Raw genomic sequence first — 137,157 nt, 5'->3', positions numbered from 1 at the left:
GGAAGGCCCAATCCTCTGCCAGCTAGGGAAGCCAAGGCCCCAGAGGTCATGGGGCCCAGGACACAGGGGCAGCCTCCAGGCTCTTGAAGTGACAGAAAGCCCTCCCCCGCCCCCCCCCCCAGCAAACTCAGCCTCCTGTCCATCTACCCCTCCTTCCGGACAGTCCGCTTTCCTGCAGTAAGAGGGATCACAGCATCACAGTCTAGGCTGACTGGTGCAGATCTGTGACCCTGGACTCTTTCTGATCGCTGGTTCGGGCTCCCTGTCTCCGCTCCCTCCTGTGCCCCTGGGGCCCTGGATGGCTCTGTCCTCTGTGAGGATAAGGCCCTTGCTCCCTTCCCTTCCAGAGAAACTGCCTCGCTACTGAGCTGACCTACTTTGGAAGACTGGATTTTCTGATTCCAAGAATTTGGGGGTGGGCGGGGCAGTGAAACTTTGGGTTGCCAATCCTCGCATCTTTCTCTCCTCGGGTCCTCTGAGATGTCTCACAGCCCCAAGACACTCAGCAAGAGTATTGCTCGTCAGCTACTTGCCTGGTTTGAGCAACTCAGTTTCTGTTTTTGGCGTGTGTGGGGGTTAGGGTGGGAATCTGTGCCGTAAATCTTGCTTCCTTCCCCTTCACTCCATGGGAATTATCTATACCTTTAGGGAGGAAGAGGAGGATTTTCAGCAGGTCCTGTGAAGTGGTAAAATCCCTTCCAAGAACAGGAGATGGCCTGCCTTTATCAGGGTGGACAGTGAGGAAGGTCATCTACCTACAGACCAGGGAGCTACGATGAACCAAGAACCGGCCTGTAAAAGGCTAGACACAGCGGGGATTTGGTGGCCCAGGCCTTTGATCCCAGCACTTGGGAGGTAGAGGCAGGCTCTGTGACTTCTAGGCCAGCCTGGTCTACTGATCGAGCTCCAGGGCAGCCAGAGCTACACAGAGAACCCTGTTTCTGAGTCAGCCCAGGAGGATGGGGGTCAGCAACAGGTTCTTAGATGCCTCAGTTGGACCATCTTTAGCCCTGAAGGGGTTGCTCTTTACACCTAAAGTCAGCCCTGCCTTGACTTTGTCTTTTGAAAGGTGGCTGTCAACATGTAGAGTTCTCAGAATATACAGACATGGTTTGGGCTTTTCATCTTACTCAGAAACCCTCTGAGCAGAGGCCACCTGAAGCCAGTACTACTTGGTCTCAAGGCACAGTGGCAGACGGGCTCAGAAATTTTCCACTAGTGCCCAGCATTCTCCACACTCCTGGAAAGACCCCCATGGGACATGTCCCAGCCTCCTTCACAGCTTCTCATATGCCTACCACACAGCAGGAGTTGGATTTTAGCTGTCTGACAGTAACCATCATCACTACCTGGGTCTTCTGTGTTCTTGTTCAGTGGTGAACAGCCTTGACTGAACCGGAGGTGGGAGAATTGGCTGGCTTCTCTCTCGAAAGGGAAAGGGCCTCTTTCAATGGAATCAGCCCACCTGAACTGGGTTATTCTGTCCAGCACGTGACTAGCATTGCATGCCTGTACCTAACCCAGCCGCTCCAGAGTCAGGATCTACTGTGTATTACCCAGATGAAGCCCATGATTCTCAGGAGATTTTGCTATCTCCACCAGTGTTTGTTAATAACCCCTTCAAAGTTCCGCTTCACAGTACACAAGATTAATAAAACACCTTATAGCTAGTTTCCACCATGACATTTGGACTTGTTTTCTCTGGTTGTCCTGGAACCCACTCTGTAGACCAGGCTGGCCTCGAACTCAGAGATCCACTTGTCTCTACCTCCTGAGTGCTGGGATTAAAGGTGTGTGCTACCACTGCCAAGCAGCAATTTTATTTTTAACTTGAGTTAGGATCTTGCTATATAATTCAGGATGAGGTTAGAACTCATGATCTTACTTTAGCCTCACAAGTACTAGAATTACAGCTATGTGATACCATACCTGTCTCTTTGACCTTGATTTTAATAGTTTAATATATATATATATATTCTTAAAGACTAACTTTTGAGGGGACTGGAGAGATGGCTCATCAGTTAACTGCATTTAGTAATCTTTCAGAAGACCCAGGTTCAGTTCCCAGCACGCACAGGGTGGCTCAGAACCTTCTGTAATTCCAGTTTCAGGGGATCAGATGCCTTCTTCTGTCCTCCTGGGGTACCCACATATATGGCAGACAGACATGCACACACATAAATTTAAAAAAACAAAAAACAAAAAAAAAACCAACAACAATTTAAAAAGACTAACTTTTGAGCCAAACCGGATGGACACGTTTACAGTCTCAGCACTTGAGAAGTGGAGGTTTGAGTCCAGCCTTGGCTACACGGCAAGCACAAGGCCTGCCCAGGCTACCCCTATCTCTAATTTTCTCTACTCAGAAAGTTAGCTGGATGAAGCTCCTTATTTCACATGCTGGGATTACGGGGATGTGTCAAGGTGTTTGGTTTATGCAGTGCTGAGGTCAAACCTGGGCCTGGTGCATGTTAGGCAAAGCAACCTGCCAAGTGAGCTGCAGCCCAGTCCCCTTCCCTTCTTGCTCTTTAACGTCTTAACCCTGATGCTTCTGACAGCCGTGAAATCCACTCCTGCAATAGGTAGTGACTTCTTCTCCCTCTGTGAGACTACGTGGCAGGTATTTGCAGCCTGTAACATGCCATGTTTGTAGAAAGGGACTGGGGAGTTGGTGTCTCTGTCCCTGTCTTCAAAGGATGTAAACCATTGGCCTTAATTCAGACCTTTTTGTTGTTGTTGTTCATTTTTGAAATTAAGTTTTTACATTCCAATCCCAGTTCCCCCTCCCCTCCTCCTCCCATCTGCTCCACAGAGAGGGTGAGGCCTCCCCTAGGAAGTTAACTAAGTCTGTCCCATCATTTAGTTGTGGCAGGACCAAGGTTCCCCTCCACCCCCACACCCTGTGTCTAGGCTGAGCAAAGTATCTCTCCATACAGAATGGGCTCCACTGAGTCAGTTTGTGTGTTCATGTTAGATCTTGGACCCACTGCCAGTGGGCTCATATATTGTCCCAGCTGCACCATGGTCACCTATATTAAGGGAGTCTAGTTTGGTCTTATGCAGGATCCCCATTTGTCAGACCTGAGTCAGTGATTTCTCACTAGTTTGGGCTGGCTGATTTTGTGTCATAGTCTTGACACCTTTGTTTTTTGTTTTGTTTTTTGAGACATAGCCTGTCTATTTAGCCTGGGATATCTTGGAATTTGCTATGTAGAACAGGCTGGCTTCAAACCACATGTCTCAGCCGCCCAAGCGCTGATCATACACACACTTGACTTGCCTCATGGAGCACTTTAAAAAATATTGAGTCGATCCTTTACTCATTGAAACATTTTTTGATTTCTTTTTAAATTTAATTATTTTATTTATTACATTACTTTTTGCAGTGGTAGGGGTTGAGATGGGATATTACTACGTAGCTGGCCTGGAACTCACTGTACAGGTCAAGCTGGCTTCAAACTCACAGAGATCTTATCTGTCTGCCTCTGCCTTCTAAATGTTGGTATTAAAAAAATGTGAGTTATCTACCTGGCAGTGGTGGTGCATACCTTTGATCCCAGCGCTCAGGAATCAGAGACAAGAAGATCTCTGTGAGTTTGAGGCCAGCCTGGTCTACAGAGCAAGTTCCAGGACAGTCAGGGCTATACAGGGAAACCCTGTCTCAAAAAGAAGTGAGCTATCTAACCAAGATTGGTTTTATTCCTTTGACTCGAGGTCTGGTTCTGTAGCCTAGTCTGGCTTCAAATTCATGGTCATTCCTTTGCCTCAGCTTCTCAAGTGATGGGACTACAGGCATTCTTCCCCACACCTGGCTTGAGTCATTATTTCTAATAAACACTCAGGATTCTGGGCATGGTGGTACACATCTTTAGCTTAAGCACTTTGGGAGGCAGATGGATCTCCATGAGTTCAAGGCCAACCTGGTCTATAACAGAGAGTTCCAGGCCACCCAGGGCTACACAATGAAACCCCATCTCTAAGTAAATAAAATAAATTTCAACTTCTGGTGGACACGGTAGGGGTGGACACATGGCAGCTCCTAACTGTCACTTAGCACTTAGGAGGATGAGGAGGCAGGAAGAATTTCCACAAGTTTGAGGACAGCCTAGCGTGGTGAGTTCCAGATCAGCTACATGCACTGGTAAATAAATAAGCAGGTAGTAAATAAATAAATAAATAAAAGTCAGACTTCTGTTTTTTTTCTTAAGCAGTTGGAGGCTACTGATTCTCACATGGTGGGCGCTGAATAGCAGTGGTAGGAAGCGTTCTGCAGTTCGCCACAATCCCCGCTATTCTAGCCTGCTCTAATGTTTTTGAAGACGGTCCTCTCTACTTGGATGGGACAGAGTTCTGCTCTGGTGACCTCACAACACATGACAGACAGCCACATTTTCCTCCCATCAGCTTGCTTCCGGTGATCTGTTTCCTAGTACCCACTTTCAATCCCTTCCCTCTCCACGGGGGGGGGGGGGGGTAAGAACCACCATTAGGGACGGAAAACCACAGGGGCTCGCACACTACCTCCAATCACTACCGCACTGAGTGGCAGCTGCTGCGACTGACATTTAGCCAAGTAGAAGTCGTGTGCCAGGGCTGAAGGCTCTCTGCCTTCACCCACTGGGCAGTGTCTGGTCCCACGCCCATCTGAATGGAACACACAGAAGGCATACCAGACATATAGGAGCGGCCATTGCAGACGTCCATGTCCATCTTAAAGAGATCCTGTCGAAAGAGAAAAGACTGTCAGGAGCCACAGCTGGGGAGGGATGAGGTGGGTTTTTTTGTTTGTTTCTGGAGTAAACAAGAAATGGAAAGGATCAGAACAAAAGCTTTTTTTTTTTTTTTTTTTTTGTCTTGGGAAATAGAATGTATCCTGACTTGGAGATTTACTCCAACCCACCTTCTATTTATTTATTTACTGAGACACCCAGCGCTGGCTGGCCTGGAACTCACTGTATGGATGCCTGTCTCTGCCTCCTAAGTTCTTTAGGACTTTTGAGCTTCTGAGATAGACACACCCACACTATGTTAGCCAAGTGGTTCTGGGTTTTGAGGGTGTGGTTTCATGGCTGCCTGAGGTGCCAGGCTTCAGTTAAAGGATAGGAGAGGCTGAACCCAACCAAGGGTGCTGCAGTACACCAGTCATCCCAGCACTGGGAGACAAAGGCTAGAGGATCTTCCATTCCAAGTTAGCCCGGACTATGAAGTGATATTTTTTTTTTGTGGGGGGAGCCATACTCAGTTATTTATAGGTATATTTTTCTTATGGGGTGTGTGTAGCAGAAGGTGGGGTGTCAGGAGAATGGAATGTGGAATACAAGAGAAGCCCCTGCAAGGTTCAGTGACAACTCAGATGAAGGTATAATAAACAATAAACTTTTTATGTGCTCGTGCTGAGGATCAAATCCTCACACATACTAGGCAAATACTGTACCACCTCTACACCTCACGCCTAAACTTTCCTTTCTTTGTTTTGAGACAGACTTTCTATGTGGCTCTGGCTGCCCTGGAAGTTTCTGTGTAGACTAGGCTTCAGGCTGGCCTCATCCTCATAGAGATCTGCCTGCCTCTGCCTCCCAAGTGCTGAGATGAAAGTTCTCACCCACCTGACTTTCACATGGCTTTCCCCTGCTCAATGTTTATTTTATTGTTTAAAACTTTTTTTAATTTAAATTATTTGTTTTTACCTTATTGCCTGCATTATATCTGTGTGAGGGTGTCAGATCTTGGAGTTACAGACAGTTGTGAGCTACCATATGGGTGTTAGGATTGAACCCAGGTCCTTTGGAAGAGCAATTGGTGCTCTTAACCACTGAGCCATGTCTCCAGCCCTGTTTTCCCAAGGCAAGGTTTCTCTGTGTAGCCTTGGCTGTCCTGGAACTCAAGCTGTAGACCAGGCTGACCTCAAACTCAAAGAGATCCTCCTGTCTGAGTGCTTGAATTAAAGGTGTTTAAAACTATGCTTAAACATTTGTACCACATGAGTGCAGTGTCTGAGAAGGCCAGAAGGGGGTGCTGGATCACCTGAAACGGGAGTTTGAGAGCTAAGCTGTGGGTTTTGGGAACTGACACCAGGTCCTTTACAACACAGTGATTGCTCTTAACAGCTGAACCATCTCTCCAGCCCTACTATGCTTACATTAAAGAAAAAAAAACAAATGCATACACCTGTCAACCCGTAGGACGTGGAAGCAAGAAGACCAGGGGTTCAAGACTAGCCTCAGCTATATAGTGCCTGGTCTACAGAGAGTTCCGGGACAGGCTCCAAAGCTTCAGAGAAACCCTGTCCAGAAAAAGATAAAAACAAAAAAGCATGTTTATGGGAAATCAAAGAGTAGAGCATTAAACAATTAAAGTGATAACTATTGCAATAGAACCCTTGGGAGAGGAACAAGAAAAGCGTTCTCTTTAGAGCTAGGAATGGTGGTTTATGTCTGGGATCCCAGCATTTGGGAGGCTGAGGGAAATGGATCTCTTATGAGTTCAAGGCCAGCTTAGCCTATATAGTAAAACTCTGTGCCCTGTGTTGAGAGAGAGAGAGAGAGAGAGAGAGAGAGAACCTGGAGGTGGTGGCTCATGTCTTTAGTCCCAGCACTCAGGAGACAGAGACAGGTGGATCTCTGTGAGTTCCAGACCTGGTCTACAGATGGAACTTCAGGACAGCTAGGGCTACACAGAGAAACTCTTGGGGCTGGAGAGATGGCACGGTGGTTAAGAACACTAGTTGCTCTTCCAGAGGATCTGGGTTTAATTCCCAGTGCCTGTATAGCTGCTCAAAATTGTCTATAAATCTAGTCCCACAGATCCAGGACTGTCTTATAGCCCCTATGGGAGCTGCACACACAATAACCAGACATTCACCCAGGCAAACACTCTTACACAAAAAATAAAAATAAAATCGAGAGGAAAACCAGGTGTCCTCCTTGGGACTCCAGGGGCAGCGCACACACGTGGGCACTCTATACGCAGGTGAGCAGGCACACACATAAATGAAATAAATACATCTTTTTTAAAAATCTGTGTGCTTCTGCCTCTCCTGATAGAAATAAATGTCCCAGGGGCAGATCTATAGGAACAAGAGTGAACCTAGAAAACAACTTCCAGGAGTCCTGAACCCTTTGAAGGCAGACAGATGAAAGTGTGGCTCATTTGCAAAGCTCTCTTAAGGGACCATGGATGGGCTCATGGGGTGGGGGGATGTCTGTTTGGCTGCCCAGATCTTATGTGGAGCGATGCTCACTCACGAGAAAGCCTGAAATGCAGGCTTGTGTTCACTTTTGCAAAGCGATTCCTCCTTTGATCTCATCAGAGATTCTTAGCATTAACCTTAGGAAGCCTGGGTGTGTGGGAACCATCCTAAGATTACTTTCAACTCCTCTTGTCTTGACCTCCTGGGATGGACTGAGCTTTGGAAACAGACTTTTGGAAAAAGCCACAGCTCTGAACTGCATTTCCAGTTCCAACCAGCCGAGATTGTAAGTGGTTGCTTAAAGTTTCCCTTGGGGCCCATGATTAGATGAAGCCAAATGTGCATAGTCAGATAACTCATATCATTTGGAATTAGCCACAAATCTCGAGGTGGTCAGAGACCCCAAGACAAAGAGGCCAGGTGGTACTCCGCAATCATCAGATCTACAAGTGGCCTTTGGGACTTTTTTCCAAAACAACTACAAAGCTCAGAGTGTTGTGCTTGAATTCCTTCAAATGTCCCCCTTCCCCATACATAAGGGAAAGGATTTCCCCATTTTATTTATTTATTTGGTTTTTCAAGACAAGGTTTCTCTGTATTGTTTTGGAGCCTGTCCTGGAACTCGATCTGTAAACCAGGCTGGTCTCAAACTCACAGAGATCCGCCTGCCTCGGCCTCTCCAGTGCAGGGATTAAAGGCATGAGCCACCCAATGCCTGGTTCGGATTTTCCCATTTTCTGTTTGGAAAAACTGAGGCTTAAAGCAGTTAAGTTGATGCCCCAAGGCTTGTCACCACTAAAACCAGAATCAGAACACAGTTCTCCTGCTTATCTGAGGAATTTTATTCCTTCATAGATTTATTTTTTATCATTTTTAAAGTGTGCATGTGGGTGCTTATGAGTGCAGGTGCCCTTAGAGGCTAGAAGTGTTGGATTCTCCTGGAGCTGGGTTACAAACAATTCTGTGCCAGGTGGTGGTATCTGTTATTGAACGCCTTTAGTCCCAGCACTTGGGAGGCAGAGGTAGGTGGACCTCTGAGTTTGAGGCCAGCCTGGTCTACAGAGTGAGTTCCAGGACAGTGAGTTCCAGAACTGTTACACAGAAAAACCCAAACAAACAAAAGAGAAAACACTTATGGGCCACCCAGGGCAGATGCTGGGTCCTCTGCAGGAGCACTGCCTGCTCCTAACCCTGAGGCATCTCCCCTGTCCTGCAGTGTCCTCTTCCTTTCAAGTGCTGGGCTAGGGCTGGGGCCGTAGTGCAGCTGATGGAGTGCTTACCTCCTATCATGCACAAAGCCTTGAGTTGCATTCCTGGCATAGTGGCTCACCTGTCATTCTAGCATTCAGGATGGTGGCAGGAAGAGCAGAAGGTGAAGGTCATTCTCAGAACAAAGTTGAGTTTAAGGCTCCAGGAGAGCTTGTTTCAAACAATATAAAACAAAAAGCAAGCAAAATAAATAAGAAAATGAAGAAGGAGCCTTGTAGGAGAGGGTTCCTTTTTAAGAGGCAGAACAAGCTCAGCCAGTTCTCCAGTTGAAGGGCTGTCCTGGGGATGGAGATGGAGGCTTATTCTCGGATGCTTTTGAAATGGCCCAGTTTCCAGAAAGATCTGAGGAGTGTTTCCTTTTGGGAGTGTGCGTGCATGTGTGTGTGTGTGCATGCGTGTGTATACATGTGTGATCATGTATGTGTGTGCTGGTGCATTTAGAGGCCAGAGGACAATCTCAGGTGTCATTCCTCGGGTACCATCCGCCTGTGGTCTCCCCGGCCTGGAACTTGCCAAGTATACTAGGTCAGCAAGCCTGAGGGCTCCACCTGTTTCTACCTTCCCAGTGGGTATATTACAGAAGGGCAAGTACAGCCATCACAGCTGGTCCCTTCCTTCCCTTTTTCTCTTCAGGCTGTCCTCAAACTTGCTACGCAGTTGAGAATGAATCTTGAGCTTCTGGTCCTCCTGCACCTGGCTCCCAAATGCTGGGGTGGAAGGTGGGTGCCACCCCCACCCCAGTTTTGTGCAGCACTGAGACCTGAACACAGGGCTCCCTACTTACTAAATAAGCACCCTTTGACCAAGTCGTGTCCTAGTGGTAAACTGAGTCTCCTCTTTCTTTCTTTCCTTCTTTCTTTCTTTTTCGAGACAGGGGTTCTCTGTGGCTTTGGAGGCTGTCCTGGAACTAGCTCTTGTAGACCAGGCTGGCCTCGAACTCACAGAGATCCACCCGAGTGCTGGGATTAAAGATGTGCACCACCACCGCCCAGTGGTTCTCCTCATTCTTAATGGCTCTAAGCTTGTGCTGTGAGACACATTTTTGGCAAAACCGGAACTCATCTGCCTCCAACTGATCCAAATGCCAAGAATGGAATCGGAAGTGAGAGTAGTTCACAGAGGCTGTGCTCTGCATTAGTCTTTTTCTTTTCTGTCTTCCTTTTCTTTTTGTTTGTGTTTTGTTTTGTTTTCCAGACAGGGTTTCTCTGTGTAGTCCTGGCTGTTCTTCCAGGGTGGCCTCGAACTCACAGAGATCCGCCTGCCTCTGCCTCCCGAGTGCTGGGATTGAAGGCATGCACCACCGCTGCCCGGCACTCAGTATTTTTTTTTTTTTTTCTGAAAGCTACAAGCAAATCAGCAGATGGACTTTACTCTGCCCAAATCTTCCCATAGCACATGACTCTCAACTTTCCTCCTCTCCACCCCCCCCCTAAACACCTCCTCCCCTACCTGAGCAGGCAAGCAGCTCCGTCTCCTCAGAGAAAGTGGGTCAAGTTAGGCAGCGCCTGCTAGAGACACCTGCTGGGGAGGGCATGGAGCAAGAAGCCAGCAGCCCAGCATGAACTTGGCTCAAAGACCTCAGCTGGGAAGGAGAGCACGAATACACTGGGCCTGGAGGTGTACATCTGTAATCCCATCACTTGGGAGGGACGGAGGCAAGAGTCTAGGTCAGCCTGAGCTATATAGTGACTACTACGACTACAAAGCAAACTCTAGTCTACACACACACACACACCAAACACACACACACACACACACACACACGGTGGCACACTCCTGAGTCCCAGCTTTTGAAAGGTTGAGAAAAACTGCCATGAGTCTGGGGACAAGCCTGAGCTACACAGCAGGACCCTGATTCAAAAGCAAAATCATAACGCCATACAGGGATAGAGAGGCTCACATAGTATATTGTAAATCCAGCTCAGTGAAACTATGAAGAGCCAGTCTCTCCTCCTCCTCCCCACTAGGAAGGAAGCACCTCCCAGATCGAATATCAGCCATGGTGATCTCTGGGGTGAAAGCGAGGACACTCCATGGCCCACCACGCTGGAAATTAAAGCCAGATCATCACACATGTCTGCCCAGCCCTCCCCATGTTTATCATTTATTTACAATTATTATATGTGCATTTGTGTGTGTGTGTGTGTGTGTGTGTGTGAGAGAGAGAGAGAGATGCCAAAGCTGGCCTGTGTGGGTCACAGGATAACTTGTAGGACCTGGCTCTCTTTTCAACATGTGGGTCTCAGGATCAAAGCTTTGGCTGTAAGCATCCTTACCCACTGAGGCACCCACCAGCCCACTCCCTGTGGTGTTTTGGGTTACTCGCAGCATAACCAGAGTCTTCCACAGCACTGGCTTTCTCCCACAGGCTATTGCCTTTGCGAGGAATGGTTGAAGATGTGTCCTTTCCAAAGAGAACCCCCTAGCAACTCCTTAACAAGGAGCATCAAGGACAAGCCCATTCTACCACCCCTACGTCACTCCAAACACTCCATGGCCCTAACTATTTAGGAAAAACATAATTTTCTTCATGCAACACATAAAAACTGACATTTTTGTTGTTTGTTTTTCAAGACAGGGTTTTTGTGTAGCCCTTGCTGTCCTGGAACTCAGGGATCCTCCTGCCTCCGGGAGTGCTGGGACTAAAGGCATGCACCATGATCACCTGGCTATTCTTTAGTGTTTTTGTTACTTTTTTTAAAGATTTATTTATTATGTATACAGTGTTCTGTCTGCACGTATCCCTGCAGGCCAGAAGAGGGCACCAGATCTCATTACAGATGGTTGTGAGCCACCATGTGGCTGCTGGGAATTGAACTCAGGACCTCTGGAAGAGCAGCCAGTGCTCTTAACCTCTGCGCCATCTCTCCAGCACCTTTTTAGTGTTCTTATGTTAAATTTTTGAGACCAGGTTTCGTATTCCCCAGGATTGGCCTCTGGCTTGCCATGTGACTGAAGATGACCTTGAGTTCCTGATCCTCCTTACCTCCCAAATGCTGACATCACAGGCCATGTGTTACCATGCTCTATCTTATTTACTTATTTATAGAGGTCTCACTCTATAGACAAGGCTATCCCAGAACTAGCTATGCAGTCTAGACTGGCCTCAAACTTATTTTCAAATGCCGGGATTTTACAGGTGTGAGCCACCATGCCCTGCTATGTACTAGTTTTACCAGGCTGAAATAATATGGTTATCTTCAGTGAGCAAAAACATTCAAACTTGCCAGAGAAGCCAGTTTAAAAGAATGACACGCCACACTTTGGGGATAAAAAGCACACTCCTTGTGGTCTAATGGGTTAGAAGTGGCAGGGAGGATGGTGCTGGGGGACAGTGAAGGCAGCAGACAAGCAACACGGCTCCACGACATATGGTTCCAAATGGCAGTGGAGAGAAGTGGGAACGTTTCTCTGGCTCCCCTTAGGACCCCAGTTTGAGGTGCAGTCCAGTAGTTCTCAACAAGTTCAAGCAGTTTCCAAAGTCTTGGTGAGAGCAATTGAGGAACCATGAGTAGACCAGACCGGCCCACAGTATTATCCTCTCCTGTGCCTGCCTCCCCAAACAGCATGAAATGGAGTAAAGACATGCTGGAAGCTGGATTTGCTTCTTTGGAGGAGTTCACAGAACCCAGCTGCAGAGCGAACAGGATGAGAGATGAATGTAGACAAATGTATCATCTGTCTCTGGCTGCATACCCCTTTCCAGAGAACAGACCCAGGCTGAGCAAAGGCAGCTCCAGCAGGCTGTTACTGTATGTTTATGTATAAAGCAGATAAAAAAAAGTTCAGAATCGGGATCCAAGTGCTTTAAGAGCAGCACAGAGGGGCAGATTTCTAGGTGATGCCAGTAACAGCCAGTCTTTAAAACAAGAAGCAAAGCGTGGAAACACCACACCAGGGCAGGGGACCTCATTGTCTCCTTTTAGAGCTCAGATGGCCGCATCTTTTCTCATAGTCTTTCTGCTCCTGTCCTCCCCATGAAGACCGAAGGAGAGAGAGAGAGAGAGCTCAGGTTTATCAGAAGGACCAGATTCTTTCCAATGTAACCCCCCTCATATCTCATTTTGGGATTTAAATCACAGAACACAGGGCACAAGAGATGGTACTTTCCGGGTCTTGTGGATAAGTGCCTGAGTGTCCAAGCTCTGTGTTTATGGAACAACTGTTTAAGGTCACTGCATGCTTGGAGGTGTAAAGTAGAGTAGGAGAGCTCATTTTGAGATTTGTTAATTTTTACTTTTTGTTTTCAAGACAGAGTCTTTAAATTTTTATGTAAGTGTGCTGAGTGTGCGTGTGTGTACGTTTGGGCAGGCGCACATGCATGGATGAATATAGAGGCCAGAGGACAACTTTGGCTGTCATTCCTGTGTGTGTGTGTGTGTGTGTGTGTCACATGTACAGGTTAGAGGACAACTTGAGGGGAGGGAGTGGCCCCTTTCCCTCTGCTACCTGGGGCCCTTGGAATCGAACTGAGGTTGGCTGGACAGCTAGCACCTTCACCCATGGAGCTACTCCACCAGCTGCACCTGGCCTTTTGAGACAAGGCCTGGAACTAGGCAAGTATTTAGGGTAGCTGGCCAATGAGCTTGGGGACCCTCTTGTCCCTATCTTCCCAGTGCTGGGATTAACACTGAGGCTTCACACCTGGTGATTTGTTTGTTTGTTTATTCTAATTTTTTATTTATTAATATAATAATAAAAAAAAACACATGGATTCTAGGGGTTTGAGCTCAGGCCCCCATACTTGCAAGGTAAGCACTTTACCAACTGAAGTCTCACTCCAACCCCAAATAAGTCTCTTGAGGATATGTTATTATTATAGGGGCTGGGGAGACGGCTCTGCGGTTAAGAGCACTGATAGCTCTTTCACAGGACCCCGGTTTGATTCCCAGCATCCACATGGCAGCTCACAACCTTCTGTGACTCTCATTCCAGGGGATCCGCTGCCCTCTCTTTTGGATTCTTCAGGCACGCACATACTACACAGACACACGTGCAGGTCAAAACACCCATACACATAAAATAACATGAGTTAATTTTAAAAACAATACTTTATTATTATTTTAAATTATATGTATGAGGGGCTGGAGAGACAGCTAAGCAGAAACCTGAGTTCCTAGCACTAGGATCAGACCACAGCCACCTATAAATCCAGCTTCTGGCTTCCACAGATACCACTCAGGAGCACACACTGCCCTCCCCATACATATAATTCAGGAAAAAAAACAATAGGAGTATGTGAGTGTCAGTGTCTAAGACCAGAGGTATTATATCCCCTGCAACTGGAGGGACAGGTGGCTGTTAGCTCTCCTCCCGGGTGCTGGGACCTGGACCTCGGTCCTCTGGAAGACCTCTGAACAGCTTCAAATTTCTTCATCTTTGTTTTATTTAAAACTTGTTTTGGTTTGTGTATATCGCGCAGGCATTCATGCTGCAGTGTAAGTGGGGATGTTGTAAGACCACTCGTAGTCATCACGTTTACCCTTCTCCCGCACAGACTCCAGGGTCGAACTCAGGACATCAGACTTAGTGGCAAACACTTCTTCTACCTGCTGAGACATCTTGCAGGCCCCCCTGACATTGGAGGTGCAGCCTGTGCTATTAACCACAGAGCCATCTCTCGAGCCCCTGAATTAACTTTTATTTTTGTGGGTGTGGAAGAGCATGGGGGGGGGCAGCTGGCTCTCTCCTTTCACCATATGGGTTCCGGGATAGAACTCAGGTCATCATCCAGGTTTGCAACAAGCGCCTCTACCTGCTGAGCCATCTCATCTACCCCACAGAATCTTAATATGGAGTCCAACCTCGTCTGGACTGTACAGTCCACATTGGCTTGAAAATCACAGCAATTCTCCTGCCTCAGCCTCCTGAGTATTTGGGTGGATTATAGTTGTATGCTACCATGCTGGCATTAATTTGAGCTTCAATTTTTTTTTTTTCCTTTTTCTTTTCAAGACAGGATTTCTCTGTATTGTTTTGGAACCTGCCCTGGAACTAGCTCTGTAGACCAGGCTGGCCTCGAACTCACAGAGATCTGCCTGTCTCTGCCTCCCGACTGCTGACATTAAAGGCATGTGCCACCCATGCCCGGCTCAAAATAGTCCGTTTTGAAGTCAAAGGTTCTCCAAACAGATGCTTGGAATTACAGAGAAGTCTTGATTGGAGCAGGGTGGTAAAGCTCTGAAAAATGTGGAAAACATTGTCTTTGGTGGCGATTCTGGCCAGGAGTCCTCGATACATGTTGGTCCAAAGAGCTCACTGTTGCCTGGGCCAGAAAGATATTTCCAGGTTCCATGGGTAACAAGGATTCTTGCTTATTAGGTAAGCCACTTTGGTAAGCCTCTTTATTTCCTGAACCAGGCCTAGGACAGAGGCTCTCAGAGCTTAGAGACAGAATGGACTTGAAAGTTGATCTTTAATCTTTTGGAGCCTGAACCAAGCCAAAAGCCACTTACCTGGTTAACAAGTAGCAGAAATAGAACTGGGCATATGAGCAGAAGCTTCTGCCATGTGGTTTAATCTTGCCCAGGCTGGAAAGCTTGGGGAACCCAGTATGAGTGGACATATGCGTGCTCATATTCTTGTGGTGCACGTGTGCATGTGGAGCCCAGAGATTGATGCTGGGTGTCTTTCTCTCTTCACTGAGCCAGAGTCTCTCAGTCAAACCCAGAACTCTCTAATTTAGCTAATGCAGCCAGCCAGCTAGTCCAGGAGCTCCCTCGTCTCTGTCATGTGCTGGGGTTACAAGTGAGTCACTACTCCTGGAACTTAAGTGGGTGCTAGAGATAGGAACTCCAGTCTCATACTTAGCGCATGAGCGCTTTTTGGGTCTGTGAACAGGGACTTAAATCCTTGAACTGGAAACCCAAGATTTATAAAGGATAATCCTCTTAGTCTTGTGTCTTTTCAGAAACCGTGGGCTCAAGAACAATACCAAACAGGTGTTCACTGGATCTTTTTATGGTTAAAAGCAGCCCTAGTCCCGTACAAGGCTGACTAGTGCCTACCCGGCTAGTCTCACCTAGGGACCAACTTCGTGTCAACTATGCAAGTTCTTAGATGTTTTTGTCTGGCAAACTTTGACCCTGTCTCTCTGTTTCCAGAACAAAGTCAATGATGATTCGGAGTAGAGGGGGCAAATCAATAGCCTGGAACTCAAAGCCTTCTCCAGCCAGCAGAATTACAAGACCAACAAAGAAAGGCAGTATCGGTCCCAGCCGCCCACCTCTGCCACAGCGCTGTCTGTATCCACAGGGCCCCCCAATCCTTGTTACTCCTACAAGTAAAACGAGGCTAGATGTTCCTGACCAACTTACCCTTCTTTAACATCCTTTGCTAGCATGTGTGCACCCACACACTATGTAAAGAGTGAGGGAAACTAGGGGGAAATAAAGTGTATGTCAATTTAAGAGAAAAGAATTCTTTTGAGGGTCATGGATGGGGGATGGGAGGGGCAGTAAAACATGGAATAAGTTTCTCCCATGGCGAATAGAAAGCATAAGCTGCAGATTTCAAACTAAGAGGAACTGAAAAGAAAAACTCAGATGCAAAAACAGACAACAGTGAGCCAGGTGTAGGTGGCGCATGCCTTTAATTCCAGCACTCGGGAGGCAGAGGCAGGCAAATCTCTGTGAGTTCGAGGCCAGCCTGGTCTACAGAGCAAGTTCCAGGACAGGCTCCAAAGCCACAGAGAAACCCTGTCTCAAAAAGCCAAAAAACAAAACAAAACAAAACAAAACAACCCCCCCCACACACAACAACAGTGAACTCTTTGGACCAGCATGTATAAGGGACTTCTGCCCAGCATTATCACCAAAGACAGTATTTTCTGTATCCCTCAATTTTTCGCAACCCTACCCTAGTCAAAACTTCTGCATAATTTCAAATAGCTGAAAGAGATAATCTTCTTGGCTTCAAAAGTGACTAGTTTGGGGGGGGGGGTCATGTCTTGGAATATGCATGACTCTTACCCTCCTGAGGTGAAGGGGCTTGCTTAGAAGCTGCCCTTGAACTCACTGTACTGGGGCGTCCGTGTGTTGGTGGCACCAATGTCTGTTGACTAGGGCAAGATAAAATTCTGAAGCTGCTCCCACAAAGGCAGCTCAGATCACCCTGAAGAAGCTTCCACGGCAGAAGTTCCAGAGATGCCCCCTTTTTAGTCTGAGGGGCCCATCCCTCTTACTAGTCTTACGAACTAGGGGGCTGCCTGTATTCTCTGGCTTTGGGCTGTTGGGAGGCTAAAGTGTCCTGTAGACCACCAGGGAAGAGGAGAGGGATCACTAGCGGGGTGTTTTATATACGCACCTACCACACAAGACTTTTTTTTAAATTTATTTATTCATTTTATGTGCATTAGTGTCTTGCCTTCGTGCATGTCTGTGTGAAGGTCTCTGATCCCTTGTCACTATAGTTACAGACGGTTGTGAGCTGCCATGTGGGTGCTGAGCATTGAACCTGGGTCCTCTGCAAGTGCTCTTACTGAGTCATCTCTCTAGCCCCCAAGACATTATTTTTAAACTTTGTCTCATATGTCCTTTTTGGGTGGTGTGGGGGTTAAAACAGGGGTTTTCTGTGTAACAGCCCTGGCTGTTCTGGAACTCACTCTGGACACCAGGCTGACCCTAAACTTGGAGATCCATCTGCCAAATGTGTGGACCACCACTGCCCAGCTCATTTGTCCCCAGAGTTAACTTCTTAAATGGAAATATTTGAAGTAGTTTTTCAACTGGGCAGTTAACCCCAGAACTGGGAGGCAGAGGCAGGCGGATCTGTGAGTTAGAGACCAGCCTGGTCTACAAGGGCTAGTTTCAGGATAGGCTCCAAAGCTACACAGAGAAACTCTGTCTTGAAAAAAAGAAAACAAAACCAAAAAAGGAAACCTGTTTTCCATGCTTCCTTAGGAAATAAACATGTCTCAGGCAAAATGAGTAATATTAGTAAAGGGAGAAAAACTGGCCTCAGCCCCAGAGCTGACAGGGAGCAGATCGGAAACATACCAAGCCTACCACAGATGCTTTGAGGGATGAGGGAAGACAGACAGCAAGATTTATTAGATACAGGAGGGCTGGCAAAGAGTCGGGATAGAAAGACAAGGAAGATTACTGAGACATGAGGGAGAGAAGGAAACTCTCACCCCAGAGTCTGGTTGAAGACTCTGGCCAGCTAAGTATCACAAATTTCAGCACAATTAACACTTTCTTGAGGTGTTTTTCTCCTTTTCCAGTTAAAAAATTAGTTTTCTATGACTCTCATCAGAAACTGCCTTGACAGACATGTCCTAAACTCCGTAGGGGACCCTAGTGGTTCCTGTTTTAATTTATCAGATTAGGACCCCATCCAAAATACCCTATTGTCCGGTTCGCTTATGGGGGGTGGCAAGGGAGAGCACACCTGGTGGAGAGGTGGCTCAGGGATTAAATGCACTTGTTAATGTCACAGAGGACCAGGGTTCTATTCCTAGCACTTACATGGTGGCTCACAACCATTCATAACCCTAGTTCCAGGGGATCTGATGCCCTTTTTTGGTCCTCACAGGTGCCAGGCACACACGTGGTGCACATACATATACGCAGACAAACATACTAACACACATGAAATAAAACAGAAAGTCTAAATAAAAACTTAAAATAATTAACTCTTCTTTCTGTGGGTATATTGCACGGGTGCAGGCACACACACAGAAGCCTGTGTTCATGTAGGGCCAAAGAGTTGACCTTCGCTGTCTCCTTTGAGCGCTCTCTATTTTATTTATTTTGGTTTTTCCAGACAGGGTTTCTCTGTGTAGCTCTGGCTGCCCTGGCACTCACTCTGTAGGTCAGGCTGGTCTCAAATTTGGAGATCCACCTGCCTCTGCCTCCCAGGTGCTGGGATCAGAGGTGTGCACCACCACATCCATATATATATTAAGATGTATTTATTTTATGAATATGAAGTTTTACCTGCATGCATGTGTGTGAGTCATGTGTATGCCTGTTGGATTCCCCCCGAACTTGAATCACAGACCCTTGTGAACCACCATGTGGGTTCAGGGCATTAAGCCTAGGTCCTCTGTAACTAACCATTAAGCAAACACTCCTGTCCTTTTTTTTTTTTTTTTTTTTGAGAAAATATTATCTGGCTTCTCACTTATCAAAAGTATGGGTAGGGGGGACAATGACTAGAGATGGCTTAGCAAGATATTGTTCTTGAAGAGGATCCAGGTTCAATTCCTAGCACCTACACAATAGTTCATAATATCTATAACTTCAGTTCAAGGGAATGTTATGCCCTGTTCTAACCCTGAGGGTACTTGGCATGAACATAGTTAACATACATGCTGGTAAAAATCTCTTCAGTTATTTTATTTTTGAAAAAGAGTCTCATTATATAGCCCTGGCTAGCTTGGTACTCACTATGTAGGACAGGCTGGCTTTGATCTCACAGAGTCTGCCTGCCTGCCTCTGTCGCCCAGAGTGCTAGGAATTAAAGATGTGTACCACAATGCTGGACTTCATTCTTTTTGTTTTTCAATTTTTTAAATATTATTTTTTATGTGTATGGGTGTGTTCTTGTTTGAATAAGAATGGCCCCCATAGGTTCATATATTAGAATGCTTAGTCAGTAGGGAATAGGACTATTTGAAACGATTAGAAGGATTAGGAGGTGTGGCCTTGTTGGAGGAAATACCAAACTCTCTCTTTCTGCCTGTAGATCTGGATGTAGTTTTCAGCCACTACTCCAGTGTCTGTCTGCATGCTACCAACTTCCCCACCATGATGATAGGCTAAGCCTCTGAAACTCTAATCAAGGCCCCTATTAAATGCTTTGCTCTTATAGCAGCTGCCTTGGTCCCGGTGTCTCCTCACAGCAAATGGAACAGTGACTAAGACAGGGTGTTTTGCCTGCATGAATGTCTGTATACCAAGTGCATGCCTACTGGCCTCAAGGACCTGAAGAGTGTCAGATCCCCCGGAACTGGAGTAACAGCTTGTTACAAGCCACCATGCAGGCGCTAAGAACTGAACTCATGTGTCTAGAGGAGCAGCATGAGCTCTTAGCCAGCTCTCCAGTTTCCCTTATTTTTTTTTGAGACAGGGTCTCTTACTGAACCTGGAGGATATTAACAGGTTGGCTGGCTAATTAATCCACGAATCCATCTGTCTCTGGATTGTGCCCCCCCCACTCCAGTGAGATTACAGGTGTGTGTTGTAGCTTTTACATGGACGCTGGAGATTTAACAGCGCTGGGGACTGAACTCAAGCTAGGTCATTAAAGCTTGGTGATAGACTGCGTGGTGGTGGCACACGTCTTTAGTCCCAGCACTTGGGAGGCAGACACAGGTGGATCTCTGTGAGTTCGAGGACAGCTTGGTCTACAGAGCACATTTCAGTGCAGCCAGGGCTACACAGAGAAATCCTGTCTTCAAAAAAAGCAAAGAACAAACAAACTTAAAAAAAAAAAAGCTGTCGCCTACCAAGCCATCTTGCCAGCCACCAATTCTCTTCCTACTGGCTCACTAGATATTCTGTCTTGAAACAAAAAAAAAAAAAAAAAAAAAAAAAAAAAAAAAAAAAGGGTTTTACCGAGTTCAGATTGCTGTGGGCAATAGTGCAGAGCAGTGAGTGTCTCCATCCTTACCACCACCAAGAGTCACAACAGCTGATAGTTTCATTCATGAGAAAGACGGGTGTGGTGAAAAGGTGGGCAAAGCTTTTACACATATTAGCTAGTGACACACCAAACCTTCCTGGTAGCAGCTGGCAAATGGGGTACCTTGCTTGTGAAATAGCTCATATAAAAAAGTCCACATTCCATCGAACATTCCACTTATCCCAAGAAAGGGCTGGTCATGGTTTAAATAAGACACATAGCAAGACTTACATAGTCCCAACACTTGGGAGATTGGAGGCATAGGGCTCAAAAGTTCAGTCATCCTTAGCTATGGCAAATTTGAAGCCAGCCTAGAAAGCATGAGGTCCTGGTCTAAAAACAGTCAAGCATAGAGGCGTTCTCAAGCCTTTAATGTCAGCACTCGGGAGGCAGAGGCAGGTGAATGGATCTCTTGAGTTTGAGACCTCTCTGGTCTATCTACAGAGTACGTTTCAGGCCAATGAGGGCTACACAGTAAGACCCTGTCTCATATAAACCAACCAATCAAAAGAACGAAGACCCACAGAGAAACTGAAGAAAAGCTCAGGGAGGCACAGCTCTGTAGTTCCAGCAGTCAGAGAGCCAAGGCAGGAGAATCACCACAAGTTCAGGGGGTAGAGGTCATCACCACGAGCTTCATGTTTCAGCCCCAGCCTGGGTTACACCAGACCCTGTCTCAACCACGGTTCACTTGCCTTGAAATCCCAGAAACCACGTAAAGATGGAGAGGGGCTGGAGAGATGGCTCAGTGGTTAAGAGCACTGGCTGCTCTCTTCCAGAGGACCCAGGTTCAATTCCCAGCACCCACATGGCAGCTCACAACTGTCTGTAACTCCAATTCCAGGGGATCCCACACCTCACACAGATATATATGTAGGCAGAACAACAATGTACATAAAATTAAAAAAAAAAAAGATGGAGAGAATTAACTCAAAGATTGTCCTGCCATGCAGCTGTGCCATGAACACACGTGTACGTGCACACACACACACACTCACCAACCAACACACTAAACCAAACAATACAACTCTAGCAGATAAAGGGTAAAGACAGCCGAGGTGGGTCTGTATGAGGCACCCCGATGGCTTTAATACTTAGGAAGAGGCATTTTGCTACCCAAGTTTATGTGGCTCCCACCCGGAGGTTTACCATAGGGCTTCTCTCGTGAGTAGTGCGTTTTTCCTTTTACTTCCCAGCCTCGCTCCTGGGCTTCCCTATGCTCCTCCTCGCTCCCCCCGCCCCTTCCCCCCGAGGCAGTCACAGGTGGGCCTGGGTCGTCCCCCCAGCATTCTCCATGCAGGCCCCGAGCACCTTGCTTTTTTCCTGGTCCTCAGGGGTCGCTTTGTTCTGCCCTTCTGTCCTAGCCAGTCCCCGCCCTCCCTCGCCACGGCATCCTCCCACAGGTCAGTTCCTGTCTCCTCCAGCCCTCCCTTGACCTCGCTTCCTACCATTCCCCAGTTCCCGAGGCGTCCGGCGGGCCGAGGTGCGGCGGACCCAGCCCGCCCCGCCCCGCCCCCCCCCCAGGCTGCGGCTCCCCACTTTTCCGTCCACGCCAAAGCCCCGCCCCGCAGGCCAAGCCCCGCCCCCGCCCGCGCGGGCCCCGCCCCTCGCTCACCTGAGGCGTCTCCGCGCGCGCGCGGGCTGTGGGGGGGGAGGAGGAGGGCCGAGTCGGGCGGGTGGGGAGACGGCCGGGGGGGACCCCCACTGCCCCAGGCGGCCCAGCGCGGGCGGGACGGGGTCACTGGGGCGGCGGCAGCCAGGCCGAAGCCGGGATCCGGGCGCCCAGCGGTGGCGGCTCCATCTCCATCAGGGGCTGCACCTGAGGAGGGACCGGCCCCCCCCGCGGAGCCCCCCCACGGCGGCCACCCCCCCCCCGGAATAACTTCCGGTCCCACTGCCAGGCGACAGGCGACTGGGCCAAACACCGAGCGCCCCCAAGCCGGGGAGACTGCTGAGGGAAAAAAAAAAAAAAAGACAGGGAGAGGAGCTAGGGGAGAATAGCCGAGCGCCGAAAGATTTAAGTCCAAAAGGGCCCGTGGTGCAGAGGTTAAGCCGGCTCTTATCTCTTCATCTGCATCTCATTTGCAAACTCGGTGCCCACGGGAGCCCCGTGCCAAGGTTTGCTCCTGCCCTCCCCAAGGTAATATTGATTTTTCAACCTCGTTTGCATTATTTGTTAATCCTACCGAGGAAGCAGCAATTGGGGAAACGGTTTGAGGGTAGCAAACATTTAAAGACGATCACTTCTCTCTTCGTAGGTGTCTCCGGGGCAGTCATTCAGTTAGGTGGGAGAAGGAAGCCCCTTCATTTTTTCCCCAGCGACAGCTCATGCCGGTCTTGCAACATGCTCACTATTCAGTCATCATCTTAAACGGACACTTTATTGGTAAATACATACACATATATTTTTAAGGCATAGCTCCAAGAGGGAAACCCCTTGCATCACATAGGGCAGGAGAAAATAGTAATGTACGGTTCTTAATTCTACACTCACTTGGCTGGACTTTCTGAGCAATGTAAAATAAGGCCTGGGTGGGAAGGCATTAGAAATGGAGGTGTGATAGGAAAAGAGTCCCTTCAGAACTGCTTTCTCATCTCCAGACTCTCCCACAGCTCTCTTCTGGCAGTGTGTGTCAGGAGGGGGGGGTTCCTGGGTAGAAATGTGCTGTGTGTGTGTGTGTGTGTGTGTGTGTGTGTGTGTGTGTGCGCGCGCGCGCGCGTGCTCGCTCAGCACATCTTAAGACACAGTAAAGAGAGGGGTATGACCCAAGAAGAGGAAGGAAATGCTTTTCTACGGCAATGAGGACTAAGGGCGGGATGGAGAGGAACTTAGGTGGTCCTTGGGGACGCACGGCTTGGCTCAGTTCCATGTTTTCATGGCACTACTTGAACATGGACACGGTGCCAGGCGTTGCTGAGAACGCCGCGCAGGTTCCAGATGGGGGCTACGGTGTCTGGCTGCACGTTGTAACTGTTGTCCACGGCTTTACAGACGATGTTCAATTCCTTTAGCTTATCGGGCACCTGAGCTTTCAACTGCCATAGTCGCCAAGCCCAGGCCTTCCTGGGACATTGTTCCTCTCCCTGTAGCTCAGCTTCCTGCCAGGTTAGTCCACCATCTATAGATACATCCACTCGAATCACAGCCCTGCCACCTCCGCTCCATGCGTAGCCCTTGATGGTCACCTCTCCTGACTCTACGGTTGCCCCATCGTGAGGTGCTGTGATAGCTGACTGGACAGGCAGTTCCTGAATTGATGGAGCTAGATCGAAGTCTACCGTGTCCCAGTCCACAGACGGGGAGAAGCCTTTGTAGTCCCGTCTCTGCCAGTGACTGGGGCTCTCCTCTGACTCCACACTCACTCTGCCCAGCCATTTGACATGGCGGGCACCTACCACACCGGGGACCACCACCCGCACTGGGAAACCGTGGTCCCGAGGCAGAGGCTGACCATTCATTTCATACGCCAGGAGGACCTCGGCTTCAGGATCCATGGCCCGAGCCAGAGGGATCGATGCCCCATAGGCAGCCCCAGTGGGGTCTGAGTCCAGCCCCTCGAAACAGACATGAGCCTCAGTTTTACCCAGCTGGTGTCCAGCCTCGGCTAACACATCACAGAGTCGTGCCCCAGCCCAGCGGGCCGTGCTGATGGCTCCTGTCCGCCACTCCAGACCTTTCACTTCCTTGACCTTACTCATCTCAGAGCGACGGTTGCCAGCACACTGTAGAGTGACAGTGACCTCATGTTTGGGAAACTTACACAAATCATCCAAGGACAGGGACAGCGACTGACCTCCAGGTGCCCCTACTATATGCAAGCGATAGGTTTCTGGGTCAAGGTTAGGTACAGGCAGATGGTTCCGGGTGAAGAAAATAGGGTTTGGTGTGATGTAGTTTTCTGTTAGCAGTTCAGGGGGAGGTTCCGCATTAAAGGGACGCTGGCTATTAATCCTCAGAGCTGGATGACGGATAGGATCATCAGCATAAGGGTCAGAGGCCTCCAAAGTGGGAGACACATTATCTTCAGGGTTCAGTTCCCCGATCTTATACTCAGCCAGTAACTCACGTACATGAGGCTGGTTGTGAACAGCATAGAGGGCCCAGAAGGGTTCTAGGGGGCCTCCAGCTGCTAGAATCAGTTTTGATGGTCCTCCTGGATGCAGTTCCACAAATTTTGTGACATCAAAGACCTCAGAGCCTAGAGTTACCCAGACTCCAGTTTCAGGGCTGTTGTGGGCCCTCACATCCTCTTTGCTGTATATCCTTGGCGACTCCTGAGCAGCCTACAGGTAGGGGAGGGAGAAAACAAAAGGAACAAACAGAATATTAAATCATTCTGACCCCATCCACAGTCTTAGACTGGGAAGTTAAAGGAGCAGATAGCATCTCTGCAGTGCACGAAGACAGAGCCATCATAGGTGAAGAGTGTATAAAAGACCCCTCTGTTCTGACAAGGAAGCTCTTTTCCACTTACCCTGCAACGATGGTCATGATAGGCTAGCACTGCACCAAGGCCCAGCAGGGTCCCCATGACCTTCCATCCCTGAGTCCTTGAGTTGTCATCAGCAAAGGTGAGGCTGGGGTACTGCGGTTTAAATGAATCATTTGTGGAGTATGCCGGGATGCAGAGCCTCGAGGGGGTTGACTTGACTCTGGAAGAAAGAGATCTTCTTTTTTAGTACAAAATGTCCAGTGAAAGCGCCAACCAGCAAAGGTCTGTGGCCTCTCCCTCATTAGTCACTGCTTTCAGTTGGAACCAAGTTTCTTCCGGATGGGTAGGACCAGTGAAATATGGCCCTCTCTTTCCTCCAGGGTTATCTCTGCACTGCCTTATCTTCCAGATAAGATAAACATCAGCCAGATAAGACAATTATGAGATGGGCTAGGAGGTAAGTGCATCAGGATAACCCACCTGATGACCCGTGGGAGTCCGGCGGCCACAGGTCTATACAGTCGAAACAGCATTGTGGCAGACCTGCAGGAAGAAGAGTCACAGGTTTCAAAACAAGAAAAGCCCTTGGAGGGGACATTTGGGAGACCGGAGAATGCAGGTTCCAAATGGGTTCTTGGAGTAAACCTGGAGCACTTTAGTGCTAGACTGTGCTGAAGAGGCAGGAGGGGATGGGGGTGAAGAGGGGATGGAAAGGTACATAGACTTCTAGAGAGAACAATGCCCCGGGCCAAGGAACCTAGGCACAGAAGCAGGTTTGCCAACAATTAAAAAAAAAAAAAAAAGACACTAGGTATCAAACCCAAGGCCTTGAGAATGTTAGATAAGTGCTCTACCGCTGAGCTTATACACCCCCAGCCCTCACAACTATTTCTAAAGTGAGACTGAGGAAAAGAGAGACAGGAAGAGGTACCAACAACCTAATGGGCTGAAGGAACCCAAACCCTAGAAGCAAACTGCCTTGGAGTTATACAACCAGGCCTTGTCATTAACTGGCTCCCTGGGCAACGCAGCAGGCCGTTTTGAACTCAGGATCCTCATCTCTTACCCAGAGCAGCTGATACAAAGAGTAAACAAGTAATAATATCCATCCAGGCCTTTCCAGTTCTGTCTGTCCCTCCACCCCTCTAAAGCAAATACCCCATCTGGGAACTGAACCCCAATTCAGTATCTCCACCCTAACCTGGAAGTCCACGCCACTCTATGCCACTCTAGTGATCTCAGCAAACTGGGAGAAGTCAATGGCCAGGGTGTCAGGGGATGGGCTAGAGGAGGAAGATAATTTTTCTGCTCTCCGTCCTGTAATGCCTTTCTCAGGAGGGTCAAAGTGGAGAGGAGGAAGAAGTTGCTGGTTGCTAGGGATGCTAGGGGTGGGATTGTTACGGATAGGGACGACAGGCAGAGGGAAATAGTTGGAATTATACTACTCTACGTCTGGGCCGCAGGCATCTGTACTCTTCCTGCCATCTACCCTTAGTTTCAGCAATTATCAGCTCGGTCCCAGGCTTGGGAGGGGTGACCTCCTAAACACTGAAAAGCCACTCCATGGTGGTGCGAGTTCCTTACTCCCCGGAACACTTTAGGTAGGAGGCTATGTCTGTCCAGAATTCGGACAGAAACGTAGCCTGCGACCCCAGGAGCACTCAGACATCGTAAACGGAGGTACTAGTCCGTTTGCTACTCCTAAGATTGGGAGTGTCACTGACCGCCTGGGTCCCACCGTTGCTCTCCCTCTCGCCCCTCCCGGTCGCAGCCCCCTTACCCTGCTCGTCGTTCGCAGCGAAACAATTTCACCCTCCCGGTGCGGGACAAGGGCTCCCCGCGCGGCGGGGCGGGGCGGGGCGGAGCCTGGCCATGACGTGCACGGTCTCTGCAGGCGTCCTCACGCCCCTCGCCCGCGCCGCAGCCATTGGCCCCTTAGCTTCGCCGCTGCTCCTGACTGGCAGCTGTCACGGGGTCTGCGGATCCGAAGCGGGAGGCGGGGAGTCGGCGGCTCCAGGCTGGTGCAGGCCTCTCCCTCGCAGGCACAGTAGACACGAGCGGCCTCACTGATGCAGTGCGCCCGCCCAGGCAGCGGAATGTGATGAGGGCTCCGGAGGTGCTCGCGAGGATGAGGCGCAAAGCTAGTTTCCCCGGGAAGCCTCCCGGTTCTGCGAGTATGCCCCGCGACTCAGGCGTTGTTTAGTGTTTCAACTGTTAAGCTTGTGTCACAAGGCCAAGAATAACAGAAGAAATAAATGACTCCTTAAAATAGTGGCTCAAAAACGCCCAGAGTGAATTTCTCAACACTGAAAAACCGTCTTTTATGTATTTTCAGACAAGGTCTCACTACGTAGTTCTGGCTGGCATGGAACTGGTTTTGTAGACCAGGCTGGCCCAGAATTCATAGCTCTGCCTCTTGAGTGCCAGCCTTAAAGGCGTGCGCCACCACGCCCAGTCCTTAAACCCATCTTTTTGAATTTTGCATAGTGTGGTGGTGGTGGGTGGGGCTGGGCGTGGTGGCAGTCGCCTTTAATCCCGGCATTGGATCTCTGAGTTGGAGGCCAGCCTGGTCTACAGAGCGAGTTCTACAACAGCTAGGGCTGTTATATAGGGAAACCCTGTCTTGAAAAAACAAACAGAAAACGAACATCCACTTTAATAAAGAAAAATGGCAGTTTAACAAAAGTACGAACATTATAGTCATGTGAGTCAAAGTAAGGACACCAATCGAATACATTCATTACTACTCTTAACAGCTAATTTGACACTTAGCCCGCACGCCCCAGGAACAAACATTCTTAGACTGCCCCCTAGAGGTCAGAGAGTTGAGCTACAGTCGTTATCAATTTTGTTTTTTGAGAGAGGGTTTTTCTGTGCCTTTGGCCGCTGGCTGTCCTCACTCTTGTAGCACAGGCTGGCCTTGAACTCTCAGAGATCCGGCTGCCTCTGCCTCCTGAGCGCTGGGATTAACGGCGTGCGTCACCAATGTCCGACCAGTCGTTATCAATTTAAAGCAAAACATTTCGAAGATCGTTTTTTCCCCCTTTTAGTCCAACCAGAGTCTTTGCGAGGAAAATCAAGGACCCGGAGACGGGGAGTGAGAGTGAAAAGGTGATATTGTTAGTTCTGGGCAAGGAAAGGATCCCAGCCTTTGTGTAGATCGTCCTAACAGTTGGTGAAGTTTCAGCTGGTGTTGTTCCCAGCACTAGGAAAGCTGAGGGAGGCCTAACATATTCAAAGACCCTGTCAAGCAGGCAAATTACTCCTTGGTATGCTTCCCCCCCCCCCATGCCACCCAGTTTTATTTATGGAGCTCAGACGGACCTCAGATTCGGTATGTGCTTCAGGGCCCTCTAGTCTGGGATGACAGGTGTGTACCACACAGCTGCTCAGACTTCACGTTCTCTTCATTTCACAGGTAGAGGGAAAGAAGCAAGAGGGATAACTTGACCCATAGCTAGTGAAGTAGGAAAAATGGCCTGGAAAGTAAGGGCTACCTGACCCTTGTCCCCCTGAACATATCTACTTAAAAGTCTTGTAACTTGTTTTGAGTTTCAGTTCCAACTATACTATGACAAACGGAAGGACTTTAAGAAGAGATAAGAAAAAAAAAAACTGTGTGGAGGTTGGGGTAGAAGTTAATTCAGTTTTTTTTTTTTTTCTTCCTTTTTGGAGATAATGGTCTTGTTAAACTGGTATTTAGGATCCCTTCAAACTCACTCTAACAACAGGCACTTGTCACCATATCTAGCTTTTTTTTTCTTAAGGTTTTGTATGTATGTTTCTCCTGCAATATGTATGTGCACCATGTGTGTACCTGGTGCCTGTGGAGGCCAGGAGGCATCAGATCCCCTGGAACAGGAGTTATGGATGACCCAGGTTCTGTACAAGAGCAACAAGTGCTTTAAACTGCTGAGCCTTCTCCCCAGCATATTTTTTCTTTAAAAAAAAATTATTTCATGAACATTGTGTTTTGCATGGATGTATATATGAGAGGTTGTCAGATCCCCTGGAACTGGAGCTACAGGCAGTTATGAGCTGCCATGTGGGTGCTGGGAATTGAACTTAGGTCCTCTGAAAGAGGACCCAGTACTCTTAACCACCGAGCACTGAGCCATCCTGTCTCCAGCCCTCTTTTTAATTTTTAGGTTATGGGTCCAATTCAGAAACTAAAATAGAAATGAGTCTTAGGAAAATGCATATAGTATTGTGTAGTGTTTCCAATACTTTAGATATGCCATTCCTCTTTCAAGCCTCAAGAAATCCCAGGAGATCCATGACCACACTACTGCATACAAAAAGATAAAAGTCGCATGTTTTTTATGTTATCTATGCCTTTGAGCAGGAACAGGTCACAACACAAAACAAGGTTATTTTCCAGACTGGTTCTTCCAAGCGTCCAACAAAAGTTTAAGAAAGTGATAGAGCGCCAAGACAGCAAGGGCAGTGCGTCAGAGGTTCTGTAAGACTTCACGGGCCCTTTCTTCCAGCGTCAGAGGTTCTGTAAGACTTCACCGGCCCTTTCTTCCAGCGTCAGAGGTTCTGTAAGACTTCAACGGGCCCTTTCTTCCAACTTTTTGTCGGTTTGTTTTTGAGAGTGTCACTGCATAGCCCTGGCTGTCCTGGAACTCACTCTGTAGACCAGGCTGACCTCAGACTCACAGAGATCCCCTGCCTCTGTCTCCAGAGTGCTGGGATTAAAGAGATGTGCCACCACCACCACCTGATTTCCTTTCCCACTTTTAGCTTCAGGCAGAAAAAATGGTAAAAACAAAGCAACAGTCCAGTGCACTTTCTTTTTTTTTTCTTTTCCTTTTTTACTTACATTAAATACATCGATAAATCAGCAGTTGCATTCTGTTACCACGATTGTTATGTTAGAAGGAGAGGGAAAGAAAGGCAGACACTTTCTTAGGAAAAAAAAAAATAAAAACAAAAACAAAAAACAATAAAAAACCCAAAAAGGATGAGCCCTCGCCCTAAAATTTGATTAAAAGAAAAAAGATAATGGGAGGGCGGGGAGACAAGAACCCTCAAGCCCAACAGAGCTCAGGTGAAGGCAGAAGAGCTGGTAGGAGAAGGTCGGCAGCAGCTGGGCCCAGGAGCTAAGGCCAATACTGTTCCTAAGAGAGGGAAAGAGGGGTATAGGGGGGAGGGGAGAGGGGGAGAGGGGGAGGGGGAGGGGGGAGGGAAAAACCCTAGGGAAATGGTTTCCCAGCCCCTAGGCAATAAAACATCTTCATTTTTGTCCCTTGGAAACTGCAGAGAAGGAATTAAGTCTCCCTAGGTTTTCAACTTATAAAAAGGATGCACCTGGATGCTTTGGAGGACTAACGGGTTCTAGGGAAGCATAGTTGGAAACAAATGTGTGTTTCAGGGCCATGAGAGCTAAGGCTGCCCCTGGAAAAGGACGAGAATTGAGGCCTAAGTGGAAGAACCTAAGCTAGGGCCTTGAGAGTCTTGGCGGCATGGATTCCTCAGCTGCTCTGGAACAAAAGGCGGCCTGTAAGCCAAAGGGACAGAAAGGTTCTAACTCTAGGTTACTGTGGGCTTTCCTTTCTTCTGCAAATTTCCCCAAAATTCTGGCTAACACCCAAAAGAACTGAGTTCCCTCTTGCATCAATGGCTTCCCACAGTCACCCTAAAATACCTACTGAGGGGTGTAGGCTCGGGAAGGACCAAAGCCCTCTGATGACACAAGGCAGCTGTTGTGAGACACCTTCAGTTCTAGCTGTGCCCGCCTGTCCTAGGACAAGCGGCCTCTGTGGCAGGAGCCCCTAGTGGTACATGGATTAAGAAAGAGTAAAGGGGAGGGGAGGGAGGGAGGAACTAAACTCAAAGTAGCAACAAAAGAGGAAAGAAAGGGGCGACAGGAGACAGAAGAGACTGTACAGTGAGAATAAAGACTAAGTATTTACAGGGAAGTAGAAAAGACATGGTAAAATACAGCAAGCTGAACGTGAGCCCTGGGAAGACGGAACACTCCCTTGGCCTGATCCCTCTTCACTCTACTGCCATGGCCCATGCTATTCCAGGCCACTCCCCAGCTGCTCAGACAAACCTATACCCAGGAATAGAGGCACGAATCAGTCAGGAGGCTAGCAGTGGACACTGGGCTGGAGTAGCTGCTACTCTTACTGTTTTCTATAGTGCCTCCCAAACCTCACATATTGTAAATTCCATTTAACTAAGAAGGTTGAAGGGTAGGTAAATCAATCAAAACCCTAATAAACATGTATCCTGACTGAACTACCATCAATTAAAGTGCAAACGGCAGGGGCATGGCGTCCGGGGCTAAGGCCATCTCAAGGCCAGGGTACAGGAAATGCCTATGTATAAACAAGAGGATGGGTATCAGAAACTGGTACCTCCTCCAATTAGATAACAGCAGAGCTAAAGGTGCAGGCAACCAGTGAAGATTCTTTGGAGCACTCTGAGGTCCAATCCCCACACTGGAGTGGGGGTGGGTGGGTGGGGAGAACTACCTAAGAGGCCGGTGAGGGAAAAAGCCTTGGGATGAGTTCCAGAGCCACAGATGACACTGCACCTCAACCTTTATCCAGTTAGCTAACACAACTCCCTCCCATATACGGTGCCTTTGAGCTTGCCTCCCTATTCTCACTCCTACCTAGGAACACCCTCCACAAGTCCAACTCATGGGTGCTGCAGTGTTTCATAGACAAGAAACTCCTACCAGATAAATAAAACAAAAAGAAATGTTTCCTTACTCCCTCCTGCTCTGAGCCTTACTGCCCCTGCAGGGTCCTCAATGTAACTAAAATTACATTGTCTCCTTTTTCCGTCCCTGGATATACCTTTCATCATCTTGGGAAGAGGAGGAAGCAGGATCAAGAACAGGGAGTGATGAGAGGTGGAAGAGGGAAGAGGCAGGAGACAAGTCTTCCCTTAAACCCTGGGAAGGGATACGGTGGGGGTAACAATGAGGAGGTCACTGTCTTGCACCTAGAATACGAAGTGAAGAAAGTTTGTTTTGGAAGGAAGGTCCTGGGAGATTTGACCCCAAACCCCAGAGTAGGGTGTAGTAGTGGCAACAGCTGCCTGGTGTTGGTTGCTGAAGCGTTAAAAAGTGCCATGACGGAGCTGTCAGGAGGCAGCCCTTGGGAGCCAGGGCTCAGTGTGCTGTTACCGTAGGGGCTGTGTGCTGAGGGTGGGGATGGAGGTTATGTCTTAGCTCTCGTGCTAACTCCACATGTTTGCTGCCAGCCACCCTCAGTTGCTACAGCACTGGCTCTTGTTCTGCTGAGACTGCTCATGGAGATCCACACCCCGACTCCGGCCGGCTGCACCCCCCAGATTCTGGGGTTCACTCTTTGGCAACTTCTTTGCTAAAAAATAAGAGAACAGAACAAAGCATGGTAGATTTTACATAATATGTGTGTGTGTGTGTGTGTATACATACATATACATACACACACACACACACACACACACACACACACACACACACACACACACTTACTTTCCACCCCAAACAAAAAGGCTACTGAGTGGGGGGTAAAGTAAGATTAACATTATGATCTGAAGAGGGCAGGGTGTAAGGGCATACCTCACAAACACAGGGAGCTAAAGCTGCCACCAAAGGGTGGACGTTACAAAAGGAAGGGAAGTTGTTTCTATAACTGGAGATTTTCTCCTTTGATAGTGCTGAGGATTGAACCCACCCACTGCTATGGCTCTGACCTTGATTTCTCTTACTCTGGAGTCAAACTCCAGAGCTTCAAACTCTTGATTCTCTGGTCTCAGCCTCCCATATGGTAGGATTACAGGTGTACAGCACCACACTTTTATTTCTTGGTTCCTTTTAAAATCTGTTTTAAAGGGTGTGTGTGCGTGCGCGTGCATGAGTGGGTATGTGCACATCAGTGCAGGTGCGCTCAGAGCTCAGAGCACCGCACCTCCTGGAACTGGAGTTACAGGTGGTTTTGAGCCATCTGATGTGGGTGCTTGGGAACAACTGTGGGTCCTCTGCAAGAGCACCGTGTAGTCTTAATCATGGAACCACTCTAGCCTACTGTCTTTGTTTTAAGTAAGGTCTCATGTAGCCTAGGTTGTCCTCAAACTTGCTAACATCCAAGGATGGCCTCGGCCCTCTGCGATTACAGATGTGCTTTGCCCACTTAGACTGCAATCTCTTTGCTTCAGCTTACTGCCCCAAATGGGATTTTATGCACGATCACCATGCCAGGTTGAAGGGTTTGCTTTGATTTGCCACCCCCCTTTCCTCCTTTCCTTTGGTATTTTCAAGACACTGTGTAGTTCTGGCTGTCCTGGAACTTGCTCTGTAGACCAGGCTGGCTTTGAACTCAGAGAGATCCACCTGCCTCTGCCTCCTAAGTGCTGGGATGAAACATGTGCGCCACCACTGCAGGCTTTTATATTTTCTTTTGAGACAAGTCTCTACCATAGCTAGCCCTGGCTTGCTTAGTATTCCTTCCTCTCCCACCCCTCCCTTCCTCCCTCCCTCCCTTCCTTCCTGAGATAGGGTCCTCTCTCTCTGGCTGTCCTGGAATTAGTTACATAGACAAGGCTGGCCTGGAATTTATAGAGATTAGCCTCTGCCTCCTGAATGCAGGGATTAAAGGTATGCACCACACTCAGCTATGGCCTAGTACAGTGGTTCTCAATCTGTAGGTAGAATAGCAGATATTTACATCACCATGCACAACACTAGCAAAATTACAGAACAAAGTAATTTTGTGGTCGGGAGTCGCCATACCATGGGGATCTGTGTTAAAGGGTCATGGCAGTAGCATTAGGAAGGTTGGGAGCCACCAGCCGGCCTAGTACTTACTATGTAGCCCAGTTGCTTTCATACTTTGTGGTAACCCTCCTGTTTTGGTCCCCCAGTGCTGGGCTACAACCATGTACTGCCATGCTCAACCTCAGGTCTAAGCCTTTCTTGTTTGGCTTCTTTGCAGAGCTGGTTATCACACCTTGGGCCTCACCTCCAGCTGCATAGCTGCAGTAATTTCTACGACCATCTGTCCTTGCTTTGGGTTAATGACAGCTTTACATACGGACAAGAAGACAGGTAGAGCTCACCACTCGTCCTGCCCTTACCTATTGCCAGGAAGAGGTCATTCACGTTCATAGCAGTCTTGGCTGAAGTCTCCATAAATAGCAAGCTGTTGTCGTCTGCGTATGCCTGCGCTTCCTAAAAGGGAAGAAAGTAGTATTGCTTTTCAATGGCAATCAGCACTCTAGAGAGAGGGAATATTTATGATCTCCTCAATGTCCTTTGTACCAGTTGGTCCCAGACCCATAATATGGTAATGATTTCCCTCAAGAGAAACCCATGTCTACTAAGTTCAACAAAGAGGTATCGGGAATCTATGCGTGCATGTATGTTCAGATGTGCACACATGTATGCTTTGGATATCTTCCTCAATTTCTTTTCATCTTGTTTTTTTTGGTTTTCAATGTTTGTATGTATGAACACGTGCGGGTGGAAGTCAGAGTCAATGATGGAGTAGGTTTTCTCCTTCCACCTTTCTGTGGATTCCAGGGACTGAATTCAGGTCTCCAGGCTTGCCACTTTACCTGCTAGACCTCTTACTAGTCCCCAAGCCAACACATTTTTTTGTTTTGTTTTTGATACAGGGTTTTTTGTGTAACAGCCCTGGCTGGCCTCAGACTCAGAGAACCTCCTGCCTCTGCCTCCCGTGGGCTGGGAAGAAAGGTGTAACGCCGCCGCCACCACCACCTGGCATCTCATTACTTTTTAAACTTACTGTTTAACTGCAGCAGCTGGCCAGCAAGCTCCTGGGTGCTCTGCTCTACCTTCCCGTGCCCTTTTCATGTGGGTCCTAGGCATTCCAAGTCCTCCCTCGGCCTGGCCATACAAGTAGTGTACAACTGGAAATGCCTCCCCAGTGTAAGCAATCTTAATTATGGAGAAGGGTGAACTGATAGGAATCTTTGGGTTTTGGCATATCAATAGCTCCTTACCTCAAATTTAACTACTCCCTCCTTCCTGTTTTTACCCTGGTACCCTACAAGCACTATTTCCTCACACCTCTGATCTGCAATTTTCATCTAATTCCTTTAAAATTTCCTGGCTGCCATTATGTTCAGAGTGTTGCTGTATTTAGTTTCGTGTACAAATAGGAAGTGAGTTAGTAAATGCCTCACATGAGGTTTTCAAGAGACTGGTTTGGAAAAGAGAGGTCCCACATACAGAGTGAGTGTTAGGGAGGGACTCTGGGACCATCTTACTTCATACTCCACCATCCGCTTGTTGGCAAGGTCAGCTTTGTTCCCTGCCAGAGCGATGACAATGCTGGGGCTGGCTTGCCGCTGTAGTTCCTTTACCCATGTCTTTGCCCGGGCAAATGTCTCCTAGCAAAACATGAAAGAGAATGGGCTGCAGTGAGCGTTAATCCACGGTCATTGCCTTCAAAACCCAGTCTCACGGTCTCCGCCCCAGGGGTCCCCCCCCCCCACAGTCCACTTAGCCTGGCTTACTGCTTACAAGCACTCTTGGCACTTTTATTTGGTTACTTCGAGAACCTGCTTCCTCACCCGCACCTAATTTCTATAAGTAAATCTTCTCAACAGACAATCTTCTCAGCCCACTTACCTGATTAGTAATATCATAAACCACAATTGCAGCCTGGGCACCCCTGTAGTACATGGGGGCTAGGCTGTGGTATCGCTCCTGCCCAGCGGTGTCCCAGATTTCAAACTTGACTGTTGTGTCATCTAGACACACAGATTGGGTCAGGAAGGCCGCTATGAAGAAGAGAATGAAGAGCTGTAAGTGGAGGATGGATGGGAAGATCGTACTCCCCTTCAAATGATCTCTTCTCATTTTAAGACTACTTGCCACCCAGGCCTGTCAATTACAGGCTTAGTGTTCTCGTGTGTAACTACTGGGACAGGATTAAGATGGCCTCTGATCATTTGTGGGCGAAGGCAGGAAGGTCAGGAGTTCAAGATCATATGTGGCTATTTAGCAAGTTCGAGGCCAGTCTGGGCCAAGTGAGACCTTGCATTAGTTTATTCATTTATGAAAAGGTCTCACTATGTAGTGCTGTTCTTGGAACTCATTAAGGCTGGCCTCAAAGTCAAGAGATCTGCCTGCCCCTGCCTTCTGAGTGCTGGGATTAAATACAAAACAAAACAGGCTCAGCAGTTAAGAATACTGTTGCTTTTCTAGAGGACCTGAGATTCAATCCCAGCAACCCCAGGGCTCACAGCTGTCTGACTGGTTCTCTCTTCTGTCCTCAACAGGCACTGCATGCATGCACACACATGAATACACATGTGCATGTATGCATGCGCTCGCATACACACGGGTGAAACACTCATATACTACTAAAAACAAATCTTTCTAGCTACGGTATGGAGAGCATTATAGGCTGTGAGGGAAAGAGTACACCAGGCACTTACAATACTCATCCATGCTCTAACCTCGCTTCTTTTTAAGACAGGGTTTTTCTATAGCTCTGGCTGTCCTAGAACTCACTTTGTAGACCACCCAGGTCTCAAGCTCAGAGATCTGCCTGCCTCTGTCTCCCTAGTGCTGGGATTAAAGGTGTGTATCACCACCACCTGTCCAGTTCTAACCTTCTTAAGTGGGTAAGAAATAATAAAGTGCTAGGTGGTGGGTCAGCACTTGGGGAGGCAGAGGCAGAGACAGTCTCTGAGTTCAAGGACAGCCTGGTTTACAGAGCAAATTCCAGGATAGCCAGGCTACATAAAGAAATCCTGTAAATAAAAAAGAATGAGAATATTTTCAGGGCGGGACACATCTGTTATTCTAGCACTTGGGAGGTAGAGGGAGGAAAATCAGGAAAGCAAGGTCATTCCTGCTACACCGTCTGGACTACATGAGTCCCTGTCTCAAACAAACAAACAAACCTACAAGACTTTAAAGTTTGATGGCAGGTGCTAGGACAGTCCTGCTAAGGTGCACATGGTGGTCAAAGAGCAGCCCCGTGGAGTCAATTTTTTCCTCCACCTGAGTTCTAGGGACTCAACTGTGTCCCCAGGTTAGCACAGCAGGTACCTCTACAGCCTAAGTCACCTTGCTGCAATCTTCCCTCCCTCCTTCTTCCCTTCCTTGCTTCCCTCCTTTCCTCCCCCTCCCTTCCTTCCCTCCTTTCTTCCTTTCTTTTTTTAAATCTGCCACTTTTGTGTGTCTATGATGGGTACAGAAGAGGCGTGGGATGCCCTGGAGCTGAGATTACAGGTGATTGTGAGCTGCCCACCTGGTGTGGACACTGGAAATTCAGGTCCTCTGAAAGAACAGCAAGCTCACCTACCCACGGAGCCATCTCTCTAGCATTCCCAGGGCTATTTTTTTTTTTTTTAAGGAAGACTTAGCAAGACTAAGAAGAGCGGTACTTAAGTGCAATTGCACACTACAGATGGGTGTGGGCTTATCAAGAGACTCATCCCATCACATATTTGATTATGAATTACTGTTCCAAAACAAAACAAACAAACAAAACACCAATTTTGGTGTGATGGTACTGGGAACTGAATATGGATGGAACTGTGCACGCTATATTCCTAGTCCTTTTTCTTTTCAGTCAGGGTCTTGTTTGTAATGACTGGAGCTCACTCTGTAGCAGATTCAAGCTTTGAACTTGGATCCCCCTGCCTTAGCCTACCAAGGAGCTAACATTATAGGCCTGTGTCAATAGGCCTACGAGTCTTGTTTTTAAAGGGTTTATTCCAAATTATACATAAGTATTTCTAGAACCTATTTTTATAAATTACACGTACTGCACGGGTAGTACTAGTGCCTGATGGGGCTAGAGATGTGAGACCCTTGGGAGCTGGAGTTGCCTGAGGAGGCTTGCTCAGAACCTAATCTGACCCCCACTGTATGTGTCATCTCAAGTCCCCGAGTGTTGTGGGTTTTTTTTTTTTTTTTTTTTTTTTTTTTTTTTTTTTTTTTGTTTGTTTTTTTTTTTTTTTGAGACAGAGTTTCTCTGTGTAACTCTGTAGACCAGGTTGGCCTTGAACTCACAGAGATCCACCTGCCTCTGCCTCCCCAGCTCTGGTATAAGAGCATAAGAGCATCCATTTGCTACCATGCTCACCTGATTTTCCTTTTCCTTTTTTTTTTTTTTAAAATTGTAACAGGGCCTCATGAAAGCCAGGGCTGGCCTCAAACTCTGTATCATTAAGGACTGTCTTGATCTTCCTGCATGTTTCCCATTCCTGGGGTAACACTCACCTCCAATGGTGCTCTCCTGGTACTCATGGAACTGCCCTTTGACGAAACGCAGCACCAGGCTGGATTTCCCCACTGCAGATTCTCCCAGCAGGACCAGTTTGAACTGGCATATTTTGCTGGCCTGGGGCTGCCCATTGGGCCTGGCTGTACTTCTGCTAGTCATAGCCAGGTTATCAAAGTAGGAAAGGGTAGAGGGAGGGGGGATGCCACAGAGCGGCAAAGGGGGGAGGGGAAGGGGAGGGACTTCCAGGCTTCAACAGTCCTGTAGGGAAAAAGGTTAAAGTTAGACCCAGGACCACTGAAATGGCAGCCACTTTTCCCCCCTTTAGCTAATTTTGTTTGTTTGTTTTTGTTTCTTTTCAATTCAAGGTTTCTCTGTGTAATCCTGGCTGTCCTGGAATTCACTCTGTGAACCAGGCTGGCCTTGAACTCAGAGCTCCACCTGCCTCTGCCTCCCAAGTGTTGGGATTAAAGGTGTGCACTACCTCAGCCTAGCTTTTTTGTTTTGTTTTATGAAATGGTTTAAAAACTTTGGTCTATAGCCTAGGTTGGCTTTGAACTCATGACAATTTTCCAGCTTTAGCCTCCCAAGTGCTGGGAATAGAGAGGCAGGAACTCCATACTCAACAGTGTTTCTTGGACAGCATCTAAGCTCAGGTGACATGCACTTCTGACTCTTCTGCCTTCTTCTCTGCTAGAATTGCAGGCCACGTGCACCCTATGCCCAGCTGGTTTTGATTTTCTGATACAGGCTGGCCTTGAACTCACTATGTAGACCAGTCTGGCCTTGACATGATTGTGAGCTCCCTGCCTCTGCCTCACAGGTTTCTCCTGAAGCTTAGCTGTGGTAGCCATCCAATACTGAAAGGCCATTCCCTCGTCTGATAAGGTCCTCTGCAGCTGACATCCAGGGGTGAGGGTGGCAGACAGGAAACTCACAACTGCTTCTGGGCAAGTGTGGTGATGCCTATCTGTGACCCATTCAGGGCGCTGAGGCAGGAGACCATGCTTTACTTGAGGCCAGCCCAGCCCCAACCCACATCGAGAGCTACATCTGGAACAGACTGCTCTACCAGAGTGTGGCTGGCCAGGGAGTTGAAATGGTAACTGAAAAAGAGTTTCGAATTCCCCACCATGTTTCCAGATTTTTTTCTGAGCCACAACAAATTCATCAAACTGTAGTTGGCCCATCCAACCACAGGTACACTAGACATCCAGCATGCCATGGGTGTCTTTCTTTTCCTCTTTTTTTTTGTTGGTTCTGGGAATTTTCACAAGCTACACAAGTATTTTACTACTGAGCCATTCCCCACTTTAGTTATCTTAGATAGGGTCTCACTATATAGTCAGTGTGGTGCTTATCGTGTAGCCTGGGCTGGTCTCCATCGATGGGATGTCAGGTGTGGACAACCATAACTTTGATATTTACACATGTACTAATTACGAATATATTCCTGCAAAGTACTCTAGAAATGAAACAGATACATAGAAATAAAGGGGAGAGGGTAAAAAGGAAGTTAACAGAGGACTGAGAGAGTAATCTACAAGAATGACAAATTACTGTGACCCTGTATCGACTACTCTACACCAGCAATCCTAATAACCCTGACACACACTATCATTAAAAAAATTTTTAATTGACAGGTGTGGTGGCACACACCTTTAGTCCCAGCACCTGAGAGGGGAAGGCAGGAGGTTCTCTATGCGTTCGAGGCCAGCCTAGTCTACAGAGTCCCAGGGCAGGCTCCAAAGCTACAAAGAAACCCTGTCTCAAAAAAACAAACAAAAAACTATTACTGCAAATCAGAATTAATTTGCTTCTCAACCAGCTGTGCAGCCTTTCTCAAACTGTGGGCTGTACACCAACAGTGATCTTGAAATCTGAGGGATGGAATGAAGTTGTCTCTGGCCAGTGTATAGCTATCATTTTTAGATGCCATTTGGATGAAAACTGAATATAGAACTTCCCTAGGGTCAGAAGATCCCTCAACTTTGCTGCTATAATAGAGTAATTATTAAGGTGGAAAAAATCCAACCCAGCACAGTGTGGTAGAATATTATTTTAAGGTGTGTGACTTTTGTTTACGCTGCATTTGTTTAACTTGGTGAAGCTGTGATTCTTTGCCTGTTTGAAACACCTGATGGTCTAATAAAGAGCTGAGCGGCCAATAGAGGTGTTGGAGCAAGGATAGACAGGGCGGGCAGGCAGAATATAAATAGGCCACCCGGCCACCCATGGAGTAAAAGCAAGGTTTACAGAAGAAGCCCAGGGGCAAAGGGTAGATGAAACAATTTAAGATAAGGAAAACTGGCAAGAAACAAGCCAAGCTAAGATGACATTCATAAGTAAGAGTAAGACTCTGTCAGTGTGATTTACGTGGGAGCTGGGTGGCGGGCCCCTCAAAAAGGTCTAAAGAAAAAAAAAAAAAATTAAAGTAAAACACCAATAGCACAACACACCATGTAATGGCCAGGCCTCTGTAATCAGGTGAGCCTGCGCTATTCCTTAAGCCACTGTGACTTTAGGTTCGGCTCTCAGTAAGCCTTCTGAACCTCAGTTTACCTAATAAGCGTGCTTGGGGGAGGTGAAGATTAGTCAAGGTAACAAAGAATGAAATATGTATTAACTCTGGGAGTTCTATATGCATTTAAGAAACTTGTCTTTAGCACATGGCTGTAATCCCACAACTTGGGAGGCAAAGGTCATCAAGATCATTGTCACATAAGGGATGTGAGTTTGAGGCCAGCTTTGGCAACAAGTGACCCTGCCTCAAAAAAGATAAAATTAAAATATTTCTTAAAAAAGGTATCTGAGAATGAAGTATTTTTAAAAACATGTTTCTGTGGGACATACACTGCCTTACAGGAAAAGAGAAGGAACCGCAAGTCTAAATTTCAAAACAGATGGCAAGAGCCAGACATGGCGCAGTGGTAAAAGTGTTTGCCATACAAGCCTTGGTGTACGTACAGTTCTTGGAACCCATGATGGAAGGAGAGAATGGACTCTTAAAAGTTGTGTCTGATCCCTATTTAGGGCCATGGCATTCTCTCATAACACACCATACATATGCACACCCCCACAGAGCAATAAATAAAATAAAAACTAAATTGCCCATGTGATCCATGTGGTAGCAGAGAACTAACTTCCACAAGTTGCCCTCTGACCTACATGCACCTGTACACACACACATACCATCTATTAAAAAGACATAAAACAATGACACATATTCCAAGAGCAATATGGGCAGGTGATATATATCCCCCCGCATACACACACATACACACCAGGAAAAGTTCCCAGTCATTCATTCTCCTAGACTTTATTTCCAAGTATATGATCCAAGGGGAAAAAGCATTAAGCCTCAATGTTACTTTTGTAAAATATGAAAACACGGGCACTAAGATAAAGTGAATCTCATAGCCACAGACAGATCCATTACCCTAGCCTGGGGAATGGCAGGGGCACAGCGTAGAGTGAGGAGAAGAGTTGTAACAACACTTGGGTTGCAGAGTCCTTGTTATCCCAGGGACTGGAGTCTAGCAATAGCTCACAGGCCAGCAAGCTCTCTTGCTTCTAAGCAGGCTTGCGCTGTTGGAGATTAGGAACTACTGGGTTAGAAAGGACTACCTCTCGTTTCAATATGTGACCTTCACAATCTATTCTGCTTTGCTGTTCACTGTAACTGATGGGCAACCCAATCTATAAACATCTTTTTTCCCTCCTCAATACAGTGCATTCGAAGTTGTGCTGGATCTCACTCTGTAGACCAGGCTGGCGTCAAACTCACAGAGATCCTCCTGCCTCTGCCTCCCAAATGATGGGATTAAAGGTGTGCCCCACCAAGGTCCAGCCTTCTAAACATCATTTTTAAATGCAACAACTAGACTCAAAGATCAGAGGTGTAGAACTGAAATAAGTCATGTAAGATTCAAGGTCAGCATGGTCACACATGCCTGTAACCCTAGGATATGGGAGTCTGAGGCAAGAGGATGAAACTGAACCACATAGTGAGACCCTGTGTGATGGAGAGACGGCTTAGAAGTAAAACTGGTTCTCTTCTAGAGGACCCAGGTTCGATTCCCAGCACCTATACTGGCCCTGTAACTCCAGTCTTAGGGATCCAACACCCTCCTCTGGCCTCTGAGGGAACTGTACACATGGGGTACAAAGACACAATGCAAAAAGAATACCCATGCACACAAAATAAAAATAAAGGTTAAGACTTTTTTTGTTTTTCCAGACAGGGTTTCTCTGTGGCTTTGGAGCCTGTCTTGGAACTAGCTCTTGTAGACCAGGCTTGCCTCTAACTCACAGAGATCTGCCTGCCTCTGCTTCCCAAAGGGCTGGGTGGGACTAAAGGCATTCACAACCAATACCCAGCTAGGTTAAGATTTTTTAAATTCAAAAACAAAAACAACATTTGGGGCTGTGGTAATGGCTCAACAGTTAAGAGCATTTACTGATATCCAATCAGATCCAAGTTCAGTTCTTAGCATCCATACTGGGTGCCACACAACTACCTGTAACTCTAATGCCACAGCCTCCACTGGCATCTGTATTCAACTGCATGCTCATAACACACATACAAAATGTAAGAAACAATAAAAAATACTTTTTAAAAATTCAATTGGTTTCCTTTTTTCTTTAGTTTGTTTGTTTCTTGTTTTTTTAAAGTAAGGCCCTGAAACAGCCCAGGATGGATTTGAACTCATAATCCTGTCTTCTTTTCCAAGTGAAAGGTGTGTACCATCAGGCCCCGCCATTAATTCAATCGATTCCTTATTGGGGAATTTTTTGTTTTTGTTTTAACAAGGTCTCATTATGTAGCCTCAGATGGCCTGAAACTTACTTTGTAGACCAGGCTAGCCTCAAACTCAGAGATCCCAGTATCTTTGTGTGTGCCTGTGTCCCAAAGTCCAGTCCAGTGCAGGAATTAAAGGTGTGTACCAGCACACCCGGCCTTTTAAGATTTTATTTCGTGTCTTAGTGTTTTGCCTTTATGGATGTATACCATATGTATTCCTAGTGCCTTTGGAAGCTAGAAAAAGGCATCAGATCCTCCAGAACAGGAGTGAGCTTGGAACTGAACCGGGGTCCTCTGCTCACAACTGCTGAGCCCCTCCCCTCCTATTCATTTTGAGTGGGACCCTGAGTGCTAAGGTCGTAGGCTCGCACCACCGTTCCCAGGTGACTTTTTTTTTGGGAGGGGGCTAAGAGTTGACAATGGGCAAATGATCCACTTAAAGGCAAAGAAAAAGAAAAGTAACAGTAATCTGGCTGTAACTAACTGGTCATCCATCAACCTTCAGGGTTGACTTGGCTGTGGCTGGTTAGGTGAGTGTCACCTTTGAAGTTAAAAGGTGAGTCCCTCCTAAAGAACAAGTGTCCTGGAGAGAGGGCTGTTCTTTGGTCAAGGACATTATATTATATTGTATTATATACTGCCTGCTCGGACCTCCAAACAAGCTTTCAAGGTCTCACAGGCAAAGAGTAAACCAAAGCACAGCAGCAGGTGTTATTATCACCTTCAAAACGGGGCCAGAAGAAGGGAGGGGACAGACGTTCCTCCCTTTCACTCTCCGCGCAGAAGAGAAGTGTAGCTGAGCAAGTAGGTCCTACTGGCACCCTGACGAGAGAGTGTTGGGAGTTCAAGGCCAACTTGGGCTACATAATAATGAGTAAAGTCTAAAACAAAACAGAGGAGGAGGAGAAGAAGAAGAAGGGAAGAAGAAGAAAAAAAAAAAAAAAAAAAAAGCTGAGTATAGGGTGCCTATCTGTAATTCCACACTCAGGAGGCAGAGGCAAGAGAGTCATCATAAAGTCAGGCAGGGTGTGGTGGCATCCACCTTTAATTCTCCCGGAGACTCAGAGACAGGTGGATCTCTGTGAGTTCCAGGCCAGCCTGCTCTATAGGGCGAGACCTTGTCTGAAAAACTAAAAACTGACAGCCAACCTGGCCTACTGAGTTCTAGCCCAGCCAGGCTTACACTGAAAGACCAAAGAGAAAGGGCAGCTGCACAGACAGGAGCATCCCTTAATGTGGAAGGACTGAGGCCTGTCCACAGGTCAATGTTATCCAGCACCACTGCAAATTCCCAACTAGAGCAAGACTGCATTCCTCAGGCCAGGCCCCTCAGACTTGCTTTACTCAGTGTAACTACACCAAGTCTGTAAAACTTGTGGAGGTCTATCATCTATCAGTAAACGGAGGTCCCAGTACATGGCCACCAAACTCTACTCAGCACAAAGTGTCAGTCCTGTGAGGCCAGTCACCCAGACAAGAGTCAATCCATATGGCATGTCAGACAGCCCACCTCTACAAGTAAGGAAACTGAGGCTCATAAAATTCGACAATCTGTTAGGCATTAAGTATAGTCAGATAAGCTAGGGAGTGGTGGCTCCCTTCTTTAATCCTAGCACTCAGGAGGCAGAAGTGGGCAGATCTCTGTGGGTTTGAGGGCCAGCCTGATCTACAGAGTGAGTCCCAGGACAGCCAAAGCTGTCACAAAGAGAAACTGGGTCTACATAACTAACTATAGCCAGCTAGACAGCATTTCTATTCCTGTCCCCTTTATACTACTCTACTTTTTCCTTCCTTTGGTGTTTTGTTTTGTTTTTTGAGACAATGGGCTGTGTATCCTCGTCTGGCTGGTCTTCAACTCGAAATCCACCTGTTAGGTGGGCAGTGGTGGTATACACCTTTAATCCCGATACTCAGGAGAAAGAACTGAGTTCAAAGGCAGCCCAAGTCTACAGAGTGAGTTCCAGAACAGCCAGGGCTACACAGAGAGACCCTGTCTCAAAGAACAAAACCACAGCGAAAAAAGAAAGCCCACCTGCTTTTGCCTTCTGTGTGCGGGGACTGCAGACATGCACCACGCCACTCCGCCTCCCACCACTGCATTTTGTCTTAAACAGTTTTGGAGACAAGATAGTCTTACACTTGTGGTGATACTCCAGTTTCAGCTGCCCAGACGCTGCGATAATAGATGTAAACCACTACACCCAGCGCTACTAAACTTTCTGTTGTTGAAGACACCGTCTCTCTACAAAGCTTTGGTTGGCATGGAAATCACTTTGTAGACCAGGTTGGCTTCACACTCAGATCTGCCTGACTCTGCCTCCCAAGCGCTGGAATTAAAGTCACCCCCAGCCTCTACTGTGCCTGCAGGCAAGCATGCACATGTTGACCAGAGGATAAATGGAGATGTTTCTCCAGCACTATCCATCTGGCTTTTTGAAACAGGGTTTCTCACTGGCTTACCAATTAGGCTAGGTTGGATGGATGGCCACTGAGCCTCAAGAATCTGCCTATCTCTATACCTCTCCAGTACTGGGGTTACAAGTGTGTGCCAGGTTTTTGTGTTTTGTTTTGAAACATAGGTTTTAGGGCTCTAAATCAAGTCTTCAAAAGTATGCTTCCCACTGAGCTATCTATCTCCCCAACCCTCCACTGTACTTCTGAAGGAATCAGGAAATGCTTAACTTTAGGGAGGGTACCAAAACAAACGAGTGCCTTGGTTCAGTTTCAGGAATACTGGCTCTGGAAGAGAAAACAAGTTAGGAAAGCAGGTTTCCCCTTAGACTGTTCCCACAGGAAGACCACTGCTCCTCTCTATCAGACCTTGACCAAGCCCTACCTGCCTGGATAGTTGGCAGAGGGGAAAATGGCAATCTGTAGGACCTGGTAAGCTTTGAGGTCAGTGTGAGCTATCCTAAAGAAAGATGGGTTCTTTTCCAACTTGGTTTAGACCCAAATCACCAAAATCTTGAATTGAGATTTGCACTACTTAGCAGCGCTTTAATTGTGTTGGTTCAATGTTATCCAGTGAGTCACTGACTTAAGAGTTCTACCTCCTCTATCTTCCCCTTTGTAGGCAGAAAGCATGCTTATCAATTATCAGCATGGTAGTACTAACTCCCTATTATTGACCTGAGAAAGATTAGAATGGCATTCCTTAATCTGTCTGCCTAGCAAAACCCAAACTTATAGGGCTGAGTATGAATGTCACCTGTGAAACTGCATAATTATGTCACTACAGCAAAACTCATCATTATTGCTCTTGAGTCCCAGAGAAAAGACCAAGGCTGAGGGGCCAGAGAGATGGCTGAGCAATTAAGAGCAACAGCACCTCTTGCAAAAGGACCTGGGTTCTTACAACTGTAAGTCCACTTATAAGGGTCTGACACCCTATTTTGACCTCCAGAGGTGCCAGGTAGGCTTGTAGTACACATATACAATATACATGTAGGTAAAACACCCATACACATAAATTAAAAATAAATGAATTTCTAAAAAAAGTTAGGCCTGCCTAGGCAGTGAATTCAAAACCAATGTGGACAACTTAATTAAAAAGTTAAAAAAAAAAGTTTTTAAATAAAAAGTAAAACAAGAGCTGGAAATAAAGCTCAGAGGTAGAGAGTTTGACTAGCATGTCGTATTTTACTATACTAATTCTTTACCATGTGCATACATTATTCTTATAAATGTATATGGTAATACATAATATATACACATTATAAATATGTATATAACATATTTACACATATTTTAAAAAGAGATCAAATTGTATTTTTTTCTTTCATTTTTTGATTTTTCAAGACAGGGTTTCTCTGCATAGCTCTGGCTATCCTGGAACTAGCTCTGTAGACCAGCCTGGCCTGAGATCCAACTGGCTCGGCTTCCCTGGACCTGGGAATAAAGGTGAGTACCACCACCGCTTGGCCAAAATTATATTTCTTTAAAAATCTTTTACACATTTGTTGTGTATGTGTGCACACACGTGCTTGGATGCCAGAACACATTTGCGGAGGTCAGAAGACAACTGGGAGTTGACTTTTCTCCTTCCACAATGTGGATTCTGGGACTCCAACACTCCTCAGTAAGCTTAGTGGCAAAGTACCTTTACCCGCTGAGCTATCTCCCTAGCCCAAGATATTGTGTTTCTGCCACATGTGCTACATCCACTTGCTCTGCTAAGCCATTAACTTCTCAAAAAGTGGGATTTAAAAATTTTTATGTAATCATAAATCTTCAGAGCAGTAGTAGTTGTTTATTAAGTGCTCTTGAAATAGAGGCCAAAGTAATCCTTCCCAACCAACTCCTCCCGTTTCATCATCTGGAGAGGTCTTAGTTCAGTTCAGGGAGTTTTTGACAGGCCTCTTCCTAGCTTTGTGATCACCCACAAGGGACTGCTGTCATTCTCCTGGGCTAACTGTTTTTCCTGTCACTTGTTACTATGTCCCACACTGCCCCCAATGTCTCTATAACACGGATGCAAAGCCTAGTGCCCCAAAACAAAGCTCTCTGAGGTTTTTTTTTAAAAAAGCTTTGGTTCATCATACCTGTGTTTATCCCTGGCCCTGAGAAACAAGCTTAGAAATGAAAGTCATACCACCATACAGCCAGATACCCACAACCCCTACACCAAAGCTACAATCCTTTTTCAATTCAGCTACTGTTCGATGAATGACCAAATCTTTCCTGAAATACTCTTGGGAAGTCGGAGTAGGTGATGTGTGGCTTCAGGGTGCCCTTCCTCCCAGACCCACGGCACTTCCTTACTTTAAGCTGTACCACTGACCTCCTTGCCACCAGAAGTGCTTTAGGATTAGGAAGCTGGTGTCTGCTTGTTCTCCTACCCCATCTGTGCCTCCTGCTCACAAGGCAAATTTATTAACACACATACACAAGCAAACCACAAAGGAGTAATTCCTGTGCTAAAGCAAGGTAAGAGAAGAGATAGGGCATGAACGCTCTTCTCCAAACATACTGCTCTAATTCGAGGTCTATGTTTGGGATTTTATATTGCTCAGTCCACTCTTTAGCTCCCTACATATGCAGAAACCTCTGGAAAATAATTACTTTAAGCCACTGTGAATTATTTACATCTTAAATTTGGGTGACTCCTGATACCACCTTTATTCTCATTCTCTCTGTACCTGTGATCTGGTAAATGCTAATCATATAATCTACCACTAGGCTATAATCCTAGAACCCAGATTTTAAAAAAAAAATCTTTTCCACAGTAGTGACAGTGCTTGGGACAGTGCCTACTATGTAGCTTGGCCTGACCTTGAACTCAGGACCCTGGAATCAAAGGCAAATACCATACCCAGCTTCCAAATCCTTTCCTGAAAGAAGTTTTTAAGGGAAGGTAGGAAGGTACAAACAAACCCATAAAGGGACACACATAATTGGACAGGAGGTGATCAGGGTTTAAAGACAGCAAAGACTAGAGAGGATGAACCCACGTACATACAACCCAATAGTTTTCTCCAGGATTGGCTGTGTAGGTGAGGAAAGTTGCCAGGAGGTGTTGAGCTGAAGCTTTTGCTGGACACTGTACAATTAGCATATTAGAGGGCTTCAAAAAGTCAACTTGAATTAATAAGTTGGTAGCATGAAAAGTCTCTGATACTTCTAAATTTGGAGGAAATCCAATTTAAAATTCACTAGGTACCAAGCCAGGTACAAGACCCTCTTCCAAAACCATCACTATCTCTCTTGAGATAAGGAAGGAACAGTCAAATACTGGGAAAACTTGAGGGTTTCAGATTCTTCACTCTAGTAGAAATGCCAATAACTGTCCCAAATAAGATGATTTCACTTAATGTTTCTTTCCTGTACAGAAAAAGTTTTGTTCGTGTATTTGGGAAGTTTTTAGGCTACCCAGTACACAATTGTGTGTGTACTGAAGAAGGCAAATGATAACTTGGGAGAACAACTCTATGCTTGTTCTGATAGAAGACAAGATGAACTCCAAAAGAAACACAATAAATAACAGAGTATCATCCAAGAGGAGAATACTGCGCAAAGAATGAGAAAACAGAATTCAATTAGAACATGAAAAACAACTCAGAAAAACTGTCTTTGGTGGCACATTCCTCAAAAGAAAGGTTAGTCTTATTTAATATCTCTGTCCTAAATGAAATAGTTATATGTGGAAAGACTCAGATTGTATGTATCTATGTATAGCTTAAACATTTTTTGTTTTGTTTTGTTTTTTCGAGACAGGGTTTATCTATGTAGCTTTGTAGACCAGGCTGGCCTTAAACTCACAGAGTTCTACCTGCCTCTGCCTCGTGAGTGCTAGAATCAAAGGCGTGCGCCACCACTGCCCAGCTTGGCTATTCGTTTTAAAATGTTTATATTTTACATATATATATATATACACACATACACACACACATTTTTAAATGTATGCATTACTTTGGTAATTAAGGTAAAAGCTAGAGAGATAGCTCAGGCGTTAAGTGCATTTGCAGAAGACCTGTGTTCTCGGTTACCAGCACTCCTATGGCAGTAACTCCAGTTAAAGGGGATCCGATACCTTTTCTGAATTCTGAGGGCTCCTGCACAAATATGGTGCACATACATACACTCAGGCACACACACATAAAATTAAATGTATTATATGTATGTATATATGTATATACACATACATACATATGTATGAAATGCAGCGATAAGTAGCATTACTATAGAAAGAAAAGAGGAGGTAGGAGCCTAACAGAGAAACCAATAGGGTCTGATGATATATAGAAAAATTACAGGGTAGTAACATCCCCTATATGCACATGGGAGGAGGGGACTCCCATTTGTCTGCCATTTGTCTGAGAACTGAACACCCACAAGTTGTCCTCTGACCTCCACACATGCACTGTGGCTCACATAGGTGTACAGGTGCACAGGCACATATACATACACACACACATAAATGTAATAAGTTTTAAAGGTGTCTTCATTTTCTATAATAATCCTTCTTTCCTAAATTTCTCGGGGTTTGACCTAACTAGCTAATCACACAAAAGTGCCTCCTGAAAAAGTGGACAAAAGGGACTGTGCCAACTTTCTGGGAGGGGACTTCTCAACTCTTCCCCAGATCCCCTTAGGAATATCACCTCACAGTTCCAGACCTGAGACCTCCATTATTAACTGTCTAGGAAATGCCCAAGCATTTCACAGAAACTTCAAAGAAGTTTCAACAGACATGGTCCATTTTTTTTTTTTTTTAGTGGCTGGGGATCCTAAAGCCCTTTCCTTACAGATGACAGAGTGTGCAATTCTAGGTAAAGGTTAAGAGTAGTCACCACAGACTGACCACATTATTAAAGTGGGAAAGACTGGCAAGGCAACCCCCAAATCCTTAGTTCTTTCACAGTTCAGACAACAGGAGGAAAACCCCCACAAAAAACAACCTAACAAACAAACAAGAAAGAAAGCAGACTGGAGTCAAGAACAGCTTTGAGGCCAGGGCAAATGGAAGTTGGGGGGGGGGGAAGGGGGGCGAATCTGGAAGCTACCAGGAGCCTCGGAAAACATGATTTTACCTTTGTCTTCATTCCTACTCCAGAAGCGCCCCCCAAGACTTCATCAAACCACCACATCTAAACGCTAATGGAACAAAAGCGTAAGGAGCTGCAAGGTACAGAGCCTCTCTTGTCACCATCATTCCAGAAGTTCCCATAACTGATACCAGGCAGGCCCTGCTTCTATTCTACTTCCGTCTACTTTGATGTTCTGGCTCAGCAATGCATTTCGTCGTCTACTGAGACCAAATCCCTCTCAGTCCCTTTCCCAACAGCCACTTTCGCTGAACAGAATGCCTGACGGCCCGGCGGCTCAGCACCCCCGACACTGGACGTCTCTAGAGACCCAGCCTCGGCTACCACCCTCGGGGCTGGGCGTAGCGCTGACCCCTTCCACGCCTCCTGCCGAACGGGCTTGCCCTCCCTGGCTGCCTGGTCCCCAGCCCCAGCTCCTCCCTCCTCCTCCCCGCGGTGATCGGAGGACCAAGGCCGGCCCTGGTCCTCACCGGCTCCGGGTGCCCGCGCCCGGCCCCTGAGCGGTCGCAGCCGGAACCCGGCCGCCTCCCCGACTGGAGGCTCGGCTCCCAGCCCTGCCGATCACCTCCTCAGCGCCCCCACTAGGCCTGCCGGGGCGGCCCCTTCTGCCCTCTCCGGGGGGGGGGGGGCTGCCTAGCCCTGGCTTAGGCCGGAGCCGCCTCGGCCGCAGGCCAGGCTGCGCTCCTCTGTGGACCTCCGCCTCTGCCCTTGCGGGCTCCATCAGCTCGGTACCTGGGGCTCCGTCTCCCCCGTCGGGCCCAAGCCTGTGTGGAACAGACAAACAGCTGCGGCTCAACCAAACCTCCTGCCCCCTTCTCCTCCTCCTCCTCGCCGGGGCGCGGGCTCCAGCCAATCGCAAGATCACCCGCCTACTGGGGAAGGTGGGCGATATGTGCGCCCACCCGCCAATCTTCGGGAGGAAGGCGGGCTTTCTGGGGGTCGCCACCAATCAGTACAGGCAGAGACTCGACTGGCGAGGCCGCGAGCCAATACCGAAACGAGAAGCCTTGCCGATGGACGGAGTGGACAACCATTAAAGGGAGAGATCCTGACAGGGGGTGGGGCAGCACTGACAGGCATCTGCACCAGCCAATAAAACCCCGACACCCGTGACACCCCTCCCCCGCCTTTTGACTCGTAAACATCTAATCAGGTGAGTGAAGGAGGCGGGACAAAGGGAAATCTTAACCAGTGCTAGGACACTTCCGAACTTGAGTGGCAGGCAAGGCGAGCGCGAAAGCGGCCCTAGAAAGGCTTTCGGCCGGGGGCCGGGCGTGGTGTCGCATCCCACCCTAATCCAGCACCGCGCTTGTGAGTTTAAGGCTAGCCTGGGCTGCTCGAGGCAAGGTCTCAGTTTAAGAGGCGGGTGAAAAAAAGCCAACAACCACCCTGCGCTTGGTGGCCCACGCCTTTAATCCTAGCAGTCTGCGGGAGTTCCGGACCAGCCTGGCCTTCAGAGCGACATCGTGAGACACAGTGTAAAAAACAAAAAACACGCAAACAAAAACAAGAAAGAGACCGGTGTTAACTTTGTCTTCTACCCTGGGCCGGATTTGGGCGGGGCTTACCCTAGTGCCCCGCCTTCCATGTCAAATTAAAGACATCTACCTGGGAACTTAAATTCTTTTTAGTGGAACATAACTGAACAGGGGTTTGGGGATGGGCTGCCTATTTTTTGATGGTGTAAAACCATGAAAACAACAAAAAGTGGTAGTCTGAAGACACTTTAGACCTCCTACATTCTCATGTAATTGGTATTTTCTGAATTGTGTGTAAATGTGAATGAAATCTTTATACAACTTTACTGAGGATTTTTTTTGGGGGGAGGGGTACTGAGGATTGAAACGAGGGCCTCAGGCAGGCTAGGCTAGAGAGATGGCTTAGCGGCTCAGAAAACCCAAGGTGTGTTCCCAGTACCCCACACCACAGGGCTCACAACTGCCTGCAACTAGCTGTAGGAGATCCAGTGCCCTCTCCTGGCCTCTGCGGACACTAGACAAATTCAGAGACCCACGCTTATGTACGTAATTTAAGACCCAAACAAACCAACAACCCTACACACATGGTAAAAGCTAACTGGGAAATGGGGTGTTGAGGTGACTCCTGAAACCCACTCAGTCAAGCCTCTGGTAACAGAAAACCTGAGACAGCACTCTATTTGTGCGCACATGTGAGCAGGAAAAGGAGAGGTTAGCTGGTCGGTAGGGAAAAGTAGAAAAGCTTCAGTTTCCCTACCAAAGTGAGACGATAGCCAATTTGCTCACGCTCACAACCATCCCACTGCAAAGGCGCGGGAGGGTGTCTTGCACATACAGGACTCTGAAATCACTTACCCCTTATCACATTCAGGTTGTCACCCACACTGTTATTGCGGTAAATAAATAAATGACAAAATATAAGAGATTCACTATACAACTGAGAATATTTTCTTTTAATGAATTACAAACTAAATTACAAATAATATTAGCAGAACACTGGAGGACAAGGGGTAGAGGGAGAAGATCATAAAAGAAACATTTTCTTTCAACAATTGCATTACAAAATTCCAAAGTGCACATGGTAACAAATCCACCCACACTGCCCTGCCCCCCCAAAAAAGAAAAATCAAAACACTAAAATATCCAAACTACTGTAACTTGAAATATAAATATAATTGTTAACTCTTTTATAGAAAATGTCCCCTGATGACCTGACTAGGTCCAAGCCTTTCAAAGTGACATCTGAAGCCTCACTTCCACTATGGAGTAAGGGGTGACTAACTCTCAGAAGAAGATGGCAACAGGGACCTCTGACAAACTGAAGAGCTGAAACTCCAAAAGAAGGCTAGAAAATCTGGCTCGAGGGTGGTGCACTTGCTTAGTGAGGGCAAGGTCCTGGGTTCAGTCGCTAGCACCAGAAAACAATAAAATTTCTAAAAGAAAGATTCCAGTGTCTCACACCTTGCCTTGTGAACCATGGCGAACAGACCAATTCCCACCCCCTCCTGATTCTTCTTGCCCTGCAGAAGGTAGACAGAGCACCGAAGGGAAAACATTTCTTCTGCTTCTCCAGCTGGGCCTCCTTGATTGCCAGGTGAGGCCACGCGCTACAACTAAGGTATAAACTGTTTTTTAATCTAATTCATTAAAACAGACCTCTCTTGCTTGGTTCCAAAATGTCCCAATTTATCAGTTAGCCTTTACAAAACAGTGGCACCAGGAGGTCTGGGGTGTGTCTTCCTAAACATGGGACATAATAATTATGAGACAGTCTAAGCCTGGGAAAGCAAAACTTGGCATGGGGGTGGGTGGGGAATGGTCAGTTTTGTTTTGTTTTGTTTTGAATACCAATCCTCAGTAATGACTAAGAGGAGAGAAGGTAGTGGGCGCTGGGTTAAGTGCATCTGATACCAAAACTTTTTTCCTGTCGCCTCATCTTTCCCTGTACCTCTGAATCCCAGGGACCGGCTGGCCAAGAGAAAAAGTGAGTGCTAAGACAGCCAGAAAGGAGCAGGAGGCTGACCTGTGTCCAAAAGGCCCAGAGTCCAGCCAGACCAAGGGTGAAGAGGGCTTTGGGAAGGGTATCACAACCGCAGGTGGGGTACTGGCTTAGTCACATCCTGGAAGAAAGGGTGGGCCAGGGCCGCTTTGGCTGAAATCCGCTTGTTGGGGTCATAGTGCAGCATTTGCTGGAGGGAGAAATATTTTCTGACCTCAGTGATCCAACAGTGTACCCAAGGGAGAGCAGGTGTACTCAGGACTCAGTACCCAGTTCTCACTTCCCTCCTCCCACACCTGAACCAGCCTCCTGATGAGGAGAGGAACGGAGGGAGGACTCAGGTAATCCTAACGGAGTTCCGGGGCTCGGCTTCTCTTCTCTGAGGAATGGCACCCACTCCCGGCTCTTACCGATAACAGGCTCCGTCCATCTTCATCCAGCGGAGGCACAACTTTGCTAAAATCTTGCCGAGCCCACTTGGGGAAACTCGGTTTATAATCAGGCATAGAAGTAACTCCTGGCCAAACCACCTCATCTGGAGTCCCCAGAGTCCGAAAGATCCGGAAGAGTTGATCAATTTCAGAATCTCCGGGAAACAGGGCCCGCCGGGTCACCTGAAAATGGGGAGAGAGGAAAGGCCAAGACCCACATTGACGTCAGTCAACACTGCCCCTTGTACGGAGGAGGTTCCCATAGGCAGTGGAAGGTTAGCAGGGCCCCATGACTCCCCTCCCCGGGGCTTCTCATGGGGTCGGTCATACAGAACTTGAGACAATGAAGTCCCTTCATCTGTGTCCTCGCCCCCTCCTTCCTTCCCCCAACCATGGCTTTGTCGATCCCCAAGGCTGGGTGGGGCTGGGAGGGGGTGAATGTCTGGGGTGCCACTGACACGTAGCAAAGGGATCCCAAGCCACTCACGGGGTATGGGGTAGACACTGCGGTCATCCCCCCTCCTTGTGACGCAGCCACTTCTAGATAGGAGCACAGCGGGCAGAGACTGTGTCTTCCATTTCTTCTGTGTCCCTCACAGCACTTAGCATGGTGCTGGGTACACACTAGGTGCTTAACAAATATTTGGTGATGAATTGAGAGAGGAATATGGGCAATTGTAAGGTACTGGTGGACAAATTAACATTCTATATGTATATCTATATATAGGATAATGGTCTCCAAGCCCAGTTTCAACCCAGATAAAAGACAAAAAACAAAAACAATAAGAAACAACAACAACAAAAAAATTACTGATCTGTCATCCACACTGTTGCATTAAATGGGATGGGAGCTCCCATACTGAAGCTAGGCTTCAAGGATCCTTCAATCTGAAAAGCCAGAGGTTGAGGGGGCAGGGCATGACCAAGTCTACAAAAATGATAGATGTGGACCAGTTGAATACATTTAGTTTTACTAAAGTCCTTGTTTCCAAGAACAAGGTCTATAGGTTAAATGAAGGAGACAAAAATCAGACCTGTCCAAACTTTCGACACTTTGAGATAATGTTGTCATCCACAAAGTTCAAGCTTAAATACCAAGAAACCAAATTTTGAAAAAAATAAACGGGGGGGGGGGGGGGGGGCTCTGAAGAGATGGCTCAGTGGTTAAGAGCACCGACTACTCTTCCAAAGGACCCAGGTTCAATTCCCAGCACCCATAATGGCAGATCACAACTGTCTGTAACTCTAGTTCCAGGGGGCCTGACACCCACCGCAAAACACCAATTTTAAAAAAAAGTTAAAAAAAAAAAAAAGAAAGAAAAAGCAAATGGCTTTTAAAAATACACAAGGAAGAAGTGGGAGGAGGGGGGAGGGGAAATTTCGCTCGGGATGTAAAAACAAACGAACAAAAAAATGAAAAAAAAAAGGAAAAAGAAAAAGCAACAAAACAAAACCAGAAAAGCAAAACAAAAATACCCCACCACCAACAAAACAAAACCCACTGTTTTAAGTAAGTTTCTGATTGTGTGTTGAGGCCACGTTTGTAGCTATCCTTGGAAGCGCGTGGCCTGTGGGCCACCTGTTGTACTGAATGGGATTCCTTCTTCCAAATATCTGAGGGTTAAAGCTGAAACAGCTGAAAGAGCGGAGCCAGTATGGCGCCTCACGCCTGTCAACCCAGTCCCATGGGGCTGGATGCTAACGGCGGGAGCTGGAGCAGAAGATAAAGCCAGCATGGGCTACACAGTGAGACTACCCCAAAACAAAACAACAAAAGCAGAAAAAGTGGATTCAGCTCGTTTTGGGGGATGAGAGATAATACACCAGCAGGTAGCTACATCCATTTAGGGTGTATTCTAAAACTGTAGTAGTTGGTATCAGGGCAGCTTCCTCTACAGTGGTGATATCTGAGAGAACTCTGTGATAAAGGACCACGGTTGCAGGCCAAGAAATGCGTTTTGCTCTTGGATGTGGGCAAGAGTGGGCTGGATAGAACCTGGCAAGACTCCATACCATTTCAGCAAAGATGCAGCCCAGGCTCCAGATATCCACAGCTGTAGAGTAGTACTTGCAGCCTAGAAGGATTTCAGGTGCTCGGTACCACAGGGTCACTACCTGGGAAGCAAGAGGACAACGTCACATACCTTAGTTCAACAAAACCCTGCTACCTTCCAGCCTCTCTTTTTAAAAGGGACTTTACTGTTATTATTATTATTTTTTTTTACTTTAATAATGTGCAAACAGGCATTGCCTGTGTAGGCTCCCACAACTGTGCCGTGCCCTCAGAGGCCAGGAGAAAGTGTTTGATCCCTTGGAGCTGGAGTTAAGGGTGACGGTGAATTGCCTAACACGGGCTCTGGGAACTGAACACAGTTCACCTGCAGGAGAATCATATGCTCTTCACTGCTGAGTCATCTCTCCCCAGTCATGTACTCCAAAACCCCTACACTTAAATGCTGTGCCAACCAACCTTCCTGGCTTGGTATCTAAGTCCAGGCAGCTTCATAGAATGAATTCGGTACATGTCCTAAGACCCTTTGGTTAAGGGCTAGAGAGAGGGTCAGAAGTTAGGAGTGCATGCTTGTTGCTTTTGCAGAGGACCCAAGTTCAATTCCCAGCACCCACATGGCAGCTCACAACTGTCTGTAAGTACATTTCCAGGGGATCAGACACCTTCTTCTGACCTCCGTGAGCACCAGGAAGGCATGCAGTACAGACATACGTGCAAGAAAAACACTCATACACTTTAAATAAATAGGTAAAAGACCCTTGGGTTGTCAGAGACTCCATTTTACCAAGGACCTCCTGCCCTGGTATTTTGGTCATTTGCGAGTGCTGTTATGAACATCTCCCTAAGATTCTTAAAGTTTCGGTTGTGAGCCTAGCCTTTAATGGCTGAGCCATCTCTCCAACCCTCTCCCTAAGATTCTCAGAGAAGAAAATCATAGGGGGACTCACCTCGTGAGTATACGTACGAACAGGGACTCCAAAGGCTCTTGCTAGTCCAAAGTCTGCCAACTTGATGGAGCCCTCTGCATTGATAAGGAGATTCTGTGGCTTAAGGTCTCGGTGCAGGACCCGGTGCGAATGGCAGAATGCTAGGCCCTGGAGTAGCTGGAACAGATAGCTCTGACGAAGGAGAGAGGGAGCCTTTGTTCAGTCACCACAATGAACAGATACAACTTGCTCTTTGCCCTCAAAATGCACTGAAGCCTTAATGATGTGAGATGATAACTCCATTACATATTTGGGGGGGGGCTTTGTTTAGTTCTTTAGATTGCATGTTTATTTATTATTTATTTGGGGAGGCATGGCACTGTGCAAACGAGGAAATCAGGACAACTTGCAGGAGTTGGTTTTCTTGTACTACGTGGGACCTGGGGATGGAGTTAGGGTCATCAGGTCATCAGATTGGAGGCAGGCGCCTTTACCTGCTGAGTCTTCTTGTCAGCCCTGTTTGTTTTGTATGATAGTGTCTTCCTGGCCTGGAACTGTGTAGGCTAGGCTACATAGTGCATCCTAGGCTGTCCTTGTACTTACAGACATCCTCCTGCCTCAGCCTCCCGAGTATTAGGATTACAAGCATGAGCCAACACACATAACTACAACACAACCACACAATTAATAGCTACTTCTGTCATTGGATTTTTTCAGCCTGTCAAGGATAAAGACCAGATATTACTCTATTTTTTGCATACCTTTCAGTACCCCGTGCCTAGCACATTGAAGGTGTTAAATAACTGTGTCGAATATGTACCTGCTAATATTCATTAACTGCAGGAGTGAATACAGCGCTGGTTATTTCTCCCACATCACAGGTGGAACTTTTTTATTTTTTTGAGGAACCTACCAACTGCCCTCAATCCCATTATCTGAGTGGTATCTGAGCTGCCTAGGTTGGCTCCCAGGAGCTCAGTTATGATTCTTCGGTCCATCCTATGGTTAACGACTATAATGAACAAGAAAAGCGACATAAGTAATCAGGAGTGCAGGGAGTGTTGAGGTCTGAAAAACAAGCCAAAATACTACCAATCTGAATTACCTGCCTCTATTTCCCCGAGATTTGTGGGCTGGGACTGGGGAGGGTTACCTTGATGAGGGGAAGGGGGATACCAGTGACAGCAGAGGCGTCCATAAATTTCTTGAGGTCCTGGTGCAGAAATTCGAAAACCAGGTAAAGCTTATTTTCCGTGTGGATGACATCCAGCAGCCTGCAAGAGAAGGTTCAGGAAATGGAGTTGAGGGAGAGAACTATTCTGAGGCTAAACAAACGAAATTCACCTCGGTGGTCATCTCTCAGGCTACACTTACTTGACAATATTAGGGTGGTTAAGTTCCTTAAGCAGAGAGATCTCTCGGATGGCAGTACTGGGCACACCTTCAGTCTCACTTGGAGAGGTTGAGAAAACACAGATGAGGATATGGTTACAAACGTAATCTCTCGGGGAGATGCCACCCCCCCCCCCAAAAAAAAAAAAAAAAGCCCTGAAGAAGTCAGAAAGGAAAGGTACTGTCAGGAGTTAATTCCTGGGTAATCGGGGTGTGGCTTTTATACATATTTAAGGTCATTATTTCCTCTTTTCCCAGTGGAAGGTAAGTAGAGCCTCCAGGTGAATGTGAAGCAGAGGAAAGGTAATAGGGGACGGGGGTTAGAGTAGCTCCCAGCCTCCCCAGAGGGCCAGTGAGTCTCAACTGCCATTCTTTTGAAAGAGAGTGAGGGTTCTAAGTATGGGGCTGGAGCAGCGGGGAGAGCTCTCCATTCAGAAAGAACTATTCTCCTGGTTCCCACATAACCCAACTCTATGAACACTCCTGGCTGGGCCCTACCTCGGCCCCCACCCCACCCACCCCCACTTTCTCTTCCCAAGTCTCCTGGCTTGCACATTTGGGAGCTCACCGGGTGGAGCACCAGAACAAAGTTTTCTCTGAACTCCAGCCCTCGACAGTCTCCTCCTCCGAGGGAGTCCACCGTCCGCCAACCCACCCCTGATTTCAGGAGTCCCCTCCTCGCTACCTTCCGGTCCGGGTCGGCTACCCGCCTGTTGGGGTAGGGGGTTGGGGGCGGGGGACAGTCGGGAGGACCCGGGGAAGGAGTTCCGGCTCCAGAGGCCACTCACGTGTCGAGCCGGATTTTCTTAAGCGCCACCACTTCTCCCGTCAACTTGTTTTTGGCTTTGTACACCACTCCGTACGTGCCCTCTCCGATCTTCTCCACCTTTTGGAAGTTCTCCATGGAGCGCTAGTGCGGCGGCTCAGGCCCCCCGGGAGCGGGGCCCGGGAACCCTGAAGAAAACCGGCCCGACACTCGGGGGCGCAGGACCTGGGGGCCAAGGTGAGCACGGCAGCCCCAGCTCGGGATGGAACGCAAGCAAAGCTCAGACCTTGACAATTTGTCCAACTTGAAACAATGTTGCCGCCTCCCCCACCGCTCCAGACGGCCAGCCGAGGCCCCGCCCCTCCTTCCCGCGTTTCCCTGGCTCCGCCTTGCAGCCTTCGGATTGGTCGACGTCACGAGGGCGGGCCGGACCCCCGCGCTCCCGCCGCCGAGTCCCCGCCCCGGGCGGGCGAGCAAGCGGAGGGGCCGCAGCGCAACTTTCCTCCAGTTCCTGGTTTGGACTCCGCCGGCCGGAACTCGTGTTGTCTGTGGTCTAAGGGTTTCCTCACCTTTTCGCTCACGGTTTTCACCACCCCTTAAGTGAGATTAAATTCCACCTGGCCAAGAGAGCCTCCTTTGGAAAGCAGAAACCTGGGAATCTTTAATATATATACAAATATATAATTTTTAATTATGTGTATGAGTAGGTTTTCACAGAAGCAGCAGATCGTCTGGAGCTGAAGTTATAGGCGGTTGCGAGCTGTCAGACTTGGGCGCTGGAGCCCCGACTTTGATCTTCTGCAAGAGCAGCATAGGCTCTTAACTCATGAGCGGTCTCTCCAGCACTCCCACACCCCTTTTTTTTTGAGACAGTATCTCGTTGCAGTGTGGCCGGCTGGAAAGCATTAAAAAAAAAAAAAAAAGAAAGAAAGAAAGAAAGAAAGAAATAAAGAAAGAAAATTCAGGTTGGCTTCGAACTCGCAGAGGTCGTCTGGCATTGCCTCTGTGTGGAGTAGTAAGGGGAACAAGATCAGGGCTCTTATTGTAAAGGATTCTTAGGCCAGATAACAAAGTCCTTTCTCAGCCCAGCTTAATCCTGTCTCACTGTTTTAGTGGTTCATTGGTTGGTTTTCTTGCTTCTTTGCTGGCAATCTATACTCTGCCCCTTTGGACTGCTTTTAGGTGAAGGTGCTTTTGTCTGTCTTGAGGATGTTCGGTTTGACTTAATTCATGGCTTCATTGTCGCTGAAGCGATTGTCAAGTACGTGAGTTGTGACTGCCCATCACTCAACTCTTTCCAGAACGATAGTGTGTGTCAGGATGAATGTGACCCCAGCGAAACTGGAAGCTGTCATTGAGCAGTGAGCTAAGAAAAAGAACGTCCAAGGGCTGAAATCAGTTGTGACCCTCTCCTTCCCAGGTTTCCCCACCTCTAGAGCGGCAGGAGGAAGGGCTATGCAAATGAGCACCCCTTCCTATTTAGGGGCTCATTCCCACCCCCCTGGCACCTTTGGCTGCCTAAAGGAAGAGCAGAATGGATGTGCGGACCAAGTGGCCTCTCCCTCTGTTTGTGCTGAGTGCTTTGCTGGCTGTGGGGGCCGTAGAAGGTGAGTGTGCCTGTGCTGTCAGGAGCAAGGGCCACCTGCTCTGGGTTTCCCCCTTCTAACCAGACATGTAGAAATATCTCAGGCTTGTCCTATTTGATTTAGTGAGGACTAAGTTTTATTTGCCTTCATTTGTTCAAGACAAGGATGGCCTTGAACCCCTGATCCTCGTGCTTCTACCTCCTAAGTACTGGGATTCCTGTCATAAACCGTTGTGCCCAGGTTTACATGTGAAATTTTGGATGAGAAGTATTCCTAGCTGACTCAAGGGTCAGAAGGCACAGCAGTAACTCTGAGGCCTCCTCAGGCAGATGCTGAAAGGGCTTCCAAGGAGGTAAAATGAAGTAGGTGGTATCTGAAACGCTTGTGATAGGAGATTTAAAGTGGAAAGAAAGAGAATATGCTATTCAGTAAGACCAAGCTGATGCCACCAGAATTCTGCACTTGGGGTGGGTATGGATGACTATAGCCCAGGCCTTACATCCCAGGGGTGGCAGAGACAAGCAGAAGGGTCTCAGCTGAGCATCACATGAAAGGACTCTGGGGGATTGAGGCCTCGTGACAGGAGCAAGGGGAGGGAGTGAAGGGTGGCAAGAGGGTCTGGAATGTCCCGTGCTGCAGGGGAGGGAGTGTGGCCGTTAGAAAAGAATGATGCATCTCATGACTGCTCTTGCTTCAGTGGTTGAAGCTCTCTGAGATGACTACAGACTAACCCCTACCCAAATCTGGCCTCCCCGTGGATGTTAGAATCGGGATAAGGACCTTTTCTGCTGTCCTACAGTACATACCTCATATCACAGCCTCCTTTTCTCTCTCTGAATCCCTGGCCTCACAAACTTCTAGAAAGTTCCTTACTCTGGCTTCTTCATTTACAACTGCAGTTTGCAGGGGTTTTGTTTTGCTTTTTTGTTTCTTCATTCCTTTCCTGAGATGGGGTCTCTTGTATCTTGGACTGGCCTCGAACTCACTATGTAGTAGATCCTTTGCTTCTACTTCCTAGGTGCTGGGATCACAGACAGGTGTGTGTTATGTGCTACCAGTTTTTTTTTTTTTTTTTTTTTTTTTTTTTCTTTTGCTAAGTTCCTTAATGTATTTTGGAAATGTTCGTTCGGTTCATGCCCACACATCGGAGGCTCTTAAGATACTGTGCTTACATTATGAACACTGACTTCATCATTGTTTTCCACCGTGTGAGTCCGGGGGCTAAACTCAGGTTGTCAGGCTAGGCAGAAAACATCTTTACCCATCTCGCTTGCCTGAGATTTTCTTCTGAATACATATTTTAGACAAAACAGCAAATGTGTCAGACTGTAACATTGCTATTGGATTTGAGTGAAGGGATATGGAAGCCCATTATAGTCCTTTCTTCTCTTGTCAGATAAATGTTTTAGTGTAACCCTAGTTTGCCTGGTACTTGCTATGTAGACCAGGCTGACCACCAACTTTGCAGTGATCTTCCTGCTTCTGTCTTCTGAGTGTTGAGGTTACAGACATGAGACACTACACCCAGTTCAATTATAATAATTATGTCTGCTTTGTTCACACCTCCAACCTGTCTACTCATTCCTCCTTCTTGCCATAGTGGTCTTCTGTTTCCTCTTCTTCCTTCTTTTTCCTCTTCCTCCTTTTTTTCTTTTGAGACAATGTTGTGTAGACCGGGCTAGTCTGGTGGGGAACTCATTATGTAGTTCATACTGGCCTCAACCTCATGTTGAGTCTTTGGCCAAAAAGATTCCTGAGTACTGATTGAGATTACATTTGTGAGCCACCTTGTTCTGATGCCACAGTGGCCTTTCTAAATTAATTTCTGGGCTTGGCATAGTAGCAGGCCTTTAATCCCAGCACTCAAAAGGCAGAGGCAGGTGAATCACTGTGAGTTCAAGGACAGCCTGGTCTACAAAGAGTTCCAGGGCAGCCAGGAAGAGAAGCCTCTTCTCAAAAACCAAACACAATTTTTTGTTTGTTTGTTTCTTGCCTGGTACAGTGGTGCATGCCTTTGATCCCAGCCCTGTTTCAAAAAAACAAAAACAAAATTGTTTCTGTGGTTTTTTGAGACAGAGTCTCTCTGTGTATCCCTGGTTGTCCTGGAACTCATTCTGTAGGCCAGGTTAACCTCAAACTTACAGAAATCCACCTGCCTCTGCCTCCCGAATGCTGGGATTAAGTGTATGCATCACTACACCCAGCTAAAATGTTTAATAAAAGCATTTAAGGAAAAGTAAGAAGAGGGTTGAGACTACGGATCAGTGGTAGAAAGCTTACAGGGTTAGGACCTATGCTCAGTTTTACCGATCAGTGGTAGAATGCTTACAGGGTTAGGACCTATGCTCAGTTTCAGTTGCCCTCCATACCACCAAAATAAATACATTGCACTTTGAATGTAACAATGAGGTGACATGGGACATAGCACTGTCCTCTGAGAAGGGACTAAGGCTCTTAGCATCTTATGGCACGTTCCTTTTAGGATCCAGGAACCAGGACTGGCTTGGTGTCCCACAGCAACTTGAAACTAAGGCCTGGGACAGGCAGCTATATCCTGAGTGGACAGAGGTGCAGAGGCCTGACTGCTGGAGAGGTAGGATTTGGATATTCTGGGGAAAGGCATTGTGGGAATGAGATAGGAGGAGAGTAAGAATTAGGTTACATTGAAGCAGGTTGGCAGACAGATTTGGAGAGGAGAAGCCAGAGTCCTAGCTAATGCAGCTTTCCTTCCCAGGAGGCCAGGTGTCTCTGAAGGTCAGAAATGATGGACCTACACTAGTTGGTGCAAATGCTTCCTTTTCCATTTCCCTGCACTTCCCTGAAAGCCAAAAGGTACTGCCAGATGGGCAGGTTATCTGGACCAACAACACCATTGTCAATGGTAAGTACCTCTCCCTCGGTACCTCCTGTACCTTTTTCCTTGGGCTCTGGTTCCCAATTGCCAGGTATCTCCATTAAACCCAGGGAAAACCCGCTACTTCCTTCTCTTCCATTTATTTATTTGAGACAGGGTTTCTCTGTGTAGCCCTGGCTGCCCTGGCACTCGCTTTGTATACCAGAGTAGCCTCTCACTAACAGAGATCAGCTTGTCTTTGCCTCCTGAGTGCTGGGATTAAAGGCGTATGCCACCACCACCTGGCTCCTCCTTTACTTTTTTAACAGTGCTGCATTCAAACCTAGGGCCTCACGCATGTTTGTCCTTTTATTCCCTCGAGACGCTTTAAAAGATTATGTTCATACTCATCACAGTCAGTATATATGGTTAAATATATAAAATGTAATAGATACTTATTGCACTAAAATTAGAAAATGCAGACAAAATTATAGTTTCCAAATTGGAGAATAGCAGATTCCTGAAGTTGCACCGGCTTAGATGTAAATCCACTGCTAGATGTGACCCTGGACAGGTAAGTTGCTGCGTGCTTGTATTCCTGCCTATGAAGTGAGTACCTTGACAGAGTATTACAAAGAAGAAGGCTCATCTATATAAAGTACTCAGCAGAGTTGCCTGGGCCTACAGTAAATATTTAACGTTTGCGGCTGCTACTGCTCTTAATCTCACGAGTCATTGTAAACATTTTATTCTGTGGAAAGCCAGTCTTTTCATTTATGTTCTATACCCATATGAATCTCAAGCTGTGGCTCCCATACATCCCCCTCTCTCCAATTACCATCCCATCTGTGCTATAGGAAGAAGACTGTAGCTCCAGCTAAGGAGTACTCTTTTATAGTCCCACCTACTAGGAACAAAAGAATGTTGGGCTTGAGGTTGACTCTTACCTACCTTCCAGGGAGCCAGGTGTGGGGAGGACAGTCAGTGTATCCACAGGAACCTGATGATGCCTGCATCTTCCCTGACGGTGGACCCTGCCCGTCTGGTCCTCAGCCTCCCAGAAGAAGCTTTGTCTATGTTTGGAAGACCTGGGGTGAGGTCTCCCAGCAGCCCCTCCCCAATGTAGTCCCTACCAAGGAACCCACCATCCCAAACACCTGGAGGAAATCCTCAGCCTCCCTTTTCAAACTCTACCTCTCAGTTCTCTTTAGCCAGTTGTCTCTCCTCTCAGGACAATACTGGCAGGTTCTGGGGGGCCCGGTGTCCAGGCTGAGCATTGCAACAGGCCACCAGAGGCTGGGCACACACACCATGGAAGTGACTGTCTACCACAGACGGGGTGCCCAGAGCTACGTGCCCCTTGCCCATTCCAGTTCAGCCTTCACCATCACCGGTAAGAGGAACAAGACCAGGAAGGCAGAGGGCGTGAGGTGGGGAGGCTGGCTTGGCCGAGAAAGAGGAAGTCACCTCCAACCTTCAAAGGGGAGGGCCAGAAAGACCTGGGCAGAGGAACAGGAGAGGAATAACGAACGACCTGGCTGGTCAGCTTGTGTGTGAAGAAGAGATGTGACTCCGCCTGTTTCTTGTTTTTTCTGGTTCCAACCCCAGACCAGGTCCCCTTCTCAGTGAGTGTGTCCCAGCTGCAGGCCTTGGATGGAGGAAACAAGCGCTTCCTGAGAAATCAGCCTCTCATCTTTGCCCTCCATCTCCACGATCCCAGCGGCTATTTGGTTGAGGCTGACCTCTCCTACACATGGGACTTCGGAGACAACACTGGGACCCTGATCTCTCGGGCAGTCGAGGTCACTCACACGTATCTGGAGTCCAGCTCAGTCACTGCCCAGGTGGTACTGCAGGCTGCCATTCCCCTTGGTCCCTGTGGTTCCTCCCCAGTCCCTGGTACCACAGATGGCTACATGCCAACTGCAGACGCACCTGGAACCACATCTAGACAAAGGACCACTACAGAAGTTGTGGGTACTACAGCTGGCCAGATGCCAACTGCAGAGCCCTCTGGAACCACAGCTATACAAATGCCAACCACAGAAGGCATAACTACTACTACTACCTCCGAGCAGCTGCTGACCTCAGCGGTCCTAGATACCACACTGGCAGAGATGTCAACTGTAGAGGGTGGAGGTACCACACCCACAAGGCCCACCGGAACCACAGAGTTGGTAGAAAATACCACTGGAGAGTTACCAACTCCTGAACCCAAGGGTCCAAATGCCAGCACATCTCAGCCTACACAAAGTTCTACAGGTAAGAACATATGAATGAGGTTCTTGGAGATGGGTTATTCATCACTTCTCTACTTTGAAGTCTTAACCCAGGATTCGGACACTAATGAGTCCTTTCTGTAGCGTTGTGAGCCGCCTTGGAATTCTCACTAGCTTTTAAGTCTCCAGAGTGTCTCAACCATATGGAAGAGATGTAAAGTTCAGGAAATGAGTTTTCCCCCAGCCACAAGGATGAACTGTTTTTTGTTTTGTTTTTTCCCTCCAAGGATAACAGCTAGGAAGCCAAGAAAACAGCCTATGGGCACTTAGAAAGCTTGATCACATGTTCTGTTCAAGCATAAATGCAGATATTGCTTCAGGTTCTGATATCCACAATTAGTAGCTGGGTGTTGGTGGAGCATGCCTTTAATCCCAGCACTTGGGAGACAGAGGCAGGCGGGTCTCTGTGAGTTCGAGGCCAGCCTGGTCTACAGAGCTAGTTCCAGGACAGGCTGCAAAGCAATACAGAGAAACTGTCTTGAAGCACCTGGGAAAAAAATGTATGGTGTTTTGCCTGCTTTTACATGTATCATTTGTGTATCTGGTGCAGGTATTGGATCCCTTTTCCTGGATGAGGAGTTACAGATGGTTGTAAGCCATTATATATGTGCTGACAATCAAACCGGTTTCTCTACAAGAGTAACCAGTACTTTAAACTACTGAGGTCAGGTGATGGTGGCACACACCTTTAATTCCAGCGCTTAGAGGCAGGTAGATCTCTGTGAGTTCAAGACCAGCCTGGTCTACAGAGTTCCAGGCTCCCAAACTACAGAGAAACCCTGTCTCAAAAAAAAAAAAAAAAAAAAAAAGACCAAAACAAAAAACAAACAAAAAAGTAAGCTATAAGCCAGGTGTTGGTGGTGCACGCCTTTAGTGTCCCAGCATTCGGGAGGTAGAGGCAGGAGGATCTATCTCTGTGAGTTTGAGGCCAGCCTGGTCTACAAGAGCTAGTTCCAGGACAGCTTTTAAAGCCACAGAGAAACCCTGTCTCAAAAAACAAAACAGAAAAAAATAAAACAGAAACAAATAAAACCACTAAGGCATTTCTCTGACCCTGGATTGTGTGTTCTCTTTCCTTGACTATGTGGGAAAAACAAAACAAAACAAAACAAAACAGCATTCATAGCTTCCTTATATATAAAACGAGGCCTGCCAGATCTTGGCTGATTGGAAGCCAGTCATTCTAGGAGACTGTAGCCTTGGCTGTACTTGGGGCAGTGCCTGCTTGGTCTCTGTCTCTAAAAGAGTTAGTTATGTCTCTTGACTTTGCCCCCTCACATCTTCTCCTGCCAGGATCCATCACCCCTCTCCTGGATAGTACAGACACCTTAATGCTTGTGAAGAGACAAGTCCCTTTGGATTGTGTTGTGTATCGCTATGGCTCTTTTTCCCTCACCCTGGACATTGTCCGTGAGTCTTGCCTCTGATGGGAACCGAGGAAGGGAGGTATAAGCTGCCAGGGCTGACCAGTAGTAGCCTAACTTGGGAGAAATTACTTGAGAATACCCTAATGGCAGAGATAGTATTGGGAGAGCATCCTTTGGGCTTTCTTGTGTGTCCTCTTGGTAGAGGAACGCTAACTTACGCAGTTGCAACCTCACAGAGGGTATTGAAAATGCTGAGATCCTGCAGGCTGTGACATCCAGTAAGGGTGATGCGCTTGAGCTGACCGTGTCCTGCCAAGGCGGGTGAGTGTCCTGCTGGTCGCCCTGTTCACTCTTTTGAGTGACTCTCATTCCTTCTGTTGTTCTGCCCTTTCCCCGATCTCTTGATGCAAACTAATACTCTTTCAGGCTACCCAAGGAAGCCTGTATGGACATTTCATCACCAGGGTGCCAGCCCCCTGCGCAGAGGCTGTGCCAGCCTGTGCCACCAAGCCCAGACTGCCAGCTGGTCCTACACCAAGCCCTGAAAGGTGGCTCGGGGATCTATTGCCTCAATGTGTCTTTGACTGATGCCAACAGCCTGGCAGTGGCCAGCACCCAAATTGTTGTTCCTGGTAGGTACTTAAGAACTAGGAGAAAGGGAGTGGCCAAGCCGACAGCTGGGAGGGAGTGGACACTGAAGCAGTTTCTGGGATTCTGCTTACAGGCCAAGAAGGCGGCCTTGGGCAGGCTCCCTTGCTTGCAGCAGGTGTGTTACTGGTGTTGCTGGCTGTGGTCCTTGCATCTCTGACATACAGGTAAGAACCTCGCCAACCTGATCCTCATCCATTGTTACCGCCCACCATTCTCCCTTCAGGGTGCCAGAAGAACCGCCACCCCTTCCGTGTCCAGGAGAGCCCAGGTGGGGTTATCAGATAGGCCTTGGCTACAGTCTTCTTGTGGTACCTTTGGGAAGAAGCTTTACATTTCTGAGAGTTACTAGTATTAGAAGCTATGTGGGCAAGCCTCCTGGGGTGGAGTGTGAAAGTAATTGATGCTGTAAAGTTTTGGGTTTTTTGTTTGTTTGTTTGTTTTGTTTTGTTTTGTTTTTTTGGTTTTTCCAGATAGTTTCTCTGTATTGTTTTGGAGCCTGTCCTGGAACCTGCTCTGTAGACCAGGCTGGCCTCGAACTCAGAGATCCACCTGCCTCTGCCTCCCAAGTACTAGGATTAAAGGCATGGGTCACCAACGCCCAGCAGACGATGCTATAAATATTAAGAGTGGTTTAGAGGTCAGCGATTTGGCTCAGAGGGAAGCACTTGCCCACAAGGCTGATGCCCACAGGACAGGAGAGAACAAATTCCCCCAAACTTCCCTCTGGCACACACCACATCCCCCCATAAGTAAATAAAAGCGAGCAATTAGAGAGAGAATAGGAAAGTTGGGTGAAGCAAGCTATTCACCTATGAGAAAGGTAGACTCAGCAGGGTGTGGTGGCGCAGCCTTTAGTTTTAGCATGGGAGGCAGAAGCAGGCAGATCTCTGTGAATTTGATGCTAGCCTGGTCTACAGAGCGAGTTCCAGGACAGCCAGGGCTACATAAGTAAGATGCTGTCTCAAAAAAGGGGAAGGGTCAGATACCCCCAGTGGCTAGAGGTGCTGAGGACTTCAAGGTGGAGAACACTAGGTAGGGGGAGGAAGCATGGAGAGAAAGTGAGCTACGGTCCTGGCCAAGTCAACATGGGATGTAGGATTTGCAGGCTGCCATTGCTGACCACTTTCCCTTCTCTCCATACCAGGCGCAGGCTTAGGAAGCAGGGCTCAGTTCATCCTGTTTCCCAAATGGCACACGGTAGCACCCACTGGCTGCGCCTGCCCCCAGTCTTCCGCACTTGCCACACTGGCGAAAACAGCCCGCTCCTAAGTGGACAGCAGGTCTGAGTAACCTCACGACACTGTGCGTTTCCTGGGGTTAACAGCAATGCCTGCATCCCTGCAACCTTCCCTTCAAGGCTACCAGTACTGGAAATAAATTCTCAGAACCTTGCTCTAGGGTTTTTCGCTGTTTTGTTTGCTCTTGAATCTGTCTCTAGAGGGGTGAAGGTATAAAAAAGAGTGTTATTCATTTATCAGACATCCCAATAATGGAAAAGGGTACTTTATCATGTGGAGGCACTATCAATGTTGTGTGTTTTTGGTTGTGTGTGTGTGCGTGTGAAAAGTGAGGAGGCACAGGGTAATAAATACTGTGAAGATGATGAAACATCCTTCTGGGCTGACAGGAAGGTGGGGCAGCAATATACAGAGCACCGAGGGACATCTCCAGGGACAGGGATGTGGGCTCAGGGCATTGGGTACCCTCAGCTCCAAAATCCGAAGAAATTGTAGGTGTTGGGGGCTGGGCCCATAAGCATAGGCATCTGGTTCTTATGGGTGATCTTGATCTGAAAGGGAAGGAAATATACTTGGAAGCCTGTCCTGGCGCCTTAGGGCTGGGACATTAGAGTTCTGGGGTGAGTTGTCGGGGTACTGAGAAACCAGAGCTTGGGAAGAGCTGTGCACAGAGGAACCTAGGGCACCAGGAGGAAGAGAAGATGCTGTAGAATGGAGGCTTAGGTTCCACAGAGTCAAAGGGTCCAGCTTCTGCAGGGCTAGGTGATACTCACGGTACAGGGCGCCTGCATCCAGGGCTCTCCATCAATCTGCATGGGAAGGGTTTTTGTGGTCCTGTGGGAGGTCAAGAAAGATTGGTTGACATTTTCTTACCAACCAAAACATTAAAAGTCTGGCTTCCTCAGGTTGGCTTTGAGACCGTCTTCTGTCGTGGTGAAAGACCTAAGGTGGTTCCCCCCATTCCCGTGCACCACCCACCACCTTCCTCTCCTCAGGAGCCCTGGCCCGGGTCCTCCTCACCGGAATGTAATCTCAGAGCACTTGGCCAGCCGGTGTCCAGCATTCTTGAGCCGGGTGTAGATCTGGCCCATCTCAATCACACCCTCTATTCCCACCACTTCCAGCCGCTTGTCACTCACGTCTGGGGGTTAAAAGCAGACAGAAGCAGGTTCTCCTATAGGAAGTCGCGCCATGCCCTCGGGTCTGACAACTTTACCTCTGAGGGGTGTTGGTCTCACCTGGCACACAGGTTTTCAGGATATCGGGGTCTGTGATTATTTTGGCCATACTGCCTAATGCCTGGTTGATAGAACAGGTATCTCCATGAAGTCTCCTGGTGTCACCCCAGAGGTTGGAACCACCGTGCGTACTCGGGATATTCATTACTGCAATGCCTTCAAGGGACAGGTCACTGAGGTCCAGCGGCTTCCCACAGATCTGAGGGGAGAGGGACAGAACTACAACTAGAGAGGATGGAGATTCTCACCCTTATAGCATTGGTGTGAAATGTGGCTGCTCTTGCTGGGATTAATAAGTATGCAAGAGAGAGAGAAAAAAAAGATGTGGGTTCAATTGGTATTACCATACACACCTCAACTGTCAAAGACTCTTCCAGCTTTTTACATGTTGAGAAGATGGATTCAGATGTGGCAAATTCCAAGTACCATAGCTTGTTTTTCATTCTGCATCAACCCCAACAAAAGGCCAGAAGGGAAGAGACAAGTTACACAGTGCTGACACCAACAAGAAAAGGCGCCAACTTCCCAACTCCAAGGGGACAGTAGTAGCTTTGGTTAGGGGTTTCCTAGCCGGGGTTTCCGCCAATATCTAACCATTTGGTGATAAATTTGGTCACAAATCAAGTCCTTAGAGACAGGATTTTTCTGTTTAGTCCTGGCTGGCCAGGAAGTCATTTTGTAGACCAGGCTGGCCTTGAAAACTCAGAGATCCGCCTGCCTCTGCCTCCTGAGTGCTGGGGCTGGGGTTAAAGGTGTGCACCACTACACCTGACATAAATCCAGTCTTGACACTGAGTGTCCATTCCACCCCCTCCCCAAAATATCTTATTCATTTTGTGTGTGCGCTCATTCAAGCACAGGGAGGCCAGATGGTAACCCTGAGGGGGTTAGGTCCTCTTTCCACCACGAGGGTTCCAAGAACCAAACTCCGGTCATGGCGCTTAGGTGGAGATACCCACTGAGCCGCCCTTCTCCCTCTTGTCTTCCTCACCGGCTGTTGAACTTCTCAGGGTACTTCTCTCGCATAACATGGAACTGGTGAGCAATGGACGCATCCTGGGGAGTGACGAGCATATCTTAGAGACCGGACTCTTCCCTCTCCAGAGCTCTTTCTCTACTCAGTTCTCTTTCCCTTTGCTCTCCCTTTCTTTGCCCATCATCCCCTCCTCTTCTGCTTCCCTCCCCCTTACGGAGTACAGCATGCCCCGAGATCTCTTTGCAGCCCGTATCACTACGCGCCCAGCTCCCCGTTCCCCTGTGTCTCCTCCTTTCTCATCTCCAGCTGCTTTGCCCACGCTTCTCCCTTATCCCCCACCCTACTCCACTGACCACGCCGATGGAGAAGTAGTTATTGATGATTTGAGAGGGGACCGGATCACTCTTCTCTTTATTTTCTTGGGGGATCACTTCCAGGGACCATCGATCGAGATACACCACCTTACTTATCTCTATGTCCTTGAGAATCTTTCCCAAATTCTCACCTTGATAACCTAGGGATGGGAAAGACAAGCTTGCCCCGATCCCCGCCTGTGCCTCGGAGAGCCCACTCTGAGCCCGTCTGCACAGGTCCCCAAGGACCCTTTGCCTCTGCTCTGTACGAGCCCCCACCCCAGCCTTTTGCCAGTGAAAGAGCAAGGTGCCCACGCTCCGTGAACCAACATCAGCCTCTTGCTGCCTCTACCACCCTGTTATGGAAAATAAACATTCCCAAATGTGTGGCCATATATAGACATTATTCCAAATACGTCTTTAATAGTGAGAGGCAAACCAGGAAAATGCTGGCAAAGATGAGTGACAGCAAGTTGTGGTGGCTCATGTCTACAATCCTAGCACGTGGGAGGCTGAAGGAGAATTACTGAACATTTAACACCACCCTATGCTACATAGGAGTTCAAAGCCAGCCTGTGCTGCACAATGACATGTTTCCTCAAAACACAAAAAAGCACAGTCAGGCAGTGGTGGCCCACACCTTTAATTCCAGTACTTGGGAGGCAGAAATAGGTGGATCTCTGAGCTTGAGGCCAGCCTGGTCTGTCTATAGAGTGAGTTTCATGACAGCCAGGGCTATATAGAAGACCCTGTCTGGGACAAACAATAACAAAAACAACAACGAAAATAAGTTTGCTATTTTTGCTTTTTTGGGGGGTGGGGGCAGGGTTTCTCTGTGTAGCCTTGGCTCTCCTGGAACTCACTCTGGACCAGGCTGGCCTTGAACTCAGAGATCTCACTGTCTCAGCCTCCTGAGTGCTGGGATTAAAGGTGTGTGCCACCACCTCCTGGCAATAACTTTAAATTTTCTATTTGGTTAAATAAACACAAGAACAGCAAGGGACAAGGGACAGAAGGTATACTTCCATAGCAGAGCATGTGTCTGCCGTGTGCAAGAACCTGTGTTCCATCCCCAGCATTGTAAAATAGAGAACTAAAAAAATTAATTAATTAATTAATTAATTAATTAAAAAAAATTAACAAACTGGGGGAAAAAAATCACCTGCAACAGATTACATTTTCCAGCATTAAAGAAAAAAAATGCTTTAAAATCTTGGGGCAGGGCTGGAGAGATAATGGCTCAGCTGTTAATAGCACTGGCAGCTCTTCAAGAGGACCCAAATTCAATTCCCAGCACCCATATGGCAGCTCACAACTGTCTGTGACCCGAACTTCAGAGGATTCGATACCCTCACACAGACACTCACAGGCAAAACACCAATGCACATAAAATAAACATTTAAAGAACAGGGAAAAAAAAAAAAAAAAAAAAAAAGCTCGGGGCACAGCCCAGTGTTTGCCTAGCGTTGTGTGGGGTCCGAAGTTTAATCCAAAAACAAAATCAAAGACCACACAAATTTATGGATCAGTGCACTGAAGCCCTTAACACAAAAGTAACACAGAAGAAGAGATATCAATACTAAAGAACCTTCCTTTCATGGTAAGAGATTTTGCAGATGTGATTACTACAATAGGGATCTTGAATGGGCGATTATCCTGGGTTATCTGGATGGTCCTAAAACAATAACAATCCTGATTATCTGTGCATGGAGGCAAGGGCCAAGTTTGGTAGGACAAGCCTATGATCCTATAGGCTGACACAGGAAAACGAACTGCCTCAGGTTTAAGGCCTGTCTGTGCTACACAGTGAGCCACACAGCCTGGGCTACATAGTGAGGGTAGTGAGATCCTGTCTCAAAAACCCAAACAATGGGCCAGTGAGCTGGTTTAGCAGATAAAGGGGCTTGCTGTCAAGCCTGATGACCTGAATTTAATCCTTAGGATTAAATTCACTCACTTAGTGTAGTGAACAGACTCCTGCAAGTTTTCCTCTGACTTCCATATGACCTTTGTGGCACAGTCATGCCCACATACATGCATACACACACCCAGCAATGTTGTTACAGGATCTCACTCTAGCCCAGGCCAACCTGGAACTCTCTATGTAGCCCAGGTTGGCCTGGAACTCAGGGCAATCCTTTTGCTTCAGCCTCCCAGATTATTAGTGTGAGCCACCCTTCTTCATTTGGGTGACTCACTGATACCTTAGCAAATGCACCAAACTGGACCTTTATTTCTGGAAATAGTCTTCCTTCTACATTTCCATTGTAACAACAGGCACATCCCAGCACTCGGGAGGCAGAGGTAGGCGGACCTCAATGAATTCAAGGCCAGCCTGGTCTACAGAGCGAGTTCCAGGAAAGGCAGGGCTACACAGAGAAACCCTGTCTGGAAAACCAAACCAAACAAACAAACAAAACAAAACAAAGAAATGTAATGTATTAGGAGGAAAGTTCCCTCGGCGGTGAAGGTGCTTGTGGCCAAGCCTGACATCAATCCAAGGGACCCATGCGGTACAAGAGAACTGACTCCCAAAACTTGAAAACTGCCCTCTGGTGAGTTCAAGGCCGAGGCCAGCCTGACCCACAGAGAGAGTTTCAGGGCAGCCAGGGCTACATAGAGAGACCTTGGGGTGGGGGGGGGAGAGAGAGAAGGGGGTGGGAAGTTGTCCTCTGACATCCACACTCACACCCTGGCACAAGCACATACGCATCATGTGACAGTTTTGACAATTAGAAAAAGAAACAAGTGAATAAATGGACACTGGATGAATGAATGGATGGACCTTGCTAGCTCGCTCATTCGGCTATTTTACACAACTTTCCTCATCCCTACATTGTTCCTCATTACCCTACCATGTTCCATTATCCTCCAAGCCCTAGAGTTGTTTGTAAGAGAGTGATGTAGATCTTGGGGTTATCAGGGAAGGGGACTGTCACCCTCAACTCTCCTTGGTTCACAATGTCATCCTTCTCAGTGGCCACTCTGGTTCCCATCTATGCGTGCCTCTCTTCTTCCCCAACCTCCTCTTTACAGCAGATTTTTGCCTGCCTGGAAGACTGTGCACCGTGTACACGCAGTACCCCAGGGGACGGTGTCAGATTGTCTAGGACTGGGGTTACAGAAGCTTGTGAGATGCCATGTGGGTGCTGGGAAGGGTGCCCAGGTCCTCTGGAAGAGCAGTCAGTGCTCTTTACCGCTGAGCCGTCTCTCCAGCCCTGTTGTCTTTCTCTTAAAGCTCCCCCGTGCTCCAGCAAAAGTTCTCTTCACCACTTACCTCTCCCCCATCTTAGGCAACGAGCCAGATCATTTCCAGTGCCCAGGGGCAACACAGCAACAGGAGGCACAACAGGCAAGTTGGCTTTGTCTGAGGAGGCAGGTGAAGAGAAGGATGGAGAGCTTGTGCTGGAACACTACTCCCTCCATCCCTTGCCCGGAGGGACCCTCTTCCTGCACTGACCAATGCTTTCTAGAATCCAGCCTACTGTGCCGTCTCCACCACACACCAATACCCGGAATTGAGGAACGTCTTTGAAAAACTTGAGCCTGAGATAAAAGGGAAGAGAAAAAGGGTAACTGGAATCTGCCCAGGTCCTGGGCAGGGCACGCCACTTCTTAACTCTCATTCCCATGAGCCTGTCTCCTGTTGTGGAAATATCACTTTAAGTATGTAAAGGTGTGTTACATTGGTTTGTGCTGCATTTGTTCAACTATGTAAAGGTGCGTTGCTTTTGTTTGTGCTGCGTTTGATTATGTGAAGGTGTGTTGCTGCTTTACCTTGCCTGCCTAAGGCACCTGACTGGTCAAATAAAAAGCTGAACAGCCAAAAGCTAGGCAGCAGGGAGATGGGTGGGGCTGGCAGGCAGGAGGAAGAAGGTAGAAGGAAGAGGGAGATCTGGAGGGAGATGCTTGGGGCCAGCCAGCCAGCCTCACAGCAAGTAGTGAAAGTAGGACATACAGAATGAAAGGAAAGTAAAAAGCCCCAAGGGAAATGTAGATGAAGGGAAACAGATTGAACTGAGTTATACAAGCTAAGGTCAGGCATTCATAATTCATAACAAGTCTCCACATTATGATTTGGGAGCTGGTTGGTAGTCCAAGAGAAAGCCTGGTATAGTGCTTGTCAGTTTAGCGCTGAGAGGATGGCTTTGCGAGCTCCAGGACCTGAATTTGATCACAGGAACCAACATAAAAATGTCATGCGTTACAGTGCTCCCGTCGGGGAAGTGAGCTGGAGGATCTCTGAGCTTACTGGTCAACCCGTCCAGACTAATTAGTGAGCTCAGAGCCACCGACAGACCTTGTCTCAAAAGGAGGACAGCATTTCTAAAGGTGGCACCTGAAGCTGTTCCTTGGCCTTGATTCACCCAAACATGCCCTCTCCCCCATGCATGCACATGAGGGCACTGGTAAGTACGTACACACACACACACACACACACACACACACACACACACCACCCCTCCCCATCCTTCCCACATACACTACTTTTTAAAGTACCATAAAAGGGCTTGCCAAGCTGGGCATGGGTGGCGCATGCCTTTGATCCCAGCACTTGAGAGGAAGAGCCAGGCAGAACTCTGTAAGTTTGAGGCCAGCCTGGTCTACAGAGTGAGTTCCAGAACAGCCAGGGCTACACAGAGAAACCCACCCAGAATTGAAAAACCAAAAAAAAAAAAAAAAAAGGGGGGGGGGCTTGCCAAGCAAGCTCAACAACCTGGTGTCAATCTTCACAACTTGATTCTTCTTTTTTGTTTGTTGGAGACAGGGGTTCTCTATGGCTTTGGAGACTGTCGTGGAACTCGCTCTGTAGACGGACCAGGCTGGCCTCAAACTCACAGAGATCCGCCTGCCTCTGCCTCCTGAGTGCTGGGATTAAAGACCTTCGCCACCAAAGGCTGGCTAACACAACTTGATTATTAAAAGTTGTCCTGTGACCTCTATACATGCACTGTGGCATGGACATACACACACTGATAATAATTAATAATAATTATTATAATAAATTAAATAAAACTAAAGAGCTTGGCAGATTGTTCAGTTGGTAAAATGCCTTCTCAGCAGGCACAAAGACCTGAGTTCCATCCCTAGAATACAAGTTAAAAAAAAAAAAAGGCAAGGGAAACAGTAGCCTGGAAATCTACCACGGGGGAAAAATTAAGATTAAAAAACTGTTATTTTAGTGAGGGTGGAGAAAGGACAATGGAGAAAGTGCTAGCCATCCCTCAGTGGTAAATTACCCTGTCTGCATCCTTTCAGAGCAGAGCCAAGAGAGTCAGAAAGTCCAAAGTAATGAGATACATAGGGACGTAAGTGTCTGCTAACAGATACACATCCCCCACACACACACCCTGCACACACCCAAACCCACATACACACCCAAACCCACACACACAAACCCACACACACCCCACACACACCCAAACCCACACACCACATATACACTCACACGCCTACACCCATGCCCCCCACACACACACCACACACACACACACCACACTTACACCCCCACACACCTGAATGCACACTCACACACCTACACCCGCACTCACACCCCCCCCACACACACCTCAAACCCTGTGACGTAGCCCGTCACGAATACCCACCCTGGCTCCGGACCATCCTTCAGGTTAAACACCTGTCGAGGGTTTAGCATATACTGGAACTTCCAAAGCACCCTGTGTGAAAGGAAAGGAAAAGCAGCTTGGCATGAAGGACAGGACTGATACTCTGTACCCATTCTCCACCTTGCTGTCCGCCCCTCCCAAAGGAGGCCCCCATGCACGCCCTCCCTTCCCCACTCCTTTTAGGAAGAACCAGTGTGAGTCTGCTCACCTCTGCCCCTGCTTCCCTCCGCTCTTAGGGTTGACAAAGACTAGGAGTGGGTGGGTGTTAGGCGCAGGGCTGACCTGAGAAAATAAGGGTAAAGAAAGCAGGGATTTGTCAAAGATAGAGGTGCGCCCTTCAGAGGCATGGGACTGTCATCTCCCGAGATGCCTCCTCTACCGTGGGGAACTTTTCAGAGAGCAGGTATCCCCTACTTTCTACTTCAATCCCTCCCAAGAAGGTTCTAATCAAAAGCTGGCTGGCATGCATGACCTTTAGGCCCAAGTCCCTCAGCCCTGTACCCGAAGAGCCTCAGTGGTGCTCTGGTTTATATAAACTGTGGTCTTCAGTTTGCGATCTTGTCCGGACACCTGGAAAGAAAAGGTGGGGTTATCCAGGAGTTAAATGAGTGGGTCTCATTTGAACACTAGAGGTCCTGCTGGACCTGTCATTCTGGCTGGGTATGGTGGCTCACACCTACCCTTGGGAGGCAGAGGTAGGCTAGCTTGGTCTATACAGCAAGTTCCAGGCTAGCCAGGATTACATAGTGCAAAGCAATAACAAAACCGCACATCAAACCAGAGGCACTCTCTATGTAGAGGCGTGTTCATGGGAAAGCAGGGATATACTCCTGTCCCTTCCCAGCTGCCTTTGACGGTCTTACCAGGACCGTGGGGTAGATGGAAGACGGAGGCAGGATATGATCCCGGAGCGGCCCACAGTCACACTCAGGACCCACAGCCTGCAGACAGTCATCATGGATCTAGGAGCACAAAAGGAGAACAAATCAGGGGATGTTATCAGTTCTCTCCAGTCTAGATAGGAAAGAGAGCCTTTGGGGGGTAAGTATGGGTGCTCTGGGTCTCAGGCTGGAGGGGGCAGTTCCTGAACTGACCTCCAGGTGGCACCATACACAATGCAGTCCTGCTAGGCTGTGGTAGATTCGGATCTTCTTCTGGCAGCGGTCACAACGCCCTGAATCACACCCTCCTCGAACCCACACATGTGACTGGACCTTGGGGGAGAAAGGCAGGCAGGCCCTTGTCTGGGAGGGAATGAGCACAGCAAAAGGCTAGGGGCCGGGCCGGGCCGGGGTTGGCAGTGTGGGAATGAATCAGGCACGGGGTCACTCACACCAATGTCCTTCCGAGACTTGGCGTAGGTGCTGACTTCGCAAGGCTGGGCCTTCATGGCACAGTGGTCATGAACAGTGTACTTACAGACTGAGGAGAGGGGAGAAGGTCAGAGCGCAACCGTGGCCTTTCCCCCTGCTCTCCTTTCTTGGGAGTGAGGACCACCCACTGGAATAAAGCATCCAACCCTCGCTGCCAGGTTGTGGATGAGGATTAAAGTTGGCAAGAACAGACCTCGTCTGTCTATCGTCCGTACTAAAAATGCAAATGCTACTTCCTATCTGTCACTACACTGTCCCCATGTTATGTTAGGCTGGAACCGACATCTCAGAGAGTCCCAGCCACCCAAAGCTACATAGTGAAACCTTGTCTCAATAAAATAATCGAATCTTTGATATACTGCAAAACAATAAAGTCTCCTCCCTTTAATTACTTAATTAATTGCATTTATTTATGTGTCCAGGTACGCAAGTGTCACAATGTACAGCGTACTCGTAGAGATCAGAGGACAACTTTCTAGTCAGTTCTTGTCTCTCCATGTAGGTTCCAGGGACTGAACCGAGTTCATCCGTTTTGGCAACAAGGGTCTTTATTCACTGAATTGTCTCTCCAGCCCCTATTTGTTTGTTTTGAGACAGGGTCTTTTGTAGTCCAGGCTGACCTTCAGCTTCCTCTGTAACAGAAGCTGGCCCTGGACTCCTGACCCGCCTCCCTCCAGCTGAGGGATGCTGTTGCTGCCCGCACATGTTTACCACGGCTAGCTGTACCAGTGTATTTACTGTTTACAGTTACCACCTTTTTCAGTCAAAGGAACTAAAGCTTAAAGAAAATGCATGAAACTGGGCAGGACAACTAAGCCCTTTAATGCCAACATTCAAGAAGCTGAGGCAAGTTGGATATGGTGGTGCACACATTTAGTCCCAGCACTGGGGGTGGGGATGGGGGGAGCAGAGGCAGGAGGATCTCTGTGAGTTTGAGGCCAGCCTGGTCAACATGGCAGTGCCAGGACTTCATTGAGAGACACTGTCTTAGAAGAAGGAGAAGAGGAGGAAGAGGAAGAGGAGAAAGCAGCAGCTAAGGCTAAAAGACTGTTGGGAGGTTTTGTTGTTTTGGTTTGGTTTTTAGTTTTTCCAGGCAGGGTTTCTCTGTGTAGCCCTGGCTGTCCTGGAACTCACTCTATAGGCCAGGCTGGCCTTGAACTCATAGAGATCCACTTGTCTCTGGCTTCCTAATGCTGGATTTAAAGGCGTGCACCACTACTGCCATCAATTGTTGGGAGTTTTGAGGTTAGTTTGGTCCATATTGTAGCCTGAGCTACAATATGAGATCCTGTCCATACACACACACACACACATACACACACACACATACACACACACACATTTAAATATTAAAGGCTATCTAAAAAAAGAAAAAGATACACAGACTTGGGTTTGAATCAGAGCACAGCACACAAATAATAAAAGTTGCATTGCTTTTGCAGGATCAAGGAGAGTGAATCTCAGAGCCTAAAATCCGAATCCTCTTCCTCTCTGAGTTCATACCATCACATCCCCCCACTCCCGATTCTCATCACTCACTGTTACAGCTCAGGCCCTGTTTTCCAAGGCCAATGCTCAACTCGCATAGGTTGCAGTAGACTGGCCAGGTGAACCTCTTCAATCTCCACATATGTGCTCCGTCATCCTTCAGAGTCATATCCATCCCCAGAAGCACAAGCAACGGCACAGTGGTTGCCCCAGCCCGGACCCACTCTGACAGAGAGACAGAGCCACTGCCATCGTAGTCGATCTCTCTCATCATCTCCTGAAGAATCTGAGCAGAGGCAGAGAAGCCTTTGCTGAGAGTGGTCCTCAGGCACCCCTCCACCATCTCTTAGGACACCCAGCACAGTCATCCATCCCAGCAGAGGGAACCGGGAGCCCATCAGAGATGGGGCAAGGCGGAGCGGAGCGAGGCAGGACCGCGGGGAAGAGGGTGCAATTAGGAAAGGAACAAAAGGAACAAACTGCCTTACCGGTCTTAGCTCAGACACATCCCAGTCTAGATATTCAGCCACTCGGATCATCTGAAGGATGATTTTCTCTACTTCCTGGGGCAAAGAGGGTGAAAGCCAGAGCTAGTCACTTCCTATCTTCTCCCCACTACTCAAACCTCTAGAAATCAGAGCTCCTGGATGCCACTTCCAAACTCACCTCTTGTTCTTAAGAATCTCTGACAAGTAAACATTTGAATGCTTCGCATCTCCAGCCTTCTCTTTTAGAGTTGAAACTCTTGGGAACTAGTTTCATATTTAGGCCTAGCAGACTAAGTATCTCCTAGACACCACTTCCCCCCTCCCCCCACCAGTTGGGGGGGATAGTGTTGGAGATGAATCTAAGGTCATGTGTAGGGTTTGGCAAGCACTGTGCCACTGAGCTACACTCTCAACCTTTTCTCTGCTTCTGAAGACCCTGGGGAAGTCCAGGTGTAAGAGCCAGCACATAAGGTCCCACAACTCACCGAGCTGTCCAGGATCCCATTTTTGTCTCTGTCGTACAGCTTGAAGGTGACTGCAAAGTGTTGGAGGAACTCAGTCAGTTTATGAGAGAGATCTAGAGAGTTCATCCCAAAGCCAGGCATGGAATGGCCTATATATAATCCCAGCGCTTGAAAGGTAGAGGCAGGCAGATCTCTATGAGTTCAAAGCCACTCTGGTCTGTACAGTGAGTTCCAGGAAAGCCTGGGACAAACAGTGAGTTCTTATCTCAAAACAAAACAAACAAACAAACAAACAAAACACCACACAACTCAAAACAAAACAAAACAAAACAGCCCAAGCATTCAGAAACAAGAAGAAATAAAGAAATATGGAAGGAGCTTGAAATTAAGAGCAGAACTGACAGGGCAGATGAACAAGAAGGGCAGCGGGAGGCGCAGGGTGTGCACCTGTCCTTCCAGGACTCAGGGAGCTGAGACAACAGGATAGAGAGTTAGAGACCAGGATGGCTTATCCACCATTGTGAGAACCTCTCACACACAGATAAAACAAAAGGGGGGGGGGGACGCAATGCATGCCAGCCTTAGCAAATACAATAGAGACAGCACACACTTCTATGCATCATGAACATCCAAGACCACCTACATAGGGATGTATAACACATAGGAACTGGGGTGGCTCCCTCTTCACCTGTCCGCCAACCCCACCCCACCCCCCACCCCCGCTCAGAATGGCAAACTCACACTCTAGCTTGTCTTCTGGCTGGCCACCCTCCAGGAGGGAAAAGTAGCAGGAGACATCACTGAGACAGATCACATTGGCTATAAAACACAGATCCGAGGTCAGGGCCCCCTCTACTCTGGTCTTCTTTTCCCCACAAACCTCTAGCTCTTTCTCTCTTGACCTCCCCACAGTAAATGACTGCTTCAAGTCTCATGCCCAAATCCAAACTAGTTTCATCTTTTCCCCCATAGGCCCAGCCCTACACGATGGATCATACCTCGTTCTGTCTTCTCTGCCCATTGAGCATCGTGAAAGGACCAAAACAGAGACCAGCAGAGGTGATGGGGGACTTCGTCCACTTCCAGATAGAGCTTCAGGAATTGCTTAAATCCCATGTACCCAATGGCCTGTGATAGGATTGAGTGTGTTACCCTGGGGAGTCTGGGGCCTGTGATAGCAGTGTTACTCTGGGAAGTCCGCAGGGTAGGGAAGTATGGTTTTTTGGGCCACCTCCTGAGATACTAGGACCTCTAGTCTTGTTCTAAAGCAATGGCCGCAGTAACAATCAACAGTGGGTTACTTGGGGGGGGGGCAAGAAGTGGGCTGGGAAAAATCTCCCAAAGTTGGGGACCCCAGTGGAGAAGCAGAGGAGAGGAGAGGGTGCCCCAGGTTACTCACATCTCCGTGGCAGTATTTGCTCATATCACCATCCCCAAAGACCTTCAGGACATCACTGACCTTTTTGGTGGAGTCTGGGGGAGGAAGAGATTAAGACATGAGTAAGAGAAGTCCCTTCTGCCAGAGCTGCACAGGGGGAAAGGTCCCACTGGACTGAGAAAAGGGACTGCAGGAAGGGAGGGCCATTTCAGCATCTCCACAGCTCAAGCCTAGGCACAGGCCTAGCCATCTGAGGAGCAGATGGGCTCCAGGTGGCTGGGACACTGGGGTGGAGTGTGAGGAAAAGGAGCCTCCAGAACGGAAGGGCCCGGGGCAAGACTCACATTCTATGTATTTTTGCAGCTGAGCAAAGTCTCCTGGGCTGATCAGGCCCTTCTCTTTGGCCATCCTTCTTTTCTTAAGGAATATCACAAAGAGAGCCTGGTAGTACAGCTTCTTGGGTCTCTTTTTCAGAGGGTAAGCCTGGGGGAAGAACAGAGCTCTCAGGAGAACTGATTGCCATGTGTGAGCTTCCTTCCTTTCCCTGGGCATCTCTAACCCTCCCCGACAAGGCCTACTCTCTACCTCCCTTTCTCTGACTCTGACTCATCTCTGACATTTTCTTTCACATCTGGGTCCTTCTTACACTCCGACATCTTCTATCCGTCCTGATTCGTCTGGCCACTATCAACACACACACACACACACACACACACACACACACACACACACACTCTTTCACAGTCACACACACTCACACACTCTCACATTCACACACACACACACTCTGACACACACTCTTTGACACACACACACACTCAGTCACACATACACACACTCTCTCTCACACACACACTGACACACAATCACATACACTCAGTCACACACACTCTCACACACACTCACACTGAATGCGCGTGGCTTTTTTCAGTTCCTGCCCCCACTTCAGGCTCTGTGGCCTCTGCCCATCTCCTCCCACTCTCCCAAGGTTCTCACCTCCCCTCGCCTCACATGGCAAGACCCCATCTTGCTCCGCCTCCAGTCACCACTCCCTCGAGCCACACCCCTCTAGCAACGACCTCCAGCGCTTGTGACACGAGACTCAGAACTGGCAGAGGCTGGGACCCTGCCTAACCCCTGTTCATATCCCACGGGGCTCCAGCAGGGACGGCCGGCAGGGAACTTGGCTCGTGGGGGACCGGAGGAGGTTGAAGAGGAAGACTCCAGTTTCCTGGGTGCGGGACTGTGGAGCTGCAGGCTCAGCTAGGATACCAGATCTAACACCCTGCTGGGGTACCAACGTGTGTTGAGCTCCACCTTTTGGTGCGGGACCCAGGATACAAGCAGGAATGATCACGTGGTCCCAACTAATACCTGCTTAAGGACTGAGGAGTAGAGGGTGTCATTTCTTGATGATTTTATTTTTGTTTGTTTGCCAAGGTCTCGCTACCGTGTGGCCCCTGCTGTGTAGCCTAGGCTGCATCTAACTGGTTTGGCAATAGGCCTGCCTGAGCCACAGGCCCTGATGAGACCTTGTTTCCAGGGCCCTCCCTGGGTGTCCGAGGCAAATGGTCTACAATTGAGCTACACTCACGTTAATTATTTTATAACAGCAACAACAGTAATTACATAGTTTACAGAAGTAAATAGTACAAGGCTGTTGAGATTTAACTGGGTTCCACTCTTGCCTGTGACAGGCCTGTGGCTTGGGATAATTACACCTGCAAAACGGAGAATGGTATTCGTGGCTCACAGTTGAGAAGTTAAAATGACTGGCAGAAAGGAAGCCTACAAGAAATGGCAACAATTACTGTACTAACACAGCTAAAATTTTAAATGGAAAAAAAAAAAAAGAAAAAAAACACAGGGCTGGAAAGATGGCCCAGTGATTAAGAGCACTGACTGCTCTTCCAGAAGACCTGAGTTCAATTCACAACTCTCTGTAACTCCAGGAACCAACAGCCTCACACAGAAATATGCAGGCAAAACACCAATGTGCAGAAGAAAAAAATAAATTAAAAAAAAAAAAAGAAAGAAGATCACAAAAAGAATTAAAAGTCAAAACAAACAAATGAATTATAAAACAGTGTATAATCCAAGAACCCAGGAAGATGAAGCAGGATCGTCGTGAGTTCAAGGCCAGGCTGGACTATATGGTGAGAAACCTCTCACTGTTTCTTCTCCTTGGGGTTAAAAACAACTGCAGTCCCAGCATTGAGAGGTGCATCATGCAGAAGGATAAGGACTGTAAGGCCACACATGAACTTTACAAGTTCAAGATCAATGTAGGGTACATCAAGGTCCTGTTTCCAAAAACAAAAAAACAAACAAACAAAAAAAAACCTATAAAGGACAAACAACAAAAAATATTTTAAAACCCCAGGGGGCTGGAGAGATGGTTCAGGGGTTCCAGAGGACCTGAGTTCAATTCCCAGCAACCTCATGGTGGTGCTGTAATGAGATCTGGTGCCCTCTTCTGGCGTGCAGGGATATATGCAGGCAGAACACTGTATACATGTAAATAAATAAACCTTAAAAGAAAACCCAGTGTCTGATAAACACAAGTGCATGCATGTCACCCCCAAAGCCCTGGGAGCCTGAGGCAGGAGGACGGTGAGTTTGAAGACAGTCTGGGATATGGAGTGAGACCTTGTGTCAAAAATTACAACTAAGCTTCAAAATGGTGGCGCACGCCTTTGATTGAAGCACCCTTGAAGCAGAGGCAGGAGGAACTCTCTGAGTTCAAGGACAGCCCAGTCTGTAGTGAATTCCTGGACAGCTAGGGCTATGTAGAGAGACCCTGTATCAAACAAGCAAACAACAACAAAACTACTTTGGTTCCCAGCTGACCTACACTAGCCTACTAATTCGACCTTTAAGGGACTAACTGGATGACCCTATTCTAGACTCCATAGGCTCTGCACACACATCCTCTATACTCCAATATACACACATTAATTTTTAAAAAATCCATCCGTCTTGGTGACCTATGCCTTTAACCCTATCAGCGGCAGGGGCATGTGGATCTCTGAATCTGAGGACAGCCTGCTCTAGTATTGAGTTCCAGGATATATACCTTTAGCCAGAGCTCCGTCGTGAGCCATGTGGCAGCACATGAACGAACAGAAATGATCTTATTTAAATTATAAGAGCTAAGCCGGGCTGTGGTGGCCGGCTTTAGTCTCAGCACTCGGGGAGGCAGAGGCGAGGCGTGCAGATCTCTGTGAGTTCCAGACCATCCTGGTCTACAGGGCAAGTTCCAGGACAGCCTCCAAAGCTACAGAGAAACCCTGTCTAGTGCAGACTGAAAAGGTAACAGAAACACAGTAAAGCATGTTCAGACAAGAAAAACAAACAACTCTAAACAGGTTACAGTGTGTTTAAAAAAATGTCAATAGGCTTAAGAAAATGGGTACAGAAGGTCATAGAAAAAATAGTTTATAAATAAGATAAAGTCTTTAAAGAGAAAATAATATAAAAAGGATAAACCATGCAGAGATGGAAAATACACAGGGAACCTGGATCCTGATTGTTATGTTGTCTTTAAATTTTTTGATTGTAGTCGGGCAGTGGTGGCACATGCTTTTAATACCAACACTCCAGAGGCAGAGCCAGGTGGATCTCTGAGTTTGAGGCCAGCCTGGTCTACAGAGTGAGTTCCAGGACAGCCAGAAGCCAGAGATACAAAGACAAACCCTGTCTTGAAAAACCAAAAAGATATTTTCTTTGATTGCTTATGAGAGACACTGAATTACAAAAACCACTAAATTAAACCAACCTATATGTTTTTAGGATGTCTTAACTTCAAAATGGAAGTCAAAAAAATAGATTATATTGGGAAAGAGGTTATGCTTTTCTTTCCACAGAAATAAAAGGCTGTGGATTCATTTGAGATTGATAGAGATCAAATTTGATCAGGGAAGAACCCCCTGAAAATCCTGATTACAAACATAAAGAAATAAACCTAAAAAGACAAAAAACAAAACAAAATAAACAAATGGTAAGACAGGTGACGTGTATTTTACCTGCTCAAACATAAACAAAAATCACCTTTGGCTGGCTTGTATACAATGTACAGTTCATACTTGTGTTAATGCAGACATGTATGTTACCTTTGAAAGTTTATGTGTTTTCAGAGCAAGGGGACCAGACACCAATGAAAATGGGTGACCTAGGTGGTCCAACCTCACAGACTGCTCCAGCCAAACTTGACATAGGCCCTACTACATTTCCTATCACACTGACACTAGACAGCAGCTAGCTCTCCAGGTCCTGGCCATTATCCCAATTGTCCCAGGATCCTCTAAAATATACCAGCTCCCTCAGACAACATCAAGCATTCTAGAGAACATAGCACCCACATTCCCAAGAGATGGGGTGGATGGATTTTCGTTATTCAGTGGATATTTAGGGTGGTTAGGTCTTTTTCAGAAAAAAAAAAAAAACTGAATAGAGGAGATTAGACTCAAGGATCTCTTTTTGAAGAGAAAAATGGGTGGTATAATATAGAAATGATGGGATTAAAAGAATAAATTGTTGGAGGCTGGAGAGATGGCTCAGTGGTTAAGAGCACCAGCTGCTGCTCTCCCAGAGAGCAAAAGCAGCTAGCTACTGGACAAAGAAACTGTCCTTGCCTCAACTGCTGACAGTATGCTGTCCAAATTGGACAAGCAGGACACAAAAGATATCGTCTGCTGAACTTTGTCAAGACAAGGCATGACATCCTTCAAAACTCCTGCTTCAGCTGCTGTTAGTAATGTATGCCTTTAGCCCCAACACTTGGGAGGCATAGGCAGGCGGATCTCTGTGAGTTTTCAGCCAGTCTCGTCTACAGAACTACTTCCAGGTCAGCTAGGGCTATTACATAGAGAAATCCTATCTTGAAAAACAAAATGAACGAAACAAAATTCCTAGTTCACAGAAAAATCTGTCAGATATTCTAGGCCTGTAGGCCAAAGACAGATGCCACACATTACAGAGGAACCCTGGGTGATTGTCCAGGAAGCCAGCTGTTTCTGTCACTTCTATACTTTTGGAAATTGTTTGCTCTATACTTCCTGTTTACTCAGGTAGTCTATATCCTTCTGGGATCTTTGAGGGAGCTGAAGACTAGACAGTTATACCTGCATTTTTTCCTTAGTTATGACAAACGAATTAGTTATAGAGCTTTGGACTCATCAAGATGGAATAAATAATGGAGTACTTTCTCCAAATATGTTAAATACAAATGGACTGGACATTGCATATGCAATTCTTACCTGATAACTGTTCTTATATTTTTGGTTGTGAGCCTAGCCTCTAACGGCTGAGCCATCTCTCCAGCCCCTTGATAACTGTTCTTATTGTTTATATTTTCATTACAGTTAAAACCTTTCCTTGTAGCTTAGACAAATAGGGGGGAATGTTGTGGAATATTCCGTTACCCTGTACAAAGATATGTCACTGTAACTGATTTAGTAAAAAGCTAAATGGCCAATAGGCAGGCAGGAGTTTTGGGGCAGAGAGACCACTGGGAAGAAGAAGGCAGAGTCAACAGCCAGGCAAAGAGCCAGCAAGATATGCAGGAGAGCTGGTAAAAGCCATGAGTCATATGGCAGCATGTAAATGAGTAGAAATGAGTTACTTTAAGTTATAAAAGCTAGGTAGAAACAAGCCCGAGCTATCAGCCGAGTTTCCATAATTAATAATAAGTTTCCATGTCATTATTGAGGAAGCAATGGTCCTGATGAAAAAAATTTAATACAGCCAATCTCAAAACAAAACAAAACAAAACAAAAAACAAACAAAAACACAACAACAACAAAAACCCCTAAAAAGCCAAGAGGGGCTGCTGAGAAGGTCCAGTGGCTAAAGGAGCTTGCTGCACCAGCCCTGGAGACCTGAGTTGCATCCCCATAGCCCTTAAAAAAGTTGGGCGGTGGTGGCGCAGGCCCTTAGTCCCAGTACCTGGGAGGTAGAGGCAGGCAGACGTCTGTGAGTTCAAGACCAGCCTGGTCTACAGAGTGAGTTCCAGGACAGGCTCCAAAGCCACAGAGAGAAACCCTGTCTCCAGAGGGGGTAAAGGTAAATGAAGAATAAAGAAAGTGTATAAAGTTGTGTTCTGACCTATACACTTATACCACATTGGTACGTACACACATGCACACACACAAATAAAAATAAAATTTTATAAAAGAGAATAAAAAAAAAAAAAAAAAAAGGAAGAGAGGAGAAGGAAGATACAACTGAAGCCCGAGGAAGTCATGGGCTGGGATAACCCAAGGCAACTAACTGATAAGCTGCAGGAGTGAGGCTGCAGCCCCAAACAGCTCAGTAAGGCCTTTGCCTCCACGCTGTTCACTGTCCCTGCCACACACTACTTTCTAGCTCCTCTGTATGCCAAGGCTACCTGGTTGTCGCCACAATACCTGCCATCTTGCCTGATTAGGATACTTTTCCCTATTCCTGGCAAAGCCACCTCATCTAAACTACCAGCTCAGCTGGGAGAACGTCCTGAATGTTCCATCCAGTTTTTTGTTTTTGAGACAGGCTCTCAGTGGCCCAAGCTTATCTGAAACTCATGCAAACCTCCTGCCTCAGCGCCTTTATTTTCTTGTTCTACCTTAGGTGTGGCTCCTCTTCAAGTCACGAGTAGAAAATTTCATCCCTTCTTTCAGTGTTCGTAGTCTCCCGAAACGTTGGTTTCACAGAAGCAGTAACTTGTCAGAGTCAGTCTTTTTTCCTACCCTAGCCTCAGTACCTAAAGCAGGGTTCCTCGTGGACTCAGTCTTCCAATATTGGTTGTACACATAGTTGTATAAACCTCAGCAGTCATTTTTTTTGGGGGGGGGACTATTAATCCAAGTTTGAATAATTACGATGCCACAGAGTGTCTACTTGGCAGTTGGGGAAGCATGACATAATTTGGAGGGTAGACAGTAGTTACTAAACCACTGCTACATTTGTGACTGATGCTAAAAAGCACTCGCTGAGGTATTCCATCCAACACTCCGGCTTTGTTGGAGGTGTAGCTCAGTTGATAAAATACCTGTTTAGCATGCACAAATTCAATCTCCAACACTACATAAACCAGGCAGGAATATACATGCCTGTAGTCCCAGCATCTGGGGAGTAGAAAAGCAAGGCCAGACATCCTACCTGAGGCCTTGACTCCAAAACAAAACACTGTGACCTCTATCCACTGATTTAGGGAACCTTGGTCTAGGTACAGGGAGGCAGTTGGGGACCAGCCTTTTCCTTTCTGATGGCATCAGATCTTCTCTGAGACCTTTGCCCCATGCATCACAACACCCATGTTCCAAGGGTTCTCAGAGAACATTTGAAAAGGGTCTTTTAGGACAGTGACACCAGAGGAAAGGACTTTGCCTTCCTGGCTTCTATCAATAACTACACTCCATCCTCTGCCGACAACAGAGGTAATGAATATATGTCTTATGATCAATTAGAGCCTCAATAGCTTAATTAGCATCTCTGACCACTGCTGAGGATGGAATATGAGAGACAGAATTTGAGGGAGAAGATGATAGAGCAAACAAGGGACAATGAAAAGGAGAGAGGCCAAGACACTTCTTTCCAGGCCCCTCCTTGGCTCTCCTGGAGAGGCAATATGTATAATGTAAACTGGGAATGTTTTTCCTTCTATTGTTTTTGAGCGAGGTTCTTACTATATAGCTCTAGTCCCAGCCCCTTAAGAGCTGGGCTTATAGGCATCTGTCACCACACCCTGCTCAAGAATGGACTTTTGAATTAGGTACAGGTTAGAACCCTAGCTCTTAGATGAGTCATTTTACTCACTGAACCAAGTTAATTTTTTTTTTTTTTTAAAGCTAGGATGGAACTCAGGGCCTTAAGATCTCAAGCATGTCAGGTAGGTAAGCCTTCTACTGAGTTATACACTCTAGTCCAACCTTATCAATAAATAGGTACCTAATCAAAGAGTAGATTTAAATAAGTTTGTATAAGCAAGTGCACATAGCAAACTGGATGATACAGAATAAGAATTTAATAAGCATCGGCCAGCATTACATAAAGTAATACATAGAAAATAATTTTATGTCTGGTGAGGCATGGTGGTATAGGTGATTCCAGCTACTCAGGAGATGGAGAGAGAGATGAAGCTCTGCCTAGGCTACAGAGTAAATTCAAGGATATCGTGGGTAATTCTGTTGAAACCCCGTCCTCCACTCCCCCCCAAAAAAGTGAAAAAAAGGAAGAAAGAAAGACATTTGGATGTTAGGAAAAATTATATTCTTAAGCCAAGAGCTCACAAATTCTCATGACTCCCACAAGTAGTAAACCCCGGTTATGTACCTTCCACCCCAAAGTAAAAATGCCTATGTCAGGCACAGACATGTAGTAGCATCAAGATCATGAATTTGCCTCTGAGAAATGAGGAGGTGGCGTCAGGGACATCTGTGGGTTGGGACCTTGGATATGGGGGCTTCTGGGATCTATCCAGTTGCCCTGACTTCTGTCACTGAGAGTTTGGATGCTCCAGAACCTGAAGGAAAGCAAACTGCCGGATCCTGGGGCCTTAAAGACCCGGAACAAGTCCAAAGTTGTCTTTCAGCTCCAACCCGACCCTGAGGCTATAACCTGGGCTAGTCCAGACAAATGCAGGCCTGGAAGGGTGGGGTCCTTAGCCCTACTCCCAGCTACTTGTGACTCACGGTCCCTTCCCTCCTATGGTTTCCCGACTCACCTCTACCAACCTAGGGTGAGACCGGAAGAAGTTGACTTGGAGGGAGGGAAAGAATCCTACAACATCCTGGGCTCAGAAAGAATAAGGATCAGGATCTCAGTCAAGACTTCTGTCTATAGTGCCTTCCACCGTCTTGGTACCTCTCATCCTCTAGGTCTAGTTTTAAACATCGAATACTAGAATTGCAGTTACCAAGCAGCTAAGGTTTCCACAACTGGCACTAACATTTTTAAGTTTCCTTTTCACGTCATCGCTCACTTCCAAGTTCACTATTATTCAAGAATTAGCCATGTCTCTAGGACATACAGGATGTCCCAGCAAGAAACTTCACAGATCGGGTACCCCTAGTTTTGGAGCCAGGCCTGATGAGTTGGACTTAACCATACGGGGGGGGGGGGGATGCTCCCTTTTGCCCAGGCTTGGGGGTCCGTTCTCTCCTCACCATCCCTGCTACTAGTCGGGGGAGGAGGGGGTTGTTGTTGTTGTCGTTGAAGCATCAGAATTCATTAAACCACCACAAACCTCAGGGATAACTGTGTTGCCTGGATGAGGGAGTGTGTGGCAGGTTACGTTCCTGTGCGGAGGGTGTCGTAGCTACTAGAACAGGAGGAAGTTACGATGCTGGCACGGCTTGGGGAGGGGAGTGTGTGGGCTTGTAAGTTCTGAAGGTGTAGAGATGACCAATGACATTTGCTTTCCTTCCTCGCTAATCGGGTTCATTTATCCTATTTAAAGCGGAAAGGGATCTCCCCCGCCCCCCCCCCCGCCCAAGTCTTTTCAGAAACTTCCCCGCGACAGGTGTGGAAAGGCCACCGAAGAACCCTTCTTCACCGGTGTGTCACTGCGGGTCTCCAAGCCAGGAGACCTTTCTTCCGAGTCCCCCAGGAGCTGAGCTTCCCCAGCTCTCCGAGTGATCAAGCGGGAGAGGGGCTTAGCTTACCCGGGTCTGTCTGTGCGCAGCAGCTCCCGCGTCCCAGCGCAAAGGCTTCCAAGCAGCCGGCTCCAGCTGTCAACGCTTCCTCCTCCGGACGCCGCAGCCCTCACCCAGCCGGTGGGGCGGCCCCTTCCGCGGCCCTCCTGCCCTGGTGCGAGCGGGGCGGGGCGGGGCGAGCGGGGGCTCTACCTTGCCCCGGCCGGCAAGGCGCTGGGCACCGTCGGGTCGGAGCTGGGGCGAAAGAGCCCGAGCTGGGCTGGAGGGGACGGGCTAGGCAGACGCGGCCGCCCCGGGGCCGCCCAGCTCCTGACGACATTCTGCCCGGCCCCCACCCAGCCTGCCCTCCCGCCGCTGCCGAGACCACCGCTGCCCACAGCTTTCCAGCAAACACAGCCTTCTCCCTCCCGGCCTGGAGAGGACAGGGCTCTCTGGCCGGTGCCACATTCTCCACTCCCACCCTGCTGTCTTCTCACGCCTGGGGCAGTTCTGCTTCTATTTTTCCCTTCCTTCTAGTTACCCACAGCCTCTCCCATTATCCATCCCCTCCCCCGGGGGGAGGTAAGGAAGGGGGTCAGGGTGCTGATCTGAACCATCCGGTAACTGGTCAGCAATTGGTCCGCCCTCCAGTCTCCACATCCTCATCTCAGACTCACCTGCCCAACTCAAAGACTCCACATTCAGGAGAACCCTGAGGGGAAAGGCCAGAGTTCCACACTTCACAACTTAAGACCTCTCCACATGGCTTCCACAATGCTCGACTCTCTCTGAGACGATTGCCCACCTCTCCTGAACTCCCCTAAAGACTTGTCCATGCACACATCTTTCTCTCAACATCCATATCCTCTCCTTAAGAGCAGGGTGGAGGTTTAGATGCATAGAGTCCGGTTGTCTGTGTTCACCTTTTCTCCATACCCAACCCTGGTACTTTACCTTCTGGCCTTAGCAGAAGGCACAGGAGGCTCGGGGCAAAGGTAGCCGCGGGAGGTAAAGCCTTTCTATTCCTCCTACCTGTACTCTGGAGTTGCCAGGACTCTTAGGGTAGCATAGAAGGTATGAGGCTGGGAGAGTAACACAGGAGAGAACAAGGCCTAAGGATTTACTGGTAGCAAGCAGGGACCCAGGCGTCCTGCTCCCAGGCCCCGCCTCCAAACCCTGACTAACTCCCTTCTGCCCTTCTCTGAAGAGGGAGGGTAACAAAGCCTGGGGTTCTTGGAATTGCCTCCCTTTGTATCAGGGAGCAGAAAGGAGTGGGAGGAGAGACTGCTGGTTCGAAATGTGTTTATCAGTCCGTGTGTGTTGTGTATACACATCCACACCTCATGTGTATAAATATTTGGGCCCCCGCGAGGGTCAGAGAAAAAAACAAAATAAAACCAAACAAACATAGGCCCTCTAGTGGAAACCGAGAACTAAGCAGTTCTCAAATATTTGGAGACAAGCTCATGGAAGCAACTTCTCTCAAGAGTCTAGAGTAATAGGGTTTGGTATTATTATTGTTATTGTTATTATTATTCATTTTAACTGTGGGTCCAGATCAGGAGTTGGAGAATGATCAGGCTCTGTTCCAATTTTTGTTGTTGTTTTTGGTCTTGCTTTGTTTGCATCCTGATTCTTAATTGTTTCTTTTTCCTTTTTTCTTCCTTCTCCATCATCATCACCATCTGCTGCAGATGAACTTCAGTGTCTGGAACACACTTCCCAAGTGCTCTACCGTTGGTTTATACCCCAACCCCACAGCCTTCATTTTTAAGAGTAGTATCCTTCATTGTTTTGTTTTGTTTTTGAGACTGGGTTTCTCGGTGTAGCCCTGGCTGTCCTGAAACTCAGTATATAGACCAGGCTGGCCTCAAACTCACAGACATCCACCTGCCTCTGCCTCCTGAGTGTGCCACCACTGCCCAGATTCTTCACTGACAGCAAGGCTTTATCTCTCCTTCCTATATATCTTTCTTATTCACAGTCAACAAACTTTTATTATTATTTTTTCTGAGACAATATTTCACTATGTGTGTAGCCTAGGCTGGCCTTGAATTTGCCATCCTGACTCAGACTCTCAAGTGCTGGGATGACTGGTGAATGCCACCCCTCTTGGCTTCAACAAACACTTTCATTCTGAGTTCTACAGGATAAGCAAAAATGCAGACTGAGCCAAGCGGATAGATGTATATAAAACTCCCCGGCTCTTGATCGCTCTAAACAAAGACCGTTCCAATGACGCTAAGTCCCAAACTATTCTTTCAATCTGACCTTACACAAAATTAAAGACACTCCTACATTAAAAAGAACCAGAATACAATTTCTCTAATAAAGAATAAGAGGAGATTGAAAGTTTAGGGTCTGTGCTTCATCATGCCCCAAGTCAGTTGTTGGTGGGGGTGGAGGAAGAAAAGCACAGAAAAGCCTGGCGGTGGTGGCGCTTGCTTTTAATCCCACCTCTCAGGAGGCAAAGGCAGGCAGATCTCAGTGAGTTCGAGGCCAGCCAGGTCTACAGTGAGTGCCAAGACAGGCAGCACTGTCACCAAGAGAAACCCTGCACAGACACATCTCAGGAGGAGGTGTCTAATGCCTATAGTTCCAGGTGCTCAGCTCTTTAATCAACCACATCATAAAAGTCAGAAAGAAAGAAACCACAAAGAACAAAGGGAAAGGAAAAAACAAGCCTGTTTTCCCAGCCTCCTCTTCCTCCTCTGGGTGGGGGTACACATCCGGGGCCCAGGGCTGGGTAGAAGGCTGGTCGACTGTACAGACAATTGAGTTTCACTTCCTGCCAACCTTCAGAGGTCGGTACAGGATGTCTTGAGGGGTACAGTGATGGAGAGTGTCCAGGGTTAGAAAGTAAACAGGTCAATGAGGATTTCCCCTCTTCGAGAAGGTCCATTAAAAGTTGTAGAAACCACTTTTGAAATAGTTCAGTCAAGAGTCATGCACCCACTAAGTTTTAGAGGCACCATCCCATTTCTCATTGATGGAAGAAAACAGGTATAGGCTGGTCGACTGGGGTGTCTGTCATTCCCTGGCCAGAATGGTTGTCTAGCACTGCTAAGTAGAGTTCAGGTTTCATTCCTCAGCACTCCTCCTGCGCGCGCGCGCGCGCACACACACACACACACACACACACACACACACACACACACACACACACACACACACACGGAGGCAAGGGCTTGGGTGAATACACCCCTACACAGGCAGACACACAGTGAGGGATTAAAAGTATTGCCAGGCAGTGGTGTTGCATGACTTTAGTCCCAGGGAGAGACAGGTAGATCTCTGTGAGCTGGAGGCCAGCTTGGTTTATGGATCAAATTCAAATTCAGGACAGCTAGGACTACACAGTGATATCCTGGCTCAACAAGACAGAACAAACAAACAAAACCCCAGCAAAAACGAAAAAATCCTTGAAATAACATGTAGTATATGTAAACAGTTTAAAAGTGATTTTGAGACTTGAGTTGGACCCCAGGGAGAGAAATCAGACCTCGGAGAATTGTAAAGAAGGCAACGTGTAGGCTTGCAAAAATTGCTAAGGCTTAATAAGGTCCTTGTCTGCCGTTTATTTTATTTATTTATTGAGATAGGATTTCTAATTGTACCCCTGGTTCTCCTGGAACTAACTAGGTCTGTAGATCAGGCTGGCCTCGAACTCACAGAGATCTATCTGCCTGCCTTTGCCTCCTGAGTGCTGGGATTTAAGGCGTGCACTACTATTATCCAGCTTCTTTTTCTTTTCTTTTCTTTTTTTTTTCTTGTTTCTTTTTAAGTAGGACATGCCGTGCATTGCTGAGATAGGCACTAATATTTTCCCCTTCTCGATTCGAGAGGCCCTGTTGGACATTAACTTAAGCCGGAGGAGGGCAATAGTGGAAGGTGAAAGAGTTAAGGGAAAAAAAAAAAAAAAAAAAACTAAATTGGGGAAGGAGGGCAGAGTCGGACACCTGGAGGAGAGGAACCTGCCACTTGCCCCGTCCGGGCTGCAGGGGAAACAAGTTTAACAGGATTTAGCCCCGAAGGAACTAAGTTGCCGAAGTCCGGAGCGCGGAGTTGTAGGATGGGGCGCGGGGGACACGGACGCGACACTTTGGGTTCGCTTTTAGAACGAGGCACCCGGCGGGGCACAACCTAACCAAGGGAGGGGCCACACGTGTCCCGACAGCCGGAGAGTGAGTGGCCCGGCTGATCCGGTCGCCAGAGCTGATCCGGACACTTGGGCGCGGCTCATTAGAATACTGCCTGGGTCCGCCCAAATGCCTTCACCCGGTGCCCTCCGACCCGGGAGGATCCGCGCGGCTGGGCCGCCGGGCGAGGAGTCGCTTGGCCGCCGGATCTCACGGGGCACAACTGGCGAGGGCTGCCCGCCCGACTCGGTCATGGAAGCCGCCGGCACCCCAGAGGCCACGGGGACAGGTGACCGACCCGCAGTGCGCTCCTCCCTGCGCGCCCCTCTCCTAGGTCTCCGTGCAGACTCAGGCTGGGCTGCCCGCCTTCTCAAGTGTGGCCTGGGGGTTTGCGTGCACATCCGTCCCCAGCCACGTCCTTGCGCCCCACGCATCCCCGTCGGCCATCGCCCTGCCGCTGGGTGTTGCTTGGGTGCAGGCCGCGGGCCCCGAGTATTCCTTCCCTATGGGTGCCGGTGGCGCGCGAGCATCAGCAGGGGGCTGGTGTGTCGGAGCCCGGAGGACTGTTCTGTGTGCCCCGGGCGTTAGAGAACGGTGGCGGTGGCGGTAAAAGTGCCCTCGCCTTCACAGCCCGCTCTGAGCGTCTGCCTCCCCTTCTCCTCCACCCCCGGGTCGATGAAATGGTGCAGTCTCTCTTTAAGATGAAAATGGTGGCTTGCTAGGATGAGGACTCCACTTCCGGTGGGGAGGGGGCGGGACCCCAGCCCGCTCACGCCGGAAGTGGTTCGGGTTCTCAAGATGGCGACTCCCTATGTAACTGACGAGACCGGCGGTGAGTGCGGGGATCGCGGAGCCGCTTCTCTCGGGACTCTTGGGGTAGGGGTTCGGGCTTGGAGAGGGGTTGGTGCCACGCCCATCCCGGGGCCCCTCCTCGGCCCCGCCCCCGGACCGCCTTCCCCATTCATTCCTGTGGGTTATCACCTGCGCCCCCTTCTGGTGTCGTGTTTTTTTGGGGGGTCTCAGCTTCCGGTCTCTCGAGCCCCGGGGGTCCTTCAGTGCCCCCCGCTCCGGGACCCTTTGGGGCCTCAGCTCTTTGTAGCAGTCGGAGTCGCACACCTCTCCGGGGTTCTCCGGCTTCTCGGGCTCCTCCTCTTACCAGTTCCCTCCAATTCCAGCCCTCCTTCCCCTCCCCCATCCCGTACTGTTAGACCTGCCCTCCACCCTACCCCGTTGTCATCCTCCTAGCTCTTGTCTTTTCTCACACTTTGCCTCATCTTCATTTGATGGGGAGGAGATGGGGGGGGCGCGGTCACCGAAGTTCAGAGTTACACGAAGGGAAGAGGACGGATTTAACTTTGACCCTGACTTTTCTCACCGATGGAGTTTTCCATCTAAAGTGAGAGGAAGCAAACAGGGAAGTGTCTACTGGCCTTTTCTTTCTACACCTTGGACAATTAATAGAACCCCCGCCCCCATTATTCCTTATAAGCTTGAGTAGGATTTCAGCCCGGCTGTCTTGAAATGTGGAAGTCTGTGTTTGTTCGTGAAACTGAGAATTAATTTCCTTCATATATATATATATATATTTGTTTTATTCTAATTGCCTTGTCTTTAGAAAAATGTGCACAATAGCAGTGTTGACCTGGGGATGATCAGACAGATCTATTAAAGGCGTTTGTAAAAGGCAGTGCAAACGCCTGGCTGCTATTTTTGTATCCTTCCTTGTACTCTCCATGTGTAGTCACTGACTCTAGTGTTTCATAGAGGTGACCCTGTTCGTGTGCAGTGTATGCTTGGTGCGTTTAAAAGATGTCATGTATGCCTCTTGGTTTGCTTTACGTGTGTTCCTTGTAGGTAGGCTTAATTACATTATATGGTACTTACTGACAACTAGTATTTCTGCTACCATTCCCTACTCTTGCATTTCAAAGAGTTCTGGCAACATTTCTTATGTTCTCTACTAGGTTGGTCTTTAACTAGCAGTTACAGTTTTGTTTGTTTTAAGACAGTGTCTCACTGTGTATCTCTTGGTACTCCCTATGCAGACCAGACTTGTCTTGAATGCAGAGAGATCCACCTGTCTCAGCCTCTCGGGTGCTAGGATCAAAGGCATGCACCACCATGCCCAACTTTTAAATAGAACCCCTGTCCCCCCTATCCCGGACATGGTCTTTCCATGTGGCCCTGCCTGGCCTGGAGCTCTCTGTGTAGACCAGGCTGTCCTTGAAGCCATGTAGAGATCTACTTGCCTCTCTGCCTCCCGAGTTGTGGATTAAAGGCACACACTGCCAATGCCATGATGAGCAATTTGAAGCTTTTGATGTGCACCTTATTATTCTTTTTATGCACGTAACCCATAGTCCATCTGGCCCCTGTTCTGCAACCAGAGGTATTTTCTGTGACCATGTAGAAGAAAAAAGGAATAAGCTGCTTCTTTGCTTTCCTTTCCTACTGCTACTGTGATCCTTGTATAATGTGTTGCCTTGCAATTATAGTGGTTCCTATAAAACTCTGGTAAAACCACAGTGTTCCTATCTACTGTCCACAAATTATGTATTGTTTTTGTTTTTTAGATTTACCTATTTTATGTGTGTGTTTTGCCTCTGTGTGTGTGTGTGTGTGTGTGTGTGTGTGTGTGTGTGTGTGTGTGTGTGCACCATTTGTGTGTTTGGTGCCCACAGAAAGCAGAAGAGGTGTCAGGTCTCCTGGAACTGGAGTTAGAGTTGTATTGGTACTGGGAATCGCCCAGGTCCTCAGGTCCTCTGCAAGATCCGCTCTTAATCCCTGAGCCATCTCTGCAGCCCTTTTGTTTTTTATTTTTGTTGTTGTTCTGTCTCTAGCACCTTGGGAATACTCTGAGCTCCCTAGTTGCTGGGCAGGAGATCATTGACATACCTTTGTATTTTCAGCTACACCTCAGGATTACTACAACCTGGACTTCATCTGTGACACTACTTTCCTTTCAGGTATACCCCTTCACTGTAGCTTCCTTACCAGTCACAGTTTGACTGTCCCCAATCCACAGAGGCAACTTTTTGCACTTGTTAGGTTTTCTGGTTCTGTGTGTGTGTGTGTGTGTGTGTGTGTGTGTGTGTGTGTGTGTGTGTTTGGGTACAGGTCCACATGCATGTGGAGGCCAGACATTGATGCCACGTGTGTCCCTCCATCCTTCCCCACCTTATATCTCAGGCAGGATCTTTCACAGTAACACAGAGTTTGGTGATTCAGACAGTTTGCTCCTGGGATCCTGTCTCTGTCTCTTAAGTGCTGGGAATATAGGCATGACACTTAGCCCACGGCATGTATGCATGCTGCTGATCTGAATTCTGGTCCCTATATTAGTGTGGCAAATGCTTTACCCACAGAGCCATATCCCTAGCCCCTCTTTATTACTTTGTGTATTTTTTCTTTTTTCTTTTTTTTTTTTTTATTTTTTTGCTTGCCTATGCCTGCATTACGGGCATTCAGTTCACTACAGTACGTGACTGTCTTTATCTTGAATGATATCCATCAACTCTTTTCTTTGTTTCTGATTTTAGACTGTAACATATTGCTAGGAAAAAAAGAAAAACTCAAGCTAAGATTCAGTATAATGTTAACTTCTGTCAATATCACAACTTTTTGCCAATTCTTGCTTTCTGGTGTCCTAAATTCTCCCATGGCTGTTTCACCAGGTTTTTCCCAGACCTCTGTCACTATGCTTTCAACTCTTCCTTTTGTGGCAAAAACCCTCACTTTCTGTGTCACTGGAAAATTAAGGCTGTCATTTCTGTTTCTCTCTGAATCACAGCCAGGTATTTGTGTTCTTTCTCCCTCCCTCCCTCTCTCCTGCCTTCCATCAAGGTTTCACTATGTAGCAAGCCCAGGCTGCCCTCAGATTCATGGCAATCCTTGTGCTTCATGAGTACTGTGGCTTTTGTTTTTTGTTTGTTTTTGTTTTTTGTTTCTTGCTGCTGTTTTTTGTTTGTTTGGTTGGTTTTGTTCTATTCTTTGAGACAGGGTTTCTCTGTGTAATAGTCCTGGCTGTCCTAGACCATGCTAGCCTTGAACTCGCAGAGATCCTCCTGCCTCTGCCTCCCAGGGAGCACTGTGGATATAGGCATGGGTTGCCACTGTTAAAGTCCAGATTTCTTGAACATCATGTCTCACCTGCTGTTTGTAGTTCCTCACTGCTTACTGCTGCTTGCTTGTAGCTATTATCCCTAGTTCTGTCCTCTCTCCTGAACTGCCCTGACTTTTGTTTTCTGATGCCGACCGAATGTCTCACTTTTGGATGTACTGTCACATTTCATATTCAACTTTTCTAATCTTTCTGTTGTTATTTCTGTTATGAGCATCCTTTTCTAGCTCAAGAGCAACTTTTTCTCTCTTAAGACTAGATTTTATTTACTTTGTAACAGTGAGATAGTATAGACTTCATTTTTCAGAACAGTTTTAGATTTTTAGAACAATTGAGAAAATGCTACAATGAATTCCGATATTCCTTGTGCCCTTTCCTCTTTACTAACATCTTATATGTTAAAGAACACTTCTTACAGTTAACCAATCAGTATCAGTACATTATTAACTAACTATATGTTCAAGCTGGCATAGTGGTTCATACCCGAGTACCCAGCACTTGGGAAGTAGAGACAAGAAAATTGTTTGAGGCCAGCCTGGGTCTGTTCCTCTCAAAAAACAAACAAACCAATTATTGAAACTTCCTTGAACTGGAGGTAGTGGTCCATGCCTTTAATCCCGGCACTTGGGATGCAGAGGCAGGTGAATCACAGAGCAAGTTCCAGGACAGCCAGGGCTGCACAGAGAATCCCTGTCTTGAAGAAAGGAAGGAAGGAAGGAAGGAAGGAAGGAAGGAAGGAAGGAAGGAACCCTGCCTGATTGCATAGTGAATTCTATTATATCCAGAGCTAAGTATGGAGACCTGATCTCAAAAAAAAAAAAAAGCTAATGCCAGGCACTCATAATTAAGACTAAGCCTTTGTATATGATTTCTGTGGAAGCTGGATGGTGCTCCCCCCAAATGCCAAAAGAGTAAAGAATAAAAACCCACATAAGAGGACCTTGGGACAATTGGGATAATGTTTAAGACCTGGGAGAGCTAGCTGTTGTCTAGTCTCTGTGTGATGGGAAATGTAGGGTTTATTTGAAGTTTGGCTGGAGTAGTCTGTGAGGCTGGACCATGTCAGCCAGCAGCTTTGAAGCTGTTCTAGATACAGAACTCTGAGGAAACGGCAACAGAGGCACTCTGGAAGGCTGGACCACCTGGGCCATTATTTTCATTGGTCCCTTGCTCTTTCAAGGGTAACATGTATCCCCTTTTACACAGATACAGAGTGTGTATTGTACACAAGTCAGCCAAAGATGATTTCTGGCTGGGGGTTGGTGTGCGCCTTTAATCCCAGCACTCGGGAGGCAAAGGCAGGCGGATCTCTGAGTTCAAGGCCAGCCTGGTTTATAAAGTGAGTTCCAGGACAACCAGGACTACACCCGTCTTGGGGGGGGGGGGGTTTGAGCAGGTAAAATATATGTATATATGCCACTTCTAGTTTGCTTCTGTTTTTTTAAGTTTATTTCTTTATGTCTGTAACGAGGATCAAATCTGATCTCTATCAACCTTGAATGATGTACAGCCTTTTATTTTCTGTGGAAAGAAAAGCATAACTTCTTCCCCAACATAACATTTTTTGACTTCCGTTTTGAAGTTAAGACTTTTAAAAAATATATAGGTTGGCCAAATTTAGTAGTTTTTATATTCCAGTTTCTCTCAGCTACTGTTGTTTTCTCATAAGCAAGCAAACATTTTCAAGTCAGTACACCATACAGGGTCCAGACTTCCTGTCCATTTTACATCTCTATGTGGCTTATTCCTTTTTCTTTTTACTTCTCTCTTTAAAGACTTTACTTGATTTTTTTAAACTATTTTTTAATGAATGTTTATAACCTTTTTCTCTTTCCCTTTTTCTTAAGTCCTGTGCACATCAGTAAGCACACTAATCTGCTTTACTGTACATCTGTGACATTTTTTTGTCTATATGAGCAAATTCTTGAACTGCTACACAGCTTAGCTCATTAAGCCTGCAGGCATCAGCTGTGAGATAGACTCTCCTCTCTAACAAAGCCTACAGAAGCCAGGCACAGTGGTGCATGCCTTCGGTCCCAGCACTTGGGAGGCAGAGGCAGGAGGATCTCTGTGAGTTCCAGGCCAGCCTGGTCTACAGAGTGAGTTGTTACATAGAGAGAAAGCCTGTCTCAAAAAACAAACAGAAAAAAAAAAAACAAAAAGCCCAGAGAGCTGCAGTCAGGGAGGACTTTGTTCATTCCAGACCACAGTTTGTGTGCAGTCAGCCCATCGTGATAAGAAAGGCCTGCTGTGGAGCTTGTCCAGACCTAGAAGCAGACAGCAGTGAATGGTGGAGCTCAGCCTGCTTTCTTCTGTGCAATCCAGGGTCCTAGCTTAGGGTAGGTCTTCCCACTTAAGGTAATAAAAGAAAATCCAGGGGCTGGAGAGATGGCTCAGTGGTAAAGAGCACTGACTACTCTTCCAGAGGACCTGAGTTCAATTCCCAGCAACCACATGGTGAGTCACAACCATCTGTATTGAGATCTGGTGCCCTCTGCTGGCCTGTAAGTGATACAGGCAGACAGAACACTGTACACATGATAAATCTTTAAAAAAAAAAAAATCCTGTTTCAAGATAAAAGATTATTCTATAATATTGTACTGTGGGTTAACTCTCCTCCCCTGCTGTGTTTTAAGTTAAGGTCTCCTTACGTCAGACTGGACTTGAACTCATGGAAGCTTCCTACATTCAGTTTCTGGATGCTGGAATTTCAGTCCTGAGCCACCATGCCTACTTTCATTCTTAAAAGCTTCAGTGACACACTGCTTTAATCCCAGCAATTTGGAGTCAGAGCCAGGTGGACATTGGTGATGTTATCACAAGTAAAATAAAGATAAATTGTTGAAGGCAGTGCTCAGCTTGTAAATATTAGTCTGTGCACTTGCGTGTGAACTTGCTGGTGTGAGGTAGCCTCCTGGTAGCAAGAGCTCAGTCTGTTGTCAGCACCCTGTGACCGCCCTCTGCTTTGATTGGAATAGTTGTCTCTGCCAGTCTTTAAGTGCGACCTTGCAGACTTTCCTAATTTCCTGTCACCTTCCCCGTGCTCCCTAACCCTTCCCACCCCGACTCCCACACATACTGTTCGTTTGATTTCCTGACGTCTCACTGTATAGCCCTTGCTAGCTCAAACTGGCCTCACTCTGTAGGACAGACTCGCCTCAGACATGAAACTGTGGAGATCTGGATGGAGTCATTCTCTCCTTCCCTGGGTTGTGAGGCCTGTGGCAGAGCAGCGCTTCTACCCACTCAGTCACCTGCTTGGCTCAGTACTTAAACTGTTGTCTCACTCTTTGCTTGCCTGACTTGCCTACTTCCTCTTAATCCAAAAAAATGAGTTGTATTGCTTTGTTGTATATGCAACATTGGGCCTTACCTAGCCACGTCTGACTTAACTCTTAGTCTCTAACACCACTTGTAGGCATGCATTGCCATGCCCAGTGTATGTAGTGTTGGCCTCTAGACCTGGATGTTTGAGGCAAGCATTCCAGCAACTGAGTTATGTCTCCATCGTGCGTGTGCGCGCGCGCGCGTGCTCGTGATGGGAGAGGATTTGATAATGTAGTATTGGCTGTCTTGTCCCTTGTTGTGTAGCTCAAGTAACCCTTCCAACACGTCCTCCTGCCTGAGTCTCTTTCATGTAGACTGTAGATTCTGAAACTAAAGACACCTTGCTCCTGTTGATAACCCTGAGTAGTATAGCAGTTTTCTTATAGTTACCAAAATGTTTAACTCACTTTTAGTTTCACTCCTGACACTGAACTCTCTTGAGGCGGTATTCTTGGAAAATAAATTAGTATTTCAGATTGGCAAAAAAATGCATTCTTATTTCTCCCCACCCTTGTCTCTCTGCAGTATTTGATAGTGCTAAACACTTGCCCCCTTACAATAGCATTTAATGTACTTTTCCTGTCCGCTGTAGCTTTAAACTTGTTTTCCATGGCATAGTACTGTCCTTCCTTGGAGTATTTTCTGTCATTGCTGTCGCTTTTTCTCCTTTGAGAGCAATAACCATGATCATTTCTCTAACCTGGGTACCCTTTTTATACTTTTTTTACAGTTACTCATTTGGGAAGGTCAGAGGCCATCTTACAGATGTTAGTTCTCTCCTTACCACATGGACTCAGAGACCAATCAGGTGGTCAGGTCCAACAGCAAGTTGCTTTACCCACCCAGCCTTCTCACTGGCTCTGTTTTTTTTCTTTTTTTGGAAATTGTACCCAGAGTCTGGAAATGGGGCTCAGCGGTTAAGAGCACATACTGGTCTTCCAAAGGACCCAGGTTCACTTCCTATCACCCATGTTAGCTGAATCACACCTGCCTACAAGTCCAGCTCCAGAGGAATGGAGACCTTGTGGCTCTGCAGACACCACAAGTATACACATGATTAAAATTAGTCTGTAACTGCCCCTCCAGGGGGACATCTGCATGCATGCACATACCTATACATAAATAAGAATAACAAAACCCAATCTTCTTAATACAACAGCGACAACAAAAACATTTAAAAAGAAAAAGAGATTGTCCCCAAGTGTTTAGTTGTTTAGTCCTGAGATCTCCCACGCTCAGACCTGAGACCCAGATCTCGTTACTCTCACACAGCAGGTCCCAGGGACTCACAGTTAATTTCCAGGTTCCTTGGAATGTTCCCGAGCTTTGCTGTGTTACTATGTATTGTCTTTCTGCAACTGTATAGGCAAGCCCCTGAGAGTTTTCTGTTGGAATGAGGTGGCTCAGTGGTTAAGAGCACTTCTTACACAGGACCTGGGTTTGATTCCTGGCACCCACATAGCTGCTCTTAAGTGTCTGTAGGTCCAGTTCCAGAGAACCAGACACTCTCTTCTAACCTCTACAGGCAATAGGCATTCATGGTGCACATACATAATTACAGGCAAAACACTCCATACACAAAATAAAATTAGAAGAAAGGTTTTTGCGCAAGTAGAGTTAAGGAAATAGTTTAAAAATTTCTAAGGCGGCAGCCTCTAATCTGTAGTTTCTGACTAAAAATGTTACCTGGAAGACCTGATGTTCTGCCCTTGGTTTTATTTCTAGGGGTGGGAGTCGACAAACCTCTCCCTTTTTTATTTCACCCTTGGATACCATCAAGGCCAGAGGATGGACCCGAGATAACATAAAATAGGTGTTCCTTCATCACATGGGCTATGTGTCTCCGAGGGTCTACACATAATGGCCACACAAAGCTCTGCCTCCCTTTCACACTATCCTTATTTCTCTCAAACCTTTAGCCTTAAAGTTGACCATCGTTTCAGTTACCCATGGCCAACTAGAGAATCAAAAATAAGTACAGTTAGCCGGGTGGTGGTGATGTGCACCTGTAGTCCCAGCACTAGGGAGGCAGAGATAGACAGATCTCTGTAAACTCGAGTCCTGCCTAGTTTACAGAGCGAATTCCAGGATGGCCGGGGCTACACAGAGAAACCCTGTCTTAAAAAAAAAAAAAAAAAAAAAAAAAAAAAAAACAAAAGGAAAAAAGTACAGTACAATATTTAGAGATTTCATCTCATACTTACGTAATGTTTGTCATTCACATATGCTTTACAACGGCCTAAAAAAGTATATTTTTATTTATTCACATTTATTTTCCCCCTTTTTTAAATTTAAATTTGAAGCAAGCTTGTTTTCTATGTCAATCTCAGTTCCCTCTACCTCCCCTACCTCCCCTCCTCTCCCCCCCCAATCACATTTATTTTTTGAGATGGGGTTTCTGTTTGTAGTCCTGGCTATTTTGGAACTCACAAAGGTCCACCTACCTTTGCCTCTGTGTTGGGATTAAAGGTGTATGCAACTATGTCCAGCCTTGTTTTTTTTTTTTTTTTTTGTTTTGTTTTGTTTTGTTTTTTGTTTTATTATTATTATTGGTTTTTTGAGACAGGGTTCCTCTGTATTGTTTTGGAGCCTGTCCTGGAACTCGCTCTGTAGACCAGGCTGGCTTTGAACTCATAGACATCCATCTGCCTGCCTCTGCCTCCTGAGTGCTGAGATTAAAGGCATGTACCATCAACGCCTGGCCTATTTTTATTTCTTAAATAAGGCCTCACTATGTAGTCTTGGCTGGCCTAAAACAAATTTTAATTTTATAGAATGTCTTTCATGTACTTGCATTTGGTTGTGACCTGTTACATGAGGTTAGATTACATTAAATTCCCCCCTCATAGCATCTGTCAATAGGCAGCAGGGTTCAGACTTGGAGGCGTCTCAGATTTTAGATTTTTGGATTAAGGATGTTGAACCTGTGTGCAGAGTTCAGTTCTACTTCTCTCTCTCTTTACCTCCCCTCCATACAGGGTTTCTCTGTGTGTCCCTGGCTGTTCTGGAACTCCCTCTCTAGACCAGGCTGGCCTGGAACTCAGAGATCCGCCTCCTGAGTGCTGGAATCAAAGGCGTGTGCCACCATGCCTAGCTACTTTCAGTTTAAAGTGTCCACTGGGACAGCTTGGAATGTGTCTACATAGAAAAGGGTAGTATTATAATCTCTATGCAGTTAAATAGTGTTTCTAGTTTTTAATCTTTCTCCTTGGTTCTAAGTAAAATATTGCTTATCAAGTTGAATTAACCATTTTCATAAAATTGTTTTCCTTTTATTAGTGGCTTTAATTCTCCCAGTTTTCAGCATTTAATGTGCTACTGTAATTGGTTTGTTTATATTTTCTTTTATTATTTTCTTGCTAGAGTATGTGCTACAAGCAGGCAAGAATTTGCTTGCTTTACTCATTAGGGTATCTATAGCTCCTGTTCAGTGACTGACACAGCAGCAAGTACTCAGTAAACGTTTAAAATCCATGTGTGCATAAATGTTATTACCATATGCGTTTCCAACAGATACGTTGTGAAAAATAAGAGTACACGTGTGAACACCACCTCATTAACTCCTCTGTCACACTTCTCATTATGTCTTCTCCATAGCTTGAGTGTTTTTGGACCCTGTTTATAGATTCAAAATGAAATTTCCTTTTTCCTCTTGATACTGTATAAACCGTCTTAAGTCTTCTCACAATTCAGTGGCTGAGTTTTACTTTTTCTACTCTTAGTTTATGGCCCCCTTACTCCTTTGTAACCGTGGGTTTTGTGCCTGCCAGTTCAACCAACCCTGTACTGGAAATATTCAGAACTGTGAGGTGTGTACCTACAGTCCTGGTCATTGCGGAGAATGAAGCAGGTCGGTCACTTAAGCCCAGAAATTCTGGCAACATGGCAACAGCCTCCTCCGTGTGTGTGTGTGTGTGTGTGTGTGTGTGTGTGTGTGTGTGTGTGTGTGTGTGTGTGTCTACCTACAAAGTGCAGAAGAGGGTGTTGGATCTGGAGCTTGAGTAGCTACACCTGAGCCGCCTGACCTGTGTTCGGGAACTGAGCGTGGGTTCTCTGCAGTAGTGGTGAGCACATTAGTCACTTTTATTTTTTAAGACAGTGTCTTGCTATAGAGCACAAGTCAACCTTGTAGTTAATGTGCGCCCCAGTGTCCCCAGGCTCTGTGCCATCCACTTCTCTTGCCCCAGTCTCTCAAGTACAGGGTCACAGGCATATGCCACCACACTTAGCTTTCCATCTCTTAAAAGAAAAACAAGACACCGAATCCACATGAGAGATGTAGACTTTTTCTTGTCATTATTCACTAAACAATATAGTATAAGAGTTACTCAATACCTGTGTTTGGTAAGTAGGTAGAGATCCTCTCACAGAGCCAAAACCAAAATAAAAATAACTTCATTCTCTCTTATGTAAGTATCATTTCCCAAGCCATTTAGGTTTAAATGTAAAGGGCTTTCTTTTGTTTAACTTTTTAAGACAGGGTTTCTCTGTGTAGCCCTGGCTGTCCTGGAACTCGCTCTGTAGACCAGGCTGGTCTTGAACTCAGAGATCCACCTGCCTCTGCCTCCCAAAAGCTGGGATTAAAGATGTGTGCCACCACGCCTAGCAGCAAAACACAAAAAAGTAAGGGGCAATGTTTGGTATATATTGATGCGCTCTCTCTCTCTCTCTCTCTCTCTCTCTCTCTCTCTCTCTCTCTCACATTCACTCTCTTTCTGGCCCTCCACTCCAACAAGTCCTCATTTGAGGACAACTTTTAGAGTTGGTGGTTCTTTCTGCTGTGTATACTGTGGAGACCCAACTCAGGCTGGCAATCTTGCAAGGTGAAGTGTGTATACCCACAGAAGTTGCCAGTCCTCTAAATGATTTGCTTAGATTTTTAAAAATAATGTGTATGGGTGTTTTGTCTATGTTTGTCTATGAACTGTGTGCATACAGTGTGAGGGCATTGGGTCCTCTGGAACTGGAGTTGGCAGGCAGTTGTTAGCTGCAGTGTGAGTGCTGGGAACTGAACCCAGGTCCTCTGGAGGAGCAGCCAGTGCTCTCAACCGCTGAGCCATCTCTCCAAGCCCTTGCTTGAAGTTAAAAGTGTAGCCACATGGAGAAACCCTGTCTGGAACCCACCCCAAAAAATTAAAATTATTTTTCTATTTTTGTAAAATTGGATAAAAGTTTATTTTTGATTTAGCTACCTATAATGCCTTTTTTGGGAGTGGGAACTATTTTCTTATGCTAAAATCTTAAGGTTGGGATTAGATAACCAGAGGTGAAGTGTATTTGACCCCTAACTTCTCCCCTTCACAGTGAATTCCTACGTGTTATTGCTTGGTGATTATCTGGCATGACTAAAAGCAGGTTGGGGAGGAAAGGGCTTTTTTACTTCCAAATCACTGTTTATCATTGAAGGAAGTGAGATAGGAGCTCTGCAGGGGCTGATGCAGGGGCCATGGAGGGGAGCCGCTTGCTTACTGTCTGGAACAGCCTAGTCTTATAGAACCCAGGACCATCAGCCCAGGGATGGCACTGCCTGCCATGGGCTGGGCCCTCCCCATCCATCACTAATAAGAAAACGCCCTCTAGCTGGATCTCCTGGAGGCATTTCTTGAGGTTCCCTCCTTTCAGATGACTTTAGTTTGTGCCAAGTTACCAGGAAACCAGCCAGCGTAATGAATCCTTGTGTTTTCTCTGTTAGCCCTGCCTGTCCTGTCAGGCTAAGGTCTTTGCAGTCTGTTTTTCTAACTGGCTTTCTCAATCTCCAGTGCTTTGTTTGACTTTTTTGTGATAAGTTACTTCATTGTGCCAGATTGAATTGAAGGACTTTTTGCACGTTTTATGTTTTGTTTGCTTGTATGTCTGTGTGCTATGTATGTGCCCCGTGCCTGTGGAGGTCAGAAGAGGGTGTCAGATCTACCGGAAGTGGAGCTGCAGGTGGTTGTGAGCTTCCGAGGGTGCTGGGACTCCACCCTGAGTCCTCTGCAAGAACAAGTGCTCTGAACCTCTGAGCATCTCTCCAGCCCCTCCCCCATCTACATCTTTTGGCCTCCAGAAGCACCTGCACTCATATGCCCACACACACAATTACAAATAATAATAATAATATTTTTCAGAAGAGCAGGGCAGTGATGGCACATGACTTTAACCCCAGCACTCAGGAGGCAGAGGCAGGTGGATCACTGAGTTCAAGACCAGCCTGGTCTACAGAATGAGTTCCAGGATGGCTACCCTGAAAAACCAAAAAAAAAAAAAAAAAAAAAAAAAAAAGAAAAGATTTTTCTGAAGGAATAAATATGATTTCTTACTGTTGCATAAAGAAATGCAAACTATAACAAACTAAGTATAAATGGGTCTTTAGGCTGAAAACTTCCACACAACCCACACTTGGCTTTTTTTGTTTTGTTTGAGATAATCCATCTGTCCTGGGCTGTCCTCAACTTGGTGTGCTGATGGGGCTGGTCTTGAGCTTTTTCCTGCTTGAGTTATGGTGTGAACCACAACTTCCATGTTGTAGAATATTATTTGAAGATGTGTTGGATTTGTTTATGCTGTGGAATATTTGTTTAATGATGCAAAGACATGTTAACATTTGTTTGACTAAATAAAATTAACCCTGGGGTCAGGAGGTTGAGTCAGCCCTAGCTGACAGGAAGTGGTAGGGAGGATCCATGTGTCGCTAAGGGTTCTTAAGTGGGGGCTGAGCAAAAGGGTGCCATGTTTTCCAGAAGATGTGAGCTAAGAGAGAAGGTTAGCTATTTGCTCTGCAGCCTCTGAGTGAGCAGATTTTGATCTCAACCTTTGAATCCTGAGTTCTGTAGGGGATAGAGATCTAGATAAAGCTCCCTCTATGATACCCAGTGCCTGAGGGAATAGAATTCCTCTTGCCTGGCTATGCAGGTGCCTGCAAACTAAAGAAGCCGGAGTTGTAACTGCTGATTGCTGATCGAGATGGCAGTTGCTTAAGGGGCAACTACTGAATTTAATGAAGAACAGCATTTCCACTTAGTAAATTATGAACACGGTCAGTGCCGCTGCTGAATATTTACTAATATTAATTCATATCTTTTTTCTTTTTACCAACAGCATAGTATGCCATTGTATATATATGAACCAAGGCCATGTGTCATTGGCCCGTCAGATTGCTTTTAGCTTTTGGCAGATTTAAACATATGGGGGCTGGAGAGATGGCTTAGTGGTTAAGAGCGCGTTTGCTGCTTTCCCAAAGAATCTGAGTTCAATTCCCAGACCCACACCAGGCAGCTCACTACCGTCTGTAACTCTAGCTCCAGATAATCCAACACCCTCTTTTGGTCTCTACAGGAACATGCACACACTCACATGGAGACACATACACAAAAATAATAAAAAGTAGTGGCCTTTGTACTGATGACTTTATAAGGTGGTTTCCTAAAAATTTTGTTTTTTCAAAGTCTTTCATTCTTCCCTGCTCTTTTCTCCGCTACTTCTTGCTTTGGCCCCTTGGTAATCTGGTTCGTTTACTACTGTTGACGTTTCCTTTGTCTTGTACTCTTGAATGCCATCTCATCTCTACCTGCTCTGTCTTGTATGTTATTTTAAAGAGAGGCAGCAGCAGCTCCCTGAGGGCAAGGATAGTGTGTTAGTCAGCCAGCGACAGAGGATGGAAAGTTGATGTGAGAAATAATGCCTTAGCCGAACGAACGTTGTTACATACCTGTAATCATGGCACTGGGGCGGGGGGGACTCAAATCCAAGGCTCACTTGATCTACATAGTGAGCCCTTATCTTGCGTTAGGTGGACGATAGATGGTTGCCAGGGGTGCTGTGCACATTTATTTATAAAAATGTGGAAAATGACAACGAGAGAGACTAACTTCAACTTAATTTCTCTCATTTCAGGCAAGTACATTGCCTCAACACAGAGACCCGACGGGACCTGGCGCAAGCAACGGAGGGTCAAAGAAGGATACGTGCCCCAAGAGGAAGTCCCAGTGTGCGTGGTTAGGCTTAACGAGGGTATTTAGTGGGGTCCCTACACAAGTATAGCGTATTGTGCCTTCGAGTTCAGGGATGAGTCGCCTGAGCCCCCAGGAAATGGAAGGAGGGACAACGGTCTCGGGATGGAGAGGAAGGAGCTGGGATTGAGGGGTGAGTGAGGGTTGCCCCTTTGACCTCTTCAGATCCTCTAGACAGCAATCCAAGAGCCAGAGCTTTGAGTTCTAGAACTGTCGTAAAGACCAGGGAACCTGAAGGGCAGAGGAAATGGGAAGGAAGTGAGGTGGGGCCTGGGGGGAGGGGCACCCTTGAAGCTCCAGCTCTCTGTTTCCTGCAGCTATGAAAACAAGTATGTCAAGTTTTTCAAGAGTAAACCGGAACTTCCTCCAGGGCTGAGCCCCGAGGCCACCACACCTGTCACCCCATGCAGACATGAAGGCGGGGAAGCTGGCCTCTCCAAGACAGCCAAACGCAACCTGAAGCGGAAGGAGAAGAGGCGGCAGCAGCAGCAGGAAGCAGAGGCCCTGAGCAGGACTCTTGAAAAGGCGTCTCTGAGAGACACCGCCCAAACACCCAGCGCCCTCCAAGGCTCCCAGGCCGCCCCTCTAGCTGCCCCTGATGCATCCGACTCTGCCGCCACCACAGAGAAAGCCAAGAAGATGAAGAGCCTCAGGAAGAAGCTGCGGCAGGTGGAGGAGCTGCAGCAGCGGATCCAGGCCGGCGAGGTCAGCCAGCCCAGCAGGGAGCAGCTGGAGAAGCTGGCCCGGCGGAGGGCCCTGCAGGAGGAGCTGGAGGACTTAGAGCTGGGCCTGTGAGGCTGCAGGAGCAGGGGAATGGACCGCGGAACAAACCGTGGGGTGCTCTGGGGCCCACAAGTGTGGGCCGCAGCAGTCAGACGGGGCACCCCCAAACTGGCTCACTTCCGCCTGTGGCCCAGCTCCGCCCTCCAGAGCCCTGGGCGCGCCTTCATCCCTCCCCTCTTTCTTCTCGGCTCCTATTCTTGGACTTTCCCCCTCCCGTTCCCAGTGTTGAGATTCTCGGTGACGACCCTGGGTACCTCTGCTGCTGATCTGGGTATCGTGTTGAAAAGAAAAGCGGGGGGTGGGAGGCTGTCAGAGAGGTGAGGTGGAGGGTGCAGGAGTAACCCAAGTCTTAGAGTCTTCGTTCCTGTTCACAGTGTTGATGAGTTATTTCCCGGGCCATCCTCAACCTTTTTTTTTTTTTTTTTTTTTTTTTTAAAGAAAGAATAAATTCAAGTAGACAACACGTGGTTGGGCTTTGGCTCTGTTCTCAACTCTTGTCAATTTGGTGAAAGAAAACACGTTTAAATTTCTAATGGTGCTAAGGATTGAACCCGGGGCTTTGCACATGGTGGCTCTACCACTGGTCTACATTCCTGACCCTTAATTTTTTTTTAAATTCTGAGCGCAGCCGGCCCTGGTAGCAAACGCCGATATTAGTACTCAGGAGGCAGATACAGGCTCGACAACATTTCAAGGCCAACACCTGGGCTACAGGCTAACACTATCTCAACAAAAGAGAAGGCGAGACAAAGTTAGGCCTCAGTAAACACAAGTTAGTGTTGTTACCTAGTGACGTTTAGAGCCAAATTAACCTGACATATTAATGTACGAGTCGGGCCTTCCTCGCTGCTTCTGAAGAGTATTGTGATTCACTTGCAATGCCTAGAGTACCTCCTGAAATTCCACCTTGGGTGCTGCCTAAGATGACTCAGGGGCAAAGTAAGGGTGCGTGTCAAGACACATAAAAAGATCTGCCGTTCATTCTTGTTTACCCTTCTTGTTTGCCCCTGCTGCCTAGTGGGGAGAAAGGGATGGCCTCAACCATGCCCAGCTCTCAGGAACGGAGAAGTCCCACAGAAACCAACCCTGTTAAATCCTTGCCTCCTTCTTAGCCTTTGGTTTTGGGGATCCTTCCCTTACTGTTCCCCTCACCCTAAACATGTGTGTATGCACATGTCTGTGTGCCAGTGATAGCACACAGATGTAGAGAGCCATCCACCTTGCTTTTGGGGGGCCTGGAGCTCACTGACTGCGCTAGGCTGACTGGCTAGTGAGCACCAGGGATCCATCTGTCAGTCTCTGCATCCTCAGACCAGCTCCCCTCCCCAACCCCCAGGGCTGAACTCAGGGCCTCGGGTAAATTTACCAGCTGAGCTGTCTTCCCTGCCTGTGATGGTAACTGTCAGTGCTATCTTACGTATGGTTAGTTCTCAGCCTCATCAGACCGTAAGTTCCTCCAGCTCCTAAACTGGTTGGTTAGTTTGAGACAGAATCTCTGTGTGACCTTGGCTGGATCAAAACTGGAATTCATTGTGTAGACCGAGCTGTGATCCTCCTGCATCTACTTCCTCAGTGCTGGGAGTACAGCTGTGGGCTCCTATATTCCTAGAGCCTAACACTTAAATTCTCAAATATCCAACGAAATAAGGCTTTGAACCATGCATAGAAAAGAACATAGCTAATAATAATAAATACATGACTGGGACCAATAAGAGACCAAAAGCCTGAGTTCCCTGTTGTAGGAACCTGACAGTTACTTTATACATGGCTCTTGACATCATACATGTATGACATACATACATATCATACTTGTGACTTCCTGAAGGGTGGGGTGGGCATAAAGTTACATGGCAGAGGGCTCACCTAGTATGTGTGAAGCCCCAGATGTAATTCCCAGAACAGTAAAGCGGCAAGATGGCTCAAACCTGTATCCCAGCACGCTGAGAGTAGAGGCAGGAAGATTGGGACTAAAGGACATCCTAACTCTGGGCGATGCCTCAGGCTTCACTGCTAATGTGAGACCCTTTTAAGAGAGTAAAGATAGTCTCTCCTCAGGAGACACACCCACTTGACCGGGTTCCTGGATGCAGTGATCTACCTGACCGTCCCCTATGCTGGAGAGTTTTATGTCAACTTGGCACAAGCTAAAGTCATCTGAGAGGAGGGCACCTCAAGAAATGCCTCCATGAGACCATGGCTGTTTATTATTTGGTTCTTTGAGACAGGGTTTCTCTGTGTAGCCCTGGCTGTCCTGAAACTCACTTTGTAAACCAGGCTGGCCTCGAACTCCCAGAGATCCTTCTGCCTCCCGAGTGCCTTTGGGCGGTGCTATCCCTGGGCTGGTGCTCCTAGGTTCTATAAGAAAACAGGCCTAGCAAGCCACAAGGGGCAAGCCAGTAAGCAGCATCCTCCATGGCACCTGCATCAGCTCCTGCCTCCAGGATCCTGCCCTGTCTGAGTTCCTGTCCTGACTTCCTTCAGTAATGAACAGTGACACGGAAGTATAAGCCAAAAAAACCAACAAACCCTTTCCTCCCCAACTTGTTTTGATCGTGGTGTTTCGTCTCAGCAATAAACTTGACACCCCTTTAAGACTGAAAAATTAAAAAATAAAGGACATCTTCAGCTGCTTTAGACTCTGCCTCAAAATGGAAATGAATCGTTTTTTTAAGGATTTATTTTTATACTCGTGCGTCTGTATAAGTAAATGTCACCTGACTCACCTGGCCCTGTGGATTTCAGAAGAGGGTGCAGGATTCCTTGGAGTTGGAGATAGGGTGATTATGAGCTGTCTGAGGTAGGTGCTGGTAACGGAATCTAGGACCTCTGCAAGAGCAGTATGCTGTTAACCTGTGAGTCATTTATCCAGTCCTGATAAAAATCCTCTATTAAAGCCAGATAGAAGCCAGGTGTGGTGGTGGTGCATGTCTTTAGCCCCGGTACTCAGGACTTAGAGGCAGATAGGATCTTAAAGAGTTTCAGGTCAGCCCAGTCTACCTAGCAAGTTCTAGGCCAGCCAGGGCTACATCTTAAGAGCCTGTCTCCAAGGAAGGAGGAAAAAAAAAAAAAAATTAAATGTAGCAAGCAAAATCAATTGCTGTTTGTTTCAGTTACTTTTACCTTTCAATTTCTTTGATGAGCCCACATGACTGAGAGGCAACTTATAGAAGAGTTCATTTGGGGCTTACAGTTTCAGAAGGTTCGAGTCTGGTAACGCATCTCCAACAAGTTTCTTCTGAAGCCCTTCCACCATGGGGACCATGCAGCTTCTCATGTTGTGGTGACCTCCAACCATAGAATTATTTTCGTTGCTACTTCATGACTGTAATTTTGCTACTGTTATGAATCATAATAAACATCTGTGTTTTCCCATAGTCTTAAGTGACCCTGTGAAAGGGTCATTTGACCCCGCTTACGGGTCTCAGACTCACAGTTTGAGAACAGCTAACTAGGACCTCCTCCTCCAATTGGCTAATCTGAAGCAGGCAACTCCTCAATTGAGGTTCCCTTTTCCCAAATGCATCAAGTTAACAAGCAAGAATAGTACACAAAGGAGAAACTACTTCCCCTACAAAACCAGTTGAGAAAGTTACGAACCAGTATTTCAGTCCTGAAAGGCATATCATCTTACCTTGCATGTAGCTGCCCTCTTCCCGGGATTATCATCCTAGAGAGAATCCCCTTCGATAAATCCTATCTCATGGCCTCTTTTAAATCTAATTATTGCCTTAAGGTCTTGTTTCCAAATACCATCATCACGTTAAGAGTATAATCCAGCCCATAATATGCACTCCCCCCCCCCCCCCCCCGTGTGTACATATTGTAAGTAATGTGTGTGTACGTATAGAACTTTGAAAGCTATGGCTATGACCAATGATGAGTATATTCTCTGGTCCTACTTACTTAGTTCCCCAAAGGTAGGCAGGTTATGAAAAAGCACATTAGTTCCTGGCTTTCTTTTTTTCCTTCCTTCCTTCCTTTCTTTCTTTTCTTCCTTTTCTTTTTGCTTTTGTTTTTTGTTGTTTTGTTGTTTTTATTTTTCAAGGCAGGGTTTCTCGGTGGCTTTGGAGCCTGTCCTGGAACTAGCTCTGTAGACCAGGCTGGCCTTGAACTCACAGAGATCCGCCTGCCTCTGCCTCCCGAGTGCTGGGATGAAAGCTGGCTTCCTTTTCTATTCCTGAGGCTGTGTTGTCCTCCACACTTTCCCTTCCTTGTGATCACCCCTTGTGTGTAGGTAGCAAAGGTTCTAGGATTTGGAAGTGAGCTATTTTAGGACTGGTCCTTTGGGATCAGAGCCTATGCTGTTTTTTGCTGTCCACTAGGTGGTACTGAAAGGCCAGTCCTTTGGGAAAGAATTCTCGCGCTGCCTGTTTCAAAGCAGCTGATAGGTTTATTCTTTTCTCTATAAAATCTACATTTATTTATTGTGTGTGTGGAGGTGTATGAGCCTTTGTGGGAATCAGTTCTCTCCTTCTACCAGTCCAGGGGATTGAACTCAGGCTGTCAAACTTGGCCAAGAGCACCTTTACCCACTGGCTGACAGATCACTACCCTCTTTCGGTTTTCTGAGGTGGGGTGTCAAGTAGCACAGGCTGCCATCAAAAAAAAAAAAAAAAAAAAAAAAAAAAATTACTCTATAACTGAGGACAACCTTAAACTCCCGATCCTCTTGCATGCTTTGATTATAAATAGACTTGCTATGCTCGACAATTCTTTCTTTTTTTCTTGTACTCTTTCAGAGGACCCAGTTTCTATTCCCAGGACCCATATGATGGTTTGTGACCATCCTTAACTCAATTCCAGGGAATCTCACACTCTTGTCTAATCTCTGTGGGCACCAGGCACATACATAGATACCAGGCAAAACACTCATATATTAAGAAAAATAAACCTTTTTAAAAAGAAAATAGGCAGACAGTTTTGTAACACCCCCATTTAAACACATGCACTAGCTGGAAGGTGGTGGTGCACGCCTTTAATCCCAACACTTGAGAGGCAGAGGGAGGTGGATCTCTCTGAATTTGAGGTCAGCCTGGTGTGCAGAATGAGTTTCAGGACAGCCAGGACTGTTACATAGAGAAACCCTGTCTCAACACACACACACACACACACACACATGCATCACAATGGATTTTTGCATGTGCACAAGTATCTGCAAGTATGTATATTCACGTGTGTATATGTACACACATGGGAGGTCAGAGGTTGATGTGTCTTCCTTGATCACTTTCCCATGGAGTGAGATCTCTCAATTGAGCCCAGAATTCCCAGCCAATTTGGTTAGTCTAGCTAGCCAGCTTACTCCAGGGATGGCCTGTCTCTCCCTTTCAAGCAATGGGTTACCCTTGGGCCACTATGCACACTCAGCTTTGCAAACATTTTACTCACTAAGCCTCCTCCAAAGCAGCATACACTATGTGTGTGTGTTATTGTTTGTGTAATGTGTTCTTGCTATATATCCCAGGCTGTCCTTGAACTCACAATGAAAGCTCAGACTGGCTTGAAACGTGGTGTGCTGGCCGGTTTAATGTCAACTTGAGTCAAGCCAGAGCCATCAGAGACGAAGAAGCCTCAACTGAGAACATGCCTGCATGAGATCAGCTGTAAGGTATTTTCTCAGTGATCGATGAGGAATGAAGAAGGTCCAGTCTGTTATGGGTGATGTCATCCATGCTGGTAGTGCTGGATTCTATAAGAAAGCAGGCTGAGCAAGCCAGGGGAAGCCAGCCAGTAAAGGTAAGCAGCACCCTCCATGGCCTCTGCATCAGGTCCTTCCTCCAGGTCCCTGCTCCTTGAGTTCCTGTCTTGACTTCCTTTGGTGATAAACAGCAATGTGGATGCCCTTCCATCCTTAACTTGCATTTTGCTCATATGTTTTGTTGCAACAGTAGAAACCCTAACTAAGACACTTGGGATCCTTCTACCTCAGCTACTGTGCACTCCCCACCCTACCCTTGAGACAGGGTTTTTCAATGTAGCTGTTGTCTGTCCTGGAACTCACCCTGTAGACTAGGGCTGGCCTCAAACTCAGAGATCCACCTGCCTCTGCCTCTTGAGTCCTGGGATTAAAGATCACCACTGTCTAGTTAAGGAAAACCGCAGGACCACTGCTTTTAACCTATGGACCACCACTCCAGCCTCATGCACCTGTGTTTTTTCCCATGGTTTCTGGGCATGGGTTCATAAGTCCTTGTGTTTGCAAAGGCAAACACTTTCCTGGTAGCCATCTCCCAAACCCTGATGAGGGCTTATTAGGAAATGGGCAACAAAGGACAGGTGGGTAGTTTGTGACTGAAGTTCTAGTGCTTGGAAAGTTGAGGGCGAGGGTTTCAAACTCCATTGACAGGCTGCACTATATAGTAAGATCATGTCTCAATTAGAAGAAAAAAAAAGGGGGGGGAGTGGCTGGGCGGTGGTGGTGCATACCTTTAATCCCAGCACTCAGGAGGCAGAGGCAGGTTGATCTCTGTGAGTTCAAGACCAGCCTGGTCTACAGAGTGAGTTCCAGGACAGGCTCCAAAGCCACAGAGAAACCCTGTCTCAAAAAGCAAACAAAAAAGGGGGAGGGGGTTGGGGCTGAAGATGGCTTGGCTCAATTCCCAGCAACCACATGGTGGCTCATACCCATCTATAGTGGGATCTGATGCGCTCTTCTGGCAAAAAGTTGTACATGCAGCTAAAACACTCATATACATAAAATAAATAAATAGATAAATAAATGGAAAAGAGTCAGGCATGGTGGCACTCACCTTTGATCCCAGCACTCAGGAGGCAGAGGCAGGTGATTGCCAAGTTGCAGGACAGCCAGAGCTACACTGAGCAACCCAGTCTTGAAGGCAGGGAGGGGAGAGGAGGCAGAAGGTGGGGGGAGAGAGATATAAATAAGTGGGCAATGGGAAAGTACATTTCTGGACTTCAGAAACAAAACAAGCAATAACCATTTCATAGACAGTGAAGGGGGCTGTGTGTGCTCATTCTGCCAGAGCTGCAGGAGCCTAGACTCAAGCTGGAATCCACGTTCCTTTAGTGTTTGCTCTTTTCTTCTCTGTGTAGTTGGGTTTTCTTTTACTCTAGCCCCGCATTGGATGCCAAAATGTTGTTGGTTATTTTACTCTTTTGAGCTCTTTTCTCTTTTGAGGGCCCACCACCCAGCTCCCAAATAAATCACACACAGAGTCCTATTCTTTCTTATAAATGCCCAGCTTCGATTTGCTTGTTTCTAGCCAGCTGTTTTTATCTTAAATTATCCCATCTACCTTTTGCCTCTGAACTTTTATCTTTCCCTTACTTCTGTAAATCTTACTTTTACTCCCTGGCTGGCTGGCTTGCTGGGGGATGGGGGTGGGGCTGAGTGGCTGTCCTCTGACATCATTCTCTTCTCCTTGTCTTCTTGCTCCCTCTTTCTCTTCCCAGAGTCCTCTTCCTCCTTATCCTCTCTGCCTGCCAGCCCCGCCTATCGTTTCTCCTGCTTCACTATTGGCTGTTCAGCTCTTTATTAGACCAATCAGGTGTTTTGGACAGGCACAGCTTTACAGAGTTAAACAAATGCAGCATAAACAAAAGTAGCTCAGCTTAAAATAATTTTCTAAAACTATAATCATTTTCAGCTGGGCAGTGGTAGCGCACGCCTTTAATCCCAGCATTCGGGAGGCAAAGGCAGGCGGATCTTTGTGAGTTCGAGGCCAGCCTTGTCTACAAAGTTACACAGAAAAATCCTGTCTCGAAAAAAACAAAAAATTAATAATAATTTTCTGCAACATCTTTCTTGTTATTAATTTTGTAGACATGGTCTCACTATTTCTGTCCTTGGCTGTCCTGAGCTGGCCATATACGCCAGGCAGGCTTTGAACTTACAGAGATCCACTTGCCTCTGCCTCCCTAGTGATGGGATTGAAGGTGTGTGCCACCACTCCTGGCTCAAATATTTTATTTATTTTTTTTTTTTTAAATTTTATGTGTATGGGTGTTTGCAGGCATGTATGCTTGTACACCACTTGCATGCTTGGTGCAGGTGGGTCATGCATGAAATTACAGACGATCGCAAGCTTCCACTTGGGTGCTCCCTAGTTCTCTATCTAGTCCTCCTAACCACTGACCCATCTAAGCCATTTGTTGCTGTTTTTCTGAAACAGACTCTCAAATTCACTAACCCTAACCCTAACCTTGAATTCCTGATCACAGGTGTGGACCACCGAGCCTGGCCCCTGTGGTCCTTTTAAGTCCTTGTCAACCTTTCTCCCAACGCCAAAGTAATGAATCAAAATGCAACGATGGCAGCCCACTGGTGAATGCCCTCCCCGCTTTAAGTAAGTTAAGGAGAAAACCGAAGTAGAGGGCCGGCTTTTACCTCTCTGCTTCTAGACCAGTCTGAGCTCCCCGCAGCAGGCTCTCTGGTGCTGACCAGGCAGAGACAGAGCTCCATCCCCATAGACCTCTGTGAAAATGGAGGCCTGACCAGGACTCTTTCCCTGGCCAGCTCCCTCGTGAATCTTTGTCAACAGAAGGGGAACCAAACACTTTCCAGTGTCAGGACAGAACTGTTTCCTGGGCTCACAGAGGGAAAGTACGAAAGGCCAAAGTGCTCCCCGCTCCCGAAAAATCGATCGATGCAGATCAGCTTTTTGTGAAGAAACGGTCACCGCTCCCACAAGGAGCAAAATCCTGCTGTATTATCAGTTAGTGCCACCCGGGAAAGTGACAGATCCCTGGCCGTCCCTATTCCTCTGTCTTCCTCCCTGTTCCCTGGAGTTGACATTATCTCCACCTCGGGCAGTGGGCCCAGTGCTGCCTGGAGGTCTGCTAGCTCCCAGCAATTCCCCAGCGAGGGAATCCTCTGTGAGAAGGTTGAAGGGGAGCAGATCGTCATTCTCTGTGCTTTGGGAAGAACTAAAGATATAGGGTTTGGCAGTGTTGGGGGTTTGGGGCATCATGGGAATAGAATGTGCCTGCCTAGTCCTTGAATCATCCCTTCTGAGCCTCCCCTCCCCCCTTCCTTGACGCTAACCCGGTCCAGCTGTGCACAATTCTGGTCATCACTTTCCATATGGCTTCTAGAAATCTATGACTAATTAAAGGAGTGTGTTGTGTGTCAGGGGTTGAGGGGGGACGGGAGGTAGGAATACTCAAATAAATACAGGTTTCCAGGGTAACAGACTGGCGAACTTAACCTCACTAGTCTGGGAAGACTCCTTTTTTCTAACACTCTCAGGGCTGTGAAGGGAAAATAGACCACGGCTAGTACTCTCTCAGCGTTCCACATGTCAAGGTTGGGGTCTAGTAGACAGTCTAACTTGTTCCAAACACAGCTTTTAAAGGTTTATGTGCCGGGCATTGGTGGCACACGCCTTTAGTCCCAGCACTCTGGAGGCAGAGGCAGGTAGATCTCTGTGATTTCAAAGGCAGCCTGGTCTACAGAGTGAGTTCCAGGACAGCCTCCAAAGCAATACAGAGAAACCCTGTCTCAAAAAATAAATTGTTTATGTATCTAGCATTTCTCTATCATCTATCTGCCTCTCTCTATATCTATCTACATCTATATCTATCTATCTGCCTCTCTCTATATCTATCTGTCTGTCAGTCCTCTATTTATTTATATATTGTATTTGTATGTGCCATATGCTGTAGCCTGCAATGTAGGTCAGAGGACACTCCCAACAGGTCTTTCCTTCCACCACCTGGGCTCTGGGATGCAGCTCTGGATGTCAGGCTAAGTGACAAGTGCCTCTCCTTACTAAGCCGCTTTGCCAGTCCCACTGACACCTTGTTCACCCTTACAATTCCCAGTTCCAGAATGAGGGTTGCCATTTATGTTTGGACTGCTGGGCTTGAACCCCGGACCCAATTTGTGTTAAGCAAATGTGTGAGCGTTGAGCTATATCCCTAGCCTATCTGGACTTGCCCCTTATATACTAAGATAGATGCCCAACCCCTGGCAACCTCTACAGGTTAAGTGACTGTCAGAAGGGGCTGGTAACGGCTAAGAAACTGGCTTCTCATGAGCCTAGAGACCACTACATGCTTTTGCCTTTTCCCCACAGTCCATGACTTTTGGCCACTAGAAAATACTCTCAGAAGTCTCCTTATTGCCCTCTGATACTGTTTAGTTTAAAAAAAAATGCATCTATACTAAAACAAACAAAATCTATACAAAGTCTTCTGCTTCAGTCTGGATAGATAGACTCGAGTTTACAGGAAGAGAGTGAGCAAGTTAACAGAGTTCCTTCTGTCAAAGCAACTTCTCTTTTTAGAACAGGCTTGCCACGGGTCCTAACCCTTTGCACACATTCCCAAAAGCTCCCCCAGAGAGAAATGACAAATTCAAAGGAGAAAGAGCAGGGTCAGCCTGGCTCAGAGGTGGGGGCCTTTGGCAGGGGTGATCATGACAAAGACTGGTGGCAGAATTAATCATCCTGCCCTTGCACACACAGACCCCACCTACAGCTCCTGCTTCCAGGGGTTTTGCTTGTTTGCATGAACTTTCCAGAAACTGAAGATGGATGTGCAGAGTCTGACACTCATGTTTCCTGGCTGTGTTGCCTGAAGTGGCTCATTAGAGTCTTACGCCTTTCCAGTAAAGAGGTGATAGTATGATGCACTGAGACTTCAGGGGGGCAAACTGGTTGGTAGCTTCCACTACCCTCTCTGCTCTCACCTGGCACTTTGGTTTCTAGAATGTGGTTTTAATAAAAACAAAACAACAACGACAACAAACAAACAAGAAGCCCCTCGTGCCTTTAGTCCCAGCACTTGGGAGGCCGAGGCAGGCAGATCTCTGTGAGTTTGAGGCCAGCCTGGTCTACAGAGTGAGTTCCAGGACAGGCAAAGATACAAAGAGAAACCCGGTCTTCAGAGAAAAATAAAAGAAAACAGAACGTAGTTGTAGGCCTTCCAGAGCCACAGTGAGTAGTGTGTGGTGAGGACTGGAAAGAGAAGAGAGTTGAGACAGGGTTGAGGAGGAACTCTGCAGGGGGCTAAACTGTAGCTGTTCCTCACATGCCATCATTTCCTGGGTATACTGAGCCTGATGATACCCTCCCAGGCTCTCTGTGCACCCTTTCTGTCACAACTGGGACTTAGTCACCCTATTCTTACCCATCTGGGTGCTGGGTCATGGGTCCGACATCACTGAGGGCAACAATTAGTCAGGGGCATCCCCCACCTCGATCTCGGGGTGTGAGCGCTCTCCTGTGATGACCCAGAGAAAGGGAAGTGGCTCAGAAATGAGGACCTACCAAGGACCCGTGTCTGACCTTTCCCCCATCCCTGTGGTGTCTTCCTCATTGTGCATCAAGAATGACGAGTTTGTTCTTCATGGCTACAGTACTGAGTGTCCCCAGGGACCCGAGGGTTTGGCTCTCTGATGGGGAGACACAGGATGCAGTGTTATCCAGGGATGGTGGGGCTTCCTAAGTAGTCCCAGAGAAAACAAAATAAAGCACAAGAGTTCATGTGCTGTGTGGAAGGGCACGCGTTAGAGAGCCAGCATTTGATAACAGGCCTGCTAGGTTCTCCATGGCCTCGTTCAAGCCTCCCCCTCAGGTACTCCATCTCCTAGCCAGCTCTGGCGGATGCCAGGTATGAAGCACCAGCCTGAGGTTCGTCCCTGTGAGCCAGAGTGGAAGGGGAGAATGGACTCCTTGTCCTCTGACCTTCACCTGCTTTCCCACACACATACATGCAGAAATAACTAATTTCAAATAAAAAAATAATATCTGGGTAAACAAAACAAAAAGCAGGGGTGGCGGTTAGGTTGCCTCAGAACTTTGGAGGCTACAGCAGAGCGTTGGAGCCTTGAAGCTTAGTTTAGGGTCAGCCTAAGCAACACAGCAAGCCCTGCCTCTCTCCTTCTTAAAAAACACTTACATTTTAATTTTATGAGTGTTTTACCTACGCGTATGTCGGGGGTCTGCTGTGGTGTGTTCAGGGACCAGAAGAGAGAGCTGAATCCCTTAGGAACAGGAGTTACAGGTGGTTATAAGTCACCATGTGGTACTGGGAATGGAACCCCAGTCCTCTGAAAGAACAGTCAATGCTCTTTACCACTGAGCCATCTCTCCAGCCCTGTCCTCCATACTCTTAAAGCATGGAAATGGCTTGAGGTAGGCACCCGCAAGCCAGTGGCGGACTGTGCAGCCTGACATGGTCTCAGCTCTGTGAGGTGAACATCACAGCCACTGTGCCATGGAAACCCTCTGCGCTCTCATTTTGTACTGTCTGTCTCTCTGTAATCTTTTACTCTCTCTGGTTCCCAGCCAGCCTTCAAACGGTCAACTCAAGTTAACCTTCTTAGCCAGCTTCAACTCAAGTTAATCTTCTTAGCCAGCTTCCTCACAAAGCCGTCATCCTTATAACATATCAGCCACCACTGCTCGGCCCGGCACGGCACCCAGGTGCCCTCTTCCAGATGCTTGAGTCTGCCTCAGGTTATCTTAGGGCAGTGGTGGAGCATTCTTTGTGCTGTTGTACCCTTCCCCCACCTATTCTAGGTTAATTAAATGCTCTGCATGCAAGCATCCCTCTTCCCCAAGACAGGGTTTCTCTGTATAGCCTTGGATGTCCTGGAAATCTCTCTGCAGACCATGACTTCTGAGTTAGAGATCCACCTGCCTCTATGTCTGGCGGAGTGCTGGGGTTAAAGGTGAGCATCGTCATCACCTGGAGCAGACTCTTAAACTACAGTTTAGAGCTCCAAATCACACAACTAAAAGTCATTAAGAACTTAGCAACAGAAAACAAACAAACAGACAAAACAGGACAAAAATCTTAGCAACACAGAAGGAGGTTTCTGAACATACAACAATCTAACATTTTGTCAAAATCCAATGCGTGATGGATCCGGAGCGTGCTCCAATACAGCCTTGGCACACACACTTCTCACAGTGTAGGCTGTCCTACCTCGAGGTGCTACTGGATGCTGCTATCTGAAGCATCTCTGCTCAGACTTAAGATGCTTGTCTATTGTGTTTGTTTTAAAGGAATCTGCAAAGTCTCTGCTATTAAACATAAGAATTGACTTACAGAAAAGACTTTTAATTGTTTCTTACCTTCATTCCTCAATGCGTATCAAGTTAGTATATCCTTGGATTGTGTTGGTAGAATGTTTGTCTTTAAAATTTTTTTCTGGTTGAGGGCTGGAGAGCTGGAGAGATGGCTCAGAGGTTAAGAGCACTGGCTGCTCTTCCAGAGGTCCTGAGTTCAATTCCTAGCACCCACATGGTGGCTAACAGCTATCTGTAATGAGATCTGGTGCCCTCTTCAGGCAGAACACTGTATACAAAATAAATAAATCATCTTAAAAAAAATGTTGTTTGATCTGGGTGTGGTGACATATGCCATCAATCCCAGCACTCGGGAGGCAGAGACAGGTGGATCTCTGTGGGTCCAATGCCAGCCTGATCTAATAGAGTGAGTTCCACGACAGGCAGGACTGCCTTGAAAACAAAACAAAAGCAACAACAACAACAAGTAAAATTCATATGTTTGTGTTATGTCACTTGTGTGCAGTACTTGCAGAGGTGACATTGGTGGTGGGAACAGAACTTGGGGCCTATACACAAGAGCAGCAAGCTTTCTTCTTAACTGCTGAACTCCAGTCCCTATAATACTTATTTTATAACTAATATATCTGGTAAAAGGAGCCATAAATGGAAAATTTTAAGAAGCCTTGATGTAGAGTTCAAGGTTAGCCTGGACCGAGAAGCTGGATTCTGGCTTCAAATAAACCTTGGTCTTAGTTGCAAAGAAACAGACCTCAAGGTTGGGCATGGTGGCTCTGTGAGTTCCAGGCTAGCTGGGACTACCCAGGGAGTTTCAGGACAGTTGGCAATATGTAGAGAGATGCTGTCTCAAACAACAACAACAAATCCAAAGAAGCAGATCTCACCTTTGACCCCCTCACTTGGAACTCATACTGCCTATGCTGCCTCTTCGTCCCTATTGATTTTTTCCTTGTCAGGAGCAAAGGGGCATGTGAAGCTGAGGGATTTGCTGGCCCCAGATCCCTGGGTCCCTGGGCAGCCAACTCTAGGGGGCAGCCCTGGTCCTATCTTATTCTCTCTAGAGATTTTGGCTTCCATCTCCATCCCTCCAGGAGACAAACCCCCATAGCAGCACAGAAAGTCATTTTGTCTCCAGCAGAGGGCTGGTGGGGGTTGGGGGACTGTTAGGGGCTTTTTTGGCTTCTGCTCTTTGGTAGGGCAGGAGTTAATGGAGAATTGCAACATCTCCCTGGGTGAGTCACCTCCCTCTTCTCTCCACAGTTGAAGGTTTATAAAGAGGACCAGAGGCTGACAGAGAAGATCTGGGGGTAAGAGTCCCCTGGCTAGCCCTGCTCTTCCAGGCTCCCAGAAGTCTCAGGTCAGAGGGCTCAGGTCAAAAACCTCTGGAGCTCTGGTCTGCTGGGACCATGGACTGGCAGCAGCTGTGGCTGAGTTTCTTACTCCCCATGATAGTCTCAGGCCGGGCTCTGGGACCTACAGAGAAGGAGGCAGTCTTGGTGAGTCCTCTGGGAAAAGGAGGGCTCTGGCCACTGGAGTGATGGGGATTACCATGCTACCCTCTTCTCTAGGTTTCCATCTCTCCCTACAACCTACCTGCCCTCCCTTTTTGCTCTGCACCCTGACCTACGTTACCCACCTCCTATCCTTTTCTGTCTGAGGCCCCTCTCTCAAGCATCACCCTTCCAGTCCTTCATATCTGTCCCCTTCTGTCCTGATGGGTCTGTTAGGTCACTTGCATTGTTTGTATAAGACAGCTTCCCACTATGTAGTCCTACCTGGTCTGGAGCTCACTCTGTAGACCAGGCTGGCCTTGAACTCACAGAGATCTGCCTGCCTCTGTCTCCTGCATACTGGGATTAAAGGTGTGGGTCACAATGCTCAGCTTCTGTTATGCCCCAAGACTAACCCTCTTTCAATCTCCATGCCATTATAGGATTATCTGTTGCAGTATGGGTATCTACAGAAACCTCTAGAAGGAGCTGTTGACTTCAGGCTAGAAGATATCACAGAGGCCCTAAGGTGAGGCTTGAAGGTCATATTGGAGGTGTCAAAGTTCTCCCCTCCTCCAAGGCCCATCACTGCTCGACCCTAATCCACAGCAGGGTTCTGTAGGAGGGGGCAAAGCTACTCAGGATGGTGGAATGTGAGGTGAGGAACCAGGATGAGGAGCCCACAGGTCAGGTCCGTGGTGGCACACAGCTGTGATTTCAGCACGGAGCCGCAGAGACAAGCATTGAAAGTTGGAGACTAGTCGGGAATGAGGGTCCACGCCTTTAGTCCCAGAACCCAGCAGCACTCACGAGGCAGAGGCAGGCAAGTCTCTGTGAGTTTGAGGCCTGCGTGGGCTACATAGAGAGTTCCAGGACAGCTAGGGCTGCACAGTGAGACACTGCCTTAAAAAAGAAGGGATGATGGTACCCTGGGAGGGTGGCTCGGCAGTACAGAGACAAAAAACGAAAATCTTATTTCCCCCAGAGACACTGTCCCTCTGGGTAGCTCCAACTGTCGTGGAATTGGCTCTATAGACAAGGCTGGCCTGCCTCTGCCTCCTGAATGCTAAGATTAAAGGTGTGCGCCACCAACCGATTTACCTTTATTTTTAATTTTTATTATTACTTTTTGAGCTGGGTCTCACACTGTAGCTTAGATTGGCTTGGAACTGCTGGCAATGTTGCTGCTTGTCCTCTACTATGCTCCAGTTATAGGTATGAGTCACCATGCTAGAGTCCTTGTCATTACATTTTAAAACTATTTCTGATAATTTCATATACACATGTATGTATGTGCGCATGTGTGTGTACGCACGCATGCACATGCACAGTGGTCATTTTCACCCATGTCCTCTCTCATTTCCCTTCCATTCCTCCTGAATCTCATCCTCCAACAAGACCCATTGAGTTTAATGAGGGTTGCTTGTTTTAAAGTTTCTTATTACATTTATTTATTTGTAAATGGGGTGTGTGTGCGCATACCCAAATCTCTTTCCACCATGTGGGTCCTGGGGATTGAGTTTAGGCAGTTAGGCTGGGCAGCAAGCCCTTTATCCACTGAGCTATCTCACTGACTCATTTTGATGTAAATATTTTTAGGTTTATTAATTTTATTTGTTCACGTATGTATGTGTACGATGTGCATGCTTGGTGCCCAGGCTGGCCAGAAGAGGGCTTCAGATCCCTGTAACTGGAGTTAAGGATGGTTGCGAACCACCATGTAGATGCCAGGAGCTGAACCTCGGTGTTCTGCAAAAACAACAAATTCTCTCTCCTTTCTCTTACTCTCGCTCTTCGTGGTTTTTCGAGACAGGATTTCTCTGTGGCTTTGGAGGCTGTCCTGGAACTAGCTCTTGTAGACCATGCTGGCCTGGAACTCACAGAGATCTGCCTGCCTCTGCCTGAGTGCAGGTGCAAACGTCCGGCAGCAAATTCTCTTAACAGCTGAGCCATCTCTCCAGCTCCCCGTTTTGATTTTTTGAGACAGGATCTCCTAGCCCAGGCTGGTCTTGAACCTGCAATGTAGTGAGGATGACTTTGACCTCCAGATCCTCCTGCCTCATCCTTGAAAGTGTTGGGATCACAGGATGAACCACCTTGCATACCTCATCTCAAAAACAAGACAAAACGAGGCTGGAAAGGTGGCTCACTGGCTGCTCTCGTAGAGGACCCAAGTTTGGTTCTCAACACCCACATGGCAGCTCACAACCATCTGTATGACTCTGGTTCAAGGGGATCCCATGCTCTTTTTCTGACTTCTGTAGACAGTACACACGTGTGGTATATTTACATACATGCAGGGAGAAACACTGTACACATAACATAACAATAAGTCTTACAAATGAAAAACAAACCCAAACTGCTAGGTACGGTGGCTCACATCTTTAATTCTTGTGTTCAGGGGCCCTACTGCCATGAATTTAAGGCCAAAGTGAGTTTGAGGCCAGCGTAGGCTGTAGCGTGAGCCCTTGCCTCTAAAGACAAACGAACAAACAAAAGGAGAAACACATCCAGTGGATCTGGCAAGGCCCAGACCACCCCTTTGGATGCTCAGTGCTTCCTAGCTAAAATGCTGATAGTTACAGCCCACAGGAGGCATTGTGTGCATAGAGTTATGGATTGAGTTGACTTGCTGTTACCTTTTGTGGACGTCTAATTCATTTTTTATTTATTTCTATTGTGTGTTCCTTTGCAGTTTGCTAATTTTTGTTGTAGTAGTCTTTTCCTTTACCGTCCAATGACAGTCTCTCAGTAGATGGAGTTGCCCCGGTGCAGGCTGGGAGGTGAACTCAGCGGGCTGAAGTGGGTAGGACCTGAGGTGGCAGCCCTGACTTCAGGTCAGTCTTCCTCAAAAGGTCCTGGAAATGGAGAGATGAAGTTGCAATGTGCCACCATTTCTACAGACTAGAGGACAAAGCCCCAGTTATGGGCACTAGCGACTGGACTGTCCTTTTCAGCTTTAAAGACGTTGTGTCATTCCTTATCACTATTTTGGGCACCAGGAGGCCAAAGATCTCTCCCCAATTTCCAGCCATTCCAGATCCACCTGCCCTTGTGGACCGACCTCTCTCTCTCTTTCCAGAGCTTTCCAGGAAGCATCGGACCTGCCAGTTTCAGGTCAGATGGATGATGACACAAGAGCCCGTATGAAGCAGCCCCGTTGCGGTCTGGAGGATCCCTTCAACCAGAAGACCTTTAAATTCCTGCTTCTGGGTGAGGACTGAGCCTGGGAAGGGAAGGAGAAGGCTGCCCGGCTCTTAGTGTGGGTGGCATCGGGACAGTCTGGAGTGTTCAATATTTGCTAAGTGACCCGCTATGGAGGGCAGTGAGCACCCTCACCCGGAGCAACTCTCTTGGCTGTGTTTCTAACTTACTCTCTGGTCCCTTAACCAGGCCGCTGGAGAAAGAAGCACTTGACGTACCGCATCTTGAACCTTCCCTCCACCCTCTCACCCTCCAGAGCCCGGGCAGCACTGCATCAAGCCTTTAAGTACTGGAGCAGCGTGGCCCCTCTGACCTTCCGGGAGGTGAAGGCTGGTTGGGCTGACATCCGCCTCTCCTTCCATGGCCGCCAAAGCCCCTACTGCTCCAACACTTTTGATGGGCCTGGTACGCACTGGTTCTTAACTCTCAACAGACCTCAGCAACAAAGTATCTCCTTGACACTGTGTCTCTGAATCTTAAGGTTTAGGTTGGCATTTCTGCCCAATGATACCCGTTACTCACACCTCCAACTCATAGAGATCCGCCTGCCTCTCCCTCCCAAGTGCTGGGATTAAAAGTGTGTACCACAACTTCCGGCTTTCAGTATTTTTTAAAAATTTTATTTATTTATTATGTATACTGTTCTGTCTGCATCTATCCCTCCCTGCAGGCTAGAACAGGGCACCAGATTTCATTACAGATGGTCGGGAACCACCATGTGGTTCCTGGAAATCGAACTCAGGTCCTCTGGAAAGAGCAGCCTGTGCTCTTAACCTCTGAATCATCTCTCCAGTCTTCCTCTTTTACTCCTATGCCTGGCTTTCATTTCTCCTCTCATACCTTACCTTGAGAGGAGACCGGGTCACAGGGGAGTGGCTGGGGAGGTGAATATTTTGTTTCGGGTTTCACTGAGTGGTGACTGGGAAATCCGAAAGAACCACCTAAGCTAGCTGTGGCGGTGTAGCCCAGGCTGACATAAAGCCTATTATGCAGCTAAGGCTGATCCTGTACTTCTGACCCTCCTGGGTTCACCTACCAAGTGCTGTGATCGTGGCTGTAAGCAGCTTGAGTGTGTAGCAGGCAAATAATACTCTCATCGTGGGTGCTAACCTTACTGTCTACCTTTGCCTCTGTCCAGGGAAGGTCCTGGCCCATGCTGACATCCCAGAGCTTGGCAGTGTACACTTTGATAATGATGAATTCTGGACTGAGGGAACCTACAAAGGAGTGAACCTGCGAATCATTGCAGCCCATGAAGTGGGCCATGCCTTGGGACTTGGACACTCCCGATATACCCAGGCACTCATGGCTCCTGTCTATGCTGGCTTCCAGCCCTACTTCAAGCTGCACCCAGATGATGTGGCAGGGATCCAGGCTCTCTATGGTGAGCATGAGAGTCAGTTTGACTAATATCTCTCTAAGGTCAAGGAGACAATGCTAGCTTTCATGGAGTAAAATGGCTTCCCCCCCCCTCTTCCTCTGCCCAGTTCTTCAATTACTCATCTTCAAAAAGTGTCTCTATTTTTTACTCTTTTATGTCTAATCTTCCTTCCTGACTTTTCTCCCCTTACACCCTAATTCTTTTGTTCTTGTTGTTTGTTGTTTTGAGACAGGGTCTTATTATATGGCTCTGGCTGTCCTGGAACTTGCTTTGTAGTCCAGGCTGGATTCAAACTCATGAAGATCCACCTGCCTTTGCCTCCCTAGTGTTGAGATTAAAGGCATACAACACCATGCCTGGAAACCCCATTCTTGAAAATGCAGAATGTATATTCTAGGAAACTGCCTTCTCTCTGCTGCTTCTCAAAACCAAGCTGTGTCTCCTGTATATTGCTGACCACAAAAGAAAACTCCTTGGATTTCCTTTTCCCTCTCTATGGGTCCATTGAACAGAACGTACAGCAGACAGAGGGAGAAGCTGAGTGTTTGGATTTCTTTCCCTACATTGTCTTACTACATTTTGCAGGCAAGAAGAACCCAGAGGCAGAAGATGAGGAGGAAGAGATCAGGATTAGCACTGTGCTACCAGTGACCACAAAACCCAGTCCCATGCCAAACCCCTGCAGCAGTGAACTGGATGCCATGATGCTGGGTGAGGCCCTTCCTGAACAAGCTGTTGACAGGCAATGGGGGCAGTCTACTGACTCCGAGGCCTGGACAGATGGGGATGACATGGGACCGAAGCAGGAGCAGTGTGTGTATGTGTGTGTGTGTGTGTTGGACCTCAGGATACAGTTAGGGACCAGGGAAGATGTGTAGCATGGAGAGGGAGCACTTGGAGTCAAATTAAAGAGGCCTGGGTAGCTGGGCAGTGCTGGCGCACGCCTTAATCCCAGCACTCAGGAGGCAGAGGTAGGTGGACCAGGCTGGCCTGGTCTACAGAGCGAGTTCCAGGACAGCCAGGGCTACACAGAGAAACCCTGTCTCGAAAATACCACACACACACACACACACACACACACACACACACACACACGGAAGCATGGCAAGTTGGAATTGGCTACGATGCCTTTTAGAAAGGACTCTGTACCTGCTTGTAAGATTTTAAAGCTACCTGGAACGGGGCACTAGGTCTCCAAAGAGGAACAACTGACTGACCAGAGGGCTGTGAACAACAAAGGAGATGCTCAACTCTGTGTCTCCCTTCTCTGCCCTTTGCAAGTTGAGTGACTTTTTGAAGGGCTCATCAGTGGCCAGAATGGAAACCACCTGAGATACTCATGAGTTATTTACTACCTCTCAAACTTGTTAACACGCTCCTGCTCTCAGGGCCTCGTGGGAAGACCTATGCTTTCAAGGGGGACTACGTGTGGACGGTAACAGATTCAGGGCCGGGCCCCTTGTTCCGAGTGTCTGCTCTTTGGGAGGGGCTCCCTGGAAACCTAGATGCTGCTGTCTACTCTCCTCGAACAGGATGGATTCATTTCTTCAAGGGTAAGTGGGATACTTAGGTCTTACCTAAGGGCCTGGTCATTAAAAAGCTGTGAATGGGCAGAGGCACTGAGAAGCTTCATAGCACATGAGAGAGGAAACAAAAGCCCCCATCTGATGACAACAATTTGTTCTTTCTTTGTCCATTCTCAGGAAACAAGGTGTGGCGATATGTGGGTTTCAAGATGTCTCCTGGCTTTCCCATGAAACTCAACAGGGTGGAACCCAACCTGGATGCAGCGCTCTATTGGCCTGTTAACCAAAAGGTGTTTCTGTTTAAGGTATAGCAAAGCCAGGGATGATCTCTTTTGAGGATGGGCAGGCTAACTCATACTGAGAGACAAGGTCTCACCTTCAAACGGGTACCTTCTGCAGTTTGGATCAGCCTCTGGGGTCCCTAAGATCTCTCATTCCCTTTCCTCCCACCCACCCCAAATCAGGGCTCAGGGTACTGGCAATGGGACGAGCTGGCCAGAACCGACTTCAGCCGCTACCCCAAACCAATCAAGGAGTTGTTTACTGGAGTGCCGGACCGACCCTCAGCAGCGATGAGCTGGCAAGATGGCCAAGTCTACTTCTTCAAGGGCAAAGAGTACTGGCGTCTTAACCAGCAGCTTCGAGTGGCAAAGGGCTATCCCAGAAATGTCACGCACTGGATGCACTGCCGTCCTCAGACTCCAGACACTAACTTGTTACCTGGGGACGTTGCCACCTCAAGCCCCATCTTGGATGCCACTCCCTCATCTGTGGGCTCAGTCTTGGACATTACCCCGACAGCTACGGACTCTCCCACCCTTTCACTCCCTGCCTAAGAACTAAATGGGTGTCTGCTCATTAGGACTGTGCATATGGTACAGCACTGACACTAGCCATACATTTCATGCCACTAAATATTCCAGTTTTGGACATCACGTTCGTGTGCTCCTACAGGGTACCCCCTTGATTCTGAGTCGGTCCCCAGTTCCCATTTCCCTTTGTCACATAGCTCTTTCAAGTGTGTCATCTATTCTCTAGTGGAGGGAAATTGTCAATCAGGTTTTTGATTTCTTTTTTTTTTTTTTTTTTAAATCTATTTTTGGGCAGGGTCTCTTTTTACATAGTACCAGTTATGGCTGTTCTGAAACTGTCTGTGTAGACCAGGCTGGCCTCAAACTCACAGATAACCACCTGCCTCTGCCTCTGGAGCTCCTGAGTGCTGGGATTAAAGGTGTGCAACACCATGCCTGGCTAGTGTTCTTTTATTATTATTGTTGTTGTTGTTTTGTGTGCATTGGTGTTTTTCTTGCCTGTATGCCTGTGTGAGGGTGTCAGATCCTCTGGAACTGGAGTTACAGACACTGTGAGATGCCATGTGGGTGCTGGGAATTGAACCCAGGTCTGGAAGAGCAGTCAGTGCCCTTAACTGCTAAGCCATCTCTCCAGACCCCATGTTCTATTTTTTGTTTTGCTTTTTTGAGACAGTGTTTCTCTGTATTGCTTTGGAGCCTGTCCTGGAACTCTGCTCTGTAGACCAGGCTGGCCTCGAACTCACAGAGATCCCCCTGCCTCTGCCTACCGAGTGTTGGGACTAAAAGATTTAAGGTAGGAATTCCACGCCTGGATGTCAGTAGGTTTTTAGGTAACAGGAGGCAACAGCTAGGCTACTGGATATCTGGTTTCTGTTCTTCCAATGTAAAGGGCAAGAAACAGCACAGCCAGTAAATTGAGCTTTGGAGTCCTTGAACCATTTGACCATTTCAGCAAGCTAATTTACCTTGTAAAACCTTGGATTCTCTATTAATAAAATAAGGTTAATATCAATGTTATAAGATTGTTATGTTAGATGAAATACTATATGTGAAGTATCTGGTGGAGTCTGGCATATTTGTATTAATAAAGGCTAACTTCATGTTCCTGAGAGAGAACTGTGCTGTTTGGGTGTATATCTATCTATATATCTATATATCTCATATGTACATCTGTATCATATATGTATACATAGTGTATATGATAAGGGTGGCATAACAGATCTTTAGGTGACAGACTACCTTTGTTTTGTGGTGCGAAGACAGTAAAAAGCAACAGCAGAGGTTCAACTCCCCAGCTGCGTTTTCAATGCCATTTTATTCCCATGTCCCTCGTTCTTTCTCCTTCTCGTGACAGATTTGCTGCTCAGGGGAGGGATATGTCTTCCTTCACACTGTCTGGGAATCCAGGAATCAGACTATGCTCAGGACAGTTAGAGGAAGGGGGAGTTAGAGTGTGTGAGTGCCTGGACCCAAATTCTGGTTCAGGAGGAAGCTGATTATTACCTACATTGAGAGGCAGAAGGCACTTGACTACCACGAAACCCTCAAGTCCAGGCTCCTCTTCGCAAAAACGCAAGAATCAGCTGTGTGAGCCAACGATCTCTCCCTGGAGCTCGGAGCCAGCTTTTGGAGACAGGGAAGTGGAGGCAGATTCTGTGGTCCTTCCTCATTAAAGAGGAAGGAGAAAGCACCATTGAGGACTGTGTTCCCCATTGAGGTAGAGGGGACTCAAGACTATGGGGTCCATGGAGAAAGGCTGGCCAGAAGCCAATTAGCCCTAATAAGGGGTCTCTCCGAGTACTTCTGCGTCATTCTCCCTACCCCAAAACTATCAAATTAGCCTTAGGGGGTCCCCAATTTTCTATAGAACCTACAATAAAGCCCCATATTTTACCTTGGTAAGGCACACTGAGACATTTAAATGGATATTTGGGAATGGGTTGTAATTCAGTGGTAGAATGCTTGCCTACTATGAGCAACACTCTAGGCTCCATCTCAAGGTTATAGATATTAAAAAAAAAGTAAGGAAAGAAGGAGGAGAAGAAGAAGAAAGAAGAAGAAGAGAGAAGAAGGAGAAGAAGAAGGAGAAAAAGAAGGAGAAGAAGAGAGAAGAAGGAGGAGGAGAAGAAGAGAGAAGAAAAAGGAGAAGAAGGAGAGAGAAGAAGCAGCTGTTTTGGGCAAACCTCCTTGGTTCGGAGTCAGTGTCTCTAGGAACCAGGGCATCTCTACTAAGGAGGGTGCTTGTAGTTCCTCTTTCCCCTCATCTTCATAAGGATTCTCTCTGCCTGTCTCTAATTGGTCTGGGCACAAAGCCTATCCACAAGTCCAAGAGGTAGGGAAATCTGTGTGGGTCCTGTGGGTTCAGGCCCCCTATCCACTTAGCAAGCTTGGGCTCTCCCTAGGGTTATCGGTATCACTGGAGGTTGAGGTTCAGGTCTGGGCGGACTGCGAGGAGGAGAACAGCGGAACTTCAGTCAGGATCCAGGTCCAGGATAGTGTTCGGGCCTGTAGCCTGGGCGTTTGGATTCCAGCCCACACTCACGGAGACTCTGGAGATAACTGAATGAACACAGGGCAGACAGAGCAGAAGAGAGGTTCTGGGTCATAGCCCTCAGCTCATCCTGACCATCCCCCCCCCACTCCGGGGTGCCCCACTCTCCCACTCACTGGGGTCAGACTGTGACCAGGGCTCTGGATATTGGGGGGAAGCTGATTGTGATAGCTGCCTTCGCACAGTCCCATTCCAGAAGGGTTCCGATGCCACTTAGCCTCTTGCTGATGGATCCGGAGGAGTTGGAGATGTCTTCGCTGGTGGCTCAAGACCACTGTTGGGTGGGAGGCAACACAGATCAAAGGGGGCCTCTTTAGGTCCTGAATACCAACTCCAAACAGAATCAAACCCTATAGAAATCTACTTGACTTCCTGTTGTGGACCTCTCAGGGCACAACTTCCCTTCAATTATTAGATTTCTTCACATTTTCCTCCTATCCTTCTCTGGGATTCCTCTACCCTCTCACAACAGTCCTAAAAAGCTCTTCCCTGTACCTCCTGGAAATTTTTCTTGTTTTACCCAGACTTCCTTCGGCTATCCCAGCTTTAACGTTGAGTGCCTGCCCCGTTTGGCTTGGGAATCTTCTCCGATCCTCATCTCTCAAACGTTTCCCTTCCCTTCAAGTGTAGGAATTAGGGATAGCAGTAGGGGCAGGTCGGCTGCTTTTATGCCACAGCACTAACTCACCATTGGTGTGGCTTCCACGTTCCTCAGCCATGAGTTTCCACTGGGCCAGTGTCCCAAGAGCCCCCAAGATGGGCCAGGTCCCCAGTAAGACCCAGCTATACCAGCAAAGAGGAAGCAA

The 137,157-nt window shown here is 47.4% G+C and overlaps 8 protein-coding genes across 12 annotated transcripts in view; 3 read left to right on the top strand and 5 right to left on the bottom strand.

The window, feature by feature from the left end:
- Window positions 1-22,754: 22,754 nt before the first annotated feature.
- Window positions 22,755-24,759, bottom strand: Suox (sulfite oxidase; the record flags this gene model as incomplete). Its single annotated transcript, XM_051176271.1, has 2 exons — window positions 22,755-24,370; window positions 24,562-24,759. Coding segments are annotated over 2 exons (1,608 nt in total), but the record flags the coding sequence as incomplete, so codon positions are not given.
- A 4,919-nt stretch (window positions 24,760-29,678) lies between these two features.
- On the bottom strand, window positions 29,679-37,980 carry Rab5b (RAB5B, member RAS oncogene family). Its single transcript, XM_051176037.1, has 5 exons — window positions 37,730-37,980; window positions 35,120-35,271; window positions 34,756-34,878; window positions 33,601-33,694; window positions 29,679-31,865 (listed from the first exon to the last, which is right to left on the bottom strand). The coding sequence occupies exons 1-5, from the start codon at window positions 37,890-37,892 to the stop codon at window positions 31,750-31,752; spliced, it is 648 nt and encodes a 215-aa protein (XP_051031994.1). The 5' UTR covers window positions 37,893-37,980; the 3' UTR covers window positions 29,679-31,749.
- Window positions 37,981-52,481: 14,501 nt separating this feature from the next.
- Window positions 52,482-59,515, bottom strand: Cdk2 (cyclin dependent kinase 2). 2 transcript variants are annotated; one of them, XM_051176034.1, is made up of 8 exons: window positions 59,104-59,515; window positions 58,298-58,375; window positions 58,077-58,197; window positions 56,945-57,115; window positions 56,000-56,101; window positions 54,474-54,617; window positions 53,966-54,169; window positions 52,482-53,745 (listed from the first exon to the last, which is right to left on the bottom strand). In XM_051176034.1, exons 1-8 carry the CDS (start codon window positions 59,217-59,219, stop codon window positions 53,641-53,643), a joined length of 1,041 nt encoding a protein of 346 aa, XP_051031991.1. In that variant the 5' UTR covers window positions 59,220-59,515; the 3' UTR covers window positions 52,482-53,640. The 2 variants fall into 2 exon arrangements, with proteins under 2 accessions (XP_051031991.1, XP_051031992.1); XM_051176035.1 differs by lacking the exon at window positions 54,474-54,617 and having other exon boundaries at window positions 59,104-59,508.
- Window positions 59,516-60,615: 1,100 nt separating this feature from the next.
- Window positions 60,616-69,141, top strand: Pmel (premelanosome protein). The gene is given in 12 exon segments (XM_051176270.1): window positions 60,616-60,688; window positions 63,018-63,260; window positions 63,402-63,548; window positions 64,459-64,593; window positions 64,732-65,033; window positions 65,035-65,063; window positions 65,065-65,762; window positions 67,073-67,189; window positions 67,383-67,467; window positions 67,573-67,778; window positions 67,871-67,961; window positions 68,942-69,141. Coding segments are annotated over 12 exon segments (2,268 nt in total). The 3' UTR covers window positions 69,084-69,141.
- Window positions 69,142-69,195: 54 nt separating this feature from the next.
- On the bottom strand, window positions 69,196-92,113 carry Dgka (diacylglycerol kinase alpha). The gene is made up of 23 exons (XM_051176033.1): window positions 92,062-92,113; window positions 82,765-82,903; window positions 82,442-82,515; window positions 82,041-82,170; window positions 81,784-81,861; window positions 81,064-81,113; window positions 80,579-80,653; window positions 80,142-80,376; window positions 78,563-78,651; window positions 78,324-78,443; window positions 78,093-78,191; window positions 77,731-77,799; window positions 77,438-77,511; window positions 77,209-77,280; window positions 75,063-75,148; window positions 74,880-74,969; window positions 71,603-71,763; window positions 71,265-71,329; window positions 70,627-70,717; window positions 70,274-70,472; window positions 70,056-70,176; window positions 69,809-69,869; window positions 69,196-69,586 (listed from the first exon to the last, which is right to left on the bottom strand). The coding sequence occupies exons 2-23, from the start codon at window positions 82,826-82,828 to the stop codon at window positions 69,503-69,505; spliced, it is 2,187 nt and encodes a 728-aa protein (XP_051031990.1). The 5' UTR covers window positions 82,829-82,903; window positions 92,062-92,113; the 3' UTR covers window positions 69,196-69,502.
- Window positions 92,114-96,279: 4,166 nt separating this feature from the next.
- Window positions 96,280-112,852, top strand: Pym1 (PYM homolog 1, exon junction complex associated factor). 4 transcript variants are annotated; one of them, XM_051176029.1, is made up of 4 exons: window positions 96,280-96,459; window positions 99,080-99,136; window positions 111,491-111,584; window positions 111,924-112,852. In XM_051176029.1, the coding sequence occupies exons 1-4, from the start codon at window positions 96,300-96,302 to the stop codon at window positions 112,399-112,401; spliced, it is 789 nt and encodes a 262-aa protein (XP_051031986.1). In that variant the 5' UTR covers window positions 96,280-96,299; the 3' UTR covers window positions 112,402-112,852. The 4 variants fall into 4 exon arrangements, with proteins under 4 accessions (XP_051031986.1, XP_051031988.1, XP_051031987.1 ...); XM_051176030.1 differs by lacking the exon at window positions 96,280-96,459 and adding an exon at window positions 96,824-97,002; XM_051176031.1 differs by lacking the exon at window positions 99,080-99,136 and having other exon boundaries at window positions 96,285-96,459.
- Window positions 112,853-126,684: 13,832 nt separating this feature from the next.
- On the top strand, window positions 126,685-134,921 carry Mmp19 (matrix metallopeptidase 19). Its single transcript, XM_051176028.1, has 9 exons — window positions 126,685-126,883; window positions 127,321-127,406; window positions 129,960-130,090; window positions 130,271-130,486; window positions 131,220-131,465; window positions 132,048-132,173; window positions 132,851-133,015; window positions 133,166-133,293; window positions 133,453-134,921. The coding sequence occupies exons 1-9, from the start codon at window positions 126,794-126,796 to the stop codon at window positions 133,822-133,824; spliced, it is 1,560 nt and encodes a 519-aa protein (XP_051031985.1). The 5' UTR covers window positions 126,685-126,793; the 3' UTR covers window positions 133,825-134,921.
- Window positions 134,922-135,100: 179 nt separating this feature from the next.
- Window positions 135,101-137,157, bottom strand: part of LOC127215612 (transmembrane protein 198-like) — a 3,334-nt gene continuing 1,277 nt past the window's right edge. Inside the window, exons 2-4 of the mRNA XM_051176027.1 lie at window positions 137,040-137,157; window positions 136,468-136,625; window positions 135,101-136,359 (exon numbers count right to left, since the gene is read on the bottom strand). The exon at window positions 137,040-137,157 is cut by the window's right edge and continues 464 nt beyond it. Coding sequence (XP_051031984.1) covers window positions 136,339-136,359; window positions 136,468-136,625; window positions 137,040-137,157 — 297 coding nt within the window. The 3' untranslated portion in view covers window positions 135,101-136,338. The remainder of the gene's footprint in view (window positions 136,360-136,467; window positions 136,626-137,039) is intronic.

This window comes from Phodopus roborovskii, unplaced genomic scaffold, assembly GCF_943737965.1.
Source record: "Phodopus roborovskii unplaced genomic scaffold, PHOROB, whole genome shotgun sequence".
NCBI classification, from domain to species: domain Eukaryota; kingdom Metazoa; phylum Chordata; class Mammalia; order Rodentia; family Cricetidae; genus Phodopus; species Phodopus roborovskii.
Note: the sequence above shows the minus strand (reverse complement) of the source record. Positions and strands in the feature narration are given on the sequence as shown.

What these genes read in the sequence shown, in the direction of transcription:
- Cdk2 (XM_051176034.1), bottom strand. Translation starts at nt 59,219, where the DNA reads ATGGAGAACTTCCAAAAGGTGGAGAAGATCGGAGAGGGCACGTACGGA. An exon ending in AACCACCCTAATATTGTCAA is followed by an intron (nt 58,198 to 58,297) that starts GTAAGTGTAGCC and finishes CTTCTCTTGCAG; the next exon opens with GCTGCTGGATGTCATCCACA. An exon ending in TCCCCCTTCCCCTCATCAAG is followed by an intron (nt 57,116 to 58,076) that starts GTAACCCTCCCC and finishes CTCCTTCGTCAG; the next exon opens with AGCTATCTGTTCCAGCTACT.
- Mmp19 (XM_051176028.1), top strand. Translation starts at nt 126,794, where the DNA reads ATGGACTGGCAGCAGCTGTGGCTGAGTTTCTTACTCCCCATGATAGTC. An exon ending in CAACACTTTTGATGGGCCTG is followed by an intron (nt 130,487 to 131,219) that starts GTACGCACTGGT and finishes GCCTCTGTCCAG; the next exon opens with GGAAGGTCCTGGCCCATGCT. An exon ending in AAAAGGTGTTTCTGTTTAAG is followed by an intron (nt 133,294 to 133,452) that starts GTATAGCAAAGC and finishes ACCCCAAATCAG; the next exon opens with GGCTCAGGGTACTGGCAATG.
- Dgka (XM_051176033.1), bottom strand. Translation starts at nt 82,828, where the DNA reads ATGGCCAAAGAGAAGGGCCTGATCAGCCCAGGAGACTTTGCTCAGCTG. An exon ending in GCTGCAAAAATACATAGAAT is followed by an intron (nt 82,516 to 82,764) that starts GTGAGTCTTGCC and finishes TTCCTCCCCCAG; the next exon opens with ACTCCACCAAAAAGGTCAGT. An exon ending in ACTACTTCTCCATCGGCGTG is followed by an intron (nt 71,330 to 71,602) that starts GTCAGTGGAGTA and finishes GTCACTCCCCAG; the next exon opens with GATGCGTCCATTGCTCACCA.
- Rab5b (XM_051176037.1), bottom strand. Translation starts at nt 37,892, where the DNA reads ATGACTAGCAGAAGTACAGCCAGGCCCAATGGGCAGCCCCAGGCCAGC. An exon ending in CCAGGAGAGCACCATTGGAG is followed by an intron (nt 35,272 to 37,729) that starts GTGAGTGTTACC and finishes TCTTCTTCATAG; the next exon opens with CGGCCTTCCTGACCCAATCT. An exon ending in TGACCTCTTCCTGGCAATAG is followed by an intron (nt 31,866 to 33,600) that starts GTAAGGGCAGGA and finishes CTTATTTTTTAG; the next exon opens with CAAAGAAGTTGCCAAAGAGT.
- Pym1 (XM_051176029.1), top strand. Translation starts at nt 96,300, where the DNA reads ATGCCTTCACCCGGTGCCCTCCGACCCGGGAGGATCCGCGCGGCTGGG. An exon ending in CCCAGAGGCCACGGGGACAG is followed by an intron (nt 96,460 to 99,079) that starts GTGACCGACCCG and finishes TTGTATTTTCAG; the next exon opens with CTACACCTCAGGATTACTAC. An exon ending in TGACACTACTTTCCTTTCAG is followed by an intron (nt 99,137 to 111,490) that starts GTATACCCCTTC and finishes CTCTCATTTCAG; the next exon opens with GCAAGTACATTGCCTCAACA.